This window comes from Micromys minutus, assembly GCF_963924665.1.
Source record: "Micromys minutus genome assembly, chromosome: 21".
Taxonomy (NCBI): domain Eukaryota; kingdom Metazoa; phylum Chordata; class Mammalia; order Rodentia; family Muridae; genus Micromys; species Micromys minutus.
Window position 1 is genome coordinate 11,519,150 of NC_137956.1, and position 129,481 is coordinate 11,648,630.

General features: G+C 44.4%; 5 protein-coding genes and 2 pseudogenes across 9 annotated transcripts; 6 read left to right on the top strand and 1 right to left on the bottom strand.

The window, feature by feature from the left end:
• Positions 1-6,795: 6,795 nt before the first annotated feature.
• On the top strand, positions 6,796-6,912 carry LOC308433935 (uncharacterized protein; the record flags this gene model as incomplete). Its single annotated transcript, XM_080934088.1, has 1 exon — positions 6,796-6,912. The coding sequence occupies one exon, from the start codon at positions 6,796-6,798 to the stop codon at positions 6,910-6,912; it is 117 nt and encodes a 38-aa protein (XP_080790214.1).
• Positions 6,913-6,941: 29 nt separating this feature from the next.
• CILK1 (ciliogenesis associated kinase 1) lies at positions 6,942-43,260 on the top strand (the record flags this gene model as incomplete). The annotated part of the gene is made up of 13 exons (XM_080934085.1): positions 6,942-7,042; positions 11,100-11,154; positions 15,565-15,686; positions 16,707-16,786; positions 26,005-26,137; positions 29,070-29,241; positions 31,820-31,987; positions 33,914-34,225; positions 37,122-37,312; positions 37,428-37,576; positions 39,695-39,823; positions 42,019-42,141; positions 42,927-43,260. 13 exons carry the CDS (start codon positions 6,942-6,944, stop codon positions 43,079-43,081), a joined length of 1,890 nt encoding a protein of 629 aa, XP_080790211.1. The 3' UTR covers positions 43,082-43,260.
• A 16,172-nt stretch (positions 43,261-59,432) lies between these two features.
• Positions 59,433-73,917, top strand: LOC308434485 (glutathione S-transferase alpha-4). 3 transcript variants are annotated; one of them, XM_080934763.1, is made up of 8 exons: positions 59,458-59,535; positions 64,018-64,050; positions 65,115-65,219; positions 66,249-66,300; positions 68,258-68,390; positions 69,855-69,996; positions 72,415-72,546; positions 73,653-73,917. In XM_080934763.1, exons 2-8 carry the CDS (start codon positions 64,018-64,020, stop codon positions 73,773-73,775), a joined length of 720 nt encoding a protein of 239 aa, XP_080790889.1. In that variant the 5' UTR covers positions 59,458-59,535; the 3' UTR covers positions 73,776-73,917. The 3 variants fall into 3 exon arrangements, with proteins under 3 accessions (XP_080790890.1, XP_080790889.1, XP_080790888.1); XM_080934764.1 differs by lacking the exon at positions 64,018-64,050 and having other exon boundaries at positions 59,433-59,535; XM_080934762.1 differs by lacking the exon at positions 59,458-59,535 and having other exon boundaries at positions 64,043-64,062.
• A 4,015-nt stretch (positions 73,918-77,932) lies between these two features.
• On the top strand, positions 77,933-81,492 carry LOC308434181 (ubiquitin carboxyl-terminal hydrolase 8-like; annotated as a pseudogene). The gene is made up of 2 exons: positions 77,933-77,952; positions 80,076-81,492. The product of its transcript is annotated as a ubiquitin carboxyl-terminal hydrolase 8-like (transcript).
• An 817-nt stretch (positions 81,493-82,309) lies between these two features.
• On the top strand, positions 82,310-82,705 carry LOC308433942 (small ribosomal subunit protein eS24-like). Its single transcript, XM_080934097.1, has one exon. The coding sequence runs from the start codon at positions 82,332-82,334 to the stop codon at positions 82,650-82,652; it is 321 nt and encodes a 106-aa protein (XP_080790223.1). The 5' UTR covers positions 82,310-82,331; the 3' UTR covers positions 82,653-82,705.
• Positions 82,706-95,025: 12,320 nt separating this feature from the next.
• Positions 95,026-95,757, bottom strand: LOC308434182 (annotated as a pseudogene). The gene has a single exon. The product of its transcript is annotated as an uncharacterized misc_RNA (transcript).
• A 1,616-nt stretch (positions 95,758-97,373) lies between these two features.
• Positions 97,374-107,423, top strand: LOC308434486 (glutathione S-transferase A2; the record flags this gene model as incomplete). Its single annotated transcript, XM_080934765.1, has 6 exons — positions 97,374-97,460; positions 100,969-101,020; positions 101,979-102,111; positions 103,931-104,072; positions 106,376-106,507; positions 107,301-107,423. The coding sequence occupies 6 exons, from the start codon at positions 97,374-97,376 to the stop codon at positions 107,421-107,423; spliced, it is 669 nt and encodes a 222-aa protein (XP_080790891.1).
• Positions 107,424-129,481: the final 22,058 nt, after the last annotated feature.

Consider the following 129,481-nt stretch of genomic DNA (forward strand, 5'->3'; position numbering starts at 1 on the left):
TCAGCCAAGGCAGTGGCCCCTACTAGTTTCTCTGCCTTTGCTTTTTCTGCTCTAACAACTATTCGATCTCCAGAGGATTCTTCCTCTTCTGTTTCTCTGTGGGACTCTAGAGGTTTCCCTCTGCAGGATTAAAGCTTCTATATGATATACAAGTGGTCCCCACTCTGAGGTGCTGTTTGCCTCCACTGTCCTTGCCTTACGTGCACTCCATTCCTCCCTGGAGAGCTTTCAGAATGATCACAGCTGATTCCCACTCAGCCTTCCCCTTAGGAGTGGCCATGCATCAGGATGTTTGAGGCTCCCCAGGGAATTCTAAAGTTCAGCCAGTATGTCCCTAGGCTTTCTTTCCTTCTAAACACAACAGTATTATCCCTACCAAGCTTTTGTATGTGTATGGCTTTCTCTCCGTGTAATCCTTTTCTTTCTCCTGTGTAATCGTCTTGTTTATCCTTCAGCATCCTAGCATTGCCTCATCTCAGAAGCTCGTCGCCTCTCTTGCTCCCAGAGTTGGCTGCTGTCTGCCATGTTCTCTGTCATAGCAGATACTACATCTTCCTAATGTGTGTCAACTGTGAATTGTTTCAAGTACTTTCTTTACACTTAATGTACACCCCAAAGTTTATGTGCTAGCCTCTCAGCAAATGACTAGAATCATACATGGCATCAGCAATGTGAAGAAGCAGTAAGTAGCCTTGCCTGCTGGGAAAATCGCTGAGAAATTTCTTGACACTCAGCACACAAGGCTGCTGCCATGACACAGTGACAGTCAGATCTTGCCAAAATAGTTGATTTTCACTTCCTGATAATAATGACAAATTGTAACAAGGGGGAATTGCTAGGGTAATTGTGTGTTAAATGATTCAGTGCATCTTAATTTCAATAAAGTGCTTCATTCATAAGTAGTTTTCTAATAATCCAGGAAAGCGTTGTTATAATTATCCAATTTAAGTGGAGAAGGAAACAGTGGTGCATTAGCTGCAAAGCAAAGGCTTTTGTTAATAATTGCTAGGATAAGGCCAGGGTAAGAAGGAAAGTGGGGCGCCCACACACCACTGTAATGTAATCGTCAACACAGTTCATCCAGGAGGTGGGAGAGCGTGAGAGTGTCCAGACGTGAGTGCCAGAGATAATTACGGGTGGAACCTGGGTCCAGTGAGGAGCTGCACGGTTAGGCTGCAGAGAGCTGAGTGACACTTGATTATTAGCTGTATGTGCATACCCACTTTCATGGCATGTTTTCTTCAGAGCACTAAACATGTCAAGATTAGCTTAAATAGCAGTATGCAAGGTCGCTTAGACAGGAAGAAAAATATCTCATGAAATAGAAAAAAAATGCAGCCTGGCCATAGCAGACCACTAATTTTATTTTATTTTATTTTATTTTAATTAAAAAGATCTATTTGTTTATTATATATGAGTACACTGTAGCTGGATTCAGACACACCAGAAGGGGGCATCAGATCTCATTACAGATGGTTGTGAGCCACCATGTGGTTGCTGGAAATTGAACTCGGGATCTCTGGAAGAGCAGTCAGTGCTCTTAACCACTGAGCCATCTCTCCAGCCCAGACCACTAATTTTAAAAGCAACAACTTACCATTATTTAAGGAGCAGAACAGATTTAACCAAAACAAACCTTTTCTGTATACGTATGGAACAGGTAGGACAGCTCAACGGCTAAAGGCACTTGTGGCACAAGCCTGTGACCTGACTCTGATCCTCAGAACCCACGTAAAGGTGCAAATAAAGAGCTGCCTCCACATTCATACCGTGACACACCTCCCCCTTCCCCCCTGCACCACGACCTTTCACGTACACAGCACACCCGAAGACACACAATAATAATAAAATTTAAAAACAAATGATATAGTTCATTAGGCGATTCTTGACAAATCAGTTTCTTCCAGTCGGTTGTTTTTGTTTGTTTGGTTTCTGGAAGACGACAGTTGCACAAGCCATAGGACGTACACACACTGTAAGCTTGACGAAGGTGACTATGGTGAAGAGGTCAGATTCAATACTGCAGTCTCTTGGGCAGTGGCCAGATGTTCTTCACATCAGGTTGAAGCAGGTCCTGGGTGCAAACAGTCCATGATAGGATGACTATGCATGAAAGAACCCCGATAAATGAAGAGGTTCTGGGAAGGTCCCATTAAGTAAATGTGCATGTGTATTTTTTAAATGAAGGTAAATTGTTCAATGTGATCTGTGTGCCTTTCAAAAAGATCCCCTCCTACTACTGTTTTAAGCTGTAGTCATGTCAGATTCACAGACAGGCTGCAGGAGTACCCTGTCCCTACCTCAGACCAGTGCAACAAGCTGGAAGGGTGACTACCTTCAGCAAAGGATGTTTATGTCTCCCAGCTCTGTGGATTAGGAAGCCTTCCCCCCCCCAAAAAAATATTGGAAATTCTCTGAATTTATATTTCAGATGTTATCCCTTTCCCACAATCCCATTCCCTCCCATTCCCTCCATGAAGATGCTCCCTCTCCCAACCACCCTCTCCCACCTCAGCACCTTGGCATTCCCCTACACTGGGTAAATGAGCCTTCACTGGACCAAAGGCGTCTCCTCCCACTGATGTCAGAAAACGCCATCCTCTGCTGCATATGTACCTCGGGCCATGGGTCTCTCCGTGTGAACTCATTGGTTGGTGTTTTGGTCCCTGGGAACTGTGGTGGGTTTGGTTAGTTGATAATTTTGTTCTTCCCATTTGTAGACCCTTTCAGCTCCTTCAGTCCTTTCTCTCTAGCTCCTTCATTGGGGTCTGTCTGATGTCTTGTGTTCAGTCTTATGGTTAGCTGCAAGCATCCTCCTCTGTATCAGGATGGCTCTGGCAGAGACTCTGAAGAGGCATCCATATCAGGTTCTTGGGTTCTTGCCAGTAAGCACTACTTGGCATCAGCAATAGTGCTTGGGTTTATTGGGCACATATGGGGTGTATCCCCAGCTGAGGCAGTCTCTGGATGATCTTTTCTCCAACCCCTGTTTCTCTATTTGTTCCTTTATTTCCTCCCATGAACATTTTGTTCTTCCTTCTAAGAAACATTGAGGCATCCACCTTCTGGCCTTCCTGCCTTGATGCTGAGTTCTAATGAGTTTGGATTTCTGCAGGCGAGAGACCTCTTTCTGATCTGGAGATTGCTCACGTGGCCTTCACGTGGCAGAGACGGGCAGAGTAGACATTAAACTTGTTATATCAGGGCCCTACCCTCCGAAACTCATTTTTAACCCGGTCATCTCTTTCTAGGCTTGACTTAGAACTCATAGTTAGGAATGGTAGTGGGGTGGGGACACAGCTCAGAACACAGCACACCCCTCGCCCCGATTTTCCCCATTAACGTTTTCTCCTATTTGCCTCAGGCCTGCACGCACACACACAGAATCCTGACAGTGCTCAACTTTACAGTGGCTCAATTACAGTTTCAGCTTAAGGATGGAGCCCAAAGTGACATGCATTCCGTAGGAACTATATTTTGAATTCTCAGTTTTGATCTTTTTCCAGCCTTGGGTTATGTGGTGCCACACTCTCTTGATGTTGAGTAGTGACAGCGAGCCAAAGCTCCTCAGGCGCCCCCCTCCCATCCGGGGGCAAACAGCTGATCTCTACAGAGGGCATTGCCGAATTATACTGTGTTTTGAGTTTACACCCTGCCATGGCTACAGAAATGCACACCTGCATATATAGATGCTATTTGATGCTTGATAAAATGTCAGCTGTGTTTTGAGTATGGGGAGGGTGGGCTGGGTTGAGGGGTGGCATTCAGAATACCAAATACATTTTCAGCTCACAATATCTTCAACTTTTAGGGATTTATTAGGACATAACCCCACGTGCAGCTTAAATCATATTGTCCTTGTCTTTTATCACTAATCTTTCTGGGTGTATTTTCCAATAACACAAGTGCTATTACTGAGCCACAATTTAGGTATCAGTAAATGTAAGACAGATACAATATTTATCTAAGTTGCTTCCGGTTATCTGGTATCCATTGACTGGATAATGCCTTTTTATATAGCTTCTTTCTTTCTTTCTCTCTTTTTCAGCAAAGAATCCAGTCAGAGCCTATATTTAGAAACATGGGCTCTGGCAGTCAAGGAGATATCTCAGCTCAATGTAGTCAAGTGTTTGCTGTGCGGACATGAAGACTTGAGTGTGGATCCTTATAAAAGCCTGGGTGTCCGTACAGCTGAATCCCAGTGCCAGGAAAAGGAGATGTAGAGACAACCAGATCTTGGGGACTCAGTGCATAGTCAGTCTAGCCAAAACTCTGGGTTCCAGGCGTAGTGAGAGGCCCTGTCTCAATAAGGTAGAGAGCGATAGAGGAAAAAAGTCCAAGACCTCTGGTCTTCACATGTGCTTTCGAAGGTCAGTGCACCTGTGTTCACATGGTCACACCACACATGCACACACCACATGCACACACCAAACAGACATGCACACACGTGCACACGCGTGCACGAAGGTATCTGAGGTCCTCCAAAAGGAAACTCTACAATTGTGCTTCAGGTTACCTACTTTCCTCCTAAATCCCAAATTAAACCCTGTGCTTTCACTGCTGCCCCTGTGTTGCTAGCATCCCTTTCTGCCATACAAGATACCCAGCTTTCCTTCATGACTCAGTTTCTTTAAAGACTTTTATTATTGCCTCCTGTGTGCAATTGGAATTGACCCAACAGGAAGCCAAGCCAACTAACCCCTCTCTCGTTCCTTCCAAACACCCGGTACCCTGTGCGTACTTGAAATACTACCACCCTCACCCATTTCCTAACACAGATAAGCCCTCCTTTGAAAGAAGGGCCTGTATTTATAAGTATTTATTGCTATTTATGTGCTTTATGAATATTTATCATCGGCAGTAGACTACGTCACTGAAGAGAATAGCACAAAGAATCTGTAGGGAATCTGATCCTGAAGGTCAAGGAAAACCAGATGCCCCTCCCGGGGGACGGGATGAGCTGAGCGTGAGGAGGCTGAGCTTGGCCCTACCACTCTCTCAGCTGTAGGATAAAGAGCAGGGAAGTCAGATTTGCTGCCATAGTTCTCAAGGATGCTCAAGTCATGCACAGCTTTTACAAGAACAGAGTCTAGGCTTATTTTTTTATTGTTGCCTTTTAGTTTGGAGCTTATCTTAGGCACAGATGGTTTACAAGCAATCGTGTAGTACTAGAGACTGCATCTCCATCTAGGTAACCGTAGAGCCGTGATCAAGACCAGAGAGTTACTATGCTTGTAACAATGTTACCAACTAAACCGCAGACCGCTTGCATTTCGTCAGGTCTCCACTGCTGTCCTTCTCTGAGGCTCCCATCTTGTATCTCACATCCAATTTAGTTGTCATAGCTCCTTAGTCGCTGCTAACCTGACAGTTTCTCTCTCTGCTCTTGTCTCTTAGGAGGCTCTTGATACTTTGTACTGTCTAGTTCATAGAAAATACTGTGCCCCTCATTTGGGTTCTGCATGCTGTTTCCTTGTGATTGCGCGCTGTGGGATTCTGCGTGTTTAAGAGAACATCATTGTCTGCATTTTAAGGCACTGACTTGGTGTTATGTCTTTCTCATTGCGTCACACCTAGAATTTTTATTAAAAAATCGCATCTCCTTGGTAAAGAGGTTGAAGTCACTATTTACACAAGGGGGGTTGTTTTGTTTTGTTTTGCTTTGAGACCGGGTCTCACTGCATAGCCCTTGCTGGCCTGGAACCCCCTGTGTATACCAGGCTGTCCTCTAACTCACAGGGATCCACCTGGTTCTCACCCTTGGCTGTGCCAGTACCAGGGCATTTGGGGGTTTGTTTTTGTGTGGTTTTCCCTGGATCTCTCTCTGTATAGTTATCTCTTCCCTAGAAGTAGGCCAGTATACTTTGAGATTATACGAATGTCCCGTTTCACCATCTCCTGCTTTTGCATGTCAGTGGGTCTTGCCTCCAGCAAGTCCTACAGTGGCATTTCCTGACAGTCCTTCTTTCCCTCCCTCATTTACATGTGTTGGCTGGAATTCCTTAGGAAGGGGAAGCTGCAGAGTCGAAAGCTATGTGCAGAAAGTCTCATCCTTCAGTTGTTTTCTATCCTTTGAATCATTATTACTTATCAGTCATAGGACACCTTTATTCTTTTTAAGTTACTTTTATTAAGTAATGAATGTTTGCCTGAGAACATTGCAGTCACCTGAATTACAAAGCTTCTTTATTATAGGCAGACTAAATAACTCTCACTTATATAAAATTTAAAAATATGAAGGACTTATTATTTAAAAAAATACAACAATGGGTAGTTGCTATGTAGCATGTGTGTGTGTGTGTGTGTGTGTGTGTGTGTGTGTGTGTGTGTAGTTGCTTCCTCTGGCTTTTGTATGTTCACACTGCTGATTGTAGCTGATATGCAGAGAACACACACTTAGCATGGGTACGCTCAGTTCAGCAGCCCTCATACAGTGCAGTTAGGCAGTTTTTCCAGACAGGCTATGAATTGGAAATGACTCATTGTATTGCTTTCCGAGCATGCTCCCTCTAGCCTTATAACGACCTGAAAGAGAACATACAGGCCAGGAGCTGACAGCTTTTTCTGTGACTCCGGAGCGTAAACTCTCTAGGCTATACCAAGCTCAGAAATACTCAGTTCTGCTATTGTGGGTAGAGATAACCAGCAAGTGTAAATATGCTTTAGCCCAGTAAAACTTTATTTAAATGAATAAATGGCAGTCTGGTGGGTTACAGTTCCAGATTCAAAATCTTCATCAGCATTTGTCCTAACCCTCCATGCTTTTCTGCAGGCAGAAGACTGATCTTTGAAAATATGTATTTGGGAGATAATCGCGTTCTGTTGAATACCTTGTGCTGGTGCTGCCATCGAAAAATCTGGTTACAGTCTGGGGAGGCCTACCACTGCAGGACGGAGCCACCTCGGCCCTGAGATGAGTGTCCCGACAGAGCAGGCGCACCATGAATAGATACACAACGATCAAGCAGCTTGGGGATGGGACCTATGGCTCTGTCCTGCTGGGGAGAAGCATCGAGTCTGGAGAACTGATTGCCATTAAAAAGTAAGTTTACATCTGACGCTTGCAAATCCACAATCAGCTCGACCTCTAGGTGATTCCAACTCTGTCCTGTCTTTGAAACGTTTCTAAGGAGGAGCGAATGGGAGGCAAGAAGAAGAATTAGGCAAGATTCTAACATGATAAAGAAGCCACAAGACTTCTGATGAGGGAGGGGTAAACTTCATAAACTCCATTTTCCAGGAAGTGTGTGGTTATGTGGTGTCTGCTGTTCTGTGTCCCCTTGTGGCCACCGTTCAGACCTGTCTCATTACTTACCTGTGGCTATATAGAGTTTACTCCAGGTGTGTGGATTAGAACAGCATACACACACCATATCTCAGTTTCTGTGAGCCAGCACAATTTAGCTGAGTTATCTGGTTCAGGGGCTCTTCTGAGGCTGCAGTCAAAGTGTTGCTCAAAACTATGGTATTATGGGCATCTGGACAGGGGAAGGGTCTACTTCCAAGCTCTCTCATGTGACTTTAGGTGCCATTTAGATCCTTAGAGTTGTTGGACTGAGGGTCTTCATTCTCTGCTGATTATTGCCCGGAGGTTGCCTCTCAGTCCTTTGCCAGGTGGACTGCTCCAAAGAGTCATTCACAATGTGGTGACTTGTTTCACTGAGATATAGGCAATAGGAAAGGAGCAGGGAACTGAGAGATGGCTCAGAGGTTAAGAATGCCCACTACTCTTACAGAGGAACACTACTCTTCAGCCCCAGCTCACAGCAACCTGTAACTCCAGTTCCAAGGTGTTACACCTTCTCCCAGCTTCTGGGACCTCCTGCACACGCATGGCACATGTAGTATACTGTCATCCATGTGTACACTAGATAAACAAATTGTTCGTTTGGTTGTTTGGTTGGTTTTGTTTGTTTTCAAGACAGCGTTTCTCTGTGTAGCACTGACTGTCCTAGAACTCACTCTGTAAACCAGGCTGGCCTTGAACTCAGAGATCCACTTGCCTCTATCTCCTGAGTGCTGGGATTAAAGGCATGTGCCACTACCACCTAGTATAATATTCTTTTTTAAGAAAGAAGTCTATCTTCCATCTTTTTACTCTTTTTGCATACTCTTATAAACCAATCACTGAAGTGACTTTCTCTCAGAATGACATGCCATTACCAGCTAGAAGCAAGTTATTGAAGGACAAAGGGTATGTGTGTAATTATAAATAGCAGAAGATAGTGGTCTTTGGCGACCGTATTAGAGTTTGCCTGCTGGGCCACCTATGTCCTTCTGCCTTCTCACTATCTCCACTAAGTCCTGTAACCATTTAAAGATCATTATTCCTTGAACTGAACCTATATCCAGTATACCATTCCATTTTATTCCAGATAAAAATGTTTTGTTTACATGAGACAGTTTTGCTATGTAGTCTAGGCTGGATTTGAACCTACAACCCTCTTGCCTTGCCTCCCAAGAATTGGGTTACAGGTCTACAGAACTCCTTTTTACTCAATTTCCCTACCTCCAGATACCTCAAAACCTGAGTTCTCTTGACTTTTCTCCCACCGATGCCTCACTTTTGTTCATCAGGTCCTGCCAGTACGAAGTATCTATCTGGTCTACCTACATCATCCCCACTAGAACCTCACTTTCAACCTAGTGCCATTTGCCATCTGACTGCCAGATCTGCTATAAGGCTCTTGGCCTGTAGTCATTTCACTGTTCATACCAAACTGAAAAGACAGCTGATTAAAACCACTAGTGACAAACATTCTTTGGGTCCTCCCGCCTCTTTTCAGTCTTGTGCTGGATAGTTTTGTATCAACTTGACACAAACCAAAGTCATCTGAAAAGAGGGAACTTTAATTAAGACCCTCTGTAAGATTAGGCTATAGGCAGGCCTATAAGGCATTTTCTTAATTAGTGCTTCATGAGGGAGGGCCAAGCCCACTATGGGTGGTACCATCCCTGGGTTGGTGATTCTGGGTTTTATAAGAAAGCAAGCTGAGTAAGCCGATATCAGACTTCCCTGGTCTCTGCATTATCTCCTGCCTCCAGGTTCTCACCCTGTTTGAGTTCCTGTCCTGACTTCCTTCAGTGAATGACTATGGAAGTGAAGGTATAAGTCACATAAACCCAACTCGTTTTGTTCATGGTGTTTCCTCACAGCAATAGTAACCCTTGTCTCATCTCTGGTCTCAGCTCAGTCATGTGTCTTGTACTTGATCTTTCACCTTTCCCCTGGTTTTACTGCTCTTTGCCCTGGCTTCCTGGAATCTCTTTGTAACTGAACTTCCTGCACCAAAGCCTAGGAGAGTCCAGTGTGACCTTCTTTCAGTGCCATTGTCTTAGCAACAAGCATCAGTTCTGAGACCTACACGTTGCTGCAGCTTCGTCCTGTTTCTCCAGCTTTGTCTTTCTCACACCACCACGCTCTTGCCTCTTTGTTGGAGTCGTTGGCCTTCTGTATCTTGAACTTGACTCATACCTTTTGGCCCTGTCTTGTGATAGGCCCTACTGCATGTGCCTAGCTACACTTGACTAGTTCTGCACTTTCATGGTGGTGGGGCTGAGGTAGCAAGCTCAGAGGAGAAAAACCAGCATCTGATAGCTTATGTCTGGAACCACAAACAGAAAACAGAGCCCACTCACTCCAAATGGGGTAAGTCTTGTGAAATTTCAGAGCTCCCCACCCCCACCCCAGTGACTTACTTCTTCTAACAAGGCCACACTTCCTGATCCTTCCTAAACAGCCACCTACTTGAGACCAAGTATTCCAATACCCTAGACTGGGCATAGGCATCTCCTTCAACTAGGAGTGAGATACTGTATCTGCATTGAAATTAAAATACAGTTCCTATGGTGTACTAGCCAAGCTTCAATTGCTCAGTAGACACAGTTTTTAAAAAATATATTTTAATTAATTCTTTGAAAATGTCATATGTATGTACAATGTATCTTGGCCATATCCACCCCCAACTCTCCCAGGGACCTTTCTTTTTACCTTTATCACCTCCCTTCCTTCCTCTTCCTCCTCCTTTTCCTTTTCTTTTTCTAACCCACCCCCTGCCCTCAGTCTAACAACCACTGTCTACCTCATCCTGTAACATCATATCTGTGACTACCACACCATCACCAAGAATCTCCAAGTTCTATTGGCCAGTACCGGCCTACACAGGATAAACTTGAGGGGGCTTCCTTCAGGCTAAGTGGTAGTCCTGGCTCTTCACACTGCACTAGATTCCTGGTCAAGGTTTTTGTTGCTGTGATAAACAAACACCAGACCAAAAGCAACTTGGTGAAGAGAGGCTTTATTTCTTCTTCCAACGCTCTGGTCACACTCTAGCACTGAGGGAAGTCAGGGCAGAAACCTGGAGGCAGGAGCTGATGCAGGGGCCATGGAGGAATGCCGCTTACTGGCTTGCTCCTTGTCAGTTGCTAAGCCCAGCCTACTTTGTTATATAATCCAGGACCAGCTGCTCAGGGATGGCACTGCCTACAGTGAGCCGAGCCCACTAGCCTCAGTCACCAACCAAGACAGTGTCCCACAGACTCACTGCAGGCCAGTGTGATGGGGACATTGTTTTAGGTGTGAGTCCTTTCCAGATATGTCGGAGTCAAGCAGCACCTCAGGTTCCCACAGCTGCTGGGAAGTTTAGTGACTACACTCGACTGACTTACCGGGTTTTAAAATGAGTTCGGTTTTTTTTTTAAAGATAGTAATAACATTTTATAGAAATTGAAACCAACATTGGTTAGGTTCAGAATAAAAAAGTTAATTATTTTTATGTGTGTGTATACCCACAGAGGCTAGAAAAGAACATTTGGGTCCCCTGGAGCTGGAGTTGCAGGCAATTTGAGCTGCCTGGTGTGGGTGCTGGCTATGTGGGTAACCATGCAAAGGCATGCATCCCTCTAACACTAAGCCATCTCTCCAACACTGAATAAAGTCATTTTTAAGAAATCATGTTCATAAAAGGGAATGGAAAAATCATGTGAAACGTTTTATTTTAAAAAGTGGCTATGAGTTGCAATTAAAACGAACAAACAAACAAACAAAATGATGTTCGGCCCATCACCTGGAATAACCATTTCTTTTTCTTCTCTTTCAGAATGAAAAGAAAGTTTTACTCCTGGGAAGAATGCATGAACCTTCGAGAGGTTAAGGTATTTATTGATTTATCAGAATGGTTCTATTTGGCTGATTTGAATAGTTGCTTGTGTGGCTAGGTTCATAGTTGGCACAGTCATTCATTCATATTTTCTCACCAATGCCGTGAAAGCGGAGGAATGATATTAGACAGTTAGTGTCTGGCCCTGGAAGATCGTGAAGTTACTTAGTGGATATATTGTTACCAGAATGTTTTTGTCATTAAAGGATTTCTTCAAACAGCTGTTGATTTGCTGAAGCAAGGCCTCCATTGGTGCCCTTCCTAATTACCTAAGCAAACCTGTAGGGTGTTTTTCCTAGACACAATAGCAGTGCCTCTTGAACTTTTTTGCACCAACTGTACTCTGTTGGGTGAGATGGAATTCCTTAACCAACACTGAGCTTTGCCAGCGTTGCATGGACTGTGTTTTCACTATTTTTGGTTTAGTTGGTTAGGTTTTTTTTTTTCTCTCTCTTTCTTCCTTCCTTCTTTCCTTTCTTTGTTGTTGTTTTGTTTTCTTTGGTTTATTTTTATTTTTGGTGTTTTTCAGATAAGGTCTGCCTATGTAGCACAGGTTGCCCTTGAACTAGAAGTTCTCTTTAGTTCTGCACTGTCTCACTTGCTGTCACTGACAAGCTCCTCCACGCCTGATGAAAAAGAACCTCCTGTTTTTGCCTCCCCAACCCCACCACCAAAGTCCAGCACGGATGAGCAAGCCCCGGACCTCACGCCTACCCAGCAAGTGCTCAGCAGAGCTGCACCCCAGCCCTGACCTTTGTTTTTTTCGTTTTTTTTTTTTTTTCTCTTCTTCCTCTCTTCTCTCCATCCTGCCTCCGGCATCGCTTATGTGTTTCCTGGTAGACTGACCGCTTGGGTTTTCCGTACGTAGTTATTTTCCTGTGCACGGGAGTCCATAGTGCTTCATCCATTGTCCCTCCCATTCAACCCTGTTTGAGAAGCCCAGGATATGAAACCAGCCCATCTAGAACATGGGATAGGGTTTAGGTCTAGAGCAGAGGCCTGTAAACTTTGTTCATCAAGGGCAAAGCAGTAACTCTTTCAGACTCCATACACCTGAAGATATTGTCAGTGTGTGTATGTAATGAGTGAAAAATGTCAGATGACCGTAATCCCAGCACTTGGGAAGCTGAGACAGGTGGATCTCTGAGTTCAGGGCCAACCTGGTCTATGTATCGAACTCCAGGCCAGCCAAGCCTACATAGTGAGATCTTTGTGAGTTCAAAAAGAGCCTGGTCTACATAGCACATTCTAGGATGGCCAGGATTAGATAGAGAGACCTTGTCTCAAAAAACAAAACAAAAAAAAAAACAAAACAAAACAAAAACAAAAAAAAGAAGAAGAAGAAGAAGAAGAAGAAAGAAAAGAAAAGAAAAGAAAAAGAAAAAGAATAATAATTACAAGTCTTCCAATCTGAAGAATGGCATTTGTTTGCTGGAAGTCTATAACATTAAGCTTAGTTAAGGTTTAAGGTATTCAGGACTAGACAGGTTGCTCAGAAGTTAAGGATACGAACTGCTTTTGTAGAGGACCCAGTTGGGTTTCCTTCCTAACACACACATGGATGGCTCAAAACTGCCACCAGTTCTGGGGGATGCAGCACCCTCTGTCTCTTCTTAGGCACTTGCCGACATGTGGTATACATACATGCAAGCAGGTCCAACACACGTACACGTAATGTAAAGTTAAGTAAGTAGATAATAAATAAATGTAGTATTCCCTGTTGTGAACGTGATTGTAAATTACTCACCTTAGTTTTACAGAGACCCAACTGCATCTGTCAACCAAGTACTGGGATTAAAGGCATGCAATGCATACCAGCAAGCCTAGCCACATTAGATGTATTTTAAATTCATACTTTATGCTCCTGGTTGGGCTGTTGGCCTCTGAGAAGCACACACTGTCTTACACCATACTTATTCTTAGGGTATAGTACCTTGTAGTTTTAATAGTGATGAAAGCATTGACCAGTCCCTGGGGGTGTCAGAACTGATCCTATCGATTCATCCATGGAGTGTGCCCTGTGGGAACCGGCAACTTGTTTTGAGGTGCTACTGTTGTGTATCTGCTCTTACAAAAAAAAGGCTTGTCTCTGCTCCCTCAGAAATGTTTCTATAACCACACAAGATGCTTCTTTCTAGAAGTATGTCTGTGTGATGTGATTACACAGAATTTAGCTTGCTAACCTCACTGAAATAGGAGCTTCAAAGCTGCTCTTAGGCATGGGCCTGTGACTCAGACACAGACAGATTCAGACAGACCACAGCCTCAGAGCCAAACCTCTGCCCTCTTTGTAGAAAAGCTCTAAGTACGACTTCCTTCTTTCTGAATGAATTTGCTGTGAAGCGCTCATCGAGGGATACCTGAGGCATGCTGTAAGCAAATGGGTAGGAAAGATGGCTGCAGTCAGCTCAGCCAATGAACAACAGCCTGTGTTGTTACTCATGGGAAAGCAAGAATCCAACACTAGCAAAAGAAATAACCAAGCGTCCTGGGGAAACCTAGAAGACTGTAGCCAAAGCAGCTGAGCGTCCATGCCAGCAAGATGACTTGGCAAGAATTTGTCCTCCAGGGCGAAGGTTCCAGAAGTCTCCCTTGGCCTTTCTTTGTCTACTGGCTGTGTTTCCTCTCTGGTCCAAGCTCCATCGTTTCAAGTTCTGATCATTTGGGTCCTTCTGGACTTGGATGCTCACTTTAACACTTCCTTCTGCACACATTTTATTTGGTTTATCGGGGTTCTTTGGTTTGGGGGATTTTTGATTGTTTGGTTGGTTGGTTTGTTGTTGTTGTTTCTAAAGGTTTTTTGAGACAAGGTTTGTGTGGCCCTGGCTGTCCTGAAACTCACTCTGTAGCCCAGACTAACTTCTGCCTTCCAGGTGTAAAAATTTAGGGAATTAAAGGGTATACAACCACCACCTAGCAAAAAGGGTGTTCTTTTTAATGAAATTCAAAGATAGGGAAGTTTCTATGATTTATCAGTATTGATCTCATTACCCTATTGGAGGAAAAGACTTTTTAAGGTGATGGATTCAAACTCTGATCATCCAGATAGGCCTCCCAGTAATTGAGTATCTTTGGATATTGTCCTTGAATACAGTTGCTGCTCACTAATAGGCCAGTGGTTTTGTTCACCATTGACAGACGGTGTATATAGCAAGTCATACGTACAGGGCTACATTCAAATGAACTTTTAAAAACTATGTATGCGGGATAAGTAATAAGAAACTCCAGTATCATCTTCTGAACCGTGGTCATGTCCCTCAGCTACTGCCTGGCTTTCTCACCTTCATTGCTCATAGACCTTTTCCTCAGAATTTCATCAATAATATCTTCATTCCTCCCTAGAGATTAAAGCTCACATTGTAGGAAGGACCATCTATCTTGTCTTAGGCTCACATGTATGATAAAGGTATAGAATCAGGCTGTGAGCCCCAGTCAGTCAGGCTGTGAGCCCCAGTCAGGCTGTGAGCCCCAGTCAGTCAGGCTGTGAGCCCCAGTCAGTCAGGCTGTGAGCCCCAGTCAGTCAGGCTGTGAGCCCCAGTCAGTCAGGCTGTGAGCCCCTGTCAGTCAGGCTGTGAGCCCCTCTCAGTCAGGCTATGAGCCCCAGTCAGTCAGGCTGTGAGCCCCAGTCAGTCAGGCTGTGAGCCCCAGTCAGTCAGGCTGTGAGCCCCAGTCAGTCAGGCTGTGAGCCCCAGTCAGTCAGGCTGTGAGCCCCAGTCAGGCTGTGAGCCCCAGTCAGTCAGGCTGTGAGCCCCAGTCAGGCTGTGAGCCCCAGTCAGTCAGGCTGTGAGCCCCAGTCAGTCAGGCTGTGAGCCCCAGTCAGTCAGGCTGTGAGCCCCAGTCAGTCAGGCTGTGAGCCCCAGTCAGTCAGGCTGTGAGCCCCAGTCAGTCAGGCTGTGAGCCTGTTAGCCAGGCTGTGCCTCATTCAGGCTGTGCGCCCCAGTCCTTTTGGAAATTTCCTGTCGAACATGTCTGCAGGCTATTGCCTGGTGACCTCAGCCTTACCCAGCTGTATTCTCTAGTGCTAGAAGACTTAAAACCACAGCCGTCTTTATTGACTCCCCTCTCAACACTTGCACAACCTAAATTCCACGCTCAGGAGGATGTGAGCCTAAAATAGTCTGGGCCTATTGCCACAAAAATAGTCCAGACCTATTGCTCTGGGCTGGGCACAGCCAGGAATACCAGCATAACTTCAGATACTGGCCTTCTAGTCAGTTGATCAAAGTCATCTTTCTAAATAAAGTTATAGTGACCCTTAGAAAAGTACTCTTGATTAAATTCCCATTAAAATGTAATTCATGGACTCTTTCTTCTCAGTTCTAAGATTAGATATTGCTTGCTATGGCTGCTTAAGATTACTTTCCCTTTTAGACAGATTTATTTTTCTGACTTTGTTTTGTTTCAGTCTTTAAAGAAGCTCAGTCATGCCAATATAGTAAAGTTAAAAGAGGTTATCAGGGAAAACGACCATCTCTATTTTATCTTCGAGTACATGAAGGAAAACCTTTACCAGCTCATTAAAGAAAGGTATGGTTTGGTCATAATCTTTTCCTTTTAACAAAGTCTCTTTGAGATTTATTTTTATTATTTTAAGTTATCCATGTAGGGAGCACATGTATGCACAGGTGCTCACAAAAGTCAGAGGTGCCATTGCTGGAGTGGAGATGAGCTATCCCAACACAGGCGTCGGGAACTGAATTCTCAAGGGTCCTCTGCCGAGAGCAGTATGTGTTCTTAACCCCTGAGCCATCTCTCGGCCTCACAACATTTTATGAATTAATATTGCAAAGTGGGCGTGCTTTTTGTTTTGTTTATTTCACTTTTCTAGCTCTTTCTGTAGTCCTTTAACAGCCATGCCTTTGAACCCTAATGATGGAATCTGCTGGCTAGGAAAAGACCTACCCACCCTTCTGTGCCCGGGAGCCCTGGGGTGACTCCCAAGAAGCAGCTTGCTTGCTTCCATTCGCTTTGTAGTTTTTTTTTTTTGAGAAGTGATCTCATTACTAGGCTGGCCTCGAACTTGCCACGTAGTTGAGACTGGCCTGGAACTCAAGAGCCTTCTGTGTCAGCAGTTTTTAACCTGTGGGTCATGACCCCTGCATATCCTGCATATCAGATATCTACATTATCATTTCTAACAGCAGTGTGATTACAGTTACGAAGTAGCAATGAAATAAGTATGCATGGGGGTGGTCACAGCATGAGGAACTGTACTAGGGCCCGCAGCACCAGGAAGGCCGAGAACCAGCGCTCTATGTGAACCTTCCAAATCCTGAAATACGGATTGGCTGCCATGTCCAGATTGTTTTAGATACAGTGTTGAAGGTTTCTCATTCATCATCATTATAAAAATTTACTCTCTTCTTCGTAATAGAAGGGAATATATTGGTGTTTATTACTTAGCTTTCTCCGGTATTTATTAACAAAGGATCTGGTAAAACTTTCTTATTTCGTTAACTATGTAACCAGAATGACATAAACACACAGGGGATCCTCTTTAATATAGAAACTTGGGTTTTTAACTTTGTTTTCTTCTGATCCATACAGAAATAAGTTGTTTCCAGAGTCTGCGATAAGGAATATAATGTATCAGATATTGCAAGGACTGGCATTCATTCACAAACACGGTAGGTGTTTTACAGCCCTGTGCTTCTGAATAGCAGTGAGTGTCAGGAGGTACGTGACACAGGAAGTATTTGTAATGCACTTCTACAAGAGACTTTAGAGCTGACAGTGGCCTTCAGAATATGTAACCTTTAGACTTTGATTCCGGAATTTTCCTGTGTGTGTGTGTGTCTGTGTGTATGTGTGTCTGTGTGTGTATATCTGTGTCTGTGTGTGTTCTTTATGTTATGCTTGTTAGTCATAAATGGATCTAAGAATTATTTCCCACCACTTACTGATATATCAATAAGAAACACAGATCAGAATTCTGAGGTCTCTGTGCTACATCTAACCTGTGCAAGCATCTCTCTAACCTGTGCTAGCATCTCTCTAACCTGTGCAAACATCTCTCTAACCTGTGCAAGCATCTCTCTAACCTGTGCTAGCATCTCTCTAACCCACACTAGCTTCTCTCTAACCTGTGCTAACACCTCTCTAACCCACACTAGCATCTCTCTAACCTGTGCAAACATCTCTCTAACCTGTGCTAGCATCTCTCTAACCCACACTAGCATCTCTCTAACCCACACTAGCATCTCTCTAACCTGTGCTAGCATCTCTCTAACCTGTGCTAGCATCTCTCTAACCTGTGCAAGCATCTCTCTAACCTGTGCAAGCATCTCTCTAACCTGTGCTAGCATCTCTCTAACCTGTGCAAGCATCTCTCTAACCTGTGCTAGCATCTCTCTAACCCACACTAGCTTCTCTCTAACCTGTGCTAACACCTCTCTAACCCACACTAGCATCTCTCTAACCTGTGCAAACATCTCTCTAACCTGTGCTAGCATCTCTCTAACCTGTGCTAGCATCTCTCTAACCTGTGCTAGCATCTCTCTAACCTGTGCTAGCATCTCTCTAACCTGTGCAAGCATCTCTCTAACCTGTGCTAGCATCTCTCTAACCCACACTAGCATCTCTCTAACCTGTGCTAACACCTCTCTAACCCACACTAGCATCTCTCTAACCTGTGCAAACATCTCTCTAACCTGTGCAAGCATCTCTCTAACCTGTGCTAGCATCTCTCTAACCCACACTAGCTTCTCTCTAACCTGTGCTAACACCTCTCTAACCCACACTAGCATCTCTCTAACCTGTGCTAACACCTCTCTAACCCACACTAGCATCTCTCTAACCTGTGCTAACACCTCTCTAACCCACACTAGCATCTCTCTAACCCATACTAGCATCTCTCTAACCTGTGCTAGCATCTCTAACCTGTGCTAGCATCTCTAACCTGTGCTAGCATCTCTAACCTGTGCTAGCATCTCTAACCTGTGCTAGCATCTCTAACCTGTGCTAGCATCTCTAACCTGTGCTAGCATCTCTAACCTGTGCTAGCATCTCTAACCTGTGCTAGCATCTCTAACCTGTGCTAGCATCTCTAACCTGTGCTAGCATCTCTCTAACCCACACTAGCATCTCTTTAACCTGTGCTAACACCTCTCTAACACATACTAGCATCTCTCTAACCTGTGCTAACACCTCTCTAACCCACACTAGCATCTTTCTAATCTGTGCTAACACCTCTCTAACCCACACTAGCATCTCTGCACTCTGCTACCCATTTTTTCCTACATCATTTGTATTCTAGTTTGTTTCAAAGGGGGTCAAGCAAAATAAATTAAAATTTGGCAAACTGATAAAGAGACAAAGTGCATGGTAGGGATGCACTGACAGTAAGAGTCACTCCCTCTGTCCCTCCATCCGTCCCTTCCTCCTTCCCTAAGTGAGCTAGCCAGGTTTGCTGGCACAGTTCTTTAGTCTCAGCACTGGGGAGGTAGAGGTGGGCAGATCTCCATGAATTTGAGGCCAGCCTGATCTACATAACAAGTTCAAGGCCAGCCAGGGCTACATAGTAAGACCTTGTCTGAAGAAGAAAAAGGAAAAGAGAGGAAGGAAGAAGAAAAGAAAGGCTATATTCCAGTTTGGTGGGAATGGCAGGAGGACTGTAATTGGACACATTTTGGTAGATTTTTTTTAAAATTATTATTCTAAAATATTTTCATATAATATATTCTGATTGTATTTTTTCCTCTCTCCCCAGACCTCCTAAATTTTTATCACCTCCCTACCCATCCAAATTCATGGGTTTTTTTTTTTCTCCCAAAAGGAAGGGTTGTCAGAAAATACTAAATCACAATCATAAAACAGCACACAGGAAAATGTGGAATCTGCACCTGAGCATGAGGCTGGAGTTGGGGTGTGGTTGATATATCTAATATCACTCCATTGGAGGAAACTGACTTTCTGTTTCTCAGCAGATATCATTAGTTCCTTGGTTAGAAGTGGGACTGTGTGTCCACTTCCCCTTCTCTATGCTTAGATTTTGTCTGGGATGAGCCGTGCAGGTCCTGTGTGTGCTGTCGGTCTCTGTGAGTTGACAAGGTGTACATCAGCCTGGTTGTGTCTAGAACACACAATTTCCCTGGAGTCAGCATCTCTCTCTGGCTCTTACAGTTTTTCTGCCTCTTCTTCTGCACGGATCCCTGAGCCTTGAGGAGAGGGTTTGATAAAGACATCCCACTCAGGGCTGAGTGTTCCAAGGTCTCTCCTTGTCTGCATAGCGTTCAGTTGTGGGCCTCTGTGTCATCTACCAAGAAGAGACATTTCTGATGAAGGCCGAGCTGTGCACTGACCTGTAGATATATAGCAATAGCTGTTACAAGCTATTTTGTTGCTATAGTAGCAGGTTCTTCCCTAGGGCCACTAGTTCTGTCTCTTGGCCTCACTGATGGTGTCAAGTATGGATTTCATATCATGGAGTGAGCCTTAAATCCGGTTGTTTTAAAGTGGTTGGTTACTCCCATAACGTGTGCCGCTACCGTACCAGTGTGTTTGGAAGGTGGATCAGTGTTGTAGGTTGCAGAGTTTGTGGGGATGAAGCTTCTAGTTGGGCACAGGTTTGATTTTTTTTCTATGTTTGAAGGTATAAATAAATGGTGTCTTCAGCAACAGAGTCTTACACTCTGGTTGTGTGTATCAGCACAGGGGGCAGGGGCAGGGTAAACAGTAACATTCCAATAGTCTAATATTTGGAAGATATGTCCGGCATGCCAGCAAATTTTATTTCAGTAGAAGAAGCAGATTTGGTTCTAAGCTTGTTATACAAAGGAAAATGTTAAACACAATCAGTTAGACCATGTGTACTTTCCTTGACATAAAAATAGACGAGTTAGCTGGGCATAGTGGTGCACAACTTTAATCCCAGCACTTGGAAGGCAGAGGCAGGCAAATCTCTGTAAATTCAAGGCCAGCCTGGTCTACACAGTAAGTTTCAGGACAACCAGAGTAGAGTGGCTACACAGAGAAACCCTGTCTCAAAACAACAAAAACAAACAAACAAACAAAAAATAAACCAGTTACCAAAAGAAGAGCTATTATTTTTAAGTTAATATGTTCATTTTACATTTATTTATTTAGTGTGTGTGTATGTCTGTGTCTGTGTATGTGTTTGTGTCTGTGTGAGTATGCAAGTATTTGTGAGTGTGTATGTTTGTGTCTGTGTGAGTGTGCAAGTGTTTGTGAGTGTGTGTGAGTGTGTGTGTATGTTTGTGTCTGTGTGAGTGTGTTTGTGTGTGAGTGTGTATGTGAGTGTGTGTGTCTGTGTGTGTGTATGTTTGTGTCTGTGTGTGTTTGTGTGTGTGAGTATGTGTGTGAGTGTGTATGTGAGTGTTTGTGTGGGTTTGTGTGTGTGTCACAGTTTGGGTGCAGAGGTCAGAGGACAACTTGCAGGGGTTTTGCAATGAGTCCTCTTCCTTCCAACCTTGCATAGGTTTTCAACTGATGTCATCAGGCTTAGAAGCAAGATTTTCACCTGCTGAGCCATCTTACTGGGCAAAAATCTATTCTGGATACCATGACCAGAAAGACACTTTCTCATGGGCCCTTTGGAAAGGGCAGTGTGTCGGATGATTTAATAGTAAGCACAGCATCTGTCTGCATAGGCTGGTTTTCTGTGATAGCCTTTACTGTGTAGGCCAGTCACATCACCTGATCAGAGAAAGCAATTCTGCTGTGACTCACTTCAGGGATGCTGTGAGTAGTCCACTGAGAGATCTAGAATGTCCTAAGGGAAGCATGGCTGTATGCCCTTCAGGAACTCTCCATTGTGTTTTTCCTCTCAGCTGACCTTGTGAAAGGTTGGGCAGCAGTGACTGGGAGATAGTCACTTCATCAGCTCTCTGGGATGTTGCTGGTCCTAACCACTGCAGAGGAGACCAGGTTGCATTGGTAACGTTCCCATGAATATGTAGCCAATACCTGGACATCTGAGAGGGAAAAACCACACGTCCTCTGAGAAGGTCATTTGAGGTCGTTTTAGCATGTAGACAGTGGCTGATTTTGTACAGACAGAAGTCTATGAACTCAGTTTATGGATGTTGTCATGGTAAACATTTCACTTAAAAAAATGTATTTATTACTCAGTAAGGAGTCTGGGTTGAAACTTTTTGGCAAATACCAGAGTGGGTAGAAAAATGTTGTATTGTACAATGTGACACATTATATTCAGGCTCAGTACCAGCTTGCTCTTTACCTCTAAGTAACCCTTCACGGTTATAGAATAGATGAAGCACATAGGCTGTCCCTTGTCCTCCTCCACACAGGCTTTGTAATCCATGAATGAGGCACAAGGCTGAGCTGGCTTGTTCATCCAGCTCGGTGAACCTCTTCTAGTACAGGTGAGCTCTGACCCAGTTGACTGCGGAGCCCTGGCTCTTTAGAGTTCACAGTGGATGGTTTGTCAAACACAGTACTTTAAGCACAACTAGTAAAGGGCACATAAGCTCAAAGGACAAAAGTAGGGAACCAAAGGAGTTCTGTCTCTGCCAGCTTATTTTCCAAGAGGAGACCGAGGTTTAGCCATTTGTTCCTTAACCCCGGAGGCTGAGTGGGAGGCTTTCTTCTTACTCCTTTGCATGAGACTCAGAATCTACTGCTAGGAAGAACTTGCAGCCTTTCTCCAGAGTCTCTACTTAATGAAGTATTTATGTACCCATACACGTTCATCCACGCCCACATGCTTACCGCCTGTACAGGCCCTTTTGTCCCTCACACGTAAACAGTCATGGACATGTGTGGTGCGGACACAGATGTCCTCAGCTAACGGCTCAGCAGTCCTCAGCAGTCCCTCTGCACTGCCATTCCTTCTCAAGCCTTAGACACTGGGAGTGTGCGCAGTGTAAAGGAAGGGTCAGCTGTGGAGGTTCAGGCCTGCACTTTCGTAACCCCACCACCCCGGCCATCACCAGAGGTGGTCGTTGTTGACATTTTTCCCAACATCAATATGCGTGGTTCTGGTTGCAGCCAGCTTCATCTGTTACCCTTTTCATTCTTTGATAACATCACAGAGAGAGAATAGAGTAGCTGTGCCTTTCAAAGAAGAGGAGACCGGGACAGAGAGCACAATCCAGTAATTCAGGGGAAGCTCAAGTCCTGTCCCCTTAGTTGCTGCTGCTGCTGCTGCTGCTGCTGCTGCTGCTGCTGCTGCTGCTGCTGCTGCTGATGATGATGATGATGATGATGATGATGATGATGATGGTGATGATGCTGATGGTGATGATGCTGATGGTGATGATGATGATGATGATGATGATGAATAACTTTTTAAAAAACAGGGCATAGGGTACAAAAAAAGAGAGGTGGCTTTAGTGGGTCAGAACACTTATCACCAAACCTGTCAGATTGAGTTCCTTGTCAGTGGAAAGAGTAAGCCAGTTCCTGCGAGTTGTCCTCTGACCTCCACACATGTGCTTCAGTAAAACATGCACACACACTCACAATACACACACACTCAAAAAACACACACCTAATAAATAAATGTGGTATTTTGTATTCTTTTGGGTTTTTGTTTGTTTGTTTGTTTCTAACTTAGAGTGTTGGTGTGGTTGTGACTTGGCTTTGATTAAGTGCACTTGCTCCTGGATATTCCCCCTTTCCTGTGGTAGTAAAGCTATCTGGCACACTTCATGGTGCTGTCCAGTGAGTTTCGGCCCTCCCCGGTAGGTAGTTCGTTCTCACCATAAGAAGGTGCAGCTGCCCCGGGGAGTACTGTCCTCTGAGAGAGAAGAACAGCACAGCGGGTGGTTGCTATAGCCACGTCTCCTGTCACTGAGTATTTTACCTACCGTGGGGAATGAGCACGTGGCTGTGCTTGGTACTGACTGAACAGTGTCAGAGCACATGTCCCTTGCAGGAATATAATCCAAATTGTATGTTTCCTGCTGGTGAGGGTACATATCCCCGTCAGGTAATGGAAATGTGTTTTAGTGGTGTTTTGCCCTAGAGGTGATGTGGTGTCTTTGAGTCTCACCATTGTAAGTGTGTGACCTTGAGGTGACCCTTTGTGTACCTGTGCTGCTGTTCCCTTTAGATTTTTGTAGCTTTAGATTCAGGGAAGGAAGGAAATAAGGGAGGCTGAGAATTATCTCAAATGATTTTTACGGCACAAAGATGTTCCACATAAATTCATAATGCGTAGATACTCTTCAGCCATCTCCCCTCATTAGTCCGAGTCATCGATAACAGAATATGGACAGGGAGAGGCCTTCCTCAAGGCTGTTTTCTTCCTTCCTTGAAGTTATTTATGAAAATCTTCTATCTGGATGGAAAGGGAAGCCTTGTTTCTGTGTTCTGGAGGCTGTTTCGAACTGGGAGATCCTGACTGTGGCAGTGGTCTGCTGTTATGAGATATCTACATGTGCAGCTAGAAGGAAGAAGGGGGCGCACACGGCAGCAGACCCAGGCAGGAATCAAAGCAGAACTCTACAGCCAGCTCCCCACAGATGGCACTTGTCACTAGCCTCAGAAGCCTTAATTCTCATCTGCAAAACAGGACACCATATATGCAAGCCCACCTCGGCCCTCCCAAGGTGCTGCTATGTCAGTGTATAGATTTAGACGTAAGGTGTTTTATCCTGCAAAGCAAAGCTGTGAAGCAGATGGTAGTCTCTATTTTGCTAATGAGGAGACTCGGGCACTAAAGGGTTAAATGACCATAGGCATCCTTGCTGGTCTATGCATTCACGTCCTAAGCGGAGCCTGTCTCTTTAAATAGTAATGTTTCACTAAAACAAATGAGGTTTGAAGAACGAAGCTGCTTGGAGGAATCTGAATCCTCATGCCTCTTGATGAGCACGCATGCACTCTGTGGGACTAAGATCAAGAGTGAAAGGATACAGCCTGACCACTGGGGAAGGGTGCTCGGTGCTTAGAAGAGCTTGGCTCACAGCGGCCTCAGAAGAGGTTTGGAGTGTACAGCCGAGGCGTGCTGAGCACCGGGCGATGTGGCAGGAGGGACTGAGTCAGAGGAGAGGAGAGTTGATGTGGGTTCTATAGATGATGTCAGAGGTGGCTGCTGCGGGGAGGAGGTCCAAAGACAGATGAGTCACGAGAAGAGAAAAGCCATGTAAGTTTCTAAAGTTTCAGTTCGAGGAGGGAGGGGACGTCTATGGGGGAGTCAGCGTTGATGTGGACTTGAGAGACCCAAAGCACAGGTGAAGGTGTAGGTGTCCGAGCCAAGTGGGAGAGGGTCGTGCTTGGCACTCAGGGGTCTTGGTGGGGCTGTGAGTGACTTGCTGCCCCTGCTCATAACTTGGTTTTCCCATCTGTCGGTAAGAAAACTGCCTTCCGGTTCTTCTTTAGGTAGAGAACCCACCCTCTCACAGATGTGAGGGTCCTGGAAACCATCCCAGGTACATTAACAAAAGAGAACTCTAATACTTGCACAATATTTCATTTGTTCCCAAGATGGGTACATGTCATCAGGCCTTCTGGAAACTGGCAGGTGTTCGCAAGACTAAAGGTCCCAAACACAGTGACTCAGCTATACCAAGATTTACAACAGGCGTCACTCATCTGGTGGGCAGATAATATATTTTTATTGGGCTCATAATAACCATCTGGATTTGTCTATATCAGGTTTTTTTTTTTCTTTTATTGGAAAGGCCATTCTTGACTAATATTGAATCACTCTTGAGTTTCTTAAGCTGACAGCCTCAGGTTTGGTTCTTATAATTATTTATATTTGGTTGACTACAAATCTAGTTAGGATTCTTTAGAAACTGGTGTATGGGAGGCCATTAGGTCTCTGTGGAGACAGTGGAGTGAAGATGAAGCAGTGAAATCTATGTATGTTCACAGTGCACACATACACACGCATGGGCAAATACACACATGCTGTAAGGTAGCTAACTTGCTGTGACTATCTTTCGTCTAACCCACACCTGACTGATCTCAGTTCCTCGGGCTGTGTGTTGTGAAGGAAGTACTTCTTCCTCTATGCTTGTCCCCCTTGACTGTGATCATTTCTGCGCCTTCATCCTCATGTAAGCATGAGGTTCTCGGCTCTGATGCGTTCACTTGGTCCAGCAGAGCCACCCACTGAGCCAGCAGAAACGTCATTGTGCTATACAACTACGAATTCGAATTTGACCAGATGCTAAGCCCAGTTGTCTCCCACATGGTGAACACAGAGGAATGTCCTTTTCTTAAAACATTGCCACTTCCCATCATGCATTGCCACATTTCACATGTAAACACATCATGTCACTTTCTGCTAGAGCCAGAGACAAAATGAGCCTGGGTGCTTACTTTCTGTGGTGCTACAGGAACCCGCTGTGGTGTGTGTGCCCGACAGTGAACCCCACTGTCACCCGCTGTGGTGTGTGTGCCCAACAGTGAGCCCCACTGTCACCACTGTGGTGTAAATACCCAACAGTGAACCCCGCTGTCACCCGCTGTGGTGTGTGTGCCCGACAGTGAACCCCACTGTCACCCTCTGTGGTGTGTGTGCCCGACAGTGAACCCCACTGTCACCCTCTGTGGTGTGTGTGCCCGACAGTGAACCCCTGTAGTGTACATATCCCACCAGGAACCCCCCTGTCTCCCTGCTCCTGAGCCTGTACACCTGTCCAGCAGTTGTCAGTTTCTGTCTTGTAGGACGTCCTCTCATCCATCCTTCCTACAGCTCTGACCGACTCTCTGGATCCTGCATCTTTTGTCCATGTAGATTCCTCACTGTGAAGGTCCTTCCTTCTTCCTACAGGCCTATGTAGTCCCCTCAGATCAATCAACAGTCACATGCTATGAGACTACCTTGTTCTTTCTTTCGTGCAAGATGTATCAGACAACCGAGAGCAGTGCAGAGGGAGTGTGCAATTGGATCACTTTATTCCCCCTGCAGGTTTCTTCCACCGGGACTTGAAACCTGAGAACCTCCTTTGCATGGGACCTGAACTTGTGAAAATCGCAGACTTCGGATTGGCCCGAGAAATCCGATCAAGACCTCCGTACACAGACTACGTGTCTACTAGATGGTAAATGCTTTTTCTCTCTGAATTATCTAATTGTGCTTGTTTCAGAAGATGCAGTTATAATGTATCTTATGTGTAATGACACACTTCTCTAATCCCAGCACTGAGAAGGCAGGAAGATTTTTATGAGTTCATTGCCAGCCTGGTCTACATAGTGAATTGTAGGCTAGACAGGGCCATATAGTAAGACCCTGTCTCAAAAAAAAAACATATTTAAACAATTAAAACAACATTAACAATTAAATTGTTAATTTAATTAAAACAACAGAAATTAAATTAAAACAACAGAAACAACAAAGCAAAACATATGCTGACAGTATTAATCATAAATATTAAAGATTAATTTCTCACTAAAAGGAAGAAGTCGTCCAAACCTTGTAGATATTTTGTTATGGAGTGAAGTATGAACTCGCTAAAAACAATTTTAAAAGGAAAACCATTACGCTCTCTGTCATTTTATAAGCTTCTAGATTTATTGTTTTATGTGCATGAGTGGCGTGTGTGTGTGTGTGTGTGTGTGTGTGTGTGTGTGTGCGTGTGTGTGTGCGTGTGTGTATGTGTGTGTGCGTATGTGTGTGTGCATGCGTGTGTGTGTGTATGTGTGTGTGTATGTGTGTATGTATGTGTGTGTGTGCGTGTGTGTGTGTGTATGTGTGCGTGTGTGTGTATGTGTGTGTGTATATGTGTGTGTGTATGTGTGTGTGTGTGTGTGCTCGTGCACACGCATGTGTGCATACGCATGCACTCTGTATGCCTGGTGCCTGTAGAAGTCGGATCCTCTGGGACTGGCTTTTCAGGTGGTTGTCAGTTCTCACTTCATTGCTGGGAATTGAACCTGGTTCCTCTGCAAGAGCAGCGTGTGCTCCTAATGGCAGAGCCATTTCTCCAGCCCCCATATGAATATTTTTGTGTGAAAGCTTTTCTGAGAACAGTGTCCCCAAAACCTCCTCTTCTGCTCCCTCCCTTTTTTCCCACCCAATTCCTCCCTGTGTTGCTGAAGATACTCAGAGGAGATTCCTGTGTGGTGGGGACATGAGCCTTAAGACTTTGTCTTGTTCTCAGGGAGAACCCAAGCTGGAGTTCCCACCCTTCTTGGGCAGCTTATGACCAACCATTTATCACTCCAGACCCAGCGCCCCAGCGCCTCTGGCCCCATGTCCATGTACCCACGCACCGAATTCTTTAAAGCTTCGGAGGAGGCAGACGTGGAGGAGGAGAGGGGGGCGGGGAAGAGACTTTAGTAACCGACTATGGGAAGTAGAGGCTGCTGTTTAAAACTGTGGGCCGCAGTCCCATATGAGCCCAAGTAATTCAACGTGGGGTTGTGAAATATCGGGCAAAGGTGAAATGTTTCTGAATGTACAACTAAAACTTAATTCAAACGCAACTGTGTAATGGATTGGAGTCTTTCTGCCTGTGATCCCATGTTACACGTGGGACTTCACTGCAGCTTTGGTACTGAACACATGACATGCATGCTTTTCAGTGCATATGCTGTTCCCACGCAGTGCCAATGATCCCGCCCTAGCCAGTGCAGATTCGACTCAAGACCTACTGCATGGTGTAGCTGCAGTATTTTTACTGTCTGGATGAATTTTTTGCTCTTGCAGAATAACATAGTGGTTTAAGTTTAGAAAACAAAGACTTTTAACATTTTTCTACCATACTTCCTCAGCAAATTAGTATCATATTAGGAACTCTTTGGATTGAATTGCATTAGAATGTTTGATTTTTAAAACCGGTGTTTGATTTGCTGGCTGAGTTTCGTTTAAAGAAGATTAGATGGGGCAGAAACTGTGGCTCCCACCATGCATAGATTCCTGGGCTCAACCCAGCACCTCATCAAACCAGTTTATCCTGTAACCCCCACACTAGACACAGGAGGGTCAGAAGTCCAAGGTCCTTCTTAGCTACATTGTGAGACTGAGGCCAGTGTGGGCTACATAAGACTCTTCTCACCAGGTTTGATGGTACACGCCTTCAGTCTCAGCACTCAGAGGCAGAGGCAGGCAGATCTCCGAGTTCGAAGCTAGCTTAGTCTATGTAGCAAGGACAGTCAGGGCTACACAGAGAACCCTATCTCAAGGAGATAAAGTCTTTATGTCACTGTCTCCAGACCCACCAGAAGAGGGCATGAGGTCCCATTACAGAAGGTTGTGAGCCACCATGTGGTTGCTGGGAATTGAACTCAGGACCTCTGGAAGAGCAGTCAGTGCTCTTAACTGCCGAACCATCTTTCCAGTCCCATTGGTGAATTTTTGCTTTCATCTTTAATAAATTGTAAGCTTATCTGTACACTAAAGAATGGATTAAAATAAATGTGTGAGTTATTACTAGTAATCTTTAAATTTTATACTTATTTTACATATACCTGAGGAAATATAAAAATGTCTGAGGTAGAAGAGTCACAAATAGAAAGGGTCGAAGAATCCTTGAGTCCATCCCTATTTTTCTTTCTCTTTCTGCCTTCCTCCCGTCTCTTTCCTTTCGTGTGTGTAGAGTGTATATGTGCGGGGTATATGCGTGTACATAGTTCATGCACATGAGGGTATGGCACTCACCCGGGGGTGGGGGTCAGAGGAGGACACCGAGTGTTCTTCTCTGTCACTGTCAGCTTACCTTTTTGGCTAGGCTGGGTAGCCAGCCAGCTCCTGAAACTGTCTGCTCCTCAGTACTGGAGTTACGGACACAAGAAGCCATGCCTGGCTTTTTACTTGGGTGCTGGGAATTTGAATTCAGTTTCTCCTGTTTGCACAGCAAGCGCCCTTACCCAGTGAGCTATATCTGCAACCCTAACACTGTTGCCGAGTCCTCACAAGCCCCTGAAGCACATTGCTTTTAGGGAAAAGACATGCTTTTACTGAGAGTCACTTATTACTGAATTTAATTCCTGACCGGAAGAAGCAGCAGCTAGCTGTTAACTTTGTTTTCTCAGGTACAGGGCTCCAGAAGTACTCCTGAGATCTACCAACTACAGCTCCCCCATCGACGTCTGGGCGGTGGGCTGCATCATGGCAGAGGTGTACACCCTCCGGCCTCTTTTCCCTGGGGCCAGTGAAATTGACACGATTTTCAAAATTTGCCAAGTGTTGGGAACACCAAAGAAGGTAATGAATAGAACAAAGGCTCATGGGCCAAAGCCTGTGGCTTCCTGCTCTGCCTCTCCCCATACTGTAGGCACCGACACCTGAGATTGTTCTAGACCTTGACCGTTTTTCTGTGCTCACCTTCTCTAGCAAGGCGGGCTTCGCCCTTCGTTATGTTTATAGCGATGGTGCTTGTGGCTTTTTCTGCTTTCTCTCTCTACAGTCTCACCCTTTACAGATTCCTCTACTTGTATGTGCACAGTTTTGTCTACTAAGGCTTCTCTGTCCCGCTGTGATGGTTTGTCTATGCTTGGGTCAGGGAGTGGCACTATTAGGAGGTGTGGCCTTGTTGGAGTAGATGTCGCTGTGGGCCTGGGCTTAAGACCCTCACCCTAGCTGCCTGGAAGTCAGTCTTCCACTAGCAGCTTTCAGATGAAGATGTAGAACTCTCAGCTCTGCCTGCACCATGCCTGCCTGGATGCTGCCCTGCTCCCACCTTGATGTTGATGATGGACTGAACCTCTACCTGTAAGCCAGGCCAATTAAATGTTGTCTTTTATAAGACTTGCCTTGGTCATGGTATCTGTCGACAGCAGTAAAACCCAAACTAACACACCTACTTCTCTCCTTTGTAACTGTTCCAGTCCTTACAGCTGTTTGGGGCCTTCCCTCCTCACTCAGTCACCTCCGGCTGAATTCACCTGAAGCACTGAGCTTACCTTTTAACACGCTTCCTTCCTTCATCCCTTATTTCTGTCTGTCATCTCATCATAGTCCCTAGAAGGCCGGCCAGTCTTGAGGCTGGGTGGCTTATGGCTCTTAGGCTTTTTAGTTTGGTTTGGGTTGGGTTGGGTCAGGTTTGGGTTTAGGTTTTGATTTTGGCTTTGAGACAGGGTATCATCATGTAGCCCAGGCTGGCCTGGAATTCACAAAGATCCGCCTGGCTCTGCCTCTGCTGGGAGTAGAGCTGTGCAGCCACCATCCTCAGCTGAGGCTGCTGCTTGCAGATTCACTGCGGAGTTGGAGCTGGGACCATTGGATATCTTCGCTTGTTCCCACCCTCCACCCCACCTCTGTCCCTACCCCCACTCCTGCCTGCCAGGCTTTCTCACCAGCTTTTCTTTCAGTCTGTGACTAGTCTCGCCTTCCTAAAAAACAGCTCTGGTTACAGTCTGATCTCCACTTAAAGCTACTGATGCACGGCTGACCCTTCAGCTCATTGCTTCATCCTGCACACGGGCTGGCTCTGGACCCTGGGATATCCCCATTTCTTTATGTTGCCTGAATGAATGTCTCCTTAGTGACCATCAATATCCCTTTCTTCCTCCCTAGGACTCCTCCTGCTGCTTCTGCAGTCTCCACTGTATCTGAGCTCTGTGCTGGTCACAGATTTGTCTTGTGTCTATTTTCCCAGTTCCCAGTACCATTGCTGTAATGAATTCTGTCTTTATAGTCTCGCCTCCTTCTCTCTTCTTTCTCCTCCTCTCCCCCCAATTTTTTCTTTGTGCGAATGAGTGTCTGTGAGTAGAACTAGGTATCAAACTTAGGGCCTTTTACATAGTAGACAAAGTTTGTTTTTTGTTTTAAAGAACTATTTATTTAATGTAGCTGTCTTTAGACACACCAGAAGAGGGCATCAGGTCCCATTACAGATGGTTGTGAGCCACTGTGTGGTTGCTGGGAATTGAACTCAGGACCTCTGGAAGAGCAGTCAGTTCAGTGCTCCTAACCTCTGAGCCATCATTTCTTGTATGCTTGTTAGTTGTTTCAATGAATCATTACTCCCACCATGTTAACGATAACATTGTCCAAGTCCTCTGCTGGCCTCCTTCCTCACTGTATCTGTATCCACCCTCTGGTGGCCTTTGCCATTTATTATTATTATATTTTAAAAGAAATGTCCTATTTTGTCTTTGAACGATGATGATATTTTTAAGAGAAGGATTTATATTGAGTTATTTTTACTCAGCAACTCTAAGCATTACCTCAGGAACTGTATGATTGAGTGGTATTCATAGTAATTGTTAGCTCCAGGAAGAGGTCAAAATTCTATTGCAGTATGACTTACGAAACAGAAGTGCCGAAACTGGGGAGAACCTCATGCCTCGCTGCTCAGAGTTCCCATGGCCCCTCTCCAGCCTTCAGAGCTCAGACATGGGATGTAAGATCATGGAGAGTGGGCGGACAGCGCTGTCTCTGGCTTCTCGGTGTGAATATTAGCCACGTCCGGATGGTTATAGTAACACATGGAATTTCATAAACGTGTTGGGCTAGGAATCCGTCTTTGTTTTCTCCTCAAAAATATACTAGCAGTTTCCAAAGCCCGGGAACACAGCAGAGAAAATGCTATGGGCGTCAATCCTTAGCGCTCCAGAGACGGACGGTCTTCCGTAAAGGTTGTAAGACAAGCGAGGCTGGTGGGGAATAAGTGTCTTGTCTGCTGTTTCTCAGGTTGCATGTGGGGTCGTCTGTGTGACGGTAGCCCTGGGTCTCCTCATGTGCACCTGCCTAGCGAAGTCAGTGGAAGCACCATAGATCCACTTGTCTGTCTGTGACACGGAAGACCCCTGACTCCACCATTTCCTGTCTTTCCCTGCAGACTGACTGGCCTGAAGGCTACCAGCTGTCAAGTGCTATGAATTTCCTCTGGCCCCAGTGCATACCCAATAACTTAAAGACTCTGATTCCAAATGCTAGCAGTGAAGCCATTCAGCTTCTGAGAGACTTGCTTCAGTGGGATCCCAAGAAACGGCCAACTGCTAGTCAGGTTTGCCTGTGTGTTTGTTTGTCTGTTTGATCTGTTTTGGTTTTCTGTTCAAGGTATTTCTTAGGAAATCTATACCTAATTCTGAGTATTTCTATAAATAAGTTATTAAATTATAAGTTTTTCATTTGGTAACATGGCTGAAAAGTAGTATTGGCTCACTCCTATGAACTGGAGGAATTTAAGGTAATCTGAACCTTGTTGTGCACAATTAAAATAGTTAAGATTAAACTGTGTTTGCTCTGAACACTAGCATCCAGTTCACATGATGTGTCAGAATATGTGATACATATGTGATCTGAAATGAAAATGAACATAAAATTTTCAAGGAATAAAGAAGAAAACAGAACTGTGAGCCTGTCTGTGTATAGACAGCCAAGACAGAATGACTGGGCACAGAGCCAGGCAGGTAACCGAAGCTAGCATTTGCACGACTTTGCCCGTGCCATGGTCTGTTTCCTGTGATTTCAACCTACTGAGGACTCCATGCGGCGAATATTGTTGTTTTCACTTGTGTGGGTAAGAAAACTGCACCTTAGATAGAGTGGTTTCCCTCAGCCACTTCCTCAGTAACTGGTAAACAGATACCGTGGCTGTCTAGCATCCAAGAGGCAGGGCTGGGGCTGCTCCTTCTGTCTGCCCGCCTACCGTCCCTGGGCTACATCGATGAATTATCGAATGTACCCAAAAGCGCTAAGGCAGCTCCTGTCACTCACATGCCTCCTGCAAGCCTGGTTTTGCATTCGTTGTGCTTGAACCTTTGTCGGCTTGGCTCACGAACAGTTCGTTACACTGCTCAGAGCATCAAATAGATGACCAGTTCTAACCAGAGAGGGTGATCTGCGATCTTATATCACAAAAGCAGCAGAGCTGTCTGACAGAAGTGACAGCTAATGTTAGAATTTATGACATTTGAGAAAGGTTAAGGGGACAGAAAAGTTTTTTCTCAAAACCCTAAAGAGTTACAAAGTGTATGCACTTAAGATGGTCAAATTCACAAATGGTTTTAGGGCAGAAAGGAAGATTTCTCATGAAACGCTTTATTTTTTATAAGATGTCCCTAAGATATTAAGTTAAGTTCTTTATTCTTGGTCTTATAGAACCAAGAACAAAAGGAGGACTAGCATCAGAAAATATAAAAATGCCCCCAAATCAAATTGGACTTGCAAAAATGCTAAGGGTTACAAAGAACTCCTTTAGGGTTACACACCAGAGTCCAGAACTCTGGCAGGGTACCCACATTGTTTGACTGTGAGTCTGTGCTTATATATAATAATTATAAATGTCTATAACATGTTCCAGACTAATTAAGAAAATGCTGCTATTTTCAGTGATGTCCATTAACAACATTCCGGGGAATACATACAGAATTTCCTACAATTATAAGCTTCTACACATTAAGGCTTATTTCTTGGTTAACCAGAAACTCAATTACCCATAGCAGCTTGCTTGTACAGCTTGTCTTAGTGGAAAGGATTCAGTGTATTGTGTATTGTATTCTTGATTTGGCCTGAGTATTGGCAAAGATACCCACTGCCTGCTTTGCTATTGCTGTTTGGTTAGTCCGTTGCTGTTGAGACCATATCTTTTATAGTCTGGCCTCACCTGAACTCCCTGTCTAACCAAGTCTGGCCTTTGACTTCTGGTCCTCCTACCTCCGAATTCCTGAGTGCTAGGGTTATAGGCATGTCCCACCTCTCCCAGATTCATACCATTTGCTTTATGCAAATAATTTTAACTATTACAACTAATATGTAAATGTTTTGTTAGCTCAGATATGGAAAAACAGAAGGGATTGCCAGTGCAGGAACTTGGTTTATACAGCAGGTTTGGCTAAGAGCCTGTAGTGGTCACATGAGCTGTCGTCCATCGATCATAATGGTGCTTACTGTCTCTACTTTTCTCCTAATGCCTCCTTTGTCATTCCAGGCACTTCGATATCCTTATTTCCAGATCGGACACCCACTGGGCATCATCACACAAGACTCAGGAAAACCACAGAAAGACGTCCAAGACAAGACAGGCCCACCTCCTTACATCAAGCCGGCCCCTCCTGCCCACGCCCCAGCCAAGGCACACTCCCTGATTTCTTCACGACCAAACCAAGCCAGTCAACCCCCTCAGCATCCTGTGTACCCCTACAAAGGTGAAGCCTCCAGGACAGAGCAGCTGAGCCACGTTCAGGAGGGCAAGCCAAACCCACCGTTCTTCCCTTCCCTCCACAATAAGAATCTTCCGCCAGTAAGTGTCGAGTGTCTGCAAGGGCACTTGCTTCATCATCTCAGTTACTTTCTTCTGGCTACAGATAGTGTGTGAAATATTTTCCTTTTCAGTGCATGAGGTCCCATACGTTTATCCTCACAGTACCATGGCGTTGTGAGAAGGCTCGTGACCCGAGGTCTGAGTTCAGTTTCTGCCTTTTCCATACCAGCACCATTCTGCATTAACCCTCCTGCTGTTGCTCTGATAAAACACCATGACAAGGCAGCTTAGAGAAGAAGGAGTTTATTTGGGCTTAGGGTCCCAAAGGGTTAGAGCTCACAAAGGCATGGCAGCAGGCTCGGGAGGTGAAGGAAGGGCTTACGTCTTGAGCTCAGACACCAAGCAGAGAGCACTCAGTGAATGGGGCCTGGGTTTGGCAGAGCCCAACCCCATCAACATAATCTCTCCAGCCAGGCCACACCTCCTAACTCTATCCAAACAAGGGTACCAACTAGAGAGCAAGTAGTGAAACTGTCTGCGGTGGACATTCTCACTGAAACCGCACGCTCCTGCTAGTGGAGTAGTGTAGAAAGTTCAGCCAGAGTTCTGCTCTTCAGCAGCTTTGGAGCCAAAAGCAAGCTGTCTGGCTTCTCTGTGTCATAGTACCTCACCAGTTAAATAGAAAGGACTATAATGAATACCTAGTATAATTTTTGTTTTGGGAACTGCATTAGTTAGTACTTGAGAAGAATAGTACCTAGTATATCGTATCATCAAAGCAATCAGTCATAGTGCTAGCATGTTTTATGTCAACCTGACACAAGCTAGAGTTGTTTGAGAAGAGGGAAAACACCCCATTAGGCTGGCCTGCAGGAAAGCCTGTAGTGTATTTTCTAAATTTAATGCTTGATGTGGCAGGGTCACACATCAGCTTACTGTAGGTGATACAACCCCTGGGCAGGTGATCCTGGGGTGTGTAAGAAGATAAGCCTAGCAAGATTTGGGAAGCAAGACAGTAGCCATGGCTTCTGCTTCAGTTCCTGCCTCCAGTTTCCTGCCGGAGCTCCTGCCCTGGCTTCCCTCAGAGATCGACTGGAAGAGTCAGACGAAATAGGCCCCTTCCTCCTCAGCTGCCTTTGGTCATGGTGTTTTCTCACAGAAGAAGAATCCCTGACTAGTAATTCATAAACCTCAGGACATTGTTATTGTTTATCCCTACAGTCAGTTTCTGCATCTGTGGGTGAATAAACTTATCTCTCCCTCCCCTCCAAAACAGTTTGTTCTTGATTGTGGGAGATCCTAATGCCTAGACATCTTGAAAATCCTAAGGCGCAGGAAGTCCTTCTTCTGTCTGCAGACTGTTTCTCATATTATTATGATGCGTTGTGCTGGGCTGTTAATTGAGTGCAAATCTCTTTTCAGTTAGTTTTTAAGCAAACAGTGTATGATCCCAGAAGTGTTAAGATCTCTGGAGAATTACGGACAGTGAGCTGTCTGATGTAGTGCTGGGAACTGAACTCTGGTCCTCTGTAAGATCAGTGTGTACTGAGAACCACAGAGCTTCTCTCTCTCTCAGCTTCTCAGCCCAAGGGTTTTCTTAATTGGGTCAATTGCGCTGGGAGAGCCCCTCCCCCAACACGTGCAGCGTTTCCTGGGCTGGCCCCTGGGCTCCTGATGTAGAAGCAAACCGAGTCCATTGAGTCTACCCTTGGCTGTGGTGCTGAGACTGTTGCCTTGGGTTCCTGCCATCTCACCTTCCCTACCAGGATGGACTAGAACCTGGGATTTCAGGGCAAATCAGTGCTTTCTCTGCTAAGGCACTTTTTGTTTGGCTTAGTTTGTTTTTGTTTTTGTTTTTTCTCCGAGACTAGGTTTTTTTTTTCCGTGTTGCCCTGGCTGTCCTAGAACTTGCTTTGTAGACCAGGCTGGCCTTGAACTCAGAGATCCACCTGCTTCTGCCTCCCAGGTGCTGGGATTAAAGGTGTGTCACCACCTTCTGGCCTGCTAAGGCACTTTTGTCAGGGTATATTCTATCACAGTAACAAGAAAATAACTCAGGACACTTTCTTGGATCTTCCTTTCTTACATTCTTGTTTCATGTAACTTTGTGAAGTTTTATTTACCAAAAAAATGTAGTTGGTGCAGGGTGAGTTAGAGACAGAGGTTATGGGTTTGCATTTTCAGACAAATGGGGCATATAGGATAGTGCCATACTTCAAGCCTTCTCACTGTAACAATAGAAATTCAGAATAGAAATTATTTACTGATGGATGTATAAGGCTGTGGATTCCATTCCCCAGCATACATGTGTGAACACACACATACACACACCCCTATATACACATACATACCCCTCCATACACATGTGTACACACCTATATACACACATACTCCTTACATAAACATATACCCTACATATACACACATACCCCTACACATACACACATCCCTAAATATATACACACACCTATATACACACATATCCCTACACATACACACACCCCTACATATACACACATACCTATATAAACACACACTTCTACATATACACACCCCTATATACACACTCACATGCACACACACTCCTACATACACCCACACCCTTACATACACACATGCACCCCTACATATATATACACACACACACAGACCTACATACACACACACACCCCTTCATACACTCACCCCTACATACACATACATACACACACACTCCTACATATATACACACCCTATATACACCTACATATACACACACACCTATATACACACACACCCCTACACACATATACAGACCTACATACACACACACCCCTACATACACGCACACATCTACATACACACAGACTAACACAGAGATACACGCACAGATAACTGATAGATAAATCCTGTTAACGTTGCTTCTTCTTTCCTTCTTCTCTATTTGTATACATAGAAAATTCTAGCTGGCCTGGAACAGAAAAATGGTGAAATCAAGCCAAAGAGCAGGAGAAGATGGGGTCTTATTTCCAGGTCAACAAAGGGTTCTGATGACTGGGCCGACTTGGATGACTTAGATTTCAGTCCCTCTCTCACCAGGATAGAAGTAAAAAACAAGAAGAGACAGAGTGACGACACCCTCTGCAGGCAAGTGTGCTGTCTGTCCCCGTAGCAGGCTGACTTGGATCTGCATGTCACCTTATCTCTCTGATGATGCACTACCCTCTTCCCTCCTGACTTAAACCACATTCTCTTGATTCAGGTTTGAAAGTGTTTTGGACCTGAAGCCATCTGAGCCGGTTGGCACGGGAACTAGTGTCTCCACCCAGGCTTCCTCCCAGAGGAGAGACACACCGACCCTGCGATCCGCAGCAAAGCAGCACTACTTGAAGCACTCTCGCTACTTGCCTGGTAACAGAAAGGGCGCGCCTGACCTCCAGTGACCAATAACCAATCTTGTCTCTGGATCACACGTAAACGTGATCTGTAAATAGGTTCTGTTCTGGAGGGCGAGTGCTTTCATACTGGCCCTTGTGCCCTCCTCAACCCAGAGTATAGACCACGTCATGTAACTCGTCAGCTGAAACTGCCGTGAATGGAAATCCAAATCTCTTACAAGCCCCAGAAATACCTCAGACTGCGTGCTGTGTTGCCTCTGTGGTTAGTGTGCTCAGCACACACTGGCCTCAGAGTCAGTGAGGACATCATAGACTACTTGGGCCTTGCATTTATATTTTACACAGGCATCCTGAGAGGAGGGGGTTAGTGTAGGAAACGTGGGCTGAGCCTCGGAAGGTAGATGGCTTAGCCAGAAATGGACAGCATGTCTGAAGCATGTCTTTCTCTCCGCCACTCAGGAAGCCAGGGGAGGAGCTTAGTTGCACATTTTGGACAGAACTATAGATACTAAATGTTGTATTTTGTAAGTACCATAGACACTACACTTGTATTTTGGTAAGTGCCCAAGCTTCTCTCCAGACTTCAGACTCCAACCTCATACCATTATTTGATCATCCACTCACTAGCTCAACAGTCTGCATGCATCAAGCATTCGCTATGGAAGCACTAAGAACCTTACGATGAAATACAAGCACAGACACACACATAAGCATGCACACGTGCACACGCTTGCTCGAGAACACACACACACACTCACCCTGCCTTCCAGAATTGCACAGCTCCAGGTAGCTCCTTCACGTTCACAGCCTCATGGTGGGTGGCATCACCCTGCAGGTGGAGTAGAGCTCATGGACAGAAAAGAAGTCTCTGCGAGGAGGGAAGATTAAAGTGTTTAGGAGTCCTGAGAGAGTCCTCCCGAGGGAGGGCACCGGAAAGGCAAGCAGACATGGACAGATCTGTTAGCTGAAGCATAAAAAAACCTTCCCGACTGCCCACGATTGAGACAATGGGTTCGACTTAAGATGGCCTCTTCCCTTTGAGTCTGTCAGCTGATGTCACCAGTTTCTGTTTTTTGGGATTTTGCTAATTTTTTTTTTTTTTAACCACAGACATTTTTTGTGTTCTGTGTTTCTTTCATTTTTAAAATTTGGTATAGATTTATTTTATATTTCAAATAAACTTTACCATGTCTGACTAAGGTATCTAACACAATCACAGGCGATACATAAATAGTAAGGAATGTACCAGGGTGACTGCAAGCGTGTGTCTTAGTCACTGTTCTATTGCTGTGAAGAGATGTCATGACCACAGCAGCTCTTACAAAGAAAACATTTACTTGGAGCTGGCTTACAGTTTCAGCGTAGAGGAAGCACATGGCACTGAAGAAACAGCAGGGAGAGAGAGACACTGGGTCTGGCTTGAGCTTTTGAAACCTCAAAGCCAACTCCCACTAACACACTTCCTCCAGCAAGGTCATCTTCCTAACCCTCTCAAGTAGCACCACTCCCAGAATGTCATTTTACAACCTTGTCAGTGACACTGATGCTGGGGGTGGGGGAGGGGGGATGCTTTGGACAAAGTATCCACTGTTTCATGGTACTACTGTGATTTGTTTTTATGGCAAGAACAGCAAAAAACTACTAATTTAGAAAAGATGTCATAATAGTACAGTTGTGTTGCCTGTGGTGAGAAGACTGTTAGAGTATCCGTGCAGACTCTAAAACTGTACTCCGTTCTCTGACTCACCCTCACATCTCCATTTTGTTTCTGCATACTTGGTAACAACGGTTGGCTTGGGTTTGGGGCGGGGGGGGGGGGTTGTTGTTTTGTTTTTAATTATCTCTGTATGTTTTATAATCTGTATATTTGACTATGGTTTTTGTTTGTTTGTTTTTTAGAGTACGTGTATAGGGTTAGAGAGACATTAAATAAGCTCACAACCAGATAGATTTCACATAGCAGGGAGATCATGTGATCTTTCTGTATGTCAGTCCGTCTCCCTCTAAGTCCATGTGAGGCCAATGGCGAGATCCTGTCTCTTTATGGCTTATTAATGTTCCTGTGTAGATGTGCCATTACTTCTGTCTGTCTGGTTTATTTTGCATCTGAAGCTCGTTTCTTCTCCTCTAGGAATAAATATAAGAAATGGTGTGCTCCCAAATCCCGGCAAGGACTTCCTTCCATCAAACTCATGGTCCAGTTCCCGTTTGTCTGGAAAGTCTTCAGGAACAGTATCAGTAGTGAGCAAAATAACTTCAGGCAAGTACCAATTACTAACTCCTGATGTTGTGAGGCAGGAGGAAGTTCCCTTCTGTCTGAGACACAGGGTTCTGTCTTCAGGGGAGGTGGGGGGTGGGGTGTCACCTCTGATGCCCTACTGTGCTTTGGACACCTGGTCTCTAAAGTCAGCTTAGTCTTTTCTGCTCCAGCTGGACCTCCGGCTGGTGAGCCTGCCATGTCCAGAGGATCAGAATCAGGTAGGGAAGTGGACAGGTTGTCAGGTCCTCCCTGCTTTTTTAAACGTAAAGTCCTCCAAAACGGTTAGCCAGGTAGACTATCTCCCCGTGCTGTTTCCCTGGCCGAGTGCTCTGGGACAGCACCCAGTACACACCTGACCCTCTCCGCGCCCCACCTCCTTCTTCCATTAGGGTTTGTGCGGGAATACCGTGCCCGGGTACCCAGCATACAGAACACACTTAAGCCCCAGAGTCTAGCTAAGCCCCCTGACCCCATATAATACACACCAGGCCTGATTGGATGTCAGCTTTTCCTGTGTGCTTAAAAAGGATATGTTGAAAAATCAGTTTTGCATATTTTAAAGTTTATATGAGTGCTTCCTTTTAAAGAATACAGTGTGTAACAAGTATATGTACCTACCCTAGACTGCAGACTATACTATGTATGGCTGTCTGGTGCCATGACTGGTTACTATACTGGCCACTATACTGGGTCAATATACTGGATCTTCTGTTACTTTACTGATCACTATTCAGTGCCTGCCTTCTGACCACGTGAACGGCTGTTTGTGGCGTGTTCGTCACAGGGGCCAAGGTGGACACTACTGTATCTGTTTCTGTGCACACTGGCACAGGTCCAATAGACGCTGTCACACTGCTCTCAAGCTGGATATGGTGCCTCATTCTTGTGACACTCGGTACCCAAGACTAAAGTGAATGTTGATCTGGCATAAAATGCTGTCCTGTGTCTAAACTTGTATGTCTTAAGAATGAGGTTTGTTCCTGTGTTTATTGATTTTTTTTTCCGTTGGGGGGGGTGGTTTTCAAATTCTCCTCTCATTTTTCTTCCTGTCTCCTTACTAACCAGCACTGCACAGTGACTCCATGCATTCGGGGACATTTTCCCACTATGCCCTAAGCATAGTTATCAAATGCCCTTTTCTGCTGTCAAGACAACGAAGCTGAATGCTTCCTGACAGGTGGAACTTTGTTTAGTGGTCAGTAATACCGTCTCCATTGTCAGTGTGTGTAAGCCTTAATGGTCAGTATTAAACTCACCCGTGTGTCTGTGTTAACTGGTATCCTGCTATATGCAAGTTATACCATTAACTTTCTAGAATACAAAGGCAAAAGGGCAGTGTGCAGTCTGCCCTTAGCACACTTCCAAATGGAAGTGCTTCAAACAACCTTTGCCTAATGGCACACACCTATAATCCCAGCATTCGGGTGGCTAGCACACTACTTATTTGGGGCGAGCCTGGGCTCTGTTGTGACACTGCCTTAGAAAAAGGAAAGAAATGGGGGAGAAGAAAAGAGGGAAGATGGCGCTTAGACATAAACAGTGACCTTTTAGGACATTTTTGTTGGGCCCACTGAGATGCCTCAAGTTAAGGTCCTTACTGGGCAAGTCTAGAGGCTTGAGTTCAGTTCCTGGAACCATGTAGAGGTGGCAGGGAAGAACTGACCCACAGGTATCTTCTGACACCACACATGTGCCATGACACTCCCACATATCACAGTAATAATAAGTGATTTAAAGTCTCTTTATTAATAGTTAGTTTTTTTTTTTTAGTTATCAACAGGATATTAGTGTCTATTTATAACATGTAAATAAATGCTTAGGATTACCCCTGTGTGTGATCAGTAAGAGAATCTGTTAAGTGAGTTACTTTCAGCTGTATTTCAGAATTTGTATACACTGACATCAGAGGTTGTTCCATAAGATGGAGTAGAAAAAAAAAAGTTTTAGAACAAGCTAAACCAATTCTCGGGAAAACGGGAAAAACACGGGAACTATCAAATATGTTCCTTGTTTAGTTTAACAGTCACCCACTCAGTTGCGCCCATGGGCAGGCATTTCCTTTACCCGTGGTGGCCTGTCTGCCTGCGTATGGGGAGGCATGGCTCCTTTTCCCCTCAGAAGTGAAAGTACTTTCCTGAACTCTTTTTGCCGTGGGCTTGCCTTCGTAGTAATGAGCTTTCCTTTCCGCTCCTCAGTTGGCTCAGGCTCTACGAGCTCTAGTGGACTGACTGGAAGCTACATCCCTTCCTTCCTGAAAAAGGAAATGGGCTCTGTGATGCAGAGGGTGCAGCTGACGCCCCTCGCAGCCCCTTCCCCCGGTGAGTTGCCGTTCATAGCCTCTGTGCGTTAGTCCAGTGGTTCTGTGGCAGGACCAGTGTCAGACCGCGTCAGGCAGCACGCTGTGGAAGGTGTGAGTGAACAGAGTGCAAACGTACTCTACATCTGATGTGCGTAAATAAATGCTAAGAAGGGAAGGGGAAAAAAAAAAAAAACAAAGCAGGCAAAAAATGGGAACTTGGGGACTGGAGCCCAAGGAGCCAAAGAAAGCTCACTGCAAAAGGAGGCACTTGGTAAAAGTGGGCAGGGCGTTAGTGGGCAAGCCTGCAGGCTCTGGGAATGGTGTGGCTTTGCAGAAACCAGGCCCAGCAAATTCGGGGAGCGGTGAAGAGGCCAAAATACAGGATACACAGGGGCAAGAAAGAGACAGGGGTCCCTACAGGAGCCGGGGAGGATGGAGTGTAGAGGGCAGAGTCCCTGCCACAGGCACTGCAGCACATTGTCACTGGCTGATTTTGTGTGGGTAGTGGTCAGACTGCCATCAGCACAGGTGTTCTCCTGCTGGTTACTGTCACTAGAGTGAATGGGAACACTGTTAGAGCCAACAGGATTTGCTGGCAGACTGTAGCTGAGTGGCCAGGTGTAGGACTGGGATTTTGACTAGACAAGTCTTCCCTTGATGATGATCACTAGACAGACATCCCCCTGCCTGCGGGAGGAGACAGGGAAGGGGGCAATCTGCCCCACCCACCCCGCCCCACCCAATCCTTCCAGCACTTGGCTTGGGTCCCACAGGGGTGAACTCAGCACTTGTCTTCCATTGCAGGCTACTCTTCCCTCAAGGCCATGAGACCTCACCCCGGGAGGCCTTTCTTTCACACCCAGCCTAGGAGCACGCCAGGCTTGATCCCACGACCTCCAGCTGTGCAGCCTGTGCACGGCAGGATAGACTGGTCTTCCAAGTACCCATCTCGGAGGTGACTGTCCCAGCCACGGGCCGCTCCTCAGCTGACACCGTTGTACCCACACAACCCCAGGAGGTGTAAAAGCACCCACACTTACAGCTGTTCTGAACTGACACATCTCAATATTTCTTTTAAATGTTTTTTTAAACATTGATTTGAATGCAATACCCTCTTTTTGTATAAAATTATTTTATTCTAAAACCGGGTCTCATTATTTTCTTAAACAACAGCATTTTGTATATATGGGTTATGTTTTAGCATTTTATACAGTCAACTTTGTAATGAACTTTTTAAAGATCAAGTGATTTTTTTTGTTCATTGTTCCATGTAATATTTTATACAGATTTTGAAATATGTAACAATATCGATGCAGTATTGTGATAGGGTGCAGGTTAAGGCAGTGGGCTACAGGATTATTTGCTGGATATATTTGAATTTTATGGAGTAACCACATTTAAATATGGCCCATTCCGTCTTTTAGGCTTTCTTAGACTGATTTCAGTAAAGTGCCCCACTCACTGCTTTTCTTAACAGCTTGTATTGGTTGTCCTGGGGGTGGAGGTTGTTCTGTTTGGAGTCAGGGTCTTATGTGGCCCAGACTGGCCGCCCACTCACTATGTAGCTGAGGATAGCTTTGAACTCCATCTTCCTGAGTGCTGGGATCCCAGCTGTGTACACCATGCTTGGTTTGAACCCTGGACTTTGTACAAGCCTACCAGCCCTAACCCTGTATTTTATACGATGGTCTTTCATACAACTGTTCTGTCCTAGACTGTCACTTTATTTAGACTCATTTCACTTTATTTTGTCTCCAAAACAAAGACCTCTTCATAACTCGTTTATGGAATTTTATTACACTCATAAATACAGTTGCAAAAATCCAGATAAACCCAAGAATAATCATGCAAAATATCACATTTCTACTTTTTTTTTTTTTTTTTTTTTTTACAAACTTGCTTTGGATTGGTTGAAAGCCCTGCTGGCCTCCAGCTTCACCAGCACACACCTGTGGGTGGGGATGAAGCCCCCCCCCCCCCCCAGCAGGGACAACCAGCTCTCCACTAGGCAGAGAGGGAGGTGGCAGGAGCTGTGGGGTCACCTGTTGTTCAGGTGAGCTTTTTGTATTCCCTGGGGCCTACCAGCCAGGACCTGCCTGCCCACAGCACTGCCAGCTAGCCTCCCTCAGGTCCAGCTTACCCAGAGTGCTTAGTTAAAACTTAGCTAAAACTCAGCTGAGCCATAAAGGCAGGGCGGGGAGCTTGAAGCCCATTGCAGGTGTCTACACCCACACCCCAATAGCCGGAGAGGAGGCTCCCCCCCCACTCCTGGGGCCCATACTTTTTTCCATTTTTTTAAAAAACAATCCAGGCTGGAGAGATGACTCAGCCACTCCAGTCCCAGGAGGCTCTCTTCTGGGCACCTGCACCGGTGTACATAACCACCCACTGACACAAACATGTAAAATCTTTTTAGCATCTAATCATTAAAAATCCCTTAAAAGGGAAGCTTTCATATGTCAAAAGTACCTTTTTATTATTCTTAGGATTTTTCATTGTTTTAATGTAAAACTTTCTTAACATATTAAGCTTATATTCCTGCCAAAATGAATGACCAAAGGAGCCAAGTATCTTTCTATGTAGTCCTGGCTGTCCTAGAACTCACTCTGTAGACCAGGCTGGCCTCGAACTTGAGATCTGCCTGCCTCTCTGCCTACCAAGAGCTGGGATTAAAGACTGCGCCGCCATACCCAATGACTTTTTCTTTGAGTGAATGTTGCATTCAGCTGAGTTTTCCACACCTGAATAGGAACAGCTCGTAAACCATCCAGGCCAACTTCTCACGATGCTTTTAAGAGTGGGAATGGTTTAGGGGGCGGATTTAAACTTACCTAAGAAGTCACAATTGCCAGGATGTTATGTCCAGACTGTGCCACATTTCAACTCCCACCTTGTGCGGTATCTTTTGAGGCTGAGCCCTCTGTTGGACAGAGGCTGATTCATTGAGAGAAATGTTTACAGCAGTTCTGCAAATAGCAAAGCTAGTTTGGAGACAGAAGCACGCAGAGGGCTGTGTCACACATCTGCCTCCACTCCTCACCTTACAGGCATAAGGAAGGGTCACCCCCCCCCTCCAGTGAAGTAGCAAGCCTCCACATTAGATCCACTCCCACGCTTCCCGGCCCCAAAGGACGCTTTTGTTATGGTTTCCAAATTCAGCAAAGCAAACCATATGAAATGTTCTTTTTTTGTAGATAAAAATGGTAAGGTAAGGTGAACTTCTGATAAATTAGTAACTGATTGGTTTGTTGGATTAACAATGACTTCCAAAGGGTTCTGTCGGCCCTAAAATCAGAAAGCAGTTTATGCTTTGGAGGATCTGAATCAAAGAGTACACTTGATGGGGCACTTTGATTCGGAGGAACATGAAGAAAGCACATCTCGGGCCTGGGTTTGATGGACAGTATTTCCCTGTTAACGAGCTAGCAGCAAAACCGTAGAGAATGTTTGTGCGAGCACAGCTTGAAAGCGTTCCTTTCTGTATTATTATTCTAAACAACAAAAGGCGGCGTTCGGAGATGAGTTCTTTACTGCGAGGTTAATACTGATTTTCTCTTTTCTGTATTATGTATAAAAGGTAAATCTCAAACCCTGCTCGGCTAGCTGGAAAGCTGCCTATAAGCTGTAGATTCCATTAAGATATAGAAATAAATCTTTAACACCTGTGGGTTCTCCGTACTCTAGCTAGTGTTAACTAAGGCCATTATGTTTTTTTTTTAATTGACAAAATCCTAGCTACCCTGATGTTTGACGCTATGAAATTCTTTACCTTAATGTTCTGTGGACCCCACCTTCACTTTCCTTGACACCAGCTTCCCTGAGGAACTTAACCATAGTTGTTTACATGAAAGAAGCAGCCAGGCAGCTGAGCAAACTAAATCACTGAAAAACCAAAAGAACTAGCAACAACCTCAGAAGTACTTTTCCCTCATCAAAATGGATAAAGGGGAAATTGTAGGCAAGCTATGTTCTATTGACAGGTATAGCCCTTTTTAAAAAGCGGTAGTCGAATTTGCCTGTTGCGTATGTTTTAGCTACTGTAGAATTATGAAATGAAAAGCCAAATGTTAACAGGAGTGATGGGTTAAATGGTACCTAGCCATGGCTGTACCTCATTTACAATCACAAAGCTTTGGTGAGAGGGCGGGGCTGGAGAGCCCAGAGGTTAAGAGCACCAGCTGCTCTTCAGAGGACCCACGTTTAGTTCCCAGCACCAAGCAAGCAGCTCACAACCATTTGTAACTCTAGTTCCAAGGAATCTGCCCTCTTCTGAGGGCCTCAGGCGTGCATGCAGTATACAGATGCAGACAAAACACCCATAGAGAGAAAACTTAAATTATAATCCACCAAATTAAATAAAGGAGATTTATTATTAAAAACAATACCAAAAACAGCTTTCTGGCAGTCTGAGCAGCTCATCCTGGGCCTGTTTTGGTGGTATGGATATGCTGAGGTGCTAGGGTTCCGTTTGCCCCAAAGAGACAAAGGAAACTACGTTTGCATAAAAGCTGCTGCTAATAGGGTTGGTTTCTTTACAGTAAGTTCTCTCAGTTACCAAGTGAGGCAAACTGATCCTAAAACAATGTTTCAGACACAGTACTTGCCTAAGGACCACATACAACTAAAACAGAGACACTGTCATGTTCCGTAATTATTAATACTCGAAGGCAAAACGTGTCAAACGAAGATTCATTTCCCTTTCAGTTCCAAGTATAAATACCGTTGAGCTCATGGGCACCGTATTTTCCTACAACATCACATTTCTGTAACATCTAGTCATTGCCTGGTGCCACTGGGGGGGTGGGAATGGTGGGGCAGGTGACACGGGCTCTTTCAATTCACTGTGGCCAGAAGCAATATGCTTCTAAGAAAACATTTGCCATACTCATTGCTTTATGTTGTTCTCAGCAGATGTTTGTTTACTAAGCCGGGTGGGTATTTTTTACAATTGTTTTTATAATTTTCAAACTAATGTACTGTATGTTTGTCTAATTTATTTGTGATGACCTGCTCATGTAAATTATCAAGACAGAATAGGGCTCAAATCATCCTAATTGATGTTGGTTTTCCCTTAAACACTGATGATGCGACTTGAACACCACCTGGATAAAGACATCTAAGCCCCGACTTCTCAGTACAGAATGAAGTCCAGTTCCACCGACTTGATTCCGGAGCAACCTTCCCATCATTAGAAGGCAAAGCAGAGGGGTGAAGAGGAACCCTTCTGAAATATAATGTCACCGTTTGAATGATTTATCCTGAGATGTTTGAGGATGTTAATACTATAGATGTAAACTTCTGCTCCAAATAAAGTTACAATTCAGGAAACATTGGCTAGAATTTGTTTTTCTTTTGTACCTTTCACTAGATGGTACCTTTAGGACTGAGAAGAAACTGCCCTTACTGTAAGGACCACTGTCTGTGACTGCCTGGCTTGTCTTTTATTAATTACTTTGTTACTGCAGCCATAATGCCTCCTTAGTGAGGTATTTTGTCTGCATTCACTGCAGTAGAATTGGGGACATACACTCAGGCCAGCAGAACAAGTAAACTAATGACCAGAGATATTTTTTAAAAGAAGAGCTTTCTTTTTAACTATTTTAACTATTTCTTATTCCTGTTTTCAGTGTGCTTAACTAGGTTTTTGGTTTTGTTTTGTTTTGTTTTTTTCCCAAGTCACATTCACCTACAGTTTGTCTTTTTAAAAAACTCATAGTTCACAGAGTACTGGCAATATATTCCAGGAAATTCATGATCTGAGTACTCCAACTCATTGAGTAAGATTTTATAGGAATCAGATCTGTGGGTTCAAGTTCTATTTACTCAAAGTTAGAGACTGTCAACTTGTCTGAGAATGTCCCTCAGCAGGCTTTACTGTTCATATATGTTTGGCAAGGGAGGGGCTTAGTGTATCGGTTGTTTAGAGGAACTTCTTAAAACTTTTGAGTGGTTTACTTCCTGAATCAACGGCATCTTTATAGGATAGAATGTTTTTCCTTTAACATCCTGTCTTAAGGAGATGGAAGATGTAAGGTTCTGTCTCCAAGGAAATTACTACAGAATAAAAGTATAAACAAAGACTAAAACCATGTTTCTTTAATAGTCTAAGGGATGACACTCCCCAGACCCCAGGCTTAAGTCTCTATATTAGATGGTATTTATACAATTATTTCTCACTAAGATCTTTTTTTTCTTGCTAAATAAATAAATAAATAAATAAATAAAGCTACCCAGATATAGGATGTTATCACTTGAGCTCAGTTCACCACTTGCAGCCCCTACCTGAAGTCAAGAGACAGACAGATCCACTATTGTTTAACTTAAAAATTAAATGATGGGTAACCTCCTTCCCTCCCTCCCTCCCTCCCTCCCTCCCTTCCTTCCCTGCGCCCTCTCTCCCTTCCTCCCTCTCCAGAAGCCATCTGGAAGGTACCTCACTGTGATTCTGGCCACTCACTCCAACAGCTAACCCAGGGCCTGAGAACATCCTGAGTTTCAGGGAATTTTGATTTGGACATTTAAAAAACATCCTCTGTTCTGGCTCCTCCTGATGGGATAGAACTCATGCCGCAGACAACATACTCTAACTTACTTCTAGACACCCATTCTTCCCCATACACAGGTATACAAGCAAACAAACACTGATGTACTTTTGGGGTCCTTTTAGAAGAGTCCACTGTAGGGGCACCCTACACCCAGGGCTCCCAATCACTAGGTCAGTCACCACCCCAATTTCTGATGGCAGTTAAGATAATCTCAGACAAGAACAGGAGGTAGAAATTAACTAGGTGGCTTAGGGTAATGAGACCCCAAAGAAAAAAATAACCAGTTTTTTTTCTTGGCTACGAGCCAGAAATGAAGGACTGGCGAGACAGCTGGGTGGTTTAGAGCACTTGTTTCTCCCACGGAGGACCAGGGTTCCGTTCTTGGCAACCATAAGGTGGTTCACAAGCACCAGGACCTCCAGTTTCAGAAGCTCCAACACACTCTTCTAAACTCCTCGGGCATCATGTACACACGTATATAAAAATAAAAAATTTAATGCAACAGAAAAATAAAAACCAAAAGTGACATTGGGGCCTCTTGACAGAGACCAGAGATGCCAGAAGCGTTAATGAGGGCGCTGATCCCTGATCTGGCTCCTAAATGATTTTTAGTTAGGGTTACCTTTTGAGAGAGATGAATATTAATGTGTAGCAATAAAATGTATTAAGATAAAATTCCTACTGGTCAAGAGAATACTTGGGCCAGGTCACTCACTCAGGGAAAGGGCCGCCCTAGGGAGTTTACTGTAAGCCGTGCTAATGAGGCAGAATACTTAGCCTTATACTGCCTTTTTACTCTCAGAATGGCCACCAATCTGCCTGCTTTTCTAAATTATACAGAAAAGTGTGAGTTCTCTCTCTCCCTGTCTCTCCCTCCCTCCCTCCCTCCCTCCCTCCCTCACCCCCCTCTCTTCCATCTCTTTCCTAATCTAAGAGTGTGTTCCATAATGCCTTGGTTTCCTCAGAATTTTGGGTCTTCTTACTCTTTCTCTAAAGCTCCCTCTCCCACCATGAAGTTGCTGGTCCTTGCTAGACTAAATGGGATGGCCTTCCTTAATACCTCCTCCATCTTCCTCCTCCAGCAGCTTAGAGTTACAGCTTACATGTCCTGGGTTTTGCCTTTTCAAGTACTATAGTACTGTCCTAATAACATAAAAATTAATTAATTAAATTTATTTGGGAGGTAGAGGTAGGGTAGGAGGCACACAGAGAAAGAAAGACCCAGAAACCCTATCTAAATAAATTTTAAAGGAAAAGTGGGGTTTGCAGAACCCTTGTCTCATACATTATTTTTAATGTATTAACATAGTATATGTTTAATATCAATTTTATTCTTTTTTTTTTTTTTTTTTTTTTTTTTTTTTAATAAAACGAAAACAAAAGAAAGGCAGACTGCCACATGCAGCGCCTCATTTGGATGTGTCTGGAGTCTTGGAAGCTTGACTACCCTACGTTCTCCTACAATGGACCTTGAAAGCTTGTTTGGAGGTTCTAGCAGGGGAGCGCAGCTACTCGTATACCCTTGACCGAAGACCGGTCCTCCTCTATTCGGGGAAGGTCGTCCTCTTCGACCGAGCGCGCAGCTTCGGGAGGGACGCACATGGAGCGGTGAGGGAGGAAGGGGACACCCGCCTAGCCAGCCAGATCAGCCGAATCAACCCTGGCGATCAATGGGGTGACAGATGTCGCAGCCAGATCGCCCTCACATCCGAGGAAACACTAGCGGCGGCTTGGTATATAAAGCCATAGATGTTGGTAATTTTAGACCTGTGGTTATTTTCTGTATCTTACTGTGACCTATCATATTATAACAAAGCCTAAATCTTTTCTAGCTTTAAATCATATATTTTATACTTTCTTTGTGCTAAGTTTAAGTTCAAATACTATATTTAGGATGCTTTTTTTGTTAACCAGGATGCTTTGCCACTATGCAAAATAAAACAGTCTGGATTGGTTAAGCCTTTCGGAGCCCTGCCCCCCGCCAGTACGTCAGTTCTACCTCCTGGCTCCTGTCCCGTGCGGCCCGGTGTAAGGTTGGTTCTCCGCCTTCGGTGTGTGTCAGCACCTCTGCCAAGGCGGACAGGATACCGGAAGGTAGACCCAGAGCACCTACGGCCTCAGGAGCCTCCCTCCGTGGGCGGTAGACGTCTGTGTCACGTCTCTATTCCGTAGCCGAAGCTACACACCGAAGCGAGTAAAAAGCTAATACTTAGAGCAGTGCACCCGGCCCTCGGTCCTCCGTCGGCTCCCGGTGCCCTTTCTAGCCAAATTTGGAAAATCCTGAGTTTCTCAAAACCCAAGAACATTACAGTGTGCACTGCTAGGATAATACCTTTACAACGAATGGCCCTAGCTTCCCTGGATCCGGAATATGAAACAGACACTCTGAAAACCAAGGCTGGGGGTTTTGTCCTTTCTTTCACGTCTTAAGATGGTGGCATCTTTTTTTACTTGCGCGAGGGAAAACGCAATAATAAAACACTCCTCCCTAGTCCTGAACTTTCAATTATATCCGGAAAATTGGGATAGAACCTAGCCTCGCCGCTCTGTACTGCGTTCGGTTTTGGGGTTTTTTTTTGTTTTGTTTCTTTGTTTTCGGTTTGGTTTGTTATGGTTTGTTTGCTTGCTTCCCAGAAAGGCCGGAAGCCATCGTGAAGTCGAGGCACAAGCTCCACCGTCCGAACGGTAGAGGTCGCATGGAGTTCGTGTGATGGCCTTAGCAGCCGCTGGAGTTGAAGTACCCAACCCACAGTATCTCCAAAGATTTGCCAGACAATGGGTCCACCACTTACCAGGTCCCATTCAGCCACTAGATCCTTCTAGATCCTTCTTATCTGGGACTTTTCATTGTAACTAGGATGTAATTATCCGAATTCTTTCTTACCCGCGGTTTCCCTGTCTTGGCGGAGGAATAACAGTTAATAAGGACAATGGGCAATTGGAAGTAATGTAAAATTTGTCAGTTTTATTGATTATACACCCTCTAGGTGACCTTTCTGTTCCTGTGTCTCACGGTTGGAAGCCTTGTTTCTGCGTGTGCGGGTTTTTTTTTTTTTTTTTTTTTTTTTTTTTGCTTCTATTCTTTTAGCTTTCAATGGGAATTTTCAGATACAAGCAAACAAAACATTGCATAATCCTATGCGTGCAGCCCTTACCTGATTGAGCTTTAAGGTGATCCTGCTTGGCAGCGCTCCAGCCTCCTCTTGCTTTGTGCGAGTCTTTTCATCCAAACATAGTTTCATATGGGAGTGCCACACTTTGGTATTTATTTCCTACTGGTAAGGATTACCAAACCTACCAAAATCTGCAAGGCTTTAACCTCAAAGCAGTCTGTCTCCTGCAGAGTTTTAGTAATGTGCTCTCTGTGCAACCCCAAACAAGGTCTGTAAACTTTACATTGAGAATAACTTTGGATTTATAAAAATGTGAAGTTGAACCACAGAGCCTTCAAGCCTTCCTTGGTGCTAACACCTTACGTAACAATGTTAAACTGAGAACAGTGTTCCTGGTCTGTGAGTTAATGGTTGGCGGACTTTATTAGGATTTCATTGTGTGTTTCCACTAAGGTCCTCTTACTAATCCAGGGTCCCACAGTGTATCTAGTTATGTTTCCTCAGTTTTCCCAAGGTTGGGATGGTTTCTCAGCCTTTCCCTTGTTTCAAACCCTTGACATTACTGGGACTGTCAATTATCCCCTGGGAATAATTTCTGCCTCCTCATTTTGTCCCTGGCCATGTCTCCCATGTCTTAGATGTGCCTGGTTACTACCTTGTGATTGAGGGAACATTTGTCAGGAAAAGATGACGGGGCACCAATGAAAAGAAAAGTCACTGAAAGGAAAAGTCACGGGGCACCAATGTTGGGAAAAGATGACATCCCGGGTCCTGGGTTTCAGCACCAATGTTAGGGGAAGGATGAAGGGAGTCGGGGGCATATGGCCCATGGAGGTGCAGCAAGGTCAGGGGGAATGGGAGATGCCTCTGGGGGATCCATGTTGGGACTCCCCTCCCTCTGAGGGACCAGCCACATGATGATATAGTACAGAATAGAGTTTATTCAGTTCATGGGAGAGTTAAGAGGGTAGTAGAGGGGGGGGGCAGATAGAGAAGGGGGGGAAGGGAAAGGGAAGAGGAGGGATAGGGGTGGAAGAGCAAGAGAGCCAGGAGGCAAGAGAGGCCAAGAGAGAGAGGAGGAGGCAAGCAGCCCCTTTTTTAGTGTCAGGTCACTGGGGCAAAGGATACCTGGCTACTGCCAGGTAATTGAGGGGTGGGATTTACAGAATCCCAACACTGTTTGTGTTGGGTTTTTTTGTGTATTTGGTTATTGTTGTCTTAACAGACGTTACTTTGCCTTTCTTAATGTCACACAGAAGGAACAGGACGTCCAAATGTGCTCCTTGGAAAACAAAGGTTAAGGGCTAGGTAGCTGGTACATTGTTCTTTTCCATTATAAAGACATAGTTCCTCTTCATAATAACCAGGTAATCCATAGGAGATAGCCCAACACTCCCTCAACATTTCAGCATCCACTGTGATTGCTATCAAAGTAAGTGATTAGAACACTGGTGGGGTTGTAATTTTATCTCTTAAGTAGCACTAGCTTTTCATCACTTAGCTCTGATGCTTCTGCAAATCAGCTTTTATTTCCCCATTTTCGCCCTCATCTTTTGGGGTGCCTGTACCGAATGGAGTGAAGGCCTGAGGATTTGAAAGAAAGACATGACTCGATTATTCGTCCTCTACTCTGACATCGCTCAAGATGTACAGCTACAGATGCAAATTCCTTAGCTGCTTGGTAGAAGCAACACTCCCTGGGATGAGTCTGTAACCTGTGGCAGTAAAAACAATAGGAACACAGGTGTGGATCAGCTTGTGACTGGGCCCATCTAAGCTTGAATGGAGGTACACATCAAATAAACCCTTCCTCCCCAATCTGGCTTTTGGTCATGGTGTTTTGTCAAAGCAATAGAAACCCTTAGACACCACATAAAGCTATTTTCTCTAAAAGGCTTTGGTACAGGTGCCCAGAAAAATACCAGACTCTTACCCTGTTCTGTTTCTGGCTGATTATTCCTGGATGGGTCAGGCTTCTGGGAACATTTCCACTGAGCAGAAAGTGGATCCTAGGGACAGGACTAGCTCATATAAGTAAGTAAATCCATGTAAATATTAGCTGCACATATAAATCAGTTTTCTGACCAGGAGATTCTCAGCACACTTTACATACCCCTACATCTTTCTCACCCTCCTGGATTTATTTTCCTCTTTATCTTCAATTAAAGTAGGCTTCATAGGCTGGAGAAATAACTCGGTGGTTAAGAACATGCATTACTCTTCCAGAGGACCCAAGTTCGATTCCCTTTATCCCAGCACTCAGGAGGCAGAGGCAGGGCTACCCAGTGAGCACGTCCGGCAGCTCACGTCTGCCAGTCAGTCCAGCTCTGGCGGAAGTAGCACCTCTGGCTTCCATGAACACGTGTGCATGTGGCATGTATATCCACACAGACACAGATATTCGTAGAGTTTCTATTTTTTGTTTTGAAATAGAGTGGGCTTCATATAACATACTTAAATCATATCCTTTCAAGCCATAACAGTTTCTGTCTTTTAACTGGTACATTTAACACCATTCACAGCTTACAGTAATTATTAGTGTATTTGGGTTTATTGCTAGCATGCCTGTGCCTGCCTTCTGTTAATTGTTTGTGCTCTTCTTGTTTTGGTTTGGTTTTGGGTTTTGGGTTGTTGCTTGGGAGGTTTCTGACAGAAGCATAGAGACTCTGGATCGCTGAAAACACTCCATCCTGAGACATGACTCACAAAAGCTCCTGGAGTTCAGTAGTGTTTGAAAGTAGCTCCACCTAAGACTCCTCTCCCCCAGCAACTGTTTTCTGCTTGTGTGACTTGAGCTACTAGCCTCATGTGACTTGCAGATGTGAGTTCCCTGAGTCTGATAAAGCTCCCTCTAGGAGGCTAAGTTTCAATTCTGGAAGGAATTTCTGTTTTCTCATGCTTCCTTTCTACCTTCTATTCTCCAGTGTTTCCCCGAACCCTGGAGGAGTGGACCTTATTTTGTTCTATTTACAGCTAACATTTTGACCCCCTCCCCCCATGTCGCACTTATTCTCAACAATTTGACCTGTCATGAGTCTCCACAGCTCATCTGCCTTCCCAGAAAGTACGTTTCCCTCGACTTTCACAGAGTGGGCTGGAAGCAGCAGCAGTAATCTGTGGCCGAAACCAAATGTTTAGGAGGCGGTTCAACACTTACACAATAGCAGTAGCCTTCCTGCTGGAACTACAGGTTTACGTCCTGGGTTACATGATCAAACATGGCTTCCTTCCCATGAAGCTAACCTTAAATCCCGCTGGAAGCAGTTTGCAGCCATGAGAGCTGTAGCCTCATTGCGTCAGCCATCTTCCTTGTTGGTAGTGTAGCATGCAAGAAGAACCATAGCTGAGCAGCAATGTCAGCCATGGATCTCCCCCAACAGCCTACAGAAGTCGCCATCAAGGAGGAAACTTCCAGCTTCGTGATAGCTTGATGTCTCCAGGCCCTGCAACAGAAGAATGCAGTTTCTTGAGCAACTCAAGAAGGCATGCTCCTTCCAGTTCTAGAATGTGGCCCGCAGCATTGTCAATAACCTTTCTGGTTTGTGGGGCCCCAGGGGACTACCTGGTCATCAACTCACCCGAGGTAGTCCAGCCCAGCACTGGAATTCTTGCCTCGCAGCTTTATGGCTGCCTCTGGGGTTTCATTTTCCGCCTACATAATGATGCCTTCATCCAAACTCTGGATTTGCTAGTTTGTTCTTTGTTTTGTTTTTGTTTTTTTCTGTTCCGAATATGTTTCCAAATCTGTAGAACTCTCAAAGGTTAGCAATATATAATGAAACCCTTTTCATGGGAAGCATTTCTGAATGTCTAGTGTCATCTATTACAATCAAATGTCAATTGGTGTTGCATAATTATGGGGATGGTAAAAAGGAAATATTACTGAAGTCAAGTATAGAATAAAAAGATCTCTCTTTCTCTCTCTGTCTCACTCTCTCTCTCTCTCTCTCTCTCTCTCTCTCTCTCTCTCTCTGTCTCTCTCTCTCAGAGTTTGAGGCTAGATAGATGCATGAGCAATTCAAAGCACTTGCTACACTTGCAGAGGACCTGGGTTTAGTTCCCAGCACTAACCATGGCAGGACAGCTCACAACTGTCTTGAATTCCAGTTCCAGTATATCTGATGCCTTCTTCTGGGATCTGTGGGCATCGCGCACATGTAGTAGACATACGTGCAAGCAAAAACACTCACACGCACAAAATAAAAATACAACTTTTTAAGAAAGAAAGAAAAGGTCTCTTTATTTATATTGCTGTTGTCAAAAGAGCAATGTTAGGAACAGCAGTGTGGGGGGAGGACTACTCACCCTCTTTCCCACATGCTGCTGTCATGGAGACCATTATACGTCTTCCCATAAGACTGGCTCCTAGTGCCTGGCTCAGGCCAGGATCGTAATAGAGGAGGGTTATGCTCTCCTGCTATGTCTGTTTCTAGAGTCGACTCCCTGGCTCTGACAGGTCGTGGCCCAGACTATTGCCTCTCTGTCAGCTACCCCCAGCTTCTAAAGTGGCCTAGGTCAGGGTGCAAAGTTTCCACCCCAGTATACTTTCTTACAGGAAAGAAATGTGCACTGCATACTTAACCTATGGGTTAAGCTCTAATCTTTTTCACCCATACAGCTGTATTGTCTACTTCTTTAACCCTAATTGAACTAGGTTTTAAAGCATTCCAGAGGCAAATGAGCACAGAGCCCTTGTCAACCCTTGCTGTTCCGGAACTTGCTCTGTAGACCATGCAGACCTTAAATTCACAGAGATCTGCCAGTCTCTGCTTCCCCAGTGCTGGGATTAAATGTACTCGCCACTACTCCCTGGCTTTGGTGAGATATTTTATTACCCATAGCAGGGAGAGTGGGATTGCTTCTCCTGACACATCTTTGGATCTCTAAGTCCTTGTTCAGGCACCCCTTTCCCTGGAAAGATATAAACAATGCCTATTCACCCAAGATAGGGCATCAGCAGCAGACAAAAGGGAACTTATCTAGAAGCCCTTTTATCTTGTTAAATCAATTAGTTTACCATGGCTACTTACAGGGACTGAGGGATCACATACTGTCATATGGGAGACCCTAGGGAAGCTGCATCATTGGGAAGTCCATCTCTGTCTGGATAGTGAGAGCTCATCGGACAGTTTGAGGTCAGCTGCACAAAGGCAGCTCCTCTCCCATAATTGTCTTACTAATTTAGCCTCAAGGAGTAGCTTCACGGTCTTAAGTTCCCTGACTCTTGCAAGCTTCATCATCCTACCAGGATTCTTTGCTGCAAGCCGAAACAAAACCTGCTCTCACCTTAACGAGGATAAGATGATTGTTCTAGAGCCAAATTTGAATGATCTGGTCCCGGAACACAGATTTAATTTACCCCAAATTTCATATTCCGATGTGGAAGTGAGGGGCTAAGGAGAGTGTAGGCTCTAGGCAGACTCCCTGGTAGGCAGACGGACTCAGGGAGAGGGGCCATGGGTAGGTACTAAAGGTGGCAGATTTCCAAGATGACCAGCTTCTTCCTCGGACGGGTCTGGCCACACATCCTCAATAAGCATTTTAAAGGAGCTCATTTAGAAGTGGAAAACAGAGCAAGGGAGTAGAGGTGCACAGGTCTAATCCCAGCAAAGGCAGGCAGACCTCAGTGAGCTCTCAACCTAGTCTGCAGAACAAGTTCCAGGACAGCCAGGGTGACACCAGAGAAATCCTGTCTCAGGGGGAGAGGGATGGGGGCGGAGGGGATGAGGGAGAGGGAGGGAAGGAGAGAGGAAGAGAAGGAGAGAGGGAGGGAAGAAGGGAGAGGGAAGGAAGAAGAGGGAGAGAGAAGGGGAAGGAGGAAGGGAGAGGGAGGGAGGAGCAGAAAAAGGAAACAGTCAAGATGGTAATATTGAAAAGAACAGGGATCCAGGGACCCAGCCATCTTCCCCACTTCAAGTCTGTCTTCCAGGTACTGAAGTGAGTTCAAAGTTTAAACAGAGAGCTCGGGTATGCACATCTAAGCAGTCCCGGTCCAGGCATGCGTACAATGGTTCATTGCTTTTCTGTGCATCAGCCTCATCTTGTAAGATGCTCTGCTTAACTGTTAGAAACTGTGCCAAAGAAATGCTTCCCAGGAGACAAGATCCCCTCTGCCCAGAACCTTTTCTTTCTTTCCTCGGGAGCCTCCTGGGGGAGGAGGTTTTGTGTGAGGTCTATTGTTCCAATAGTCTGATAGCCAGACTGAGAGACACAAAGTGTCTCTTTAAAGTACATTTCTGCCAGCCTGTTACAGAAACTTAACCCATTTTGTATTAGGCAACTGTTTTGAGGGACAACACTATTGAAGAGGCAGTGAGGTGCATGTGGGCTCTGTCATAAGTGGATTAATGTCACTAAGGAGTGGATTAGATATTGACAAACTAGCCTGCTTCCATTTTAGGCTCAGAAGTCATCTTACAGTAAGGACAAACTAAGTTCATTCCTGTTTATGACTAAACCTCTGTTTCTCAAGAATTGGGCTATGCCCCATCTGTAACCAGAACTACTAATGGCTCTATACTGCGGGTTCCAAGAATGGCAGTCACATCTTTTATTGAAAGACCCTCGTCCAGAGGACCTTTATCTGAGGGGACCCCAGGACCCAAGAATCAGCCGAGACCACTGGCTGCAATCAGCATGAGGGTTTATTTGATCAAAGTACACAGGTACCTGTGGGCACACAGTCTCTCAGAGGACTTGCGCGCCGGACAAAGGGGCAGTCCCCTTTTTATAGGGCTTGTGGGGCAGAAGCAAGGTACAGAAGCAGAAGCATAGCAACAGGGTTCTAATTGGTTAGTTTAAATGTGGCCAGGGAGTGAGCCCAAGGACATGGCTCCAAGGAAACAGCTCCTGGTATCAGCCGGGCCTTCGGCTCCCGAGAATAGTTGCCTTGGGCTTATCTAAGTGTGGGAACTGTGGCAGAAATATGGCTCCAAGGACACAACTCCTGGTAGCAGCAGGGGCTGCAGCTTTCGAGGATAGCTGCTTTGGGCTCTTCTGAGAGCAGCTGCCTTATAGGGCTTGTTTAGCAGCTTTCTGTTTCCTGTCTGTTGCAAGCTGGCTGCCCACCGACTTGTTTGGCCACCTGGGTCCCTGACCTGGCCCGCCCTGTGTGTGCGCAGCCTTACAGAAATGGCATTTATTGTTGCTAAGCGGGGGGGTCTTTCATTATAATCATCTGCCTCATTCTACAATACAGGGTAAAATGAAAGGGGAAAAAGTCATCTTTAACGCAAAAGAGAGGGAGGGGGCAGGGACAGCTCAATGGTTAAGAGCACTGATTGCTCTTCCAAAGGTCCTGAGTTCAACAACCACATGGGGGGGGGGGTCACAACCATCTGTAGTGGGACCCGTGCCTTCTTCTGGTGTGTCTGAAGTCTCCAGTATTCCGTGTCAGCAGCACACGAAGGGATCACAGCATACTGCCCCCCTCGCCGGTTCTTCTCCACTGTACCTCATGGTTTTGTTGGCATACAATTAATTCACAAATCTACAGCATCCCAAAAGAGTGTACTCGGTAATGTTTGTTGAACGAGCCAGGGAAAACTTCTATAGCAAACCGGTTCTTCTCCCCGGGGAACAAGGAGTTAACCACCACGCCTCGGTGCTTGGGGGCGTGTGCATTAACTAAATGCTCAATGGCTGGTGGGCGGAGCTTTTCATCTGACCTGAAGGACCCTGAACTCTCCCCTAACAGTTTCTTTCTCCAGTGCCTGGAGACAAAAAATCCCAGAAGAGAAATCCCAGAGGAATAAGGTGAGTGCGCACGTGTGTGTGTGTGTGTGTGTGTGTGTGTGTGTGTGTGTGTGTGTGTGTGTTTGCTCGCGTGCGAGCGTGCATGCGTGTACTCCTCTTGCACTGAGTAGTTGTACAATTTTGCTAAATCTACAGTTTTAATCAGCAATTGTTTTAACTTTGTGATTTATTTAATGTTCATTAGCTCAAAGCTTGCTTAAGCCAAATAAAAGGCACAACATTTTCTGCATAGTGATTGGTACAGTCTAGAGGTCTTGATAGGGTTCATTTTCTCTGCCAATTAAATAATTAAAAGGCAGGAAAAATTTCAGCTGCAACAGGGGGCCGTGAAAAAATCCTAAACCCTGCAGCCGAAGAAAGGGACTTGCTGGGGACAAGGAATCACCCACATTCAGCAGACACACAGAAGCCGTAAAATCTAAAAACCCCAGCGTCTTCTCAAGGGCTGGATTTTTGTTTGTTTATTCTCTGAAGAACTTGTGGATTGGTCACTTCGAAGAAAAGATGTTTCTCTGACCCGGTAACTTGTGGAAACCACCCAGACCTAGGACTTGTTGAGCCAGTCCCTCAGCAGTGGGCTGGCTGGTGGGAGACCAAAGCCTGCAAGGCCGCAGTTTTAAGGGGCCATCAGCCAGGAGGGTGTAGAAGAAGCCAGACATCTTGGAAGTTCTCGTTTATTATGTATCATGGCCCCTCTCCCATCTGTCTGCTTATGGGGGAATCTGTCTAACTCCTAGTCTTTCATGATTCTGACAAAAATAGCAAATGGACTTGTATCCGCTGGACGGGCTTGCATGTGTGTTCACAGCGTATGTATGACTGGGCACACTAAAACATCCGAACACATTATAACTTCAGAATACATGAGACTTTTTTTAAAAAATTATTTGTTTACATTTTAAATGACATCCCCCTCCCAGGTTACCCCTCTGCAACCCCCTCCACCCCATCCCCCTCTCCCACCTCCCCCTTGCCTTTATGAGGGTGCTTCTCCACCCACTTACCCACCCACTCCCACCTCACTTATCTGGCGGCAGACCTCCACAGGACCAAGGGCCTCTCTTTCCACTGATGTCAGATAAGGCCATCCTCTGCTGCATATGTGTCTGGAGCCGCAGATCCCTCCGTGTGTGCTCTTTGGTTGGTGGTTTCGCCTCTGGGAGCTCTGGGGAGTCGGGTTATTTAATATTGTTCTTCCTGTGGGGTTGCAATCCCCTTCAGCTCCTACCCCTAGCTCTTCCATTGGGATCCCTGGGCTCAGTCTGATGGTTGGCTGTGAGTATCTGCATCTGGCAGAGCCTCTCAGGGGACAGCCAAGCCAGGCTCCTGTCAGCAAGCACCTTTTGGCATCAGCAATAGTGTCAGGGATTGGTGTCTGCAGATGGGATGAATCCCTAGGTGGGGCGGTCTCTGGATGGCCTTTCCTTCAGTCTCTGTTCCAGTTTTTTTGTCCCTGTCTTTCCTTTGGACAGGAACCATTCTGAGTTAAACATTTTGGGATAGGTGGTGGCTGCATCCCTCACCTAGGGGCCTTGCCTATTTACTGGAGGTGGTCTCTACTGGTTCTATCTCCCATTTGTTGCTTATTTCAGATAAACAGGGCTGAGGTCTTTTTTTTTCTTTTTACTCCCCCCCACCCCCCAGAGGTCTTGAGTTCAATTCCCAGCAACCACGTGGTGGCTCACTGCCATCTATAAGAGGAGCTGATGCCCTCTGCTGGCCTGTGGATGTATATGCAGCAGAGCACTCAATAAATACATTTTCCAGGACCCAAAAGGGATGACTTTAGCAGAAATACATAAGATTTAAATGGGGTTTTAACTGAATTTGAAAATACTTATTAGTATTGGGGTGTTCACACGTGCTCACGAATGCACGCCTCCCTCTCCCTCCCTCTCCCTCCCTCTCTCTCTCTCTCTCTCTCTCTCTCTCTCTCTCTCTCTCTCTCTCAAACACACACACACACACACACACACACACACACGCTCTGGTAGGTGTTTACTGGTTTGTTTCTCAGACTAGCCCTGGCCTTTGACACATGGCAGCTCACTTTGTTTATATTCTTGGACAACCACAAGGACCTTGGTAGATTAGAGTTTCTTTCTCGGCTTTACTATTTCATCTAAGCAAGTGTATAAACCCTTGGCGCTTTGTGAACATAAAGCAATCCACTTGATAAGAAGTTTAGTTTCTGAGTCTGAAAGATGGGGAAGAGATACTTAATACAAGCACCTGGCTCAGAGTCTCTGTCCTACAGAGGTGCTGGGTCCCACAGGAGTGCTGTGTGGTGCAGGAAAGAGCCATATAACCAACTGAGAGCTCATTGGAGGGGTTGGTTTCATGCAGGTGCCTAAGCTAGCTGACCCAAGATCTGGTGTTCCATGTTTACCCCGTAGTTAGTTCATGGGAAGAATAGACAAGGGTTACATGCTGACTGCTGACCCCCAGGCAGGCTGATTGACTTTTCACTCTAGACTCAGTTTCCCAAACTCCTCTGAGCGGGTCTTCTCATGTCTTTCCCTTTTTAAATTTTATTGTGTATGGGTGTTTTTGTCCACGTGTATGTCTGTGCATCACATGTGCAGTGCCCAAGGATGCCAGAAAAGAATGTTAGATCCTCTGGGCCTGGAGTTACCGAGTGTCATGAGCTGCCATGTGGGTTTTGGGATGGATCCCAGTCCTCTGAGCTCTTAAGAATTGAGCCATCTCTCTAGAGCAAACCTATATAACTTCCTAATGGGCGCCTAGAAACCGCTGCTGCTCGTCTCCAAGTGTGCTCAGGAGAATGCTGCCCGTGATGGCTACTTTCTGTTCAGCCAAGCTGAGCTGTTGCTGGGCTCTGGGTTAAGGAGCTGCCTACAGGTGCCCGTTCTGAATCCTTGTGGATGGGGCTCAACTCCCAAGGTCATCACACAAAAGGCCCTGTTGGTGAAAGAGCTCTACTGAACTGAGTGCATACTTGGACAATTCTTGAGAAGAAACCAGAGTTGACAAGATGAGTGTGGATCAGATGCTGGCATTTGGATGAAACCCAGGACAAGCTGCTCTTTTGTTCTTGCCTGATCCTGGGGACAAGTTCAGTATTTCTACTACAATTTTTTTTTTTTTTTTTTTTTGGTTCACTCTGACAATGTACTTTAAACAATGAGATGACTAGGTCTACTTGCTGAAGAATAAACAGACTTGGTTTTCTTTGCTACCAATCTTTAGTTTTAAACTGAACGTTGTTGAATCAAGAAAAGAAAAGGATTAGAAGTCTTGCTTTAGGCTTCTATCCTGTAGTGTTGGACAAATTTACATGTGATGCAATCTCTGTGTGTTAGCTATGTTTCCTCCCACCCCCACAACTTGATACAAACCAGGATCATTTGGGACTAGGAAACAATTGAATTAAGAAAATACCTCCACCAGATTGCAGGTCTGTGGGTGGGATACTCTCTCTGTCTGTCTCCCTGTCTCTTTTGTTTCCTTTTTTTTTTTTTTTTTTTTTTTTTTTTTTGAAACAGGGTCTTTCTGTGTAGAACCCGCTGTCCTGGAACTTACTATGTAGACCAGGCTAGCCTCAAACTCACAAGAGATCCTCCTGCCTCTGTCTCCCAAGTGCTGGGATTAAAGTCGAGTTCTACCACATTCAGCTGGGTCATTTTCTTGATTTATGGTTGATGGGGGTGGGGTAGCCCACTGTAGGTGAGGTCACCCCTGTCCATGTAGTCTGAATCCTTGCCAAAAAAATTCTATCTTGTTAGATTTGTTAGTTCTCAATGTGATCTGGAATAATGTAAGGCAAAGAAACTGCTTTCAGTTAGTGTTTTATCATAACCAGGGTCTGTGCTAGAGCAGCAAGTGCTCATAAGTATTTCTCTGGTCCTCTTCCTAATTTCCAGAACATAAATTTTCCCCTCAGGATGGGCTTTAATGTGTCCCAGATGTTTTGCTGCATGTATTTTAATTTTCATTTGATTTTAGGAATTTTTATAAATTTCCTTATGGATTATTTCTTTGACCCAGTGATTAGTAATGTGTTTTTTTTTTAAATATTAATTTATTTATGTATATGAGTACACTGTAGCTGTCTTCAGACACACCAGAAGAGGGCATCAGATCTCATTACAGAAGGTTGTGAGCCACCATGTGGTTGCTGGGAATTGAACTCTGTACCTCTGGAAGAGCAGTCAGTGCTCTTAACCGCTGAGCCAGCTCTCCAGCCCCAGTAATGTGGTTTTTAATCTCCATGAGTTTGTATAATTACTAGGAACTCATTGATTTTAGACTTTAGTATTCTGTGGTCTGGTAGACGACATGGAGTGTTAAGATTTCTTTACTGTCACAGTACATGGCCTGTTTTAAAGAAGATTCATGGGCTGCTGGGTAGAATATGAATTTTGGGGGGGTTGGGTGAAATGTTCTGTAGATATCTCTTGGGTCCATTTGATGTATGATGTCATTTAATTCAGATATTTCTCTTGTTTAATTTTTCTCAAGATGACCCACCTATTGGAGAAAGTGGGTAATGAAGTGAGCTATGTGGTATTTTCTTTCTTTTTTGTTTTGTTTATTTTGTGTGTGTGTTTTGTTTGGTTGGTTTTTTTGCTTTTGCTTTTGTTGTTGTTGTTGTTGACGGGGCTTCTTTGTGTTGCCCTGACTGACCTGCACTCTATAGACCAGGCTATCCTCAAACTCAGAGACCCACTGTAGCCGCCTCCCAGGTACTGGGACTAAAGGTGTGCACCACGCTGCTTTGGTTTGGTATTTTCTAACACGTCGTTATGATTAACATATTTTATGCTATTTCACAGATCTCTACTTACCTGGAAAAAATAGTCTTATGGTTGCATTAGGAGACTCTGTGGTTCCCATATGATGGTCCAGTTTAAGTAGGCCTGCCTCTTTGCTGGTGTTAGAAAGCTTGTTGTTGTTGTTTTCAGAGATATTTATGAAGCCATTGTATCAATTCTTGGTTCCTTTCTCCAAATATTAGAGAGAGTCTCAATAGCCTTAGTGGGTGTGGCTGGTTCTTTTGTCTCAAGCTGTGAGTGACAGCATCTATACAGCATAAGGCAAACCATTTATGCACATTTAAATGGAGTTTTGGTTGGTTTGTTTGTTTGATGGTTTGGGGGAATTGTTTTTCAAAGCATGGTTTCTCTTTGTAATCCTGGCTATCCTAGAACTCGCTCTATAGACCAGGCTAGCCTCAAATATCCTGGAACTTGCTCTGTAGACCAGGCTGGCCTTGGACTCACAGAGATTTTCCTGCCTCTGCTTCCTGAGTACTGGGATTAAAGGCATGGACCACCACTGCCCAGTTTAATCGATTAATTTTAAAGACTGCTATTTCTGTCTTTAAAGAAACGGGATGTCGTTGACTGCCTAGCAACCCCAAGCACCCCGCCCCAGTTGTAACTACCCCCTGCTTTTGTGCATTTCTGCTTGGCTTTACCTCCTGCCTGTGATCCCACACAGGAGCTTTGCTCATCATGTTTCATCTCAGCTGTAAATGGAGGTGAAGCATATGAGGCATACGAGTTTATTTCCAAACTTTTTTTTTTTTTTTTTTTTTTTTTACTGATGCCCTTTAGGAAACGGAACCAGGAGTCATGGAAACCAAACCCAAGCTCTACTACTTTCAAGGCAGGGGAAGGATGGAGTCGATCCGCTGGCTGCTGGCTACTGCTGGAGTGGAGGTCGGTTCCTGGTTGGGGATGCAGTTTAAGTCCCATCTCCTCCTCCCCTTTCTTAGATAAGAGAAAGAGGAGAGATTACAGTTATGAGGTTCATGAGAAGAGGGGAGTCGAGGGCCTCGGATATTCTGAAGCTCCTGGAGATGAAGTGACCTCAGGGAAGGATTAGCTCATTCCCTCCATTGGGATTGGTTGATTTTTCTGAGGCCATTTAACTCCGGCCTCAGCACCTCACTCATGGAATTCATGGCTGCCTGCTGGAACCTTGGCCCAGATGTCAGAGCTGCCAACAGTGTCTTTCCTTAACTCCAAACTCTTCTCATGGACTTTGTAGAAATATATGCAAGTGTTGTCTCTCAGGTAGGAATACCATCTCCCCTGGTCTGGTCACCTGTCCCACCCCATCTCAAGATGTGGAGAACAAAACCTCCCTCACAAAGCTTTAAATGGCTATAGATGGAGGCTAATTATAGCTTTAGCCATCAGCAAGTGACCATACCTCACTTCAGTGGATCTTTGGATATATTAGTCTCAAAGATAAACGTAATCTGGCCTCGTATGAAGGAAAAAAATTAAAACCAAAGAAGGAGAAGAGAGGAAAATCACTGGAGAAGTCTGGGGCAAAAGGAAAAGTTTCAAGTGGGGGAGGAGCTAGTTGAGGCAAAGCAAAGATGGAGAACAGAACCTTGGGGATCCTTGATGTAGGTGAACCACCCAGATGTCTTCTCCCATTTTATCCCTTTAAACGCATCCAACTGGTAGCTGCCTACCCACCCACCCCCAGACACATGCATCCCAGGATAGCTATGTATGCAGCCAACACATTAGTACATGCCAACAGTATGTCACGATGTGAAAAGGTTGGACACTCCTGAGAGCTAATTTCTAGATGCATACCCCATCACACTCATAGGTGGGAGCTGGCGGCTTTATGGTTCCCTTTTAGATTTTATTCTCAAGGCCATAAGGCCATATCTCTCTCCCTGCTTCCTATCTTAAAGTTATAACTATGTCTCTCTGTCCCCAATCTAGTTTGAAGAAGAATTTCTTGAGACAAGAGAACAATATGAGAAATTGCAAAAGGGTGAGTCTCGGTTTATTCAACACTGTCTTATTGGGAAAAATAAAAACCTGTTTCTGGAAATATTCATCATGTAGAACACAGGTCTCAGGAATGGCAGCTACAACTAGAAAGGGGTAGTGCCACCATTCCTACAAACACTGACTGATTAATCCCTTTCTTCCTGATGCAAAGTAATGTGTCAGTTCTATGATCTCTGTGGCCTTCATGCACATTGAGTATCTGACCGCAGTGGCCTCAGCCAGCATAATATAAGTTCCTTTGTTCTGAGTGGCCCAGCGCCCAGCTCCGTTAAACAGTTCTTAATATTGTCATGGTGTCTGGGAGCAGGGCAAGGACATAGTACCCTTTGGACTTCAGATCTCTTTCTCTTGGTGTTTTTAATAGATTTATCAAGTCACAGCACAAAGGATAGAATTAAGACTGAACTATATCCAGTTTTTGCTTTGAAATTTTATTCTCTGACAGTTCGATTCATGTATATAAACTTTTTATCACCCCTCCCCTCCATTACTTTCTCTTCCCCTCTCTTCCTCTCACTGAACGCTTTCTTCCCAGCAAGTTTTCTTCCTATTTTTAATGTCTTTTTTTTAAATCACTGAATTTAGTTAGAATTATTTGCATGGGTGTTGTTGGGAGGTTATTTACGGGGCAATTTAGAAATGGCTACACCACTGAAGAATATGACTCCTCCTCTTCCTGTATCTATTAATTATCAATAGCTCCTCAAGGAATCATGGAGTCCTAAAGCCCTTCCTCTATCCTCTATCTATTCTAATCCTGAAATGTTGACAGACCCAGTCTTGACCTAGTCAAGGTAACCATAGCCTCTGTGATTTCATGCGTGCAGGGATCCAGAGACACCGTTTTACAGCATCCCTTCCCAGCCTCCCACTTGTACCTGCATCTGACCTCTCTTTGATGCTGCTGCAGGAAGTCCTGGAGAGAGTGAGATAAAGGTCCTATGTGGGCTCTAGTCACTCTCTCAGCTCTCTGACATCTTTTAATCGTGGTTTGTCTATATTGCTCATTTGTGAACATAACTATAAACATTTAGATAGTATTTGGACTACAGGTCCATTTAGCAAGCCAAAGAATTAGAACTTGTCCGTTCACTCTACTGTGTTTATACAAGGATGAAATTACCTAACACATAAACCTCAGGATGTTTTCCTGCTGCTAAACAATGATAAATTGTAGTTATTGTAAGCAATGACCAGCTAAAATTTGCTTTTGACTCACTTTGATTACTGGCATTGGTTTGCAGCTAATCTGTCCTTTTATGCTTTTAAATCCAGCTAAATAGATATTATTGTTAGCAATAGGATACCGAAACTCAGATAAGTGACTTGTTCAAACATGCATCATGAAAGTGATCTTGAACCCAGAACTGTATGTGATGTGTTCTTGTTTCTGTGTCTGTCCTTCTTGTTGTCATGTGTGGTATACACTGTACTTTTAAAAGAGTGCATACTCCCAGACTTCGGTCCCAACCCAGAATATCGAGGGCAAGGGATTCTCAGCAACCTTTTATGCCAAATGCCCGAAGACTTATACTATTTAAGCTTTGAGAACCAGAAATGCTAGCTAGCTGTGTGTGTGTGTGTGTGTGTGTGTGTCTGTGTGTGTGTATTTGTGTGTGTATACACATATATATGTGTGTGTATGTGTATATATATGCATACTTACATGTGTATATATATATGTTGGAGTAAATATAGAAATATCTTTTTAAAATTGCTATTGTCCAATACACAAAAATGCATGAAGTAATCAAAGCTTAGATTTGACACAAACCAAATAACGATTGGCATTTCCTTATGTACTGGGACCTGCCATTCATCCTTATATCTGAAAACTAACATCCATCCAGTGGACTGGGTTGGACCATCCTGCCGATGGACTGCAATCATTGAAGCCATTGAAGCTGAGTATCTTTCCCCTCTTTTTCACATCCCAGATGGACGCCTGCTTTTTGGCCAAGTTCCTCTGGTGGAAATAGACGGGATGCTGCTGACACAGACCAGAGCCATCCTCAGCTACCTGGCTGCCAAGTATAACTTGTATGGGAAGGACCTGAAGGAGAGAGTCAGGTACCTTAGTGTTCCTTCCAGTGCTAAATGTGGTCACACTCCAACTGAAACCTGACTTGGTTGCATCTTTCAACAGGAGCTGAAGGGAGAGTGAGGGAACAGTGGGAACTGTGTTGCTAGAGTTGGCATGGTTTGGGCTGAGAACATATTCCACACCCCCCTTTTGTTTACAGTCACACTAGACACCTTGTAGTGTCCTCATATATGTGCCTAGCACACTATGTTCCCAGAAAATGACCTACTAAAATATTATATATGAAGGTGCAAATGACCAGTTCAGCAAACAAGCTGAACATTGTATTGATGATCAATTTTGCTATCAACTTGAAACAGATTTCACTTAGCAAGCACTTGTTTATGGGATTCTGGGTAGCTTCTATCTGGCCTAGGCTGGAGTTACCCCAGCTGGACTCACCCCTATGTTTGCCAACCAGTAGTTAGCCAGGAAGCTCTGGATGTGGGTATTGGTAGATTGTCAGTTCAGGAGGAATAGGCCACATATCTCATATCCAGATGTTCTAATCTCACAATATGTAGACAGTTCTAAGAGTGGAGGAATGTAAATATTATTAGTAATTATTAGTATTTCTACCTTACTCGTTAGTCAGTCACAAGGCAGCCTGGGAACAGACCTGTAGATGGAAGGACCCAGCAGGACTCATCATGAATAACGAAGGACAGAAAGCTGGAGGTTTGGTGGTTTTCTTTTCCTTCCTTCTGTATACCACAAATATCTGCTCTGTTACGTGCTGTGCTAGACCTGACTAAAGATAGTTGGATTATTAAACCAAATAGTATAGTTTCATGTAGATAAGTAGACTTAAGGGGTTGGGTAAAGAGTCCTTAAGATCTTGTCACAGCAAATGCTGAAGCGGCAGAGCCGTCAGTGTATACAGAAGTTACAGTAATAGAAAATCCCGAGTTCCATTAATGCAGAAAACAGAGAAAGGGCACGTAGGAATGAACAAAGCTCAGAAGCCCAGCAGCCAATCTCTTCCTCCCTGCACCTTCCTCGATAAAGCAGATAGCAGGAGATACAATTCCACAGCCTATGGGCACCGTGCATTTTCATTGTTTTGATATAGAGCCTTCTCGATTCTCCCAACCAGCAAGGTATTTCTGTGTGGCCCTGGCTGTCCTAGAACTCACTCTGTAGACCAGGCTGGTCTGGAGCTTACACTTACCAAGATCTACCTGCCTCCCGAGTGCTGGGATTAAAGGCCTGTACCACCACCTCCTGGCTTGATGTATGCTTTTTATTAAGTGGTTTTTGTTTTGTTTTGATTTGATTTTTCATAACCTCTACAGCGTCGTAATCTCACTCTGCTTGTGGCAGATCTCAACATAGAGGCTCCTGTTACCTTTTATACATCCTTTCATTCAAGACATGTTTCCAGAGCCTCCACTTTTTCATCTGGTTAGATGTGGCTTGTAATCCAGTGGGACTCTCTGGTGTGTTCTCAGGATTGACATGTATGCTGACGGCACCCAGGACCTGATGATGATGATCGCTGGGGCTCCATTTAAAACCCCTCAGGAAAAAGAGGAGAGCTATGCTTTAGTGGTGAAGAAAGCTAAAACCCGCTACTTTCCAGTGTTTGAAAAGGTAAGCTTGAGGCCGGAGAGATGGCTCAGTGGTTAAGAGCACTGACTGCTCTTCCAGAGGTCCTGAGTTCAATTCCCAGCAACCACATGGTGGCTCACAACCATCTGTAATGGGATCCGATGCTCTCTTCTGGTGTGTCTGAAGACAGCTGCAGTGTACTTATAAAATAACAAATTAAAAAAAAAAAAAAGAAAAGGCAAGATTGTATGTGGGTTGATATTCAGGTGATACATGATTGGACAGTAGAGAGATAGGCAGAGAAAAGGCTAGGAAACTGGAAGAGGAGGAGGGAAAAGGATGGAAGGAGGAATCAAGATGGAGTTGGAGGAGGATCTAGATCCAGGTGGACTTAATTGGCGATAGGTAGATATGAATATTTTAAGCGTTTCTATAGACCTTTTTAGCTCATATAGAAGGGCAGTTGGCATCTTTAACCATTGGATGTAATCTTATTGTGTAGAGGGTTTATGGATTGAGAATTTAATATATAAATGTGTCTGATAAGCTACCAGGCAGTGGAGGAACAGAACACACCAGAGCGGTCGTATCCACCCAGGACAGAAGCAACAGGGTGGGCGGGGTGAACCGCCTGGGAAGGGAACGGTGAAGAGTGCGGCTTGTGGACCATGCACTCGGCTCCACACTAGAGAGGTGTCCTCGGAATGAGACCTAGTGGGGGGTGGTAAAAAGTTAAGACATCCATTTAATATTTACAACAGCTTTTGTATACCTCCTGATATACAGAATATTTAAGAGTCAGATTTTTCAAAAAGATAAACAAGATGGGTACTGATGGGTAAAGATACCTGCTCTCAAGTCTGAGAACTTGATTTCAAATTTGAGGACTCAGATGGTGGAGAAAAAAAAAACCCAACCAACTCCTGCAAGTTGTCCTCTGGCCTTCTCATGCATGTCACAGCACATTCATCCCTTCATACACACATAAAACAAATACACATATAAAAGACATGCTGTATCAGAGCTTCCTGTTATAGGGTCTGTGGTATTTTGAATGAGAATGGTTGCCATAGGCTTGTATATTTAAATACTCTTTTCTTCTTAAGTTTTGACCCTGTTTTTTTGTTGATTTTCTATTGCTATAATAAGACACCGTAACTAAGGCAACTTCTAGGAGAAAGAGTTTATTTTGGGACTTACAGTTTCAAAGGGTTAGAGTCTATGACCATCATGCAAGGGAGCATAGCAGCAGGCAGGCAGGCATGGTGCTGGAGCAGTAGGTAAACCTTACATATCGAGATACAAGCAAGAGATACAGAAAGCTTACTAAGAATGGCGTTGGCCTTTGAAACCTCAAAGCCTGCCCCAGTGACACACCTCTCCCAATAAGACCACACCTTCTAATCCTTCCAAATAGTTCTACTTCCTGGTAACCAAGTATTCAAATCTATGAGCCTATGGGGGAGTAGTCTCACTCAAACTACTACAATGTTTATTGTATCTAGTTTGTTTGAAGATCTTATTCAGAAATGTAGACTGTAAACAGAAACTACAATCATTCCTCATTGCAAAGAGGGGCAAGAATTGGTTTCATGTATTTCCATGTTTTTCAGTATAAATAAAGGCATTTTATTTTCATTTATAGATAACAGTGGATATATTGAAGATATTTATACCACTATTTTATTATTTAGAAGACGTCCCAAAGTAGAATTTCTATGTATCTACTACTTGGCATTAACAAATGTTAATTCTTCTGCTACTTTCTTGCTTAAGACCTTTTTTCTAATCATTTTTTATTTAGATTTTTTTAAATGTTTTTTATATGTATGAGTATCTTGCCTGCATGAATGAATGTCTGTGTATCATGTGTGTACCTAGTAACCATGGAAGCCAAAAGAACGGTCCGAATTCCTGGAACTGAAGTTACAGAAGGTGTATGTGCTGTGAATACTGAGACTTGTATTTAGACCCTTTCCCAAGTTCTCATATCTATTACCCCCTCTTTGTGGAGTGAACCATCTCTTAGGTACTTTCTACTCAAAGCTGACTCTAGTGTCTTTTTATATTTGCTTTCCACTGGGTGTGAAAAAATTCACCGTATTTCAAGCTTGGCCTTTTCATTCCACTGGCGACTCATTTTGTCTTGTGCCGCAGCAGCCGGGCTCTCTGTAGTTGTAGCCCCTGTGCCTCTGAACTGTGTACATGGTTTCCTTCACCTCCCCAGGGCTTTTCAAAGACTGTCTGTCCTTTACCTTGATAGTCACTGACCCTTTCCCAAGGAGAGTGTACCAGTTTATGGTTCATGCTTGAGGGTTGACTTCACCCATTCTTGCCAGGACTGGAGATCACCAAAAAAAAAAAAAAAAAAAAAAAAAGGACTTCATTGAACCTCTCAGTACAAGCATACAGATAGGCAAGTCATTACTTCCATTAAAGTATGTTTTTTCTTTTCTATAGATTTTAAAAGACCATGGGGAGGCTTTTCTGGTTGGCAACCAACTCAGCTGGGCAGACATACAGCTGCTAGAAGCCATTTTGATGGTGGAAGAACTCAGCGCTCCTGTGCTGTCCGACTTCCCGCTGCTGCAGGTAGGATGCTGGTCAGCGTGAACACAGCCCAGGGAGATGCATCTGGAACAAAGCCTGCACTAATACAGGCCTCGAAGCTGAACTTAAAAGTTAAGAGAAACCGTCTCATAAAGCATTGTTACCTTCACTTGGTCATCTGTTCTCACTTACACTATAGGGTGTGCCAGGGAATGAAACTTTATATGATGGGAAAATGGGGATCTGAGGTTCCAATATGAACACTTAAACTACTGGGGTGTGTAACCCACAGGTAAAGCACATGACCAGCACGCATGAGGTCGTAGTTCAGTCTCTGATAGTTGTAAAACTACCAGAACATTCAGGACTTTTTTTTTTCATTATTCTGAACATTTTTACTTACTAAAGCAAGAATATCTTTTGTTCTTCCCTCCTGGCTCCTATAAGATGATGCTGTTCACTTCTAGTGGTCCTGATGCTGGGCCATCTTTTGGTCACAGCGCCCCAGTTTGCGTAAAGAATCCCATGACTGCCACACTTACTTGGCCCATGCTCTAGCTCCTCACATTTCTCTCAGAGAAAACCCCTAGGTTTTGTCTGTTAAGAACAGTGTTTCTAATTAGTTTCTTCGAATTAGTCGCACTGGAAATACAAACCACATTTAAGAGCAGACTCCATGCCCAGCAATAGATGAAAACACAAAACTCAATGGGATTTTTGGAGTTTTTTGTTTTGTTTTGGTCTCGTATTTGCTTTATCTGGAGCCCCTTACTGGTCTTTTGCCTATATATTATGTTTTTGATTTTGGCGTTTTATGAGTTTTGTTCGTATGTGTGTGCGTCTGTCTGCATGTATATGCGTTTCTCCTGCTATTTCTTAGGGTTTTTATTTCTTTTATTTGTTAGTTTTTCCTTTTTGTTTTATCCCTGTTTGTCTTTTATTTGCCTTTTGTTTTCTTAAGAGAGTGAGAAAGAGAACGGAGGTGTGGTGCTGGATCAGGATATGGGAGGATCTGAGAGGAGAGATAGGCACGGAAAAGCACAGTCAGAATATATTGTAGAAAAGTCACCTCCTCTCTGGACAAAATCTTGATTTCCTCATGGTCGTGACAGCTATTGGGTCCCTCACGTCACTGTTTCTTGTTTCAGGCATTTAAGACAAGAATCAGCAACATTCCTACAATTAAGAAGTTCCTGCAACCTGGAAGTCAGAGGAAGCCACCTCCAGATGGCCACTATGTTGAGGTGGTCAGGACTGTCCTGAAGTTCTAGTGACAGCATGCTTTAAGGTGGCTACTGCAAAGATCCAATCACAGTGTCACCATAGGCCACCTACAGAACATTCCGGAAGCAAGGTATAGATCCCAGGAGTAAAGGTCTTCAAAAACTAAACTACTCTGTCTACAATGACAAATGCCAGCCAATTAAAGACAATGAAAAACTATTCTTATTGGTAAGGTGTTTGTTTTGTTTTAAGCTTGTGGGTGACAGTCTACAAATGTCATGAAACTAGAGTTCCTTATGAAGAAGTGGTAGACAGACAGACATTCAGGACATGGATCTTAAGGTGGCACTATTCTTGTCTGTATAAGGTCAGTACTGTAACTTGGGGGCAGAGGATCACTTCAGTATCCAGGTCTCTGAGTCCTGGGGATCAGAAATAAAGTCCAACACTGCTGGGAATCACTGTGCCGTCCGGTAACCTACGCTGAAGCGGAAGCAGAGCAGATGCCTGAGGCACTGTTCTGAACCCCTGCTAAAGTAAAACACCTTACACACCAGACAGCCCACATTAGCAACAAGAGCCATGGAAGTTCTGGTTTTACTTTGCTTAGCAATCCCGGAGACCAGTGGGATCAACATAAAACCAGTGTGTGTATATTCCTTATGCAAACTGAACAGAAGCTTCCTCAACCTTGATGTGTCTTCTTTAAGTGTTACCATTATTCTCCCAAGTCATACCTTAAAGCTGGACCCCACACAGGTTCATTTGACGGGAATAGAAGAGGTGGAGGTGTTCCTGTGACTTGTGGTGGCTTCTGGTCTAGAGAAAGCTGCTGCCAGTGGTTTGGAACATGTGAGTGCTAGCTCCAGCTCCAAACTCCTCCTGGGACAGCCCATCTATTATTAAAAATTACATTTATTTGTTTGGTGTGTGTGTGTGTGTGTGTGTGTGTGTGACTAATGTGACACCCTGCTCCACTCATCCCTTCTCCTTTATTCAGATGATGGGCAGACCAACAGACAGACAGGCCCCTCTGCATACCCCACCCCGTACATGGGAACCTGGGCCCTTCCCCCCAGAGCTGTTTTCTGTCATCTTCATCTTTGCTCTATGTAATGAGTACATAAAGCAGTTAGTTTGCTGGGCTCGCATCCCTTTCATCATCTTGTCAATGATAGACTTCCAACCACCATAAGCCAGGGACCACCTGTACCTCCTGACTCTTCCTTTGTGGTTATCTTTGGCTCCACTGCCTGTATGTTGAGTGGAACCCCATCCAAACTCTCAGGAGTTATTACTGGTCTCTAAGAAAAAGTGAACCTCAGAAAACCCTATAGAATTGGGGCGCTTTGGGGCCCTACTTTCATTCCTCCACTGGTAGAGTCTGAATTTTGGACAGAGAAAAAAATAAAGGTACTGGGTTGACATGACCATAGGGATGGGGCTTGGAACTCAGGAGGCCCTCAGTCCTGTTTGAAAAGGTGGCATGGCAATTCTGTTGCTACCGTTGGTCCCTTTCTTAGCGACGAAACACCATGACCAAAAAAGCAAGACGGGGAGGAAGAATTTCTTTGGCTTATGCCTCCACATCCATAGTCTATTACTGAAGAAAGTCAAGACAGGAACCTGAAGGCAGGAGCAGATGCAGAGGTCACGGAGGGGTGCTGCTGCTTACTGGCTTGCTTCCCATGGCTTGCTCAGCCTGCTTTCTTACAGAACCCAGGACTACCAACCTAGGAGTGGCATCACCCACAGTGAGTTTGGCCATTTCAATCATTAATTATAGTCTACAAGCCAGACATGGTGTCATATGACTTTAATCCCAGCACTCGGGAGGCAGAGGCAAGTGAATCTCTGTTTAAGGCTAGCCTGGTCTACAGAATGAGTTCTAGAACAGTCACAGTTGTTACACAGATAAACCCTGTCTCCAAAGCAAAACAAAATGAGCCTACAGCTGGATCTTACAAAGACATTAAGGCATTTTCTTAACTGAGCTTTCTTCTTCAATGAGCCTAGCTATAGTCAAGTTGACACAAAACTAGCCAACACAGGCCCTCACATGAATAGGTGATCTTTTGAGACAAATGTAAAATCCTGGTCTCTTCCTCCTATGTTGATTGTCTCTGGTAGACAAGAATTATACACAGAGCTGTCATCCTGACTGGGTTGTATCCAGAGGATCTGCCTAGAACCAAGCAAAGAGAACTCAGAATGCTCATTCAAGCACTGCTTTTCCTTCAGCTTGCAGTCATTGCCGTACTAACTGAAGTATCTGGGAGCAGTATTTCCTGGGCTCTTTGTTAAGGTATGAAGAAGCTCCCAGTCAGGTCTGGCAACTTCCACAGGGACAGATGGGATAGCAAAGTCTGACTGTTTACTAAAAGACCACTCCCTGTGCATGGCCTCTCAGGCTTTCTCCTGTGCAGCCCACACTCCACTCCAAGCCAAGGCCTGCTGGGATGTACATCAGGTGAAAGAGTGATGTGACAATTGCCTTTGGCTTTTTCATTTATTTACTTATGACAAGTGATGTTCCCTGTGGCTTGGGAGGTTTGGAAGGGCACACAATGGGACTCCTACATAGCAACCACTCTCAGAAACCAGGCTTATGTACCATGAGACTTACTTTAGGAACTTCCCACTTGAAATGACATGTAGCTGCTATCTCTGTTGAAACTCCTTTCAATTTCTTTCCCCCAAATGCCCAATGGAAATAATCAGTGTACATATACATGAGACAACCATTAATCTTCATGGGGAGTAAAAATTTCAATAAAATAGTAGGATCAAGGTGGGGAGGGTGCTGAAGATTCAAAGTGAAAGGAAGAGTTGCAGTAAGCTAAAACAAAACTATTTCAGTTACAAGTTTACCAGAGAATTACATAAGTCTCTTTTTCTGGTGCTGGGGACTGAACAATGAAGGGCTGGCTATGTATAGATCTGGCCAGTGTCCTCCCCCTGATCTCAGCCCATGGCACCAGAAACATTTTTTTTTTTTTTTTTATCTTTAGTCGTGTCAACAACTACTTTGAAAGACTGGAACCCGTATTCATTTCATTCATTTTCCCCACCCCCAAAAGATGGGACAGCTTTGTCTCAGCAAGAGTCCAAGGTAGAGGCTGGTAGCGTGAGGCTGGCACACATTAGAGTTCTTCTCAACCACATTCATACATGGTAAAAACTCCGTGGGAACAATATGAAGGAGAGTCATACATAATAAGGACTATGGCAGGGGGACCGTGACTTTTGGAGCTGAGCATTCTGTGGTCTCTTGTTCTTTGCACTTTGACTAGTTGGAAGCCTCTGTGTTATTTACCATCTACAGCAAATAGAATGTCCTCAGATGAGGACTGAGAGCTTCATTAACGTTAGGTATAAGTACCAGGGATCAGTTTAATACTATGTCCGTCTAGCAGCAGCAGAGAAGTAAATTTCCCCTGAGAGACTATCACCTGTCTACCCACCAGCTCTTGACACAGTACCGGTGCCAGGGATGGGTTTCATCTTGTGGAACGGGACTTAAACTGGAGAAACTGGTTGATGCTCTTCTTGCCACTGTGGTGTGAGTGGACCTGTCTTGCCAAGCCATTGTTGAGGTTTGGGGAGTGGCTGGAGGTTAAAGCACTCAGGGAACACCTTTACTCTAAACCCAACAAGAAGAGTGTGGTCTTCTATACAGCAAGCTTATGGTCTTCTAAAAATGTTTTCGTATCAGATTGCCAAATAAATTTGAGAAAAACCTGTTAAAAGGGAGTTTTGGACAAATAGCTAACAAAAATAGCAGAAAATTTGTTATGAATTATACATTTTCCAAGATGAAAATGTTGCTTGCAATACTAGCCTAGAATTATAGGCATACTCTTTTATATGTGTGTGTGGGGGGGGGAGGTCATATTGTCAACTTGACAGGTCAAGTTGACAAGCCTCTGTCTGTGCCCATGTGGAATTATATAGTTTGGGTGGGTAATTATGGAACAGGTATTTTAAGAACAGCATATAGAATGTGTAGGGATTCAGAGTTGGGTAGAGGAGCCTTGACTTTAAGCCAGGAGGAGAAACTTAATACTCAAGGGGTTGAATGTGGTCAAGTTTCCTTCTTGCTCTGAACTTCAATGCCCTCCTCTGCTAATGAGATTCTATTAGCTATTCCCTAGGTTGTGTGAAAAGGGAGAGTCATTCTTAGATATCACATTGGATGATGAAAATGGGTGTGAACCACAGCAAGTAATCTAATCTCTTGGCCTCATTTGAGTTGTCCCAGTAAAACTTATGTCCACCTTTGTCCCTGTCTTGGCCTGACTTCTGGAAGCCAATACAATTGAGAACGTGTATGTACAATCAAAGTTCATATCTTACTGTAACATGACCTTCAGTCAGTGACTAAGGAATTTTAGTGTTTCGTAATTGCTGGAATTTGTGTTCTTAATTACTTATGGATCACTCATTAATGTTAACTTTATTCTCCCTTTCTGTCTACTGAATTATAATAAAATTAATTATCTGTTAACGTACACAGACTCTTAAGACGGGTAGAGTATTTTTCTAAGAGACGTTTTACCACCTAACTTTTAAGACACCAAATTAAATGTTTTGTTGTTTGTGCATATTTAGGGTCAGTAGGGTAGTAGTTATATGTTTAGGATCAGAAGGGAAGGACATGTATGTTTAGGGTCAGTAGAGAAGAATATATATGTTTAGGGTCAGCAGGGAAGGACATGTATGTTTAGGATCAGAAGGGAAGGATTTGTATGTTTAGGATCAGAAGGGAAGGCTCTTGCCATGCAAGTTGAGCTCCAGAACCCAGGTAAAGATGGGAAGAGAGAACTAAAGCCATAAAATTGCCTTCTGACCACCACATGCATACCATGGCACACACACATGTGCACACTCACATACACCAATACAGAAGATAAATAACATAATTAAAATATTTTAAAAAGGATAGAGCAGGACACCTAACATCCACCTATGGCCTCTGCAGGAACACATAGAGTTATGTGCACCCACACGTTCATATGTCTAAACACACATATATACACATATGTACACATACACGCAAAGGCTATATAAAAGAAAACAATAAACTTATCTACAAAAGCAAGCATATCAAAAGGAACACTGCAATTTGGGAAAGCAAATGATATTTTTCAAGACCTGAAAGCATATAGCTGTCCACCACAAATTTTTATATGCAGGAAACACATCCTTTAAATTTGAAAAAGGAAAAAAAAAAATACACTGAGGCAGTTCATGATTACCACAGCAACCCTGAAGAAAACAGTGCCTTCCACTTTTCTCCCCATCCGCAAACCACACTTTCTTATTTGAAGCCTATTTTCCCTTCTTTCTCGTCTCCAATACTCCCTATTATTCGATTCTTAGCTATAACATTTCACAGTGTAATAATCCCTAAGGTGTCTGGACCCCAACACTCTCACAATGTCCCCTCCCCAGTCACTTTGCACACTTTCTTCTGAGTTGTTCTAATACAGATCTATAGCTTTACACAGTTGGCTTCCCCTCTACACCTAATCTTAGTAACTCATACCCTGTGCTCCACGCTGTCCTGTCTAGTTTATATTCCAACAGTTATTGAAGTTAAAGGGACCATTGCTTTTAACTGGGTAATACAACATTTGATGGTGTACCCAGCAGTTGCAGTACTTGAACCATTGCTGCTGTACTCTGAGAGCAATACAGGGAGCACACCAGCTGCCAGGGACACAGAGACTGAAGATCTAAATTCTGAACTCCCCACCTCATGTCTGCCACAATCTAGCCCCAACACAGACATTTGAAAATCATCAATGCAATATGAGAAATAGACAAAAAGAATGCATGTAGTTAAAAAAAAAGACAGTCCCACGAGAAGCTTAAACAACAACACAAACCTAGCTGAATAAATCCCAATATAGTAAGATACAATCAGAGAATACAATCAGAGAAGTACAAATTCTGATTCCACATTCATTCCCCCAAAGAGCAAATTAGCCAAAATCCAGGGGAAAGGATTTGAAGAGTGATTATAAGACCCTTGGTTGAGCCGCCATGCTCAGAGCACACTAAGTTTTACTTGTTTGCTTTTGTGCCTCAAGTGGGGGTAAAGGACGCTTTCCCTGCTTCATGCTTTTATTGACAGCCTATACTGTTTCTGCATGCAGGTAAATGCCTTTGCCACCAAGCCAGATGACCTGAGTTCAACCCATGCATCCCACATGGCAAGGAGAGAGCAAACTCCTAGGAGTTGTACCTTGATCTCTACATGCATGCCATGGCATTTGTGCACACAAATCATAAACCAATAAATTAATTAAGAGGTTGTGATAGTTTGCATATACTTGGCCCAGGCAGTCAGTGCTAGCTGGACCTAGTGGAGTTCCCAAAGTGGAAGCTTCACCCATAATTCAGCCAGTGCCTGCTATAAAGAATGTTCCATAGGTTGATCGTACGGAAAAACAGGCAGTTAAGTTGCCTGATGATCAGAGAGTGAAATCTGATAATACAGATCAGAGTGAAAGAGTTCTTTCTAACCGATCCACTAAGCCGGTATTTCCCTCTCCGACCACCATGTTAACAGATGAAGAAAAGGCTCGTATTCACGTAGAAACCATGCTTCTTAAGGAAAGGAGCAAACAGGAGAAGGAACTTTGGGAAAAGCAGCAGAAGGAGCAGAGAGAGAAGCCGAGAAGGGAGGAACGAGGGCGCAAAACTGGCAAGACCCAGGATGCAGAAGAATGAGACTTCACTGAGAGTCAGCCCAAAGCAAAGGGTGGCCAAGAGAAGAGAGACAGCAAACAGACAGGCAGAAGACAAAGGGCCCTCAGCAGACCGAGCACAGGAAACCACAGGAAGTAAAGACAAAGTAAGAGTAAACATAAAGCTTCTGATGCTAAGGTATCTGTGGAAGGTAAAAGGTGTCCCATGTCAGAAGTGAAGAAGAGGCCAGCAGATGTGTCCCCTACATGTCCCATGTCAGGAGAGCTGAGTGCAGGCAAGGCTCAGCGAGAACCTTTGACAAGAGCACGAAGTGAAGAAAAGGAGAGAACCGCACCAGGACTGCCTTTAGGCTGGGCCAAATTTCTTGATCCAATCACTGGGACCTTTCGTTACTACCATTCACCCACAAACACAGTTCATATGTATCTGCCTGAAATGGCTCCTTTGCCTGCGCCTCCTTCCACCCCTCCTACTCACGAAGTCAAGCCCTAGATCCCTGCCGAACAGGACAGGGAGTCATCCAAACTGAAGCGCTCCTACTTGCCAGACATCCCTTGGGCCCTGCAGGAGGAGGAAAAGAGAAGGCTAGCAGCGACCCCGACAGTCAACCAGGAGACCAAGCCACCATGTCACCCTAAAGCTGAGATCTCGAGACTTTCTGCTTCTCATATTCGGAACCTCAATCCTGTTTTTGGAGGACCTGGACCAGCTCTTACTGGACCTCATGATTAGGGAAATGCTAGTTACATGAACTCAATATTGCAGAGCCTGCGTTATGCTCCACATTTGGCTGATTATTTCAACTGAAACTGCTACCAGAATGATATCAACCCATCAAATTTGTTGGGGCATAAAGGTGAGGTGGCAGAAGAATTTGGTATAATCATGAAAGTGTTGTGGACAGGATGGTAGAGATTTATCAGCCCAAAGGACTTTAAAGTTACCATCAGTAAGATTAATGACCAGTTTGCAGGAGCCAGCCAGCAAGATTCCCAAGAGCTGCTTCTGTTCCTCGTTGACGAGGATCTAAATAAGGCTGACACCTAAAACGATTTTTCCCATGACGGCGGATGGAGGGAAGGGAGCGGAAGCTGTAAACATCTGTGGAGTTTTCATTAGAAAATCTTGACCTGTCGCAGTACGTTACTGGTCCAAACAACAGTTTGAAGAACTAGAACTTGTTTTGTTTCAAACCAGTACGGCGGGCCCGATGGAGGTCACTACACCGCCTACTGTAAAAATGCAGCGAGGCAGCGCTGCTTTAAGTTTGGCGACCATGAAGTGCCGGATATCTCTGTGTCCTCTGTGAGATCTTCGGCAGCTTATATCCTCTTTTATACTTCCCTGGGACCACGAGTAACTGATGGAGCCACATAAAGAGGTGTAGGTTGCCCACGTGTTGATGTTTCCAGATTGTAGCAGCACATCAGACTGAACACCAGGACCCCAACGAAGGAACTAGAGAGAAGGGAACTGAAGAAGCTGAAAGGGTCTACAACCCCATGGGAAGAGCAACATTATTAACTATCTAAACATACTACAGCTCCCAGGGACTAAAACACCAACCAATGAGTTCACACGGAGAGACCCATGGCCGGAGGTGCATATGCAGCAGAGGATGGCGTTTTCTGACATCAGTGGGAGGAGAGGCCTTTGGTCCAGCGAAGGCTCTTTTTATCAGTGTAGGGGAACACCATGGTGCTGATGTGGGAGAGGGTGGTTGGGAGAGGGAGCATCTTCATGGAGGCAATGGGGGGGGGGATGGGATTATGGGAAAGGGATTATCTGAAATGTAAATGCAGAGAATTCCCAATTAAAAAAAATTTGGGGAAAAAAAGAAAAACTTCCCTCTTTTCCTCCTCTGCAGCTCCTGCACCGCAGCCGTCATGAATGACACAGTAACCATCCGGACCAGAAAGTTCATGACGAACCGTCTGCTTCAGAGGAAACAGATGGTCATTGATGTCCTTCATCCTGGGAAGGCAACAGTACCGAAGACAGAAATTCGGGAAAAGCTGGCCAAAATGTACAAGACCACACCAGACGTCATCTTTGTGTTTGGATTCAGAACCCACTTCGGTGGTGGCAAGACAACTGGCTTTGGCATGATCTATGATTCTTTAGATTATGCAAATAAGAATGAGCCAAAAAACAGACTTGCAAGGCATGGCCTTTATGAGAAGAAAAAGACCTCCCGTAAACAGTGAAAGGAGCGCAAGAACAGAATGAAGAAGGTCAGGGGGACTGCAAAGGCCAATGTTGGTGCTGGCAAAAAGCCAAAGGAATAGATCTGCAGTGACTTGATGTTATGGAGTGATGTGACTTCTGAGAAGGCCAAATAAACTAAAGAGCTTCTGTGAGAAAAAAAAAAAAAAGAAAAACTTAGTCAATTGTTAATAAAATTGAATCATTTATATGTAATTTGAGCTTTTAATGAAATATGCATTTTAACTTTAAAATAAACTTTATGCCAATGTATAAGCTATATGACAAGTGGCTTATGGTAAAGTCTACATATGTTATTATCTAGAAATCTACAAAATAAAATATATTTAAGTAAGTTATGTAAATGTTTAAAAATTTTATGTATGCTATAATCATTTATTAAATTTTGGAACAAAAAAAAAAAAAAGAAGACAAAATCTGGATCAGGGAGATGGCTTAGCAGGTAAATGCCAGATTTACAAATTGTGGGTCTAGAAAAAAAAACAGGCTAAAGGCATAAACAGTATATTCAGTAGAATCACATAGGAGAAAACTTCCCTAACACACTCCCTAAATAAATGATAATATTGACTCAAGAGACATAAAGGACACCAAGTGGACAAAACAAAGAAAAGAACCCCCACATTGTATTATAGTTAAGACACTAAACATGAAGAACAAAGAAAAATATTCAAAATTGCATGAATAAAGTATTTAAGTCATATACAATGGCAAATACATGATAATAACGTATTTTTTAAAACAGAAACCTTGCAAGCAAGGAAATCACTGAATAATGTATTTCAAATGTTGAAAGACAATAATTGCTAACTCATATTACTATACCCAGCAAAACTATCCATTACAATTGGAGGCTGAACTCATCATGATAGAAACAAACAGAAAAAGTCATGACCACTGAAACAGCACTACAGTAGATACTTGAATGAACCTTTTAACTGAAGGCAAAGATAAACACATCCACAAAGCTACAGGAAATAATAAACCATGCTAAAGAGTAGCTAAGGAGTGGGAAGGTGGCAAACACTACAAAGCCAGCACAGGCTAGGAACTAATAAATAAATGTAATAAAGTAATTGTGTGATGGTTCTATCTTCTACTCATTTAGATCATATGTATTACATTTCTGACATATATATATATCTCCACACCTTCCACCGTGGTCACAAAATGACCTTTCAGCCACTTACTACTGTGACTGTTGACCCAGTTGCATACAAGTTTGCAAAGAAGGTTCTGGAAAGGAAAGTAATTTTGACAGAAAGCAAGTTGTGCAGGGACATTCTTCTGCACTCCCTGTCACTCACAAGGACTATGAAGACAAGTGGTGTCACTCAAGAGCCTACTCACCACTGTGCCTTGGGAAGAAATGCCCTCTACCTCCTGGATGTAGGAAATAACAAAATTTACAGTGACATAAGAAAAGCACAAACCTTTTATTAAATTCCATGTACCTGGGATTCTTCTTAAGAGAGGAAATCCAAAGCATGATGATACATAAATGTAAGACAAGGGACATCTGTGTTTGTAAAACAATGACAGGACACACAGATGTCAGAGTTAAAAGAGTAAATTCTAGGCGTGTTGTAGGAGGGGTGGGGGAAAGGCTAGTGGAAGTTCAGGGTCACCCTCATCACAGCCTCTTCAGTGGCCTCCTGTGATCATAGCTGTTTCTGTCCTTCTCCCAAAGGATTGTCACAGGTCCCTGCATGTAGGGAAAAACAGACTAAGGGACCATCCCTGAAGTTACAGGTCAATGATTTCAAGCCCGAGATAGTTCATGGACCACGGGCACTATGTTCAGACAGCACATGCTTGATTCTGCCTGGTGAGCATGCGCCTCAGAAGGTGTCTGGGATCCTAGAGGGACCAGAGGGGCTTGTAATTCTTTCATCACCTCCCTCTTTGTTCCTCTGCAAAGGGCATTCTGATTGCAACTGCAAATGTGGTTTGTGTAGTACACACACACACACACACACACACACACACACACACACACACACACACACACGACCCTTTTTCTCTATTAGCATTTTCAGTTGTTTTCATATTAGTTATTTTCCCAATGATTTTGGCCTTCCTAGTAGAATGGTAACTTCTCTAGCAGTTCAGTATCGTTACTTTCTATCTTTGCCATGTTTACCGCAGGAGCCCTCCCCCATCTGCTCACTCTAGCCTGACAGGCTCATTTGCTTTAAAGGTGGTAATGTTTGCCATGTTCTTAATCCCTTGAACATGCTTTGCCTCTTCCTCCCACTGTGGGCGAGAGATCCTTGGCAAGAAGCCGCAGCCCTAGACTTTGTACTCAGAAGCCTGGAGATCCAACTTTGCGGAGCAGCAGATTACTAAGCAAGTCTTTATCTTCTGGACTTCTGGCACTTTCCCTGTGAAATGAACATAACAGGGCCGGAGAGATGGCTCAGTGGTTAGGAGCAATGACTGCTCTTCTGAAGGACCCGGGCACAATTCTTAGCCTCCACATGGCAGCTCATAACTGTCTGTATTTCCAGTTCCGGGGGTATGACATCCTCAGGCATGGGAACAGAACGCCAATGTATATAAAATTTTTTAAAAATTAAATAAAACGCTCTCATGACATCTTTAAGGTGGCACCTGACCCTGAGTGAGTTTGGGCAGATGACTGAGAGATGGGACCCTGAAAGGAGTAAGTCATCTGGCATAACTCTTCATGGTATAAGCAAAACTGGTCTCTTCCAAGTTCCACCTGTGAAATGTGTTTGGTTCAAGAGAGTCATGATACCCCTTGCACACTCTTTTAATCCTAGCACTTTGGAAGCAGAGGAAGGAAAACCTCTATGAGTTCAAGGCCAGCCTGGGTTACATAGTGAATTCCAGGACAACCAGAGCTTCAGAGTGAGATCCTGTTTCAAAGGAAAAAAAAAATCAAATATGTGTGTGTGAGAGAGAGGGAGAGAGGGAGAAGGGGAGGGGAGAAGGAGGAGGAGGGGAGGGGAGGGGGAGAAGGGAGGGAGGGGGAGGGAGAGGAGAGAGAGAGAGAGAGAGAGAGAGAGAGAGAGAGAGAGAGAGAGAGAATAGGTTTATTTGCTGGTCTTCAATGTAGTTTAAATACCATAAAGTAACTTCAGCTAAGAAAGCTTCTAGAAGAGGGGCTACCCAGGAGAATCTTCCTTTCCTGCTATTGAATGTGATTTGTACGGGCTGAAAACTCATGTTGTGGTAGGGGGCACAGCCCTGACAGAGACAGCAATGGAACTCACAGAACCCTTCTACAAATATCACCGTTTTGACAAGCCAGTCATCTCTGGAGACACTGCCAGGTCACTTTCTGAGGTGTGACCCTTCTCTCTAAGACAGTCTGAACTTTCCATGGCTTGCAACCAAAAGCATCTTAAATGTCACAGAGAGGTGTACACAGTCAGTCACTGTTGTTCAGCGGCTTCTGCGAGGATCATAGAACTGAGGAGGAACTCTGAGGGAAACAGATAGGACAGGAAAAAGGAAATGGGGTACAAAACACTGCTGTGGGAGTAAGAAGCTTTGAGAAAAACTCCAGCTCCTACTCAGCCAACAACTCCAAGATCTTCCAGAGAAACATCCCTGTTCAGCCATGTCTGTGGGCGGAGCCAGGGTTGATGGCGGCTTCACATTTTAGATTGAGGAAAGTTCCACAGACTGCTTGGGATAGTCATAGCCGCTGCACTTGTCTTTTGGTGACATTCAGTGACACTCGGCCCTTGATAAAGAATGGAAGTCACACATCCAGGGTTACGAAGTAAGACCCTATCTCAAAAATAAAAGTCACAAATGTGCAAAGGTCCTCTAATTTGCTAGATGTGCTATAAAACAGTCAAGTTTATATGACCACATCCAGCGAACATCTGGTGTTTTCCAAGCCTGGCTTCAGCCTGTCCCTTTACGGCCCCTGCATTAATTTTGAATTTTGACTTCTTGCTTCCTGGCACTGACTACCTCCACCTGGGCTTATTGAACTCAGATGACTTCAAATGCAAAGGATAGGAGATTTTGACTTTTGTTCCTGAACCCAGTGTTTGCTTTGAATTACGTTTCTGACTAATAAATATTTATCTAGACTCAACTTTTTTTTTTTTTTTTTTTTTTTTTTTTTTTTTTTTTTTTTTTTGGTGGAATCCTGCCTAGAGAGACTCTTCCAGAACTCTAAGCACTCCCTTGAGCCATGACCTGTTGACTTGCACTCTAGGACCCAGGGGCTGAGATCCCTGCAGTCTGTGGACTCGCCCAACTCCTCTCTGTCCCTGTACCTCACACACACACAAAGCATCCTAACCGTAGCTTCCCGGGGCTTTTGTGACACGGTGCACACATTTACACTCCACACCAGCAGGGTCAGCAGCTCCACTTCAGCCCTGAAGCACTGGGCTCAGAGATAAGGGAGTGAACAAAAGTTAGTGAGTCCTTGAGACGGTGAACTCAGAGTTCCAGGCTGTCCGTGTACAGTTATGAACTGTGGCAGCCTGAGGACTGAACCAGCTGAACTGACGCACAGCAAAGCTAATCCTGCGCCATGCTGGCTGTCCTTTTCATTTGGTTCTGTGGTACAGGCAGTTGAAGTTACAGCCTCAGACAGCTCTATCACTAGGCTATATCCCCACTCTCTTTTCAACCTTAGCTTATTATTGTGTGTGTGTGTGTGTGTATGCACTTGCACACACTTTTCTGGGGGCATGTGCTCACAGAGAAATTAGCATTGAAACCTCTGGAGCTAGAAATATAGGTAGTGGTTACCACCTTATAAGTGCTAGAAAACAAACTTCAGTCCTCTAAAAGAGCCCTTAGCCTCTGGACCATTTCTTCGGCCTCCATCTTAAGTACCCTGAGGAGACAAGGCTTTACTATGTAACCTCGGCCAGCCGGGAACTCCTAAGTAGCTCAGGTTAGCCATGGCATTGCCTCTTCTGCTTCCACCTGACAAGCACTACTAGGATTACAGGCATGTGACAAATGGGATCTTGCTGATTTGCCCAGGCTAGACTTCATTTAGCTTGTCATCTATCCCAGTACCCCAGGTAGCTGGGATTATTAGAGTGGCTCATGCTGACCATTCTGACTCCTGTGTTATACATGGCTACCTGCCCCGCGGAACACAGCATCATACAGAGCCACTATGCTGCTGACACTGGGCAATGGCCAGCTGAACAGGTCTATATAAGAATAAAGTGATTTTTCTACTTCCTGCTTCTTCTTTTCTACCCATGTCCCTGACTTTGATAATATAGGAGGTCCATTTGCTTTGTGACTCTTTTCCTCATATTAATTTATTATGGGCAAAATGATGGTATTATGTTAAAATTATAGTATATATTAAAAGAAAATTATTTTTTAACACTTTCCCAACTCTAATGCATATTACTTTATGTTTCTCTCAGTGTTTGTGTGTATGTGTTCTTATACTGCTATAACTGGAGAGAGAAGTTGCATATACTGGTTCTTTTAACTAAATCTCATTAAAGACATTACATTACCCTTTTCACTGAACTTCAGTGACAGTATAAAATTAATGCACAGAATTGATGAAAAAGACAAAATACACAGAGGCATTTCTAAGCACACACACTCACACATGATACATAACTATACAACCCTAAGAAAAACAATTTATTGTTACTCACCAAAATGTATATTTTATATATATATATATATATATATATATATATATATATATATATATATATATTTTTTTTTTTTTTTTTTTTTTTTTTACCTAGTGTCTACAATCTTATCAGATTAAAAGTTGCTATGTAGAAAACATGGCAGCATGTTTAAATAGGGACGCCATGATTAAAACTCAGTCCCTTACTACTTTAGTTCACACAGTAACCTCATAAAGTACATGTTAACATTTTCCCTTTCCACAGATGGGAACGGATACCAGCAAGGTTGCACAGAGTCAGACACCAGGGCCGTGATTTCAATTCAAGCCATCTAAATGGCATAGCTTATGAAGAGTACACCCGTACGGAGCTGCTGCCTGTCCCGGATCTGTGTAAGTCAGGAGAAACTTCCAGCAGGTAGTGACCCATTCTGTGACTATGAGGCAACCAGAAACATGAAGTGCTGCAAGAGAGAGCCAACACTACAGAGTTTTCATGCCTCTCAAGGGAGGGCCTGTGGGCAGAGGCTCCGATGGAGATCTGTCTAGGAGGAAGAGTAGCTGAGGTGGGGGAAGGCTTGGGATGATGGCTGGGCCATGCAGGCTTCACAGACTGCTGGGATTCACCCTGGAGCCAATCATGGCTCACTGGAAGATTTAATGGTGTAAAGTTTCAGAGCCTCTAAGGCAGGGTTCTGTATGCAGTTTGCTGGCAGAGTCTGTAGTACGAGAGGGTGGGCTCTGAGTAAAGCAAGTGGCTAGAGGGAGGGAAGACAAAGTGGGGAGATCTGTAAGGAGGCTGGGGATGTGGATCAAGGCAAGTTTCCAACCTGGGCGTTAGCAGGAACCAAAAACGTGGATCATGTGTCTCTGAGATTGAAAACTTGATCTTGGTTTAAGATGTGGATCACTGAGGTGTCAGGTAGCACACCCAGAAAGCAGATGGACAGGGTCCAAGTATCCAGAATAAAGGTCTGGTGCTCCTCAGAACCTGTTAAGTCTCTGAAATCATCAGCTTTTGTGGTCTGAGGGAGTTGGCATGCTCCACTGTAGGCAAATTTATTTTATTTCATTTCATATTTTTTGAGACAGAGTTTCTCTGTATAGCCCTGAGTTGTCCTGGTATTCCCTCTGTAGATGAGGCTGGCCTCGAACTCAAAGATCTACCTCCTCACCCTCACCCCTCAACCTCAAAGATACACACATACATACCCAACTCCAAAATGCTGGGGGTGGGAGAGAATGTCTAAAATGTGCATCCAAACATTGCAGACTTTGTAACTGTCAAAACAAATTAAGTTCTTTAGGAACTCAGGGTCAAATTCTGTGACCTTGGTGAAAACAGTAACTGGAGCTCGAAAGCATGTTGTCCTTCTGTGAGAGGGGGAGGCCTTGAGGAGGCACAGACGTAAACACCAGAAAGAGGGGGAGGCCAGAAATTCACAGCATTGCAGGCCATGAAGTGTAGGACAGGCCAAGCCGAAGGGGCTGGGAACATGGCTGTGTGAAAAGCAGGACACGGGGTTCTCTAAAGACACAAACTCTGTATGACCCTCACTGTTTGGACCTTGGCTAAATGTTGTATAACAGGAAATAGTGATTAATAAAAAACAAACAGGTGCCAACGTGAAAGACAAAGCTAACAACAGCAGCATTCCAAACGAATACCAACCCTTCATAAGGGCAGACCAGAAGCGACTTCCAAAACCTTAGGAAGCAGCATTCTTTATTTTATTATTTTTTTAAATTGGCTATTTTATTTATTTGCATTTCAAATGTTATCCCCTTTCATGGGTTTCCCCTCTGCAAACTTCCTATCCCATTTCCCCTCCCCCTGCTTCTGTGAGGGCGCTACTCCTCCCACCCACCCACTCCCTCCAGAGAGCTGACAGCTCACAACAAAAGCAAGCCAACAACAATACTTTACAGATATCTCATTAGCCTGTCTTATTTTCCTAAAAATAATCATATGTTTTTATGCATACTGGGAGTGAAGACATGCATTTACATATATTGAGCTAGGTTTGTCACCCATCAGAGATAGGGCTTCATTAATAATTGATGGAATATGTTGGATTGACAAGCTGATACTGGTATGAACTTATCACTTAAAATCACTTGGGTAAAAATAAATTAAGAAATGCAGGTAGAACTGTACATGTGTCTTAGTTACTCTTCTGTTGCTGTGATAAGACATCTTGACCATGGCAACTTAAGACAAGCTTATTGAGAGCTTTTAGGTTCAGGCAGTAAGATCACGAACATCACAGTGGAGAACAAGGCACTGGGCTAGTAGGTAGGCATGGTGCTGAAGAAGTAAACTGAGAGCTCACATCTTGATCAACAAACACCAGGTAGAAAGCTAACTAGGAATAATGTGGGCTTTTAAAACATAAACCTACCCCCACCCCCATGATATACCTTCTCCAATAAGGCCACACCTCCTAATTCTTCCCAGACAGTTTCAAAATTGGAGCCCATGTATTCAAAAAAATGAACCTCTGGAAACCATTCTCATTCAAACCACAACGGCATGGTGGGTAAAACACACCCTAGGACCATTGCTTGTAGATATGCATGTATAGGTGGGTTAATCACATACACATTAGGATCACTGCATATAGAACTGTATATATTTATGGGAGTCTTAGTCAGGGTTTGTATTCTTGCACAAACATCATGACCAAGAAGCAAGTTGGGGAGGAAAGGGTTTATTCAGCTTGTACTTCCACATTGCTGTTCATCACCAATGCAAGTCAGGACTGAAACTCAAGCAGGTCAGGAAGCAGGAGCTGATGCAGAGGCCACGGAAGGATGTTACTTACTGGCTTGCTTCCCCTGGCTTGCTCAACTTGCTTTCTTATAAAACCCAGGTCTACCAGCCTAGGGATGGCACCACCCACAATGGGCTGGGCCCTCCCCCCTTGATCACTAGTTGAGAAAATGCTGTATAGCTGGATCTTATGGAGGCATTTCCTCGACAGAGGCTCCTTTCTCTGTGATAACTCAAGTTGACACAAACCCAGCCAGTACAATGGGTAAAGCACACATGCTAGGAACATGTGTAAGTGGGTTAAACATTTTGGGATCGCTGTACATAGAATTTCATATATGGGAGGACAAATAATGCATTCTAAGATCATTGCACATAGAACTGTGGGTTATATATAGGTGGGTTAGATACACTGCTGAGTATCAGTGCATGTACACTTGTATGTGTGAGTGGGTTAAACACACATGCTAGGATTATGGTACATGGAATAATGTGCATGGTACAGTTAAACACATACAGTAGGGTTTTTGCACATAGAACTGTATGTCTGGGTGTCTTAAACACACACACTAGCATCATGAAGGCCTCAAAAGCAAGAGGTACACACAGAGGCCAGTACCTCATTTGGAATACTACCTCCAACAAATAAAAACCCATGGAGAAATGGCTGGGTGCATTGGAACAAGACGTTCTCACAAATAAAAAGCAAAGAGGACCCAAAGTAGACTAGAGGGAAGATGAAGACATGCATTTTAGAGGGTTCTCTACAAAGACTCACACCCCATGTAATGAACATGACAGTATATGGGAGTCACACACAGACAAGAGTATCAAATATAATACTGCACTAAATCAAATGATCAGAGTGTGCCAAGTAGACCTAAGGCACTAAAAAATGTCTAATACTCCTCAACATATCCAAATCCTGAAAGAAGGCAAAGACTAACATAGAGCAAGGTGATAACACAGAGGTGGCATCTAGATTAACTGTCACACAGTTGTAGATTAACTGACTCTATACTGTCCAACTTCTCCATGATGGGCTCTACCAGAACCAGCTATACCACCAAGGGGCTCTCCCAGCCCTGTGAAACTTTTCTAGAACCCAAGTAATTTTAAAGAACCTATTTGAAGGACACATTAAGTTTCTATTGCAGATAAAGTCCAGGAGGTACACCAACAAACTTTGACATTTGTTAGTTTGGTGGTAGACTCATGACAAATCACCCAACTGCCTTTCTAGACCTGCAAACCTGGGCACACCTCCATTCCTAAGGTGGAATTGGTCACATGATCATTGTGGCCTCTCTCTGGGCTCCACATCTGGCCAGCCATGGGATCTTGGAACTAATCCCTGGAGAACTCTTCTCTCAGGGCTTTGCCCTGTCTGCACAGGGACCTGATGGAGGCAGTGCAGCATGTCCAGAAGGTGCAGAGGAGGAGGTCCAGCTGAGGAAACATGAGTGCTGAGCCTGGGCTGCAGAGAAACCCTAACATGCAGGCAGGTTTGAAGAACAGGGACTCAACATGAGCTCTGGCAAATGGCACAGAATGAGCAGGCAGCTGAACATGTCCTTCCTTCCCAGGCTGGGACAACACCCTCAGCTGTAAGGCAACAGAAGTCCTCACAGCAGGTCTCCTGACTCAGTCCTGCTGTGACTTAGATCCCCCAGTTCTCTCTGCTGGGTCTGGACATTGCTCTCCTGGGACACTATCCTTTCACCTCGGGTTCCTTTCCTTCTCTGCCATAAGCTCACAGCCTGTGACAAGGACTCTTTCATGAGCAGTGTTTAAGCACAATGCATCTTCTCGGACAAGGCCATGCTGGTCGAAAAGTGTTACCCTGAAAGGCACTATGTTAGGTTACCATCTGTTTTTAGCAAAGGGCCCTTGAGGAGTGAAGAGAGATTAGCAGTGTGCATCAAGATAAAAAGAGGCCAGCCCTGCTCACTGTCAGGCATGTGACACGCCTCCCTGAGGCCAGCCAGATCATTAAGTAATGATTAATAACCAAGACCCATGACCCAACCCTTGTAACTGAAATCACAAATCAGCATGTGGGTGTGTGAGTGATGACCTTGTTGGGGATAAGAGCTTTGGGTTTGAATTTGGGAGGAAGGTTCAGTAACTGTCACTAGTTTGGAAATGACATTGCTAATGGTGACAAAGCAATTTTCTCACAGGATTAACTTCAGGGACTCGTAAACTGCACTGAGACCTGTAGCAGGCTGAGAGTGTGGATGGCCATCAGATAAAGTTAAGTGTGAGTTGTGAAATTCCTTTCTGCCCTTGGGCTCTTGATTAAAGGCAGGACAAAGATTAAGACAGATACTGTGCTGTTGTAGGATATTAGCCAGATTAAATAAGCAGAGTCACTATAACGTGTACGTTCAACTTAGCCTTGGATTAGAGACAGGGTATCAATTCTGTAGTTTAGGGCCACTTAACAAGGCAGCCCTCAAATCTAATAGTTTAATGTCATGTCAATCCATAGCTGAGGGTTGGATCTGTGGTACTACTTATTCTTCTAGGGCTGTTTCCCCCTCTTTCCATTCTTTCCCCCTGTTAAGCAGATATCTCATTAGTCTTACTCACAGTAGCATGGAGGAGAGGTGACTTAGAGGCACATAAGCATCAAACCAAGGGATACATGAATGGATCAAGATCTTCACGGAAAGGTGGTGCCTTGTCAGCCCCTCCCCCTGAATTTGTCAACCTTCTAGTCTTTCTGGAATCTTGGACTCTATGAGTGTCTATGGGAGGGGCTGTTCCCTATTGGTCCCCACACCCTGGGTAAGAATTGTCACCTTATCAAAGTAGCTGCACACTCCTCTGGAGCTGCAGTTGGGAGCTGAGTGGAGAAGAGGCCAGGACTCTCACAGGTCAGTATTCTCTTGTATAACTTGGGTAACCTGTTCTCCAGTCTGTGTCACTGGAAGATAGTTCTTCAGTGTTTCCTTTAGTTAGCATGCACTGATTGTATAAAATAACTGGGTTTATTATGTAATTTTCACTCCTGTATATAATAGATTTGATCATATTCAATGCCCATTACGCCTGATTTACCTGCATTTGGTTCTGGTTCATATGAATTGTTTTGAATGAACATCCAGTAGGAACCTATTTTCTCTCCTCCATTCCTTCTTTCAGTCCTCCTTTCCCCCTCCCTTTTCCCTTCCCCTTTTCTCCTTTCCTTTTCTCCTGTCCTTCATTCTTCCCTTCCTCTGGCCTCTCCTCCTCTCCTGCTTCTCTTTCTTCTCCTCTGCTTCTCTGTCCCTCCTTCCTGTCCTTCCTTCAGTGTCACTGAGCCAAATGGTGGGTTAAGGCATTTGCAAGGGAATCTGAGTGCATGGGACTTAGGACAGTAAGCAGTGGGCCTGGTTGTCCTCTCAGTCAAAATGTAGAACAATAATGTCCTTTTCTGGAATTGACAGTCCCACAGAGAACTTGCAGATTCCTTTCACCCAGGAACTTAAATTCACCCCAGACTCTCTCCCCTGGTCACATTCCCAGCTTTGTTTTCTAGATCCTTTATTCTCATTGCTTTGATAATTCTGTCAAAAGACCAGCAGGTTTCATACTTAGGATCTGTTATTTTAGGACTGGTTTATTATTTAAATACCCAACATAACCTGTGTGTTAAAGGTAAGCCTAAGAAAGCAAGTGGGGAAAAAGTGTGACTCTTGAACTGTTTTGGGGACTGGGGAGCATTTATGTGACTTGGAGCCATCTAGGACAACACACTGAACTAAGGAATAGGTTGGGATCCTGAAGAGTTCATCAGGTGAAGAACTGTACTTCCCAGCAGCTCGACAGTTACTGTGATCAATAAGGCCTGTGGGAATAGAGTTGGCACTAAATCACTCTTGTGTGCCACGATTACACAAGTACAGGTCTTTCATCACAAACTGTCACAAACCCAAGTCACAGGTATTACAAAAAAAAAAAAAAAAAAAAAAATGGGGGAAAGTCACATGGTGCAGATCTTAAAATGGTACTGCACACTTACCACAGAGGTCTCACCATCTTCAAAAGACAGTTCCCCACTGGCTTCATCAGCTATGGTAATATCAAGCAGGGAGAAGGCAGCTGTGCTAGCCCTTGGCAAAGTCTTCCCATTCTTCCTAGACAGCCAGGTCTGAGCAGTGGGGGTGGGGGTAGGCACAGGTAGAGGTGGGGCAGGGAGCAATGGGCTAATTTCCCTCAGCACAAGATGACAGCAAGAGCTTGATGGGAGAGTGGAGCTGGTGAGGCCTGAGGGGAAGAGACTCCAGGCCCAGCCTTCAGTCAGAGACTCACTGCTGCAAGAGGAAGAGGAGGAAGAGAAGTGATTCCCAGACTTGTAATGTTCGTGTGACCTCTTATGAGCTTTCCTCATTTTCTTCCAACTCTTCTGGCTTATCACTATTTCTGGGCCCATCAGGAGCCTGAGGACTCATTAGGCACTTACAGGAGCTAGTGGTGGGTATGGGGGAGGGGAAGAAGCTGAGGGTTTGGTGTCCTGAACACTGTGGTTGTGGTACAGGATAAGGGGGATAACAGGAAGGGAAAGTTGAGTTGTCCTGGGTAAATGGCAAGGACAGAGGCCAGAAGGAAAGGCAGGATTGATAGGTGGTGGACAGGCAGGATCAGAACCTCCCAGGCACACAACTTGGGCTGGATATGGATTTGGCACAGCATTAAAATTCCATATATCCAGAAGTTAGATCAAGCCTTCCGCACATTGCTGGTTCTGCTCCTGTCCTCCTTCCCATCCTAGAATCTTGAACTACTGAGCTTTGGGATAACCAAGGACTGAGGTCTGAACATGACCCCATGTTTTCTAGATGAACAGAGAGGTGTGTATAAGGGAATTAATGGGAGACAAGAAAATGGTAATCTTTGGAAACTGTAAATGTTCTATAAATGATACGGCTGGAAGAAATCAATCTGTGGAGGAACAAGGCTGATTACAAGTTCCCACAGGAAGCAGCTATTGGCCAATCTGGGACTGGGGTTCAAGGCATCCACAATATGGAGAAGGCTAGGAGACTCTTAGGTAGCCTGTAGATCGACATCTGGGAGGTTATAGAGAGCCACACAGCCCAGCATGGATGTCGGACACAAGGCACATGTCACCAAGAAGGCTGCACAGCTATCACCTGATCCAGGCTGTGTGATGTCTGCAGTGTGGGAGGATAGAGTGAAGGACTTCCCTGAGAGTCTCAGCATCTCAGAGTCACAGTGGACATCCCCCTGATGGAAGTGTCCAGGATAAACTATTGCTCATGGGGAAAGATAAAGAACAGCAAACAGGCAGAAAAGAACAGAAAATGAGCAGCAGGCAGCTGTTAAATGTCCATGAGGAACAGCTGTAATGTGATGTCAGGGAGGCCAACATCTGATGGGGTGGATGCTGCTGAGTCTGGTCATGTGACCCAGCAGGCAGAGGCCACCTCTCTACAGCCACTGTGCGTGCACACACACACACACACACACACACACACACACACACACACACACCACATACAAGCAAAAATTCAATTCTTTAAAAAAAAAAAAGACAGACTCTGAAACTTCCTACTCCATCACAATTAAAGACTCTACCCATGGATCATGCTGTTGAGTTGCATACACTTCCCAGCAGGGACCCAGACTGTCTGCCTACTGTGCACTAACTCAGCTGTGCTCACCAGGGCTTCCTCCTCATGGGACTAGACATCAGTCTATTCTCCTGTAAACATGCAAGAGCAGCAGCTCCTCTGAGGAACTTTCTGATTAAACACATTCAATGAGCACCTGCCCAGGATGTGGTGCCCACGGTAGGAAGTTACTACCCCTGTGATGTGAAGTCTACACATCAGCTGCTCTCTTTCTGCAGCAGGCAGAGACAGAACGGCAGCAAGAGATAGTACTTCTCCTGTGGGGAGAACTGGGCATTGTCACAGCCAGGGTGACACAGAACCAATGGAAGGTTCTGAATGAGGACTCCTGGGGCCATAGAACTGGGGAGGGACTGTACCTCATCCCTTCTGGGGTGGCTCTGCTTTCCAGGGATCAACAGGCTACCAGGCTTTTAATCAGTGTAGGAACCAGGTACTCTTTATGTCCTCAAGGTGAAGCCTGTGGCCGGCTGAGACAGGTTTGGTGTAACTGCAGGTTGGTTGTCACCAATGGGGAGACATTAAGGTACAAAGCTCCATCTAGGCTCTCAGCAGGCCAGCCATGGGGGAGGCAGACTGCCCTTCTCTAGTGTGCATCACTAAATAGTGCCCACAGCACAGGCTCCCAATCTGACCTCTGCCTTTTCACCCCTAGACACTGAGCCTCATTGCTGCCATGGCGGGGAAGCCAGTGCTTCACTACTTCAATGCCCGGGGCAGAATGGAGTGCATCAGGTGGCTCCTGGCTGCAGCAGGCGTGGAGGTAGGTTGTGCAGTGATCTTCTGCAGCGGGACCTCAGATCCAGTTTAAAATCCTTCTCTAAGTGAGACACCTCTCACCAGGAGAAGCCTTGGAAGTGTGACTTAAACAGTAACTGTCTGGCACTAAAAAGAAGATTGGTTTTTTAAAATAGTAAAATTTTACTGTGCTTTCTATGAAGCATGCATGCACAATTAGAAGACCTATTAGAAGAAAAAAATGAACTATTTATTTGATTAATTGCTTTTTTTGAGATTGATCAAATTACATACAGAGACATATGGAAACAGAAACTTGAATATTGGTTATAAGTGGATACTAATTGCTTATTATTTTTTAATTTTTACTTGTATTGGATATTCTTTGTATTTACATTTTAAATGTTATCCCCTTCTCCCCTCCCATCCTCCTTTCCCTTGTTTCCATGAAGGTGCTCCTTCTCCCAACCACCTTCTCCCACCTCATCGCCTTGGCATTCCCCTACACTGGAAAAATGAGCCTTCACTAGACCAAAGGCCTCTCCTTCCATTGATGCCAGACAATGCTTTCCTCTGCTGCATATGCACCTGGAGTCATGGGTCTCTCCATGTGTGCTCATTAACTGGTGTTTTAGTCCTTGGCAGCTGTGGAGGGTTTGGTTAGTTGATAATTTTGTTCCTCCCATGGTGTCGCAAACCCTTTCAGCTCCTTCAATGTTTTCTTTGGATTCTTCACTGGGGTCCCCGCTTTCAGTCTGATGGTTAACTGAAAGCATCTTCATCTGTATCAGTATGACTCTGGCAGAGCCTCTGAGGAGGCACCATATCTGGCTCCTGCCAGTAAGCACTACTTGGCATCAGCCATACTGCATGGGTTTAGTGGCTGCATGTGGGATGGATCCCCAGCTGAGGCAGTCTCTGAATGATCTTTTCTTCAATCCCTGATCCTCTATTTGTCCCTGTATTTCCTCCTGTGGGTGTTTTGTTCTCCCTTCTAAGAAGGACTGAGGCATCCACCTTCTGGCCTTTCTTCTTTTTGAGCTTCATAAGGTCTGTGAATTGTTTCTTGGGAATACTGAACTAATTGATTATTATAAATTTAAGGTCTGATATTGTGGTTTTAAGGATGCCGCTGTTCTTTCAAAGTGAGTACATATGTTTGGAGATTCACAGTGAGGAGTTTGTGGTGGGGACCCGTGACACCGCAGGTGTGTGTGACATTAGTCAGTCTCAGAGAAGAAGGCACAGAGAGGAACAGGGTGTACTACAGCTGGGTTGTCAGAACTTGGGACTGTCAGATGCAGCATCTTTGAATCTTGTAGTTTTATAATAGGGAACCTGACGTTTCTGTGATAAAGATGGCTTAAAGGGATGGAGCCTAAAGTAATGGCTCAGCCATTAAAGTCCCACACTGTTCCTGTAGGGGACTGGTGCGGGTTCCTCTCAGTGTTGCTTTACCCCAGAGAGGACCTATGCCTTTGACCATCCTGGGGAATTGAGCAGACATGTGCATGCACTCCTACACACACACACACACACACACACACACACACACACACACACACACACACACACACGCACACCGTTCCACATATAGCATAAAAACATTAAAATGAACAAACTATACCAGAAAAACTAAATAGAGTTAAATTTAAAACACCTACCATAAATGAGAGGCCTGGCACAAAAGGTACTAACAATCAACCTGTCAGAACAGAGCAATGCCCAGTAATCCGTTTCTCACGACTAGTACCACGCACAGGGCTGTCGGGAGGATATGAATGGTGATAAGAGCTCGCATCCTCAGGCGGCCTCCAAGTCTATGAGCTTCAGCTGTGAGTGGCCCAAGTAAGGACCTCAGCATTCAGCAGTTAAATGTTTCCCTTCAAGCTTCTGAGCAGAAAATGCTGGTAGGCTTTAGTGCTGCCCTCTAGAGGCAGCACTGAGGAAAAACACCTCCCGTGGACACCAGGGGAGCCCAGCACTTGGGAATGCCTGGGGATGAAGTAGTGGACACTGCTAGCTGGAGATCTTGTCCTCGGATAGGAGCAAAGTGGGAGGCTTAACGGATGAGTGGCACCTGCGAAGGTCGTTGGTGTCCTCTCTCCGTGGCATGGTAAGGCGTTTACCTCAGCTGTGGAATCGCATCTTCTCCATTCCTAAATGTACAGGGCTTCTGCAGGATCCTTTCTGAATGAAGGAGAGCACAGGGACTGAGACATTCCAGTGCCGTCCCCGGGGAGAAGGCTTTCAATAAACACATAACTGGGTGCTGGAGTCTGTAGGGCAGCTTTGTGGCTCAGGGATATGCGCTAAGCTACTGGGCTGCTGAGTTCAGCAGCAGAGGAAGGCAGAGTCTGCACAGAAGCCTTCTGAGTCCCATAGTGACTGAGAAGGCAGTGGGCGGGGCTGTTAGAGCCTCTGGCCCAAACCTTCCAGATTGGATGGATGTGCCTGCAGGTTGACCACTGATGTCAATCACACCATCAACCTGACCCCACTAACCCATGACACTTCAGTCCCCCTCTGCCATGACAGTCATCACTTCCTGTACATCTCTGAATGCTGTGCAAGTTGCTGACACTTCTCCTTATGGTGCCTATCAATTCAATTCTATAGGGTTATGGAATGAACAGCAAACTGTCTTGTCTAGCAGGGTAAAAGCAAAATTTCAACCATGTGGTGCTAAAAGTTTCTTTAAAATATAAAGAATAAAGAGTGGTTTAGATTATTCTAGACGCCTGGGGAAATGGCTGGGCCTAAAGATTAAACATGAGTTCAGATACCAGTAACATATGTAGAAGGTCACGGTGGGTTGTCATCGTATCTGCACACAAAAACTTTAATATTCATATACAAAACAAATAATTGTAAAAGGAACTCCTTGGACAAGGGTCTGGTAATATGGCTTAGCTGTTTAGAGTTCTTACTGCACATGCAGACAATGTACTGTGTTTTGAAGCACTCAGATAAGACAGTTAATAACTGACTGTTACTTCAGCCCCAAGAGAATGCCTAATTCATGACCTCCATGACCTTGACCTTCAAGAGGGATATATTCATATGTACAACCCAACCCCCTTACACACACATGTTTGCATGAATACACAATTAATGTTAGTAAAACTGAATCCTGAAGAAACTAAACCAAATGGTCATGGGTCCATGCCATATGCCATCAAAGAGATCTTGAAAGTTCTGACTTGTTCTCACTGGAGTTAGCAGACATTCCCGAGAGCCCAAAACCTACACAAAGTTCCTGAGCCTGCTTCCCAGTGGGATCACACGCTTCATAGACCTATGCATGGTCATCATGGTTCAGGGTGGAGGAATACTACAAGAATGAGCAGCTTGGTTGTTCTCAACCCCTTCTGTTGATGGATCTAATATAAATTTCCAAGGATCCCTGATCAGACTCCTGTGTACCTACTGGAGGTTTTCATTCTGCAGATGAAGTTCCCGGCAGGGGTCACTGAGGTTCAGTGTCCACAGTAACAGGATGAGCTAATGAGCTGTTATTGTTCTGCTTCCAGTTTGAGGAGAAGTTCATACAGAGTCCAGAAGATCTGGAGAAGCTGAGAAAAGGTAACGCTGTGTGTCTGTACCAGGTCCCTGGGGGAAGGTTTGTCTGAAGGTGGTGGTGGGTGGAGGGAGGTGGTGGGTGGAGGATGGTGGGTGGAGGGTGGTGGTGGGTGGAGGGAGGTGGTGGGTGGAGGGTGGTGGTGGGTGGAGGGAGGTGGTGGGTGGAGGGAGGTGGTGGGTGGAGGGTGGTGGGTGGAGGGTGGTGGTGGGTGGAGGGTGGTGGTGGGTGGAGGGTGGTGGTGGGTGGAGGGAGGTGGTGGTGAGAATACTCAGGGGGACAGAGTGTGACGATGTAGACTGTGTAGCTCCCTGAGTGGCCTGACATGTGAACAGTGGGGACAGTGGTGAAGTCAGATGTCTCCAAGGATTTGTCTGGTGACTTGAGAATGTCTTTTCATTATTTCTGAATCCTAGTGAGACATTCACTCAGACTCACTCACTCCCTGTGTGTTTTACCAACCACACAAACATGGATTAAACCAGGGATTAATCATGGATGGAGAACCAGCTGGGATGGTTTTCCTGAGCATTTTTATTATACCTTGTGACAAGTTACTATCCCTGACAGATAGAAGTTGGGACCATGAGGTGGCTCAGTACATAGGAAACACTCTTACAACACCCAATGCCATGAACATAATCAGATTCCAAACACTCTACTTAGCTCTGCTACATGGTGGCCCTCGGCTGTCCCTCCTCACCTCCTGAATGTATCCAGAAATGTGAACATAAAAACATACATGAGAGACACAGCATGTATGTGGATAGGGACTGAAGATGACTGAGACATGCTCCAAAGAGGATGAGGAGGGTGAGGCAGAGAGGAAACTGAGGCTAAGATAGAGCAGATTCCCCTTGAAAGACAACAGCTGCTCTTCTTTCCTCTGCTGGTCCAGACACTTCCATGCTTTTCTATTCTCGGGCAGTGACACTGTCAGACCTTCCTCTTTATCCTTCACAGGGGGGGATTTGATGTTTGACCAAGTGCCCATGGTGGAGATTGACGGCATGAAGCTGGTACAGACCAGAGCCATTCTCAACTACATCGCCACCAAATATGACCTGTATGGGAAGGACATGAAGGAGAGAACCCTGTATGGTATATTTCCTGTTACTACCCCAGTGGGAAACAAGGGAAGGATCTGGGTCCCTCTTTCAGTGAGGAAGAGAGCGGCAGGGTTTGTGTCTAGGACCAGGCTGGTTCTGGGCACCAACACTTTGGCCAAGTGTGGCAGAGTGTGTGGAGGGAAGGAGGAACAGATGGCATGGGGTCAGGTGACTGTGACTACAGCAGAGGATGGTGTCCCCAGCACAGCACAGGGACCCAGCTGCAAACACGTGGGCCATGGTTTCTGAGCACAGTGGAATCATGACTTCAGGGATCAACTTCAGTGACTGGACCAGGGCCACCTGAAGCTTCTTATTCAGGACTAAAGCAGCCAGGCTGATGGTAGCACCCACACTGGGACCCACTCTGCTGCAGCAGAATCCTTCATTCATGAACCCTGTGTGGGAGTATCACAGGTGCTTCAAGAGCTAAGTGTGGTAGGAGCCAGCAACTCTAAATGGGGAGAGATGTCCAGGGGAACAGAGACTTGGCTTTAACTGTGCAGGGATAGAAATATTCCTAGCAGCATTATTTATAATCTTCTAATGGCGAAATCAGTCAGGATCTTCAGTCATAGATGAAAGAGGGGCAGAGTTTAAAAGTAGCCAGGCAAATAGATGGTGTGCTGAGGGAAGCAGAACAAGAGAAAGAGTGAGCATAGTGTTAAGTAAAGGAAGCAGACACAGGTCACATGGTCCATGGGTCAATTCTTGGGATATGTTCCTGTCCTTTGCACGGACAAAGAAGTGGAAGGGATGTGGATCGAACTCTTCTAACACTGCAGTATGCTAATATTGTTCAACTGATACTAATGTACTGGAACACAGAATACTATCTTTCAAGTGGCCAAAAATGCTGTAGTGTGAAAATGTGACAATGACTGTTCCACCCCCAATTGTAAAATACAGTTTAGAACCAGGGAAAACATAAGTCCACTGATATGCTGTGGATTAACAGAATAAAGCAATAGGCAAGTTGCCACTTGGCAGTGGGATGACCACCTTTAACCCATGCCAAGCACTCAGGAGGAAGAGGCGGGCAGACTTTATGAGTTCAAGGCCATCCTGATCTCCAGGGACAGCCATGGATACATACATAGTAAAACCCTGCCTTAAAATGACAAGTCTTGACAATGATAATAAGCTCAGAATCTGGCATCAGCATGTGGAAGTCCTGCAGATGTGCTTCCTGAGAAAGAGGTGGAGAAGTTCTCACACTGAGCAAGAGTGACTCTGTCTGTGCAGCACAGTGAGACATGAGCAGAGACGCTCTGGCTGCTCAGTCAGGAGCTGTGTTTGAGGGAACAGGGGCTGGAGGTTGTCAGCTCTGAGAATAACCCATGTCAGAGAGAGAGACAGGCGGACAGACACACAGAGACAGACATACAGAGAAGGGAGAGAGAGAAAATGCCCATTGGAGAGATGCTGGTTATCTACTGAGATGCCACCAAGTGTCTTAGGACTGCATATCAGTGGAGGGGGGCCAGTGGATGTTTGTGCTTGGGTTGGTCCATATATGTGTAGCCATTTCTTTTAACTGGAAGGGGTGGAGGGAGGAGGAGAAGCAGTGGTCTAGATGTAATGTATGAGAGAAGACCTTTGGAAAACATTCTAAAAGTGTATCAGGACCAACAGGATGTTCAAGGGGAAAGTTCATACATCTGTTAAATATAAAAGATAATGATCCACTAGAGGCAAAAAACTTTTCAGCCACATTTCAGTGTAAATTTCTCAGGTTTTCAGATTAAAATGTAAAACAGGGAACCTTTGAAAACCATTGACAATTTGGATACTTTTATCTTTCAGGATTGACATGTATTCAGAGGGTATTTCAGATCTGACTGAAATGATCTTGCAACTGGTACTATGTCCCCCTGACCAAAAAGAAGCCAAGATTTCCTTGGCAAAAGACAGGACCAAAAACCGCTACTTGCCTGTCTTTGAAAAGGTAAGGAGACTCTTTGAAGTCTGGGGACATTGAGTATCAAGGACAAGAGAAAGGCAGAGTCTGGGAGACCAAGAATGCTGCCACACTGGCCTTCACTTCAATGACCCTGCCTTGCAGCTCCCGGCCCCACAGGACACTGTTTGAAATGGCCTGGGAAGGACACTGCAGGCTCATTTCATCTAGCATCTATCATGCAACAGGGTTCATGTCCACAACCAGAACTGGGCCTGTGGAAGGCTGAGCCACACAGAGAAGGACATAGTTCCTACAGAAGGCAATGACCTTAGCTTCCAGAGAAATCTGCTGAAAACAGCCAATGGGGAAACATTCTGTCAGGTTACAGAGGGAGGCCTGAGAGCAGCTGCCTGTCAGGAGGACATGATAGAGCTTCAGAGACAGAGGACAAATATCTGAACAAGGACAGTGATGGAGGGCGGAGAGGAGGAGGTGGTGAAGAGATGTAGAGGAAACTCACCTGCAGGACTTGGGGTCTCATCTTAGGAGAAAAGTCACACCCACTCAGCAAATGAAGCCAATGCACATGGAATGTCTCTAATAGGCTTCTGTTTGGAGATAAACTGAGAACATATCAGAAGAACGTAAAATTCTGCCAAGTAAATAGTGAGAGACAAGACTATGGTCCTTGAGGAAAAGGGCGTTTTACACATTCCTGAGAGACCTCCTTTTCTGCTCTAGAAGAGGTGGGACTTGGGAGAATGGAGTCAGTGAATGAAGTGAACTCAAGTTCATGCAATTGATACCCCATTATTCAGAGCGTAAGACTGATGTGTCACACGAGCAGAGTATACAATCACAAAAGCCAGGCACATTGCTGGTCAAGTTGCAAGTTACAAGAACATGTTTTTCCAGATGGGCACATTAATAAATCACAATAGCCAGTTTTAATGATCAAACTCAGCTAAACTCATTTAAACCAACTACAGCTGGGAGGAGCAGATAAGCAAAATCCAAGAATAATTTTTATGTTTTTGAAGGAGCTGAGGTCACTGGCTTCTTAGAGTTTTCCCAGAAGCGCTCAGAAATCTCTCGTCTCCATCCTTGGACTGAGTTCCAACGGAACCTCACTTGAAAACACATTTCATAAATTATCATCTTAGTTTTCATTCATCACTGAAAGCTCAGTCACTGCTGTGTCTGCTCTGTGGAAGCAGGGAGGGCTTTAGCAGCCATCGGGTCCCACAGTCCCAGGAAGTCTGTGGTGTTAACAGTCATAGGGCTGTCTCATAGGATACTGTCCAGACATCACAGTTGAAACTGTCTCTATGAGATTCATGAACCTCCATGTGCACAGGGTGCCAATGACAAACACTTTTGTATTTTTGGTCTTAGTTTTTTTTTTTTTCTTCTCTTCTTGAGGCAGAATCTCTCTATATACTGGCCTGAAGCTCAGAACGATCCTCCTGCCTCTGCCTTCTGAGTGCTAGGATCGAGTGTGGCAATGATAATTACTTTCCTCTGTATATGTACAGTATGATTAGGTGACCACAGAGCCTTTTAGCGGATCTTTACTTTTAGCATGATGTCATGTGTCCTTTTCCTTTTGGCTATCTGTGATGTGAATGCCATATGACAGCAATAAAGACAGCATTATTATTCAAGTTCCACACAACCAGAAATGTTGAGATAAATGTTAAATATAAAATAATGTAGAAACCAGCAGGATAGCAAGATTGGCACCCTAGGGTGTTAACATGTCCATCTGTCCACTCAGATGTCCATCGGGCCAACATTCATCAGGTCAAAGTTGCTGACTGAGTCCAACCCCTTTGCCTCTTACAGTTCAGCATGTTGGTCATGAGGCAGTGAGGGAGGGGTCAGAGCCAACGCTGCAGGTCAGGTTCCGGAGAGATGAGGAAGCAGGCAAAGGGGAAAGGCAGATCCTGGATCTCTGGGGTGAATGATGTCGGCCTGTGGTGAAGCCTTTGCTCATGAAAGACTAAACAGAGAGGAGAGAGAATGTCCTGAGATTTCAGTGCTCTGTCATTTTAATACAAGGGGAGGAACCATACAGTATCAGGGGCTTAGTGCTTGTCACTTGTGGGAAATATGCATAAGGGAAATGGTGTGACAGCTCTAGGAATGTGGCAATGAAGGAGAAAGGTCACCAGGCCTTTAAAGAGATCACACAGCTGACTTTTTACGTGCCCTCTTGCATCAAAGGCCTGGAAAATGTCTGTAAACCCTGCCAAGCAAAGGTAGAGTGTCCCCTTGAGAGACTTGGGGAGAGTGAGCGCTTCAGCCCACGTGTTTGTGTTCATAATGGGGCTCTTCTAATTTTGCAGGTGTTGAAGAGCCATGGACAAGACTACCTTGTAGGCAACAGGCTGACCAGGGTGGACATCCACCTGCTGGAACTTCTCCTCTATGTTGAAGAGCTTGACGCCAGCCTTCTGACTCCTTTCCCTCTGCTCAAGGTGAGACCACCTCAGAGCAGCAGCCACACACAAGCCTCTGACAATAATAAAATGGTTGGCCCGTGGGCTGAGGTCACACCCTCTGGCCTGGAAACTGAGTTACTAGACCCTCAGGTTGAGGCTTGAAAATAATCTTGTTACGTGTGGAGATTTGAGGATGGTATCACCAGAAAAGTATTTTTGTCTTTTGTAATGAGAAAGATGCAGGACCGGAGGCTCTCTCCTTGACCCTGTGCCTGGCAGGATGCCTCTGGCCTCTAGTGCATCTTCAGTCTGGGGTGGTTTTGTCTTCCTTGTTCACTCAGTGTCTGAGCAGGACTTTGTCACGTCAATCTCTCCCCTCAGCTCTGTCTCCTGGTCTCTATTCTTGCTTCCCCACAGTCCCCCACATTCCCTCCCCACCCCCACCCCTGTGACTCCATCTTAGTCTCCCAGTATGAAAAATGGCAGAGTTACTTCTGGGTAGACTTGGACATTTCCTGTCTCCATTTGCTCCATTCAGTTTTTCATGTCTTCCTTTTTCTTTGCTTCTCTCTCCTCTCACACCTGAGAGTCAGTGCCACAGAGACAGACCTACAGGACTTCTCTAGAGGAGATGGTCATTGAATGTCAAAGGAGCTCTTAAGACAAACAATGCTGACCTGGGGTTTCTGGCTCATGGTTTTTCATGCTTCTCATGTCTACACTGGGGCTGTAGCAAGGATGAGGTTGATGGTGTTGTGGAAGGTGCTGAAATTCCTGGGTTGTGCACATGAGGACTACCAACTCTCAAGCTGTGGTTTCTGGATTACAGGCTTTCAAGAGCAGAATCAGCAGCCTCCCCAATGTGAAGAAGTTTCTACAGCCTGGCAGCCAGAGAAAGCCTCCCACGGATGCAAAGCAAATTGAGGAAGCAAGGAAGGTTTTCAAGTTTTAGAGAAGCTGCTTTGATGGAGATACTGGCCTCTAATAGTTTTCAATAATAAACAATTGTTGATTCTGGATATTTTGAAATAATAAAAATGAACAAATGGTATATGTTCCTCATATGTTCTTAGTATGAGCTCAGATTGCTAGCACCACATACAAAGAGGAAAGCAGACAATCAGTTCAAGGAAAAACAAAGCTTGTAAAGGAATGAGGAGAAATTGAAACACACACACACTAACAAAAGATAAGGTGTAACTAACATCAATGTAGAAAAAACCAAAGAGTTTAAAAGTAAATTAATTTACAAGAAGAAATTATTGAAACAAAAAGAGAAAAAAATTAAACGGGAAAAAATTAAGATAAAAAGGACTAAGTTAGGTTTAAAAGTAAATTAATTTATAAGAAGAAATCATTGAAACAAAAAGGGAAAAAAATTAAATGGGAAAAAAAATAAGATAAAAAGGACTAAGTTAGGGGAGCAGGCATTAGGCAGCTAGTGAAAGAAGTTTTTAAATGTGGAAAAAACATTGAAGAAAAGAGGAAACAAAGTTAAATATTTAAAGGGAAGGAGGATCTGGGGCCTAGCACAGATGGAAAGAGCATTGGTTGCTCTTGCAGACGACCCAGGCTAGGTCCCTAACATCTACCCAATGTCTCACAACTATCTCTAACTCCACCTCCATAGCATCCAATGTCATCTCCTGACTTCTATGAGCATGGAACACATTACACACATACAAAGTAAAAAATTTAAAACTTTTCATGTAAAAATAAAATATACAGGAGAAATATGTATCCAGGCAAAATAAAAATGACAGAAAATAGCTTTGATATTTACCAGTCTTTATTGATATATGACAGCAAATGCTGTTAATCCCAGCACTTGGGAGTGAAAGCTACATGGATCTCTGTGAATGTGAGGCTAGCCTGGAATTCTGTTGTTTCAGTACAACCAGAGCTGCAGAATAGATTCGCCCTGTCTCAAAAAAAAAAAAAAAGCAAACAAAATTCTGTCTTTATCCCAGTGGAATCCTCTGACTTTGTCCCTTTTGAGACAACACCAAATTTCCGGGCCCAGCCCAGGCCTAACCTGCATATCTTGTGTGGGATGATGTCTATATGCAGGTCAGAGCGGGCACAAGATGAGCAAGGCCTGTGATTGGGCAGTAAAAACAGTGGGAACAGAGTTTTTGAGAGGCCGGAGAGGTAGAAGAAGATGGGGGAGGAGGAGGACGGCCCAGCCCAGTGAGACTTTAACTGGCCGCAGGTAGCTGTGAATATCTTATAAGCAATAGATAATTCCAGGGCAATTTGTCTTATCTAGTGGGGAGTTTCTATCAATATCAATTGGCTCTGAGTCTATTGCATGGATGTTTTTGTGGAGTGAGAATTTACTGATATAAATCCGATTGATAAATTACAAGCTTCTAGAGTTTTGATTTTACCGGGCTACTGGGAATTGTGACAATGACCACAGTGGGTGGATACTGGGAATTTGAGCAGAGTCCAAAGCAAGAGAGACGGTTGAGAACAGCCACTGCAGGGGCTGGCGTGGCAACGACCCGACCCGCCATGGAGCTAGCCACAGAGGTGGAGAGACCGCTGGGGGCAGAGAGTAACCAACAGTAGCGTGGCATGGTGTTTTTTCCTTATTTAATATGAGGTCTAGCCCGGCGGGCATGCCTAATCCTACACTCTAATACCCTGCCCTGCCACTTGGGTCTAGCCTGGGCTCAACATCCTTGCCCTGGTATATTCTGACGAGTTCCACTTACATTGTTATCAACCTCCAGCTTAGACCAGCGCCCACATCTTACACACAGTCCAGCCCCTCACCCCAGCTGGGGGAGGTAGAGAGGCCCTTGCACTCACAGATAGAAGAAAGGGATTAGGAATGTTAAACACACAGGGGGATGTGTAATCTGTTTTCTACCTAGAAGGCTGGACATTAAGCCTGGAGATTTTGAGCTGTGTAGCCAAGACCACACTGGGTGTTCCATCAGACCTTTATTAGGAACTTGTCAATCTATGGAACCCACCACTGTGGAAGGTGACATACAGACCTTACAAAGAGTTTGGGTGTCTAGGTGTTGCCATGTCTTAAGCTTTATTTATATGTGCACATGGAACTGAGCTAATTATCACCAAGAACAATTTCGCCAAGTTGTGCTGTGCTCAGATAAACTACTCAGGGCCACACTACCTTCCTGTCTTTAGGTTTGTTTGTATGTATGTGTAATAACAGTTAAAGAAAAGGAGGCTGTGAATTTGGAAGAGACGTCAGGAGGGACGGACGCTGAAAAGTTAGGAGGGAGGAAACAGAGCAGAGAATGGTCTAATTATATTTTAATTGAATTTTAAAAGAAAAACACCCACAAAAATTTTAATGAAGGCATCATAAGATGATTCATTGGGTAGAGGAACCATCTGCCATGACTAGGCCATAAATCTAACTCTCCAATTCCACACAGTGAAAGGAGAAAATCAACTGAAGTAAGTTGTCCTCTGACCTTTAAACACACACTATGACACACATACATGTGTCCACACTTACATATAAATAAGTAAAAACTATGTCTTGTGGTGATGTGAGGGAAGAGAACATGTATTGAGTGCTGGTGGTCTGTAAACCTGTATAAACGCTGCGAAAATCAGAGCAGCAGTTCCACAAAACACAGAAAATAATATCTACCCAAAGTCTCCAGATCTACAGCTAAAGAGATAGCTGTAGCTCCATTATTCACAACAGGAAATGGAACTAGCCTAGATAAGGATCTATGGTGTGCACACAGTGGAATATTTTAAGAAATAATACAGAAAAAATGAAATTATGACATTTTTGTAAAAATAGGAAGGACTGGAAGTCATCACATTATGTGAAATAAGCCAGACTGTGAGTACCTTAGCTCTCCTCTCATAGAAAGAAACCATGCTCATGTTCGCGTGAGTGAGTGTGTGCATGCATGTGTACATGCATGTGAGAGAATGTGAGTGTAAGCTCATGTGTGCACATGAATTTGCCAGAGAGTGTGAATGTGTGTTCATGAGAGTGTATGTGAGAGTGACTTGTGTGTGTGTGTGTGTGTGTGTAAGTATGTGTTTATGTTTGTAGGTCAAAACAAAAAGGGTTGTAGAGCAGAGGAAGAGATTGGGGGTACAGGGAGGGAATATGTAATGGGATATAGGTAAGAGCGGAGCAGGACTGCCAAGCCAAGCCTGGAAAGAAAGGGCTTTGCTTAGCTGAAGAGGAGAGAGTGTTGGGTGACATGATGCATGTACACATGTATGTGTGATACACACGTGCTTCAAGACAACCTAATGAAACCCATTACCTTCCTGTGATAAACTAAAAGACCTTTCAATAGGTTCCATCTCTGATTTAAAGGTAATGAGGAAATAAAAAGTTGAAGCATTAAGTTTTGCATCTGGCTTTAATAAATATTGTTATAACATATTCTGTGTGCACTGTGATAAAAACAAGATCCTAAGGCTGAGCTTTGTTTTGTCACTCACTGCAGTTGGCAGCAGAGAAGGTAGGAGGTGTACAGTGTCTACTTCTGAAGACCAAGGAAGTGATCACAGAACCAGTCATGGAGATTGTTCAGAACGTGGAAATTCAGAAAAGTAAGCTCCCATGTTCTCAAAACCACTCTGAAATCTTCCAGCTACAAAATTTTTTCTACTAATAATATAATTATATTAGGTTTTTTTTTCTCTCTCTCCAAATTCTCCAATACACCCTCCTCCTTGTTCCCTTTCCAATGCCTAGACTTTGCTCACCCACCTGTGGCAGCATATGTGGATGAGTATGCACATCTATATCTAACTACTGCTCACAACTACTTCACCATTTTGTTTTGTATTTGAAAGCAGGATCCTCCAAGTGCAGCCCAGGCTGGTTGAGAGATCAAGGTCTTCGGTCCTCTTCCCTCCAGGTGCAGGGACTGTAGCCACAAACTAAGATTTTATCACTGAAGACAATGTCATGTGTTCATGATTTAATTTTTACTTAAAGTTAAATGAGTAAGCCTCTATCTCAGACATAAAAAGCCAGCCATTGGCCAGGCAGTGGTGGAGCACACCTGTAATCCTCACACTCAGGAGGCAGAGGCAGAAGGATCTCTATGAGAATGAGGCCAGCCTGGTCTACAGAGCAAAGTCCAGGAGAGCCAATGGTACAGAGAGAAACCCTGTCTGGAAAACAAAGAAAAAGCAAGCCAGCAAGCCACTGTGGTGCCTATACAAAGTACCAGCTGGAGAGCCTAGAATCAGGAGAGTAAACTCCATACCAGACTGGCTTACAACAAGAGCCCTAGTACACATTTTATATATGCTTATTAATTATGAAGCTAAACTAGATCTCTAATTACTAGGCATATTTTACTCTAAAAGCTAGGGCCCACATTAAGTACCTCCAGACCACACAGGGAGAGAAGAGGATATTTGAACACAATCACCCCATCTTCCATGGTTGTCCTTTGGTCTCAGCACCTGTCAAGACTGCTCACCCCACCTAGCCTCTGGATTTTGCCCCTCTTGATGTCATTGGTTCTTGAAGCCATAGGTTATCTCCATTTGCACCTGGACTTTCAGATGCCACATCACTCGGCTGCTTTTTTCTGAAGCAATATTCCCTCAGCCCCCTCCACACTCCATTTCCAGGCCCAACTCAAAATCCAAACAAGCAAAAATACCAAACAAAACAACCAAACATGCCTAGGTTTTTCTACCCAGGACAATCAGTTCTACTTAGAGGAGGGGGGAAATCCCCACAAGTTCCACAAGTGTCTTCATTTAAGTTCTTCACCCCAGTCTAACCCAGCTTCTAAAAGGCTCAGGCTGAATCTTCACCCACCACTCCTGCCAGAGCCAGCAGTGAGCCCTAAGCTACACACCCACATGTGGTGTTTTCCTCACAATTACCCTGATGGCAGCAGCTCCTCTCCCCTTTCCCAGCATCCTCCATGACCCTCTGCTCTGATGCAGGCCCAGGTAAGGACCTGGTCTCCCACAGTGGGCAGGAGGGACTGACTCCTCCACAAAAACAAAGAAACAAAATTCTCACATATAACCCTAAACTCCACAGGAGCCCAAAGGACTATCTGAAGACCTGTCTAACCTCTTCATCTTACCTGATTCAGAGCATTTGTGTTTTAAAAAGGCAAAACTAAAAAGCCAGAAGAAAGACCAATAAATCAAACAAATCAGCAGGCCAGATCTTCTTCATGTAAGTCAAACACATGGTCCTTTCTCCCAGCTGCACATTTTATTATAAAATCATTAAAACCCCAATTAAAAGCTGGACATTGTAAGAATGAAAACCACAACACTATTAAGAACACTGGTATAAACCCCACCCCTCCCCACCTGTCTTGGCACACACAGATCTGGAACTTGGCATCCTGGTCAAGCCGGCTTTTCCACAGGCAAGGCTGATCCTATGTTGAAGTTATGGCAAAGGACATCTGATGGGATTTGACAGCCCTCCTCCTAAAAGTACCTCCGGGACCTCTGGGAACTCTGGGACCACTGGGACCACCAGAAAGGACTTTGCAGACCTCTGGCACTGGCTCTGGCTAAAGAGAAAGTGTCTGGTCAGGTAAATGCTTGTAAAGGTGATTTTCCAGGAATGATTCTGGACTTGTGTATGTTTTATCGTCTTCTGAAGAGCTTATTAGAGCACAGGCTGCTGTGCCTTGCCTCTATTTCTTCTGCTTCTGTGGCAATGCAGACGGTACCTACACAGGCAAAAAATACTAAACCAGTTCCTAGGTGACCTTGAAGCTTCTGGTCCTCAAGACTCACAGCTGACATGACCAATCAGGTGAATCTAAGTGATGGGCTGGGACACAGGTTGATAGAATCTATCCCTCTAGAGGGGCTCTAACTAGGGACTCAATGTCACAGCTGGAAAGCACAAACTAGACCAGACCTTACTCATCTGAGACAGCACAGTCTCCTGTCCCAGCTGCATCTTGCTAGTCGTCCTGTGAAACCAGAACCCACACCTAGGAGTTGTTAGATTGGGTGGTCGTTTTTTCAGAATTCTCAACCTGGGGACTTAGGCAATGGAACTAACTAGAAAGAACACAGGGGGTAGAAAAAGCCACCTTTTCTGATAATTTTCTCCCCTGCAACCCCCACCCTTTTCCCACGAAATAAAATACCCTGTATCAGGGTACATGAAGCCGTCTACCTCGATTTCGTTCCATCCGGAGATTGCAAGCTCGAGACACAATCAGAAACATGGAAATCCTCCTAAAATCATCTGATCCATAGATTTGCAAGACATATCTATGTAGGGTCATTTCAAGGATAATATAAACATTGTAGGTATCTGAAAAGTTCTTTAATAGATGATGCCTCAAATCTGGGAAGTAAAAGGGTGCTGAGTCAGCAGCAGCAGCAGCAGCATTCCCAAGGAAGCAAGCAGTTAAGACAGGAAGGAAACGGGGACTTGTGTGGGGTTCACCTAGACTGGGCTGGTGCCTTGTCTACCTTTTAAGAGATGCTGCATTAGGGACCATCTGGGAGTTTGGTAGCAATTAGCAGACTGTGTTTGTCCAGCTTAATCTCAAAGGGCCCAGGCTCCTACCAGTCTCCAGGCCAAACAATCCTTTGAAGACCCAGGACTCCAGGCACACATTCAGACAACTCAGAGGCTCAAACAAATCTGGAGAATAATTGAGGGAGAACCCATAATGTTTGTAAAATTCAGACATCGTCACCCTTGCCCTGCAAAAGAGCAGCAGAAGATACTGTTCAGATCCACCTTCTTCTAAATGCTGCCTTCTGTCTGTTTTCATGGTCACTCTCTCTCTCTCTCTTCACACACACACACACACACACACACACACACACACAGGCCACCGGAGCACTCCCCCTGAGGCACCCTAGGGTTCCAGGCTCACTGCCCTTTAGCCAGTGCTCCATTTCTTTTGTTCACTCATTTGCTTCCATTCCTGCCTGCTAAAATCCATACAATTACTAAAATCTCCAAAGCATGGACATTGGCTGGAGCTTCTGCCAACAAACTAGCCATGCAGCACTCTCTCTGACCAAGGGCACCACATGCCAAGGAGAAAGAATCTGGAGTCAGGGGAGGCTGCTGTCAATGAGGCCCACACCTCCTCTGAGGATTCTCTTATCCCCAAAGAATCCACAGCTTCAGAATCATCTCCACCTCCCATATGCCCCGTCTTGAAGTCTTAACACTGCACTTAACCTCCAGGATCTTACAAGGTAGACTCCAGACACAGACCTCAGGCTCACTCCAGACATTTATCTACTTACTGGCTGAAATCAAGGCTGCAAAGGAGGAGCCTGATGCCCCAAGCCCTGAGGTAAAAGAGCCTGAATTTGGGCCCAAGGTCTGAGTAGAGATGAGAATGCAGGATTCTGTCTACTGGGGAATCTAAATCCCCTAAGACAACAGACACCTACAGGAAGCCAGCCTGCTTGCTCACAGGTGGCTCTCCCCCTGGCCTCCCTCTCTTATCCGAGCACAATCAGACAGACTTCTTGTTCCTATCTGTGTCTTCCCATCCAGTGCTCCCTAGTCTCCTTGTGACACTGACCACACCCGCTTAAGGTTGGCAGTCTTGTAGAGCAGGGTAGGGTCTACAAGGGAAGGGGAGCCAGACCTAAACCTCATTCTTCCAAATCGACCCACCTTGTAGGCAGTTCCAGGCTTCCCAAGCCTCTCTAGCTTGCCTCGGGGATTAAATACCTTGGCACACCTGTGACTCTCTGTCTTGCCCTCAAGAGCCTGAGGTACAAACACCAGGGGATATTGCAGCCCCTGACATAGGATTGTGGGTCTGGAAGCCATCCTGAAAAGACTGATATGAGTTCTGACAGAATTCTTCATAGCTGGAAGCAATCAGGGTAGTGGTACACAGAATCCTATCTTGGGCACAGTCCTGGTTTGACAATTACATGTGTGATCTTGGGCAATTACTTAATAAACATGGGTTACTGAGACAGGAAGGGAAAATGAGAATCAGGATAGGAAAGAAAGCTCAAGTGTTGGAGGGTTCCTAGGCCTGATCTTCTACTGGGTTCTTTTTCTTGTGGGTGTGTCAGCAGATGAGGCTTCCTCTTTGCCCCAGGCTTACTCTTGCCTGTAAGGAAGGAGACAGGTGGCTACAATGACTCTCTTGTCTTAAATCTTTGCTTTCATCATATTTTTTTTTCATAATTGTTAATTAGATAATAGGGGGGTGTGAGTGGTGTGTGAATGTGGGGTATTTGGAGCTTTCTTGTGCTAGTGTTTTCTTATCAGTGAGTGCATACCACATGTGTTCTTTTGTGACTGAGTTACCTCATTCAGGATGATAATTTCTAGTTCCATCCATTAGCCTAAGAACCTTACAAAGTCATTGTTTTTAATAGATGACTAGTAATCCATTGTTTAAATGTACCACAATACAGCTGGTCTTAATAGCATTGGAGGAATACCACAGCCACAGGCAGTTGAACTTTTCAGCAAGAGTGAGGTACAGGAGACAAAAAGGCCAAGATAGGGCTACAGTGTTCTTCTATCCTGGCTGTTACCAACAGGTGTTACCTACATTTATGGTGAGTGTTCCCACAAAGAATCTTATCAAGAAAGGGGCTGGAGAGATAGCTTTTTTTTTTTTTTTAAGAAAAATGGAAACTTTCTCAATGGACGTAGCTTTGATTCCCAGCACCCATGATGGCTCACAATCTGTGACTCTAGTTCCAGGGGATCTGACACCCTATTCTGGTGACCATAGGCACCAGACACATGTGAGAAAAACATATATGTGCATGCAAAACACTCATACATATGCAAATCAATAAATATTAAGAAGAAAAGAGAAAGTCCCTCACAGGAGTGCCCAGAGGTCATGTTTTGGTTCCTCCAGGTGCAGCCAAGTTGAAGGGCAGATCTAGGCCACATGGAGGGAGAGGAGCTCATTACTCAGGGACCTGAGGGTTTTCACCAGGCTCCTCAGGTTCTCAAGGCTGCTGGGGAGGAGGGGCCTGTGGTGGCTCTGACTGCTCCAGAGATGGGACATTCACCTGCAGGCTGGTGTGGCTGAGACCCACTTAGATGCTGCCTTGTCACGTTCCTATAGAAACTCCCAGGAACACAAACAGCAGTTCACCAACGTGTTGTAAGGAAGTATGGTAGTTTGTGTTGTTTTTGTCATCAGTGCCCAAGCTGGGGTGAGAGTCAAGTGTCATGCACACTACACAAAAATCAGAATAATAATTACCAGCTATGTATCAACTGTTTTCCCTCCAATCCCGTGCGGGTTTTCAGAGAAAGACCTGACTCTTTCATGAGTGAAAGTACATGTTGTTTTCTTTTTAAACCTTCGCATGTATTATTTTACATTTCTAATTAGTACCAAATATGACATTATGATATTTTTATAACTATATATCCTGGACTTTCTTCATTTATCTTGTTCACAGTGTCTTATGAAGATCGAGGGAGGGGCTAACATGTAGCCTCACCTCCATTCCTTAGGAGGTAAGACTTTGTCAGACTTGGTGGCAGGACTTCCCTGTGGTTCTACTGTGACCCTCCTGAGGGCTGACATCAAGAGGCAGGAGGAAAGGGTGCAGGTGGATTAGTCCCAATACAAATGACATGTGGCATGCCAAGGACCACATCGCAGTGGTGCCAGTCAGTCACTCAGCCAGGATTGTCCTCAGATTCCCCCTATGAACGCCATAACCATCTCCATCTCTGCCGGGACTGTCCTTCAACAACAGCATGCTGGGAGTCTGATTGTAGCATCATCACAGGCAGATGTGACATTTACCAAGACCGAGGAACAACTGTGAGGCCATCACCACCCAGTGTATCTCATCTGTCCCAGCAGGAACTACATCACACAACTTTAGAGAGAAACTGGGGGTCTGATGGATAGAGGTTCCACTGCCACACTACAAGGAGTCATGCTGATCTCAAAAAACAGGAACTCTTAGCACTGATGTAATATCATAGATCCTAGATCCATATGATTCTTATCAAGCGAGAATGTACTAGAAGGCAGAGCCCTCCCTTCTGAAGAGGCTGACACATGCTTAAGTCCAGAGAGGGCTGGGGAAAACTGAACCCTGGCAAGAAGTGACCCTACTGTATCTATCCATCCAAGAAACAAAACATTTCCTATGGCCCTCAAAATAAATAAATATAATATACATATATTTTATATATTTAAAAATATACATGTAAGACCCAAATTGAGTCTTATCTATTTGAGGCTCCCATGAATGAGACGAGACATCAGGATTGATGCAAAAGCAAGAGGTTTATTAGTGTAGTGCACTGGGGTGGCCTACATCCGGAGAAAGGTGACCCCAAAAGGCTGTTACAAACAATTTTTCTACTTTTAGGGGTACAGGCTACATCAGCAAAGTTACAGTTTAAACTTATTGGCTAAGCCTATTGGACTTTGAATCTATTGGCTAGCAAGCATGTGACAGCCATTCTAACTCTATCTGGGACCACAGGGTCAGGTGACTACAGTGAGTACATTTTTCAGTTTTTCAAGAATGTTCCTGCTTTGTTTTTGTCCTATGTGAAGTGAAGCAGGGTCACTTAGAATTGACAACTTGATTTCTTCCTCTGTACGGATGCCCAAGGCTTCTAATTAGCCTTGGTTATTGTTACTATTAGCCATTTTGTTTGCCTTTTCTCAAGGAGATAGTTGTTGGGATTTTTGTTTGGGTTTGTGAGTGTAGGGGGATGGTTTATTCCAGGTCCTCTGGTTAAACTTCAGGTTTTCCAGCTTCCTTCTGCCCAAGGTGTTGATTTTAGGTGTGACACAGCCATTCCCACCGGATGGCCAACTTCTCACTGTACCAGAAACTTAAATCAACTCTCTACCCACTAAAGAGTTTGACCCTTCATTTCCACAGTGAGAGTTCTGGATTTTTGTGGTTTGTTTTGTTTGTTGTATTCCCTAATCAGTTCTTCTACATTTATTAAGAAAAGCCATTTCAAATAATAAATTAACCTTCACACTATTACTTCCAAAACTCCTTTGAACTTTCTTAAAGCACACTTGATTTGGTTGTTGAGGCTGGAAATCCCTTCATCTGCCACACATTTGGAGTTCACAATATTTTCCTGATTTTCCCTTTTTCTGTGTGCTACTGCACACATTCTCAAGGGCAAGGTCAATCTTTTGTTGTTGTGGGAATCACACCCCCATCCCACCCAGAGATTCATGAGCAAACACTGAATACTGAACTACCAGCTCAAAAGAAAAAAAAAGTTTGCTTGGGGAATGAAGCAGGTGCTTGAGTTAGAGCAAAGGAAGTTTGTGTATTTGTCCTTTATGTGTGATGTGGGAGACTCAGGCCTGGATCCCAAGCATCCCTGACAGGTGTTCCAGCACAGTCATGTCCCTTGAGCTTCCCTCCTGACCCTCTTTAAGAACAGCAGTTTGGGGCTAGAGAGATGGCTCAGTGGTTAAGAGCACTGACTGCTCTTCCAGAGGTTCTGAGTTCAATTCCCAGCAACCACATGGTGGCTCACAACCTTCTGTAATGAGTGAGATATGATGCCCCCTTCTGGTGTGTCTGAAGACAGCTACAGTGTACTTATATATAAAATACATACATACATACATACATACATATTTTTTAAAAACAGCAGTTTTAGCCTACAAACATGTTAAAACAACATGTTAACAGTGAATTCAATGAATTACACACACCTGTAAAGACAAAAGGTCAGGAATATCCAATGGCCCCTTGAAAGAAGAGAGCTAATTAAATGAGATATCTGACAGTAGGGAAAGAGGAAAATACTATACATTTATAACTGACCAATTCTGGCTGGGTGGTTGATCAGTCCTTATAATCCCAGCAACCCGGAGGCTTGTTAAAGCAGGATTGTTACAGGTTCAAGGCCAGACAGGGCTACATAGCCAGGAGACTCCATCTCAAAAGACAAACAGGGTCAGCAAGATAAAAGTTTCTGCCAGGCCTGATGACCTGAGTCTTAACACCCCAGAACCTTCAAATGAAAGAGTTCTAACTCCAACAAGATGTCCTCTGATCCCTGCACAGTGGTATACCCCCCACACACACACATACACACAGAGAGGGGGGGTTGGGGAGGGAGAGAAGAGAAGAGAGAGAAAAAAGAGAAATTAATACATAAGTACCTTAAAAAAAATAAAAACCCTGGAAGCTTTAAAGTGGTGGTACACTACTTTAATCTCAGCACTTAGGAGGCAGAGGCAGGTGGATCTCTGAGTTTGAGGCCAACCTGGTCTGCTGATTGAATTCCAGGACAGCCAGTTATAAGGACAAACCCAGTCTTGAAAAACCAAAAATAAATAACTAACTCTGGAAATATATATAGGAAAGTAAAACGTTTCCATTCCTGGGAAGGAGAAAATAGATGAACAAGAAAGAGATAATAGATTTTCTATCACGTTAGGACATGTCTGTATGGGAGCAGGTTTAAGTGGGTGTCATGGTAAATGTGTCAGAGGACAACTTGTGAAAGTCACTTGTTTTCTTTCACCATAAGGGTCCTAGGAAGTGGCCTCAGGCTTGCCAACAAGCAGCTGTAGGTGCCACCCCCTGGGATATGATCCTCTTGAATGCAGTATTTGCTAAGTCTCTGCTTTTCTCTCTTTGCAGGCAGATACTGAACCAAGACCTCAGCATTCCAGGCAAGCACACTACCTCCCACTGGTCACATGCCTCACCCCTGTAGTGTATGTAAGTTTAAAACTAAGTAGTGTGGGAGGAAAATCAGTTTGACACCTTAAAGTAGTTGTATCCTGTAAACTAAGCCAGTCTCAGACAAGCCGGGCCTGCTTTTTCTCACGTGGCAATACTTGATTTCTCCAGACACATGAATCAAAGATGGTCAGTGGTAGTGTGTGGTGCATGCCTTTATCCCAGCACCGGTGAGGCAGAGGCAAGCTGATCTCTGCCAGTTCCTGGACAGCCAGGGCTACATAGTGAAACTCTGTCTCAATAAATAAATAAATAATAAAATAATAAAATAAAATAAAATCAGATGTACACAACACTAGAAAGCAGAAACTTTATCAGACACAAAGATAAATTAACCACAGGGGGAAGGTAGGAAAAATTGGGGAGGGGCACACTCCAAGTGCCTGGTACACTTTGCATGAAAATCTAATGTCATCCATGGCGATACATGACAGAAAAAAGAAACAGAAAATTTAAAAACAAACAGTAACAAAAAAAAAAACCAACTCAATTTGATTTTGAAGACCTGAACACAGAGAAATGGACTGTTTGCTGTCTAAGTGTCAGTGGGGAAATGGCTCAGCTATTTGTGGAAAGACACCACAGTTGGCTAAAAGAAAGTTGGCCAGGCAAAGGGGGAGGAGAGGGTGCATGCCTTTTATCCAAGCCCTTGGGAGGTAGAGGCAGGTAGATCTCTGCATAGAAAAATCCTGTCTTGAACCCCCCTCCCCAGAAAACCTGTCTGGCTGCTCTTCATCCCAGGCCTTTGTTGTTCCTGTAAAAATGGTTTATATTCCAGTTTAGCATGGACCCAGAGTCTCCATTTTCTGCTGTGTTCCACTATTTTCCCTCATATTTTAACTGTTAATAAATCTTCAGAAAGATCCTGTCCAATACTGTTTCAGTCAAAATGTGGTTTATTTGTTTCTTTGTTTTCCTGAAACAGAAGTGTCCCCACCCACAACCTACCCCACTCCACATGATCTACTCTGTGCACAGAATTTGGTTCCTGACAACCATCCAGTGACTTCAACATGAGGGGCCATGAGATCCTCCTGTATTGAAAGGATTCTTCAAGGCAGACTGAGGTTTGAAGGAGGGAATGGGGGATGTTTCAAGGAATGGTATCTCTGCATACACCTGTCTGACCTGGGACATGCACCTGAATGTGCATGTGAGAGTGTGAATGTGTGTTCATGGGAGTGTATGTGAGAGTGGTGTGTGTGTGTGTGTATGTGTGTGTGTGTGTGTGTGTGTGTGTGTGTGTGTGTATAAGTAAGTATGTGTTCATGTTTGTAGGTCAAAACAAAAAGGGTTGTAGAACAGAGGAAGAGATTGGGGGGGTGCAGGGAGGGAATATGTAATGGGATATAGGTGAGAGGGGAGCAGAACTGCCAAGCCAAGCCGGGAAGGAAAGGGCTTCACTTAGCTGACGAGGAGAGAGTATTGGGAGACATGATGCATGTACACTTGTATGTGTGATACACACTTGCTTCAAGACATCCTGATGAAACCCATTGCCTTCCTGTGAAAACCTAAAAGACCTTTCGATAGGTTCCATCTCTGATTTAAAGGTAATAAGGAAATAAAAACTTGCAGCATTAAGTTTTGAACCTGTCTTTAATAAATATTGTTATAACATACTTTGTGTTAAGTGTGATAAAAGCAAGATCCTAAGGGTGAGCCTTGTTTTGTCAATCACTGTAGTTGGCAGCAGAGAAGGTAGAAGGTGTACAGTGTCTACTTCTGAAGACCAAGGAAGTGATCAGAGAACCAGTCTCATGGAGATTGTTCAGAACAGGGAAAATCAGAAAAGTAAGCTCCCATGTTCCCAAAACCACTCTGAAATCCTCTAGCTACTAAAGTTTTTCTATTATTTTTGAGATTATAATATAATTATATTAGTTTTCCTCTTCTCTCTTCTCTCCAAACTCTCCAATACACCACTCCTTGTTCCCTTTCTAATGCCTAGACTTTGCTCACTCACGTGTAGCAGCATATGTGGATGAGTATGCACATCTATATCTAACTACTGCTCACAACTACTTCACCATTTTGTTTTGTATTTGAGGCAGGATCCTCCAAGTGCAACCCAGGCTGGTTGAGAGATCAAGGTCTTCTGTCCTCTTCCCTCCAGGGCCAGGGACTGTAGCCATGAACTAAGATTTTATCACTGAAGACAGTGCCATGTGTTCCTGATTTAATTTTTACTTAAAGTTAAATGAGTAAGCCTCTATCTCAGACATAAAAAGCCAGCCATTGACCAGGCAGTGGTGGAGCACACCTTTAATCCCCACACTCAGGAGGCAGAGGCAGAAGGATCTCTATGAGAATGAGGCCAGCCTGGTCTACAGAGCAAAGTCCAGGAGAGCCAATGCTACAGAGAGAAACCATGTCTGGAAAACAAAAAAAAAAAGCAAGCCAGCAAGCCACTGTGGTGCCTACACAAAGTACCAGCTGGAGAGCCTAGAATCAGGAGAGTAAACTCCCTACCAGACTGGCTTACACCTAGAGCCCTAGTACATATTTTATATATGCTTATTAATTTTGAAGCTTCACTAGATCTTCAATTACTAGGCATATTTTACTCTAAATGCTAGGTCCAACATTAAGTACCTCCAGACCACACAGGGAGAGAAGAGGATATTTGAACACAATCACCCCGTCTTCCATCATTGTCTCTGGTCTCAGCACCTATCAAGACTGCTCACCCCACGTAGCCTCTGGATTTTGCCCCTCTTGATGTCATTGGTTCTTGAAGCCATAGGTTATCTCCATTTGCACCTGGACTTTCAGATGCCACATCACTCGGCTGCTTTTTTCTGAAGCAATATTCCCTCAGCCCCCTCCACACTCCATTTCCAGGCCCAACTCAAAATCTAAACAAGCAAAAATACCAAACAAAACAACCAAACATGCCTAGGTTTTTCTACCCAGGACAATCAGTTCTACTTAGAGGAGGGGGGAAATCCCCACAAGTTCCACAAGTGTCTTCATTTAAATTCTTCACCCCAGTCTAACCCAGCTTCTAAAAGGCTCAGGCTGAATCTTCACCCACCACTCCTGCCAGAGCCAGCAGTGAGCCCTAAGCTACACAACCCACATGTGGTGTTTTCCTCACAATTACCCTGATGGCAGCAACTCCTCTCCCCTTTCCCAGCATCCTCCATGACCCTCTGCTCTGATGCAGGCCCAGGTAAGGACCTGGTCTCCCACAGTGGGCACGAGGGACTGACTCCTCCAGAAAAACAAACAAAACTCTCACACATAACCCTAAACTCCACAAGGAGCCCAAAGGACTATCTGAAGACCTGTCTAACCTCTTCATCTTACCTGATAAAGAATATTTGTGTTTTAGAAAGACAAAACTAAAAAGCCACAAGAGAGACCAGTAAATCAAACAAATCAACAGGCCAGATCTTCTTCATGTAAGTCAAACACATGGTCCTCTCTCCCAGCTGCACATTTTATTTAAAAATCCTTAAAACCCCACTTAAAACCTGGACACTGTAAGTGAAAACCACAACACAGTTAAGAACACTGGTAAAAACCCCACCCCTCCCCACCCATCTTGGCACACACAGATCTGGAACTTGGCATCCTGGTCAAGCCGGCTTTTCCACAGGCAAGGCTGTCCCTATGTTGAAGTTATGGCAAAGGACATCTGATGGTTTCTGGACAGCCCTCATCCTCCTTAAATGTACCTCCTGAACCTCCGGGAACTCTGGGACCACTGGGACCACCAGAAAGGACTTTGCAGACCTCTAGCCCAGGCTCTGGCTAAAGAGAAAGCGTCAGGTCAGGTATATATGCTTGTAAAGGTGATTTTCCAGGAATGATTCTGGACTTGTGTCCATTTCAGCATCTTCTGAAGAGCTTATTAGATACAGACTGCTGTGCCTAGCCTCTATTTCTTCTGCTTCTGTGGCAATGCAGACGGTACCTACATAGGTAAAAAATACTAAACCAGTTCCTGGGTGACCTTGAAGCTTCTGGTCCTCAAGACTCACAGCTGAAATGACCAATCAGGTGAATCTAAGTGATGGGCTGGGACACAGGTTGATAGAATCCATCCCTCTAGAGAGGCGCTAACTAGGGACTCAATGTCACACCTGGAAAGCAGTCAATAGACCAGACCTTACTCATCTGAGTCAAACGCACTGTCTCCTGTCCCAGCTGCATCTTGCTAGTCTTCTTGTGAAACCAGAACCCACACCTAGGAGTTGTTAGATTGGGTGGTTGTTTTTTCAGAACACTCAGCCTGGGTTCTTAGGCAATGCAACTATTACTAGGCAGAACACAGGGGGTAGGAAAAGCCACCTTTTCAGATCATTCCCTCCCCTGCATTGCCCTACCCTGAAATAAAATACCCTGTACCAGGGTACATGAAGCAGTTTACCTCGATTTCGTTCCTTCCGGAGATTGCAAGCTCGAGACACAATCAGAAACACGGCAATCATCCTAAAATGAGCTAATCCGTAGAATTCCAGGACATAGCTGTGTGTGTTCACTTCAGTGAGAATATTAATATTGTAGGTATCCCCAAACACTTTTATTAGATCAATTCTCGATTCTGGGAAGGAAAATGGTGCTGAGTCAGCAGCAGCATTCCCAAGGAAGCAAGCAGTTAACACAGGACAGGCAATCGTAGGCCTTGAAGGAAAAGAAGGACTTGTGTGGGGTTCACCTAGACTGGGCTGATGTCTTGTCTACCTGTCTAAGGATGCTGCATTAGGGATCCTCTGGGAGTTTGGGAGCAATTAGCAGACCATGTTTGTCCAGCTTATACTCAAAGGGCCCAGGTTCCTACCAAACTCCAGGCCAAACAATCCTTTGAAGACCCACGACTCCAGGCACACAGTCAGAAACATCGGACATCCATGGTAAACTGGAAAGTAATTGAAGGGGGACCCATAATTTGTGTAAAAATCAGACATCTTCACCCTTGCCCTGCAAAAGAGCAGCAGAGGATACTTACTGTTCAGATCCACCTTCTTCTAAATGCTGCCTTCTGTCTGTTTTCATGGTCTCTACACACACACACACACACACACACACACACACCCTCGGCCCCCAGCACTTCCCCTGAGGCACCCTATGATTCCAGGCTCACTGCCCTTTACCCAATGCTCCATTTCTTTTCTTTCAGTCAATTGTGTCCACTCTTGCCCAATATAATCCATACAATTTCTCAGGGCTCCAAAGTGTGAACATTGGCTGGAGCTTCTGCCAACAAACTAGCCATGCAGCACTCTCTCTGACCAAGGGCACCACATGCCAAGGAGAAAGAATCTGGAGTCAGGGGAGGCTGCTGTCAATGAGGCCCACACCTCCTCTGAGGATTCTCTTATCCCCAAAGAATCCACAGCTTCAGAACCATCTCCACCTCCCATATGCCCCATCTTGAAGTCTCAACACTGCACTTAACCTCCAGGATCTTACAAGGTAGACTCCAGACACAGACCTCAGGCTCACTCCAGACATTTATCTACTTACTGGTTGAAATCAAGGCTGCCAAGGAGGAACCTGATGCCCCAAGCCCTGAGGTAAAAGAGCCTGAATTTGGGCCCAAGGTCTGAGTAGAGATGAGAATGCAGGATTCTGTCTACTGGGGAATCTAAATCCCCTAAGACAACAGACACCTACAGGAAGCCAGCCTGCTTGCTCACAGGTGGCTCTCCCCCTGGCCTCCCTCTCTTATCCGAGCACAATCAGACAGACTTCTTGTTCCTATCTGTGTCTTCCCATTCAGTGCTCCCTAGTCTCTCTCGTGACACTGACCACACCCGCTTAAGGTTGGAGTCTTGCAGAGCAGGGTAGGGTGTACAAGGGAAGGGGAGCCAGACCTAAACCTCATGCTTCCAAATCGCCCTACCTTGTAGGCAGGTCCAGGCTTCCCAAACCTCTCTAGCTTGCCTCAGGGATTAAATACCTTGGCACACCTGTGACTCTCTGTCTTGCCCTCAAGAGCCTGAGGTACAAACACCCGGGGGATATTGCAGCCCCTGACATAGGACTGTGGGTCCTGAGGCCATCCTGAAAAGACTGATATGAGTTCTGACAGAATTCTTCAGAGCTTGAAGCAATCAGGGTAGTGGTACAAAGAATCCTGTCTTGAGCACAGTCCAGGTTTGACCAAATACATATGTGATCCTGGGCAATTACTTAATAAACATGGGTTACTGAGACAGGAAGGGAAAATAAGAATCAGGATGGGAAAGAGGCTCAAGCGTTGGAGGGTCCCTAGGCCTGAGCTACTACTGGGTTCTTTTTCTTGTGGGTGTGTCATCAGATGAGGCTTCCTCTTTGCCCCAGGCTTACTCTTGCCTGTAAGGAAGGAGACAGGTGGCTACAATGACTCTCTTGTCTTAAATCTTTGCTTTCATCATAATTGTGACTTCATTAGTAAGGGTATTAGATGGTATTGTGAAGGTTGTCCACTTGAATATGTCTAGAATGAACTAAATAAAACCCATGCGGAGAGGTAGACCTGTGATTGTTTTTCTTCCTCCTCCTTAATTAAATCATTTGAAGAGGGGAGGCTCACATTACATTCAGACCTCCTGAAGTAAGGAGATCTACCTTTAATGTGGGCCACAGCCTATATAAAGGACTAGAAAAAAAGAAGCAAGTAGGAGAGATGGTTCAGTGGTTAAGAGTACTGACTGCTCTTCCAGAGGTCCTGAGTTCAAATATCAGCAACCACATGGTGGCTCACAACCATGTGTAATGAGATCTGATGTCCTCTTATTATGTGTTTTTCCTTTGACTGTGGAAATTTTCTACTATGATATTGTTGAAGATCTAGTCTGGGCCATCTAACTTTGATTCTTATTTTTTTTTCATATGCCTATAATTTACAGGTTTGGTCTTTTCATGGTATCTGGAAGGTCCTGGGTATTCTGTGCCTGAATTGTCAGATTTCTCTACTTCACCTTCAGGTTATGATATTCTATTTTATTCTTGGTCCATTCTTCCAGTAACACTTTCTCCTGAGTTTTATAACTATGTCTTTACATTTTTTAATTCCATTTGTTTAATTATCTTCTGTATTTCTTCCTTCTTATTAAATTCGTTTTCAGACCCTGAATTACCTTCATTTTTACTCAGTCATTTGTATTTTGTTGGAGTTTTCTTAAGAGTTTAGTTAAGTCTCTTTAAGTTCATTTGTATTTGACCTATGCCCTCTCTGAATTTCTTAATTTCTTTGATCATATTTCTAATTTCTCTTTGAAATACTATGTCTTAAGCTTCATCTAAATACTTGCCATTGGAGAATTTTTTTGTGGAACTGGTGGTCTTTAGAGAGGTGGTATATTGTATTACTGTTGAACATTTTTTCTTTTTTTATTGAACAACTTTATTTTAAAAAAACAAAGATAAATGTACAAATTTAAGCATTTTGCATAAAAGTATATGCATACATTTTTGTCAGTGCTTGGCTTTTTTTTTAAAGTTTGATAGTGTGCATTAAGATCTTATTAGTTGCAAGGAGCATAAAGTACATGTAAAACAGGATGAAACGAAGAGTTACTCAAAGTTTTCTTGGTGTGTAAGGATTAAGTATAATGGTTTTTCCTTTCCTTTTCTTTTCTTTTCTTTTTTCTTTGCTTGAATATCACACAGTCTATGAGTTGTTTCTGGGGTGTTCAAAGCTCTCTGCTGTTAAAATCTAATTATCAGTGACTGCGTATTATGTCTGCTTTTTTTTTTTATGACTGGGTTATCTCACTCAGGATGATATTCTCTAGATGCATCCATTTTCTTAAGAATTTGGTTAAGTCATTGTTTCTGATAGCTGAGTAGTACTCCATTGTGTAAATGTGCCACAATTTTTTGTATCCATTCATCTACTGAAGGACATCTGGGTTCTTTCCAGCTTCTGGCTATTATAAATAGAGCTGCAATGAACATTGTGGTGCATGTGTCTTTGTTGTGTGTTGGAGTGTCTCTGGGGTATACGCCCAGAAGTGGAATAACTGTGTCTTCAGGTAGTACTATGTCCAATTTTCTGAGGAATCACCAGACTGATTTCCAGAGTGGTGGTACCAGTTTACAACCCCACCAACAGTGGAGAAGTGTTCCTCTTTCTCCACATACTCACCAGCATCTGCTGTCCTCTGTATTTTCTCTTGGCCAATCTGACTGGTGTGAGGTGGAATCTCATGTTTGTTTTGATTTGCATTTTCCTGATGGCTAATGATGTTGAACACGTCCTTAGATGCTTTTCAGCCATTCGATATTCCTCAATTGAGAACTTTTTGTTTAGCTCTGTACCTTATTTTTTAATAGGGTTGTTTGATTCTATGGTGTCTAGCTTCTTGAGTTCTTTGTATATGTTGGATATTAGGCCTCTTTCTGATGTGGGGTTGGTAAAGATCTTTTCCTAATCTGTTGACTGCCCTTTTGGTTTCTTGACAATGTCCTTAGCCTTACAGAAACTTTGCAATCTCATTAAGTCCCATTTGTTAATCTTTGACCTTAGAGCACTAGCCATTGATGTTCTGTTCAGGAAATTTTCTCCGGTACCTATGTGTTCTAAGGTTTTCCCTACTTTCTCATCTAATAGTTTCAGTGTATCTGGTTTAATATGGAGATCTTTGATCCACTTGCACTTGATCTTTGTACAAGGAGATAGGAAAGGGTCTATTTTCATTCTTCTGCATGCTGAGTGCCCATTAGACGAACACAATTTGTTGAAGAGGCTGTCCTTTTTCCATTGAATGTTTACAGCTCCTTTGTCAAAAATCAGGTGACCATATATGTGAGGGATCATTTCTGGATCTTCTATTTTATTCCATTGATCTACGTGCCAATTTCTGTACCAGTACCATTCAGTTTTTAGCACAATTTCCTTGTAATATAGCTGGAAGTCACGGATAGTGATTCCCGCAGATGTTTTCTTGTTGTTGAGGATGGATTTCACTATTCTAGGTCTTTAGTTATTCCAGATGATATTGCACATTGCTCTTTTCAACTCAATGAAGACTTGGGTTGGAATTTTGATGGAGATTGCATTGAATCTGTAGATTGCTTTTGGTAAGATGGCCATTTTTACAATGTTGATCCTTACAGTCCATGAGAATGGGAGATCTTTCCATTTTCTGAGATCTTCCTCAATTTCCTTCTTTAGAAATGTGAAGTTCTTGTCATACAGGTCCTTCACTTGCTCAGTTAGAGTTATACCAAGATATTTCATATTTTTGCGACTATTGTGAAGGGTATCTTTCCCTAAGTTTTCTCTTCACATGTTTGTCCTATGAGTAGAGGGAGGCCACTTATTTTTTTTTGAGTTAATTTTATATCCAGCCACTTTGCTGAACTTGTTTATCAGCTGTAGGA

What these genes read in the sequence shown, in the direction of transcription:
- LOC308434485 (XM_080934763.1), top strand. Translation starts at nt 64,018, where the DNA reads ATGACCCACCTATTGGAGAAAGTGGGTAATGAA. An exon ending in TGGCTACTGCTGGAGTGGAG is followed by an intron (nt 65,220 to 66,248) that starts GTCGGTTCCTGG and finishes TCCCCAATCTAG; the next exon opens with TTTGAAGAAGAATTTCTTGA. An exon ending in ATATGAGAAATTGCAAAAGG is followed by an intron (nt 66,301 to 68,257) that starts GTGAGTCTCGGT and finishes TTCACATCCCAG; the next exon opens with ATGGACGCCTGCTTTTTGGC.
- LOC308433942 (XM_080934097.1), top strand. Translation starts at nt 82,332, where the DNA reads ATGAATGACACAGTAACCATCCGGACCAGAAAGTTCATGACGAACCGT.